Source organism: Narcine bancroftii, chromosome 1 (genome assembly GCF_036971445.1).
Source record: "Narcine bancroftii isolate sNarBan1 chromosome 1, sNarBan1.hap1, whole genome shotgun sequence".
Classification (NCBI taxonomy): domain Eukaryota; kingdom Metazoa; phylum Chordata; class Chondrichthyes; order Torpediniformes; family Narcinidae; genus Narcine; species Narcine bancroftii.
The window spans coordinates 218,950,062-219,070,573 of NC_091469.1; the positions used below are offsets into that span (position 1 = coordinate 218,950,062).

The following is a 120,512-nucleotide window of genomic DNA, read 5'->3' on the forward strand; positions in this document are numbered from 1 at the left end:
ATGTACAAACATGCTGGAGCAACTCAGCAAATCATACAGCATCTAAAGGAAGTAAACAAGTTTGTACCCAGAGTCCTTCATCAGGTACATGCCATAAACCGATGACTTCCTAAGGATGCTGTGTGACCTGGCTGAATCTCTTCAGCATGTTTGTGAGTTGCACTCAACCCAAGCATCTGCAGGCATTTTGGTTTTAATTTATTCATACACAAGACTATGGAAAGTTCTTTCTGTTTGCTACTCCTTCAATTCCAACAGCCACCTAAAGCACAAATTCTTGTTACACTGTTTTACCCAGTTGGCAAAAAAAAAAGGAAAATGCTTCAATGGAGTTTGATTTTTCTGGAGCTTTTTCTCACCTTCAGGTTGTTCAGGTAGTGCAAGACTCAACCAATTCAAATTCATGCTACATTGGCTGCTGACACTGGACGTCCGGCTACCAAATGGATGCAAGGGAATGGTACCAATAACTAGTGGTAAGTTCAAAGTTAAATTCATTGCCCCAGGGATATCCACGTAGACCTGAGAGAGAAAGAAAATGGTTTTAATTGCTGATACATTCCCTTTCTCCTTTCTAACTTTCTCCCTTTACCCCCTCCTCTTCAGAAGGTGGTAGCATGCTGGAGCATGGTTTCAAAGGCAGTACCACAGCCCTGTGGTACCTCACCCAAGTGGCTACCTGTCATAGGAACACCTGGATAATGAAGGTGGTTGTGCCATTCCATTACCGGGGTCCAACTACAGTTTCCAATACATTTCCATACACCTGCACTTCCAGCATGCCCGCTGGATAGCAATCTGTAGAACAGGAAACTCAATCAGTTTCATTAAGCAAGAGCTATCCCCCGAATTCTGGAAACAGAGACCAAAGGTAGCCCCATCACCAATGTCCGGCAGAAATCACTCAACTTGGTAGAGCTGAAATCAAAATGTGTGAGCTTCCCCATTTACACAGCTCAAACGTACTGTAGTATGAATCAGCCAAATGAGTTTGGCAGAAGCAACTGCAATTTACCCCAGAATATTCGGCTACTGAAAAGACAAAGTTAAATGCCAAGACTTATATTCAGAATATAGTAGGAAATCATTCATTAAAACTTGGGCCTCATTTCAAAAAGAAAATTCAGTATTTGAAAACCGTATTTATAGACCTTCTGCTCATCTTAGAGTATGGTGTGCACATTTCAAACAAGAAGCATCCTCAATTTTTCTTTCCCTGCTGCCATCCCCCGTGGGCTGACTATTGTCCAATATTGCATTGGGGCTAACAACAATACCTCACATAAAGTAACCATACTTTGTTAAGCACTAAAGAGTCGCAAGTTGTTTAACACAAGGAGCATCATTAATCCTGTTCTCAACCAGGATTTCCAATATCTATCACAAGACTTGAAGTTTGCGATGAGAAAACCCAAGAAACCCAACTGATTACTTTTTCCCCTTCCTCGTCAGACAAATGAATGGGAGAACCAAATTATTCTGTTGGCTAAAGTGATCTAATCTTTTCAGAGTCTGTGGTGTTTTGGCATTGTTTTTAAACTTTCTAGTCTTGTTTAATTTTTGTGTGATATCTTTGAAATAAAAGTACAATTTAAATTTACATTCATACATCACCCACAAGGAGCTGAAAATGCATTAGTTTAAGAATGCCTATTCCAGAATGGGGGAAAAAAAAACACAACTGACTGGAGTTTTGCTATATGTCTATTTTCTAATTCGGAACAAATATCCTCATTACTCAAACGTTTCAGAGTTCTACTGAAAGGAAATTTTGATTTTACCATACAGCAAAAGATGTTGTGTTTTTTTTTTCTCCCCAATACAATTGCTATTAAATTCCCTGCAAAAAACCAGTTATCCTTAAACTCACACAGTTTTGGAGGATATTAAAGGTTAAATTCTTAAACATCATGGTAGCAATCCCTTGGCATTGTTAAACTAACCTACCAAGAAAAAAAGTGCAGCAGAGTTTGAAACTGGCAAGTGACTGGAGAAAGGACAGATCTTCCAAAATATAAAATGACACTATTCCCAAGACAGTGAGTTACCAATCTCAACCGGGCCAGCACAGGAGGGATGAATGGAAGCTAACTGTCTCCCCATAAGAATAATAAAAAAAAATGTTTCAACAGTTTTAAAAACAGGGCAAGTCACCCCGCGCACCTCCTGGCAGCCGGTTACAGAGCGGCATTGGCCTGGGAGCAGGTCACCTTCGCGCCCTCTTGGCCGGGATGTAATGCAGGTTGATCTAAAGAAGGGAGAAAATATTTTTTTTTAAATGGGAAAGAGATATAGACAAACATTAAAAAGACAATGAATTTTTTTTGTGTGTCTACAAACACCTGCATTCACAAACGTTACCTGGGGAAAAGGGAATTTTGCATTCTTCAAGCTTACAGCAGGGAACCTATAAAAAGGGTTAGGAAAAAATATCATGAAAATCTCCCATACAGTTTCTTGGGCTTTCCTTGACAGCCAATTTCACACCTTAGTCATATTGTTAGGAGGGAAACTGGCTGCTAAAGGATTCCCATCTATCCAAGATGTTTCTACAACCAAGTTTACTTAACCAAAGACTGAACTGAGCTAGACTGGGGAAATGGGGAAGAGAAGAAAATAAAAAGGTGAGTAAAAACTGAAGCAAGAAAATGATAATGCAGCATACCACCTTCTATAAAGGACCAATGTTATCAATGAAATGTTTTTCAACCATGTACTCATTTTGCAATGACAGCACACAAATGAAAGAAAACACCTACTGTGAGTGAGTATTCCACATGAATTATACTGCAGTCTACAATCGATGGTGACACTGGCGGAATTTTCAGTAGTTTTCCATTCCAACTTTCTGTTTTACCAGATGACAGTGATTCTCCTCGCAAGTTGGCTACAAGGTGCTTAACTTCCTTCATTTTCCCTTTGGCATAGAAAGTCTGTGTTTGGTAAATGGCTGCCTTTGGCACGACCATACGGGAAGAACAATTTTCAATTTCAGCAAATATGTGAATTGATTCACCTGCACAAGACAGAGCATCACAAATTATATTGTGCATTATGTCTTGGAATGTGCTCAATAAAGACAATTTAAAGAACATGAATAGCAATAGTTTGCTAAATTGATAGAAATTGTACTTTAACAGATTATAATTGTAATATTAATAGCACTGGCATGAATTATGGAAGGCTGGATCTGTTTTATTATTTTCAGAGCAAAATTGAAATGGAATGATTCAAGCAAACTTCCACTAAACTTTTTACAAAAACCCAAAGATTTGGAAAGAAATCTGATCAACTAAAATTGTTGGCTATTGTTATCAAGAAATACCCTTGTGGATGGTCTCTCTTTTTTCTCCTGAGAGAGTGGTGTCTCACTGCCACCAGCCACCTTCTGGTATTTGAAATGGACAAGAGCCAGTTTGGTTAGAAAATAACAGTTTGAGGGCTATTTGATCAATTTGATTACACAACAGTAATCACCCTTAAACTTCTCCTCAAAAGAACTAAATACACCTGCGATTTTCTGCAAGGGCAAGGCAAGGACAGATAGATTTGACCAAAATTGGGAATAAAAAGCCATTTTTTCCCTCCCCACCACACCCACCCATATGTCTTTGCCCATATACAATGAATCCAAATTAAACCCCACTCCAGCTACCTGGTCAATTAATTGATCAAAGATTAATGATCAAAATTAGTTTTTACTGTTCCAGATTTTTACCTGGTGTGTAGCCCTTGCGTTCGATTTTGGCACTTAAGGATATTGGGCCTGAGGAACAGAACCAGCAACAAAGAGTTTTCTCTTTTGTGCCTGCCTGTGGTGACTGCAAAAAGAACAGAAAGCACAGTAAATACCCCTGCTCCCTTCAGAGAAGACAGTCTCTCAGGATGATAATATGGTGCTACATAGTCAGCTATTTTGCTTTTAATCTATGCTATGCACTTCCAGGTGTAAGATATTAATGATTTCTACAGAGCATTCCACAAGTGGTGCAAAATGCCTGTTCTGTAACTTCCAGATTGTATCTTCTGGACAAGTTCAAATTAGTACTACTGAAGTATCACAGGTTAAAAAAAAATTTTTTTTGTTAGTTCCCAGCCAGAAATTGTGAGCATTGTTCACAAAAGTGATCTCCACTTCGTGATTATTTGTAAAACATTAAGAACTCTTCAAAGTCAAAAACCTTCAAGAATTATCAGGATTTTGAGAACTAAAGTTTTAGTGTTAAATACTAGTATATACCATGCATGCTAGTTTGGTAAAATGGAACATGAATTTCTGCTTTGATTCTTCAGCTTGTAGTACAAGAATTGGATTACACCTACATCAGTTAGTGTCGATATTATACTGAACTATAATGATTTCTGATAAGGCACACATCCACTGTCCAGCCTAATCTGGTGATAGCAGCAAACATCAACAAATGTGAAAGTGAAGCTACAAAATTACATTATTTTTTAACTTGTTGTTTCAGTTTATCCACTCTCGATAGTGTTTCATCTATCCACCTCCAATGAAGCATCATTTTAGGAAATGAAAATTCCAATTTAGTGTTGAAATGCAAATACAAATTGATAGAGTGGGGTTAGAGGGGCTTACAGATTAACTGTCTTGTTTAAACTTTGTTTTGCTTTGTAATTGTGCCTCTTCACAGAAGTTTTATTACTGTAGTTGACAATCTACTATGGGTACTTATTAAATGGTCACATTCAATTTGTGAAACTACGCACGACTCAATTATCATTTCTCTTATTGTTTGTAGGATATCAAATTTTCCACACTTTGATCACAATTTTAATTGCAACAGGAACCTTTTTGCAAAGATAGAATGCCACTGTTTTACAATATTTCTAATGATTGTTGTCTGGCATTCCAGCCTGTAGAAATTACTTATTTTGTTGAAACTAACTGGCTTTAATTACTCAGGACCCTACTTTTCATTCTTTAAAATAAGTTGAAAATGGACCTGTATGGAAAAAAAATGTACATAATTTTAAAGGAGCAAGTTTGCAAAACATTCAATCACTCACCAGCAACAATGGAGTGTTAATGTCAATGTGTTCAAAAACTGTAAATTCTTTCTTTGCTTTCATTACCAACATCCATGGCCTATGCAGTTCAGCTTTCACCCAATAGCGCACACTGCCATATTTGCCTTCAAAGGAGGTAGCTAATGGTCTGATAGGAAAAAGAGACCCAGTCAATGCAACACTAACAAGGTATTAATTTGCAAGAGTCAACAGCATTAGGAATCAACCAATACATCAAAGACTTTCAAATCCCATGGATATTAATTACCCTGTTCAAGTTATCGCAATTGCATAATCACAGATCTGTTCATCAAACAACTGATATAGCAGGGTGGAAGAGAGGAACATGCATGACAGGAAAGTGATTGCTTTATTTCTCTGGACTTGCATGCTTTTGATAATGCAAATGCATGCAAGTTATTTTGACTTATTTGAGGAGACAAAACCTGGAAATAAACATTTAATAAGGAAGATGGATGAAAATTCTTTCCCCAGCGAGTGCAGAAAAATGGGAAATTCGCCACTGCAAGGTGGGAAGACGGATCAACAAATGTAGAATGGAGCAGAAAGTTATGCTGAAGAGAATTAGTTGAAGACGTTCAAACACTAGCATGGGTTGATAGCTTGGTTCTGTGCTGTACAGCTTCAGTTATTTCAGTGAATATCAAGCAGTGTGATCATCAGAAAACAAAATGGTGTCCCAAACACTAACATGGGTCGATAGCTTGGTTCTGTGCTGTACAGCTTCAGTTATTTCAGTGAATATCAAGTGGTGTGATCATTAGAAAACAAAATGGTGTCCCAAACACTAGCATGGGTCGATAGCTTGGTTCTGTGCTGTACAGCTTCAGTCATTTCAGTGAATATCAAGTGGTGTGATCATTAGGAAACAAAATGGTGTCCCAAACGATGAGTTCAAATGATTTGAACAAGTTTCATCAGAATTTCAAACAAGTCAAAACATTTTCTATGGTGAATGTGGAAAAATGTCCCATGGGAAGCAGATTAATAGCAAATCTACAATTATTTGGCAACAATTATATTTCAAGCAGCAAGGAAAATTAAAAGTCCAAATCTTACATTTGTGGAAGCTCAAAGCTGAATGGGTATTCGTGTCTGCCTGAAGATATTGTGGTGAGGTCCTCTTCAGAATCAACATCTTCTATAAAAAAAATGCCAAACTTAAAATGAACAAATGATACACGCTATGAATTTTAAAAATAAAATCAATTCTACAACTAGATGAACAAGAAAAAAAAAATCTCTTTTGAAAAATATTTCTTGCTATTTAACACAAGAATAATTTCTGCAATTAATCCACTGAATACAGTTGTTTTTTTTCTCCCCCTTATTATTCATGGGATGTAGACATTGCTTTAAAGTGTAATGGAAACATACAGAACGCAAGAGGTCTTTCAACCCAACTTGTTCATGCCACTTAAGATGGCATATTAGGCTAATCCCATTTGCCTACATTTGATTCATACCCTTTGTAGCCCAATCCAATCATCCGTCCAAATGTCATTTGAATGTTATAACTACCTGCTTCAAGAGCCTCCTCAAGCAGCTCATTCCAGATACAGACTCCCCTCTCAGTAGGGAGGGAGAAACTTCTTAAATATTTTTCCCAAGGTTCAAATTTTAAACCAATGCTCTTTAGCTCTGGAATTACACATCATGAGAAAAAGACTTGAACATTCACTTTATCCATGCCCCTCATAATTTTTATAAACATCTAGGTCACACCTGTCTCTTGCACTCGAGGATAAAGGCCCAGCCTATCCAACCCCTCTTCTCAATTCCTATCCCAGCAACATTCTGGTGAATCTCTTATACATCCCTTCCAATTAACATCCTTCCTATAGCTGGAACTAAACACAATTCTCCAGGTGAGGCTTCTTCAATGCCTTGTACAGCAGTATCACAGGGTCCAAAATGAAGACAAAAGTGGACAAATTACACTGATCTGCCATCCATTTTAATGAATCTAATGTCACACAGACATACAGCATGGTAACAGGCCCTTACAGCCCATGCCACTCAAATAACCTAAAACCCATTTCGAAGGTGAGAGGAAACTAACGTGCCTGGAGGAAACCCATGCAAACATGGAGACAATGTACAAACTCCTTACAGATCATGCTAGATTTGAACCCAGGTTGCTAGCACTGTACTAGTTTTGTGTTAATCGTGCCACCAATGGGGTTTCCCTTTTTTTTTTGGTTTGCCACAATCTGATAAATGAGGCCAGCTTGGATTCTAAATTTATTTAAGGTCTTGAATTTAAAGTCCTTAGCTGTAATCAATTCAAATACAGTACCTGTACACGTTTCTGGATCAATGGCTGATAGCCCAGTAATAATGCACAATGCACAATTGAACTGATACAAAGGGTAATGTGAACAAGACCTGCTCTGTTTTATTCATGCTTTAATAAACTATGTAAACAAGTGCATCCATACATCTTACTAGCACATTATGGCTCCATAGTTATCTGTGGAAAATCTGCCATTGTTGTCCATTCTTGGTTGCCCCAAGAGTCACCTACATCCTGAACTACAGGTACAGGGAAAAGCTTCATTCAACCAGTGACTTTGATAGTCAAGACTTCTCCAAATAATGTATGGCCAGTTAGTGATACAGCAGTGATAGTGAGAACATAAATAGGTGCAGGAATAGGCCATTCACCCCTTTTTCATGATTTAATATGATTATGGCTGATTTCCACCTACCTACCTGCCTTTCTCCCCCCTCCCATATCCCTTACTATGCAGAAATCTATCCAATCTGATCTTAAATATATTTATTGAGGTCAGCTTCAATGGCAGCAATTCAGCACCTTCAGAGAAATTCAGCTCCTCCTCAACCCTGTCCTAAATTTATTACCCTGAATCTTAAGGTTATGCCCCATAGTCCGGTCTCCCCCACCAATGGCAGCAACTTGCCTACCTCAATCTGGTCTACACTTTTCATAATTTTAATGTTTCCAGAAGGTCCTTCCCATTCTGAGAAATGGTGGTCTACATCTTTCCTCAAACTGAACGTATTTTAACTTTACTTTCTCCTGGCAGTGCTGAAGCAATAAAATTTGGAGCTCTGACCAAATTCCAATCAAATAGCCTTCAAATCAGTTTGAAAATGACCATGTGAGGTTACTACCCCCCCCCCCCGCCCCCCCCCCATCTATGTTTGTTATACAAGCTTTGATAGTCTAGAACTAGGTTGAAGCTGGAAACTTCCTCCTGGCTCCAGATGGGGAATGTGCAGCAAAAGAGAGAAACATTAAAGTCTGGAAATGCTGTGATTGTGGTTAAAACACACCAAAATGCTGGAGGAACTCAGCAAGTCTCTCAGCGGCCATAGGATTTGACAAAGATATATTGCCAGCATTTCAGGCCCAAGCCCTTCTTCAAGGAAGAAGCAGCAGGGGATGCAGATGGGGAGTAGTGAGAGAGACTCTCACAGAACCCCCTTCGAAGAGAGGAGAACCTCTTCAGGGTAGGCATCCCTTGAGATTTTGCAGTGGATCAACTGAACTGAGTGAAACATGAAAGCCTGCAGATGCTGTGATCATAGTTTAAAAAAAACATCTAAATGCTGGAGGATCTCAGCTGGTCTCACAGCGTCCAAGGGAGACAAAGATATATTGTCGACATTTTGCGAAAGAGCCCTTCAAGGGATAAGCAGAACGAGGTAAGAGCAGGAAACCTCAGGTGGCCAGGGCAGGAATCCAGACCAACAAAAATATCATCTTTGTCAGACACAGGAAGGTCCAGTATCCAGACTGCCCCCAGCCCAGCTCACCCCCCCCCCCCCTCAAGGGGGTAAAGTGTCCAAGCAGCTCCATCCAGGCATCTTGCCAGAAGGGTCTAGCCATAGCCCCCCTACCCTACCAGGAGGGCTCCAGTGACCGGGCACCCTGCTGGGAAGGTCCTGGTCAGTCTCCAACCCACCAGGGGGTTCCAGTGTCCAGGCACCCTGCCAGGATGTTCCTGGCCATCACCCACCCCCCCACCCTACCAGGAGGGTCCTGGACCCCAGTGACTAGGCACCCTGCCGGGGTCCTGGCCAACCCACCCCTAAACTGTCAGGAGAGTCCTGGCCAGACCCCCCCCCCCCCAGCCAGGAGGTGGATCATGCCCAGTGTCCCCCCCCCAGCCAGGAGGTGGATCATGCCCAGTGTGTCCCCCCCCCCCAACGATGAGCAATGCCAACGTTAAACCACCTGCCCCTCGACCCCGCAATGGCCACGTTCACCTGCCTCATTAAATTCGGCGGGGGCCGAGGGAAAGCGAGCAGGCTGGGTGTTGACCCGACGGGGCCCCGCACCCTCTGTCCCCGACCCCCCTCCCCGGTGTGGAAGAATGTAGAACAGGTCCAGATTAGTTAACCCCCCCCCCCAGTTGCAGCCAATTTGCAGGGAGACGCCAGCTCAACGCCATGGGTGGGGGGTTGGGGGGGGAAGAAGAGCTGCGGCAGCGCGCTCTGGTAAACATGCGGCGAGCTGTCAATCAGGCGGGGCCGGCGGCCGGCGGGCACAGCCGGCCTGAACCGGTGCGAACAGCCCGGCACCGCCGCAACCGCTCACCCCCGCACAGCGTGGCCGAGCGTGCTGACGTCGGCGCGACGTGATCGCTGGCTTGAGCAGCCCTGCAAATTGCCACGGCACGGAGCTGCTCCAAGTGCATGCAGCAATTTTAAATCCAGTCTCTCCAACCTACTCTCATGTTCATCTCTCTCCCTCCACCCCCAGTTAAAAAAATCTAATATCTTGCCAACTCTTCCTTTGCAAGAAATCGAGTTCAGCTGCTCATATTTGATGGAAAATATAGTCAGCAATAGAATGCATGCAACAAAATGGTTTATTTTGGTTTACATTCTTGTATTTCCAAATCAGTATTTTGCTGCTGCCTCTTGCATTCTGAGGATTTTCTTTTGCAATGTGACTTGGGGAAGGGTAAAGGGGGGGGGGGGGTGATTGAGGATGAAAGATGATAGGCAGCTCCACGAGCCAAAGAAAAGTTAACAGCGCCTTAGCAACAGTCTAACAAACCGCACAGCCAATCGGCGCGCACCCTGGGGAAGGCAACTGTAACGAAGCTGAGCTGGGCGACAGAAACTTACTAAGCTACATTAAAGACGAAAGTTGAAATCCAAATTAAAAAAAAGGGATTTTTAAAAAGAATTTTGCAAGCAATCGAAGTCGTTAACTACCTGTGGGATATGCAAGAGTCTAATAATTACTCTTAAAGATTGGAACGAAAATCAGCAGTTATTTAATTACTTATCAAATTAAATGCAGCGAGTTTGAACCCATAGACAAACAAAATTATGTAATTCCTAAAAAATAATTGTAAAACTAGATTCCAATTTCACAGGAAAATTGAACCGTATAGTACAGCATTAAAACTGCATCAGCGTGAGCAATCTTTCAAAAAAAAAACCCTCATATTAAAAATAAATAGGCTTTTTCATCGCCGGTGTCGAGCAAAAAACCAAGGTGTAAAGCAGCTGTTGCAAATTGTTTTTCTAGCAAAAAAAGCATTAAGTCATCTTCACCATCTGACAGTGTGGACCAATGAGCGAAACGAAGACTTGTAGCAACCACGCCTCTCTCTCTCTCTTCCCCCCCCCCCCCCCCCCCCCCCCCCCCCCCCCCCCCCCCCCCCCCCCCCCCATACTTGTCCCAAACAGGATTGAACCGCTTTGAACAAAGGGTGGAAACTTAGGAAAACAACTAACCATTTTAAAAAAAACCACAAAATAATGCAATAATCTATGCTAAATTTGCAATTATTCAAAAGTCAACGTGCTGTGTCGACGTTATTGCTGTAGGATAAGCTCATTATTTAAAACCCACAATAAAACTCAGCTGCTGACCACCTCATCGAAGTGCTAGGCAAATGATAATAGATGTGTGCCATTAGAAATTACAGATTCATACAAAATCATGGCGACGTGTGAAATAACGAGTCACTTCATTAGCTGTCTTTTTTCTTAAAAAAGTACCGGCTCCGAGAAACAGGCAAATTGATTTAAAGTCATGGATTCAAAGTGGAAGCCATTGCATGCAGGCAGGACACTGGGGTCACTACAAATTGCTGCAGTTCCAAGAAATTATTATTATTATAATAACAGTTCTATTGTGTCCTCTCGAGGACACGGGGGTGGGGTGAAAGAGTCCATTCAATGCCTGGTTTAAGTTTGCAATTCCACACATGTGGATTTTTGGATTGTATCATGGATTACATAATAAATGGGGGCTAATGGAAAGAAAGGGGACCGAAACTTGGACGAATTGGTGGAAGAGAACTGCCACCCAGACTCAGATGCTGACAGACGTTTCGGGGGCCTTACTAGCCCACCATTATTTTTTTCTCCCCCCTCTGGCAAACAAATTGGCAGTGAAAAGTGATCCGCAGCATGCCGAACTTTTGCATCCCTAATGCCTTTGCGGATGTACAATAACGTGCAAATTTCACCCCCCCCCCCTCTTCTCTTTTAAAATGACCCACATGGCCCAACATCCTCACATTAGGGCAAGATGCACAAAAGGCTTCCCCCCCCACGCAAACTTGGGAGGTCGGATTTTAAACCTCGAGGCTTTAAAATAAAGATGGACTTGAACCTTACCTCTCTCGTGTCCTATTAATAGGTCTTTGTGGTTGAAATACTCCACTTCTTCAGTGTAGTTCTGAGTGTAGGCAGTATTAGAACCCGCATTTCGAGATTCAGTCCAGCGCACTTTCGCCTGTCCTCTCCCGTGGATGGCAAGGGATCTCACCCTGATTTCACCAGTAACTTCGATAGTCACCCGTCCAGTGACTGAATCTCCGCTGGCATAGACGGGGATGTTGTTCTCGTTAGGACAGTCATAGCTTATTGTAAAACTCTTCACCTTTCCCAGCACCATGGTTATATATCTAGATAGATATATACGGTATGTGTGAGAGTATTAAAAAAATGTACAAAAATGGAGATCTGGGAGAGAGAGAGAGGGGGGAAGGACCTTCACCACTGATCAATGCCTTTAGCCGCAGAAGCTGCAGGCGCGACCAGTGGGCTGTTAAAAAGGAGCATCTGGATCCGGACAGTCGGAGATGCTGCTCCCCAGCTTTTGGTCTGTACAAAAGACGGGGGTATCATACCTACCACCTCACTTAAAACGCTTTTTTGTGAAAAACAACCCGAGTGCGCCTGTGCATGATTCACTCCGCTTCCGCCTTGAGAGCGCAGGGCTGGTGCCAGCTGATCAACAGCTGATTGCGGTCATTCCCTCCTCCCACCTCCCCCCCCCCCCCCCCAAAGCTCTATTCATCCCAGCAAAGCCGGGCTAATCAAACGTGTTCTATTTGCACCACTTTGAATATATATATTGCATGATCCTTCGCTGCCCCCACCACCTCCTGTAAATTTGCACGCAACAAAAGGCCATCGGGTGCACATGGCGTCGTCCCGCGGCTTGAAACCGTGTCACCTTCATCGCGCACAGTCCGGCCCCGCGGGGCGCCCCGACATGGGGAACGGGACGTGGACGATCCATTCGGCACCCTAAAAATTAGCACGCCGGTGCCTGAAGGACATTGCAAGATAGGCAGAAAACTGCAGAGAGCAAGGATTTCTCTTCACTGCTGGACCTTCTGACACCTTGTGGTCGTTTCGGCTTATGGTCAAGCACAAACTTGGCTGTAAAGTTGCCTTTGCATTGTTGCCACACTTTAATGCTTATTTTATGTCCTCCATTCATTCCGTCCTTACTTCGGAATCAATCTGCTCTTTTTTCAAATGCTTTGCAGTTCAGTTTTTACGGATTTCAGAACGCGCACTTTCAATGAGCATAAATGCAGTTCATTGACTAAACATTACAAACATGGAACATTGGAAGGTGAAATCTACCCACGCAGTTGTTTGACACATGAACAGGTGTAGGCCATCCAGCTCCCTGAACCAGTTTCACCATACAGCTGGATTGGCAATATATATTTATTGTCATAAACGTCGTGAAATTCATTGTTTTGTGGCAGCATTACATTGCAGACATTGCAATAAACTGCATTTTAAAAAAAATAAATGTTTATAATGATTTATCGGATTTAAGATCAGCGTCAATGGCTAGGATTAAGAACGATTGAGAATGAGGTTTGAAGGTAACATTTTCGGATGAAGATTGGTCTCTACTCTCAGCTTGATCATTTTGTGCAAGACACTGTTACAATTTAAGGTAGGACATGGAACACACATGTCCAAAATTAAATGATCTCGTTTTTATGCAGATATTGATTTACTATGTGAGAAGTGCAACCTTTTTGAAGCTTCACTGATCCATATTTTTTTTTGTGAGTGCCCAAATTTAGAGAGATTTTGGAAAAGACATTTTCCAAACTTTATCAATGATTAATTTAGAACCTTATCCAGTAATTGCTTTGTTTGGTTTTTCACCTGAGCCAGATATACCTCTGTCTGCAACTCAGGAGAAAGTTTTAGCCTTTATCAAGCTGATGGCCAGACTCGCAATTTTATTGAAATGGAAAAATGACTCTTCGCCTACCCATAAACAGTGGTTACATGATGTAATATCCTATTTAAGCTTGGAAAAAAATTGATGCAACCTTAAAGATAGAAAGTCTCAATTTGTAACGATGTGAGGTCTATTCACAGAATATTATTGTGATTGGAAGAATTAAGAAATTTGAATGTTCCAAAGATTTTCTGTCTGATGTCTGGAGGTCACCATCAGATCAACAATTACACTTTTCTTTTATAAAAGTTACATTGATTAGAGGAGGAGGGTAGATTAGATTTAGTTTTTAGGTTTGTATTTTTTTCTTTTTATAATGTTTTATTTAGATTAATTGGGTAAATATAGATTAATTCAATTACTTGTTTCTCACATGGATCAGGAACTGTCTAATGTAGTACCATCCATTGCTTTTTACTTGTATGTGTATGAGATGACTTGTGTGTTTTCCTTAATATTTTGTATGTTAAATACAAAGAAAGAAAAATATATAAATTAATGTTAAAAAAAAGAGAAAGTGAGATAGAAACCTAATGGCAAAGGGGAAGAAGCTGTCCTTGTGCAGGTGGGTGTTTGTCTTCCGGCTCCTGTACCTCCTTCCCGATGATGTTTCTTTTAAGTATAATAAGGAAACTTAGGTTCTTTTATATCAGTGGTTTACAAATTCCCCCCCTGAACTCACATTCCACCTTAAGCAATCCCTATACCATAAGTCCTCCGTGATTAATAAGGGATTGGTTAAGGTGGTATGTGAGTGGGAAGGGAAGGTTGAGAACCACTGCTCTGGATCAAATTGTTAGTGAAATATTTTCCTTGAGAAAAATTGTCATTGACCCATTTCCTTTGGAGTTATGAAACAGTGCTCATAACAAGTCAATTAGGTATGATTAAAACAGTGGTTTTTAAACATTTTCTTTCCACTCACATACCATGTTATGCAATTGCTTACTAATCACAGAGCACTTATGGCATAGGGATTGCTTAAGGTAGAATGTTAATTTTAGGGAGCTAGTTTGAAAACCATTAACAATATTTTATTAACAACTCACGACCTCGTGATGCAGCCATTTCTGTATCTAACCCAAGCTGCAGCATTCATCTCTGACTCACTCTAGTTGTCAGGAGTATCACTAGCACTCTATCACCACATCCCCTTTCCTTAAGACATTCGATCTAGCAACATCACATGCTAATAAAGTGTTCATTTCAATTTAAAGTTAAATACCAACATAAACACAAATATTAGCAGCACAAATATTTTAAGTGTGCAGTTCTTTTTATTTTAGAGATGCAGTCCATCAGGTGGTCTGATAACGCAAGTGGATCTTTTCAACACAGGTGCACGTGCAGTGGCAAATCAACCATTAGGCTGAGTAGGCTTAAGCCCAGGGATCCAGAAGGGATGTGGGCCCGAGAGTAAAAAAAGTTTAATTGAGAGTACACGTGAATATTTTGGATAATATTCCAATACTTTTGCATATTTTTTCATATGTAGAATATTACAAATATTACAAATTCTATTTTGTTTTCTAAATTAGGCTCTAAACATATAAACATTTAGAAATATTGCTTTTAGGACTTCGTATTGCAGCCACGAGATTGTGTTTATATTGACAACATTATTATGTCACAAGTTGGCGTTAACATGCACGTATACTGGTTAAAGACGGGGAGTGAAGCTTGTTGGAACATAAATGACAGTACTGTGAAATCTGTAAGATATGATGGGAAACAGAAACATTACCTTAATAAGTCCATGTTTTACTGCCCCCTTACAAATAACAAAAAAAAAGCAGGAGAAGTTGGCTGTACTATTCTCCAGGCATAGGTAAAGCATTCTGTTTTTACTGTAAACTGCTCTCAAGTGAAGACTGTGCTTGATTACTCGACAATACCAGTCAGAATGTGATTACATGAAAGCACTTCTGGAAAGGGTTCTTGCTTGTACATGTAGAACATTGTACATAGTACAATGATATAAGATATTTAATGGAAATTAAAGTCACTTTATTCTATTCAACGAAGGGAGGTGTGGGGGGGTGCAGGTCAGGGAGAGCCTTACTAAAGCTCATCTTAGGAGTCAAAGTGGTAGTTAATCCACAACTGTGCATGTGTCAACTCTGCTGGTCCATTACTGTCTAGCACTTGTGGTGTTTCCTCTGTTGCAGTGCAGGCTGGATCTTCTGCATTATTCTGTTCCTGCAACATCACTTGCATTTTCAGCAGGCTTTTTCGATTCCTCCTCAGTATTTAAAAATCCTCTATTCTGACAGTGTAGAATCTTGCATTTACTTCCTCCAGAAGAGTGGCCTTCTTGTCCCAGGTGTTGGAATCTCCGAGTCTCACTGTGTCATGCTGTGCCAGTGGCCCTAAGCTTCTTGCTGACTTATCATAGCTTCCTTTTTTTTTGTCTCCATTGTAGGCACTTTTGTTTCCATTTGACACTTTCGACATCTCTATTCTTGCTTGGATCTGCATCATAGGGAAGTGTGGTGTGTAAACTATGTCTCATTAGGAGCTCAGTGGGTGACATGCCATATTCAAGTAGTGAAGCTCGGTAACTCAACAGAGCTATATAACGATCTGAGCCACTGTCTTGTGCTTTCTTGAGCAGCTGTTTAATTATGTGAATTCCTTTCTCTGCTTTACCATTTGACTGGGGATGCAAAGCTCTTGAAGTAACATGTTGAAAATCATACTCTTCTGCAAAGTTCTGGAATTTTCTACAACTATAGCATGGTCCATTGTCACTGTAAACAATTTGAGGAATTAAATGTCTTGCAAAGATCGATTTCATATATCTGATCACACAAGGAGCAGACATCTTAGGAAGCAGCATAATCTCCGGATAGTTTGATAGATGGTCAATAATCAGCAAGTAATTCTTTCCATCCAATGTGGAACAGATCAGTCCCAACTTTCTTCCATGTTTCCGCTGGTAAGTCAGTTATAATCATGGGTTCATTTGGCTACTTTGCATGATGTTTCAGAGAGGTCTTATGGCTTGAGACCATTCTTTCAATGTCAGCATTTATCCCTGGTCAATAATCAGTAGTTCTGGCCCTCCTCTTGCATTTTTTCCATTCCAAGATGCCCCTTTTCAGCATATCTTGTGGCAGTGATTAAGGAATAATAATTCTGCTCTATCTGAGTAGAAGCCCATTGACAACACTCACCTCTGCTCTGATATTTTAATAAGGCTGACATTCACCTCTAGGCCATCATTCATTCAGATTCTTGGTGACCTTCTGTAGAACTATGTCCTTTTCTATTTCATCTGTGATCTGCTTGAATTTAATGTCAGAATTGGGGAGAGATTCAGTGATCAGATTCATGTGGAGCTTCAAATCTGTCTCTCTGAAACTCCTATTGTGTGCTTCACACAGTGTCATTGCCCTGGACAATGCATCAGCCAACACAATAAATTTCCGTGGTGTGTACACCAATTCAATATCATAATGTTGTAGCTTCATCATCAGTCTTTGGATTTGCAATGACATCTAACTGAGATTTTTCTTCATTTTGGCGATTAATGGCTGTGGTCTGTCTCTGCCATGAATGTTGGTAGACCATATACATAACTGGAATTTCCTGAGTCCATAGACCAGACCTGGACACACTTTCATGATCTGTGCATATTGACATTCAGATGTTCTCATCATCCTTGAAGCATATGCAACTGGCTTCCAATCAGCCTGAAGTAGTACGGCACCTATTCCATCTTTTGAAGCATCTGTAAATATTTTCATCCTTCTGGATGGGTCAAAAATGTCAAAAGCATTGGTTCTGTAGTTAGATTGGTCTTCAGTCATCTCCATTCTTTCTTGAGGTTGGTCGTCCACTCAAATTCACATTCCTTAGGCATATTGTTTTGGAAGACAGGCTTGCATTGAATTTACCAAATAAATTGATGGTTCCTCACACTCTCAATATGCTCTTTTTGTCAGTGAGTCTGGGCATCTCTAGAATTGCTTTCACCTTGCGTTTGTCTGGCTCCATGCCTGCCTCTGACAGTTTATCTTTGACAGTTTATCTTTGAGAAAGGTGATTTCTCTCTCACCAAACTGACATTTTCTCTGTTTAACTTTAATCCTTGCTTCTGGATGAGTTATAGCACTTTGATGAGCCATTCGTTGGGTTGTTCTAGTGTGGATCCCCATTGGATCATGTCATCCATGTACACACGTACACCATTTATGATGTGCTCCATTGTCCTGTGGAACTCTTCCAGAGCTGAGGAAATTCCAAAAGACATCCTCAGACAGAAGTGTCAGTCAAACAGAGTATTAAATGTACAGTATTTTGTGCTATATTCATGCAGTTTTATTTGCCAGAAGCCTTGAGATTCATCCAATTTAGTGAAAAACTGCACTGGCCTTCTCACTTGTAATTTCATCCCTGGTTGGAATCTGATCTCTTTATATTGGCATTCCAGTCATTTGGGTTCATGTACATACAGAGGTCACCATTCTTCTTTTTGACACACACCACTTAATTCATACATTCTGTGGACTCCTTCACTTTCTTTATGACCATTAATGACATCATTCGGTCAACTTCCTGCTTGAGCTTTTCTTTTAGTGGTGCTGGAACCTGCCTTGGGGCAGATTCTCCTATAAGATATTATAGGTGAATGGTAGAACACCAAACCTCTTGAAGATGTTTGGAAATTGATCCAGCATTTCCTCTACACTGTTCCGTTGCTGCTGTTCATGTGATACACCCTCTTGACTAGGCTTAAGTTTTCACGTGCTTTGTCACCAAGCAGTGATTCATGCCCATCTGGTATTGTAAACATGAGGTGGTGCACTTTACCTTTAAATTTAACCTTGAGTCTACATGTGCCTTTTGAAACAATAGGCTTTGAGCTGAACAGAATTTGGATGACTTTATCTTCATTATCCTAATATTGCGCTAACAGATCAAATTGGCCTTTGTCCCTGTGTCCAGCTTGAAAGGAATATCCAGTCCACTTGTCCTGCTCAACTCTGTTCACGCATTGCTGTTCAATGTCTGTTGGTTTGAAATTTTCCTGCTTCACCATGCCCACGAAAAATGTATCACTGAGAGTAGTTTCTTCTATAGTGTACATACTTTCATGCCTGCTTTGCTCCTCTTTGGAAAAACATTGGTTTGCACAGTGATTCTGTCCTTTGACTTATTACAGATGTTTCCATTGGCTGGGCATTGTTTTGGTGCATGTTGAGTACCACATCATTTACAGTTGTATGTCTCTCAGAATATTTGTTGTTTCCTATGTCCAGTTCTCTGTTTATGTGTGTGTCCAGACACTCTGGCTATGGCTATGTCTTCATTTCCCTCTGACTTTTGCACTCTCACCAAACTTTTTTGCATGCAGCAGAGCTAATTCACTGGCATGGAATATCTTCACAGCTCCAGCTAATGTAAGCTCTATCTCTCATAGCAATCTTTCTCTCATTTTCTATCAATCATTCCGGACACAATTTGATCATGGATCCTTGAATCTTGCAGCGATACAAAATTGAATGTTCTTGCTTTTTGTTTTGTCCATTAAGAAAGTATCAATGTTCTCTGCCTGCAAACCATGCAGCTCTTGAATGTTTTGTTTTTCTTTGGTGAGCAGCTTTCATCAAACATTTTGTTAGCCTTGTTGAACTTTTCCTGATCATCTGCTTCGGCAAAAACAAATGTGTTGAAAACCTCTAGTGCTTGAGGTCCCACCATGAGAAGTAGCAGTGTAATCTTCCATGCATCAGGCTTGCTATTGAGTTCAATGGCTTGCAGATACAGCTCGTGGTCAATGTTCCTAGTCCAATTCACAGCATTAGGAGCCTTCACACTCTCCATGTTTCCTGCAGATACTGAATGATTCTTACCCCTCGTACTGTGTGATGATTTTTTTAAGTAATAAGAAACTTGAGTACTTTTATATTTACAATATTTTATTAACAGCCCATTACCTTGTGCTGCTGGCATTTTTGTATCCAACCCGAGGTGTAGCATTCATCTCTGATTCCCTCTAGTTCTCAGGAGTATCACTAGCACTCTCTCACCACAGTAACCATGTGAAGAGGGCATAGCCTGGGTGGTGAGGGTCCTTGACGCTGCTTTCTTAAGACACTGCCTCTTTTAGGTGTCCTCGATGGAGTAAAGAGTGATGCCCGTGATGGTGCTGGCCAAGTTCACATCTCTCTTGCTTTTGTTCTGTCTTGTGCATTGACATCTACTTACCAGACAGTGATGCAACCAGTCAGAATGCTCTCCATGGTACCCCTGTAGAAATTTGCAAGATTCATATCTTGACTTCATCTATCTCATTTGATTCTATAACCAACTTTTTTTTTTTGAAAATTAAACAATTTGATTTTTGAAAAATTTTAAAGTTGACTCATTGCCAATATATTTCAATATTTAAGGGGAATTATTCCAAATTTTTATAGCCTTTTTGAGTGAAGAACTTCCTGACATAGAACAGTATAGCACAGGAACAGGCTATTTGGCCCACCATATCAATGCCAAATATAAGGCCATATTAAACAAAATCTCTTCCATCTGTACACAATCCATATCACTCCTTCCCCTGAATATTCATGTATTTATATAGAAGCCTCTTAAACACTACTGTCATGTTAGCTCCCACTTCCTTGGCACCTATCACTCTCTGCATAAAGCATTCTTGACTTGCTCATTTCCTTTACACTCTGACTCTCCCCAATCACCTTAAATTCATGCCCTCTAGTGTTTGAATGACACCTCTAAGATTATGCCCATTATCCTGGATCCTCTACTTAAAATAAGCTATATTTTCTAACCTATCAAAATTTTCAATCATATTGAACGTTTTAATTACATATAAATCCAGAAGCAAAGTTCAGAGAAAACTTGATGTAACATTTGAAGAAATGTATTTTTAACGATATGATTTGGAAGCACTTTTGCCTAGTGGTTATGCTATTGAATTAGTTATTCAAAAGAAAGACATGGACTTCTGATTTAGAGAAACTGAGATCAGGTCCTCAAAGCAACTTGAGAATTTAAATTCTGTTTCAAAAAAATGTGCAAATAAACAAATCCTGATATAACAGTGACCATTCTTCCATGTAAAGTCTTGACTGATACCTGCCCTCTCTGGTCTGACTTTTGTATCCATCCGTAGTTGCCTAGCACGGCACTCATTTACATCAAAGCTGGGCTGTTTGAGTTAAATAAGAAAGCCTACAGCTACTGAGACCGAGTGCAATACATAAATGTGGTGGAGAAACTCAGCAGCTCACGCAGCATCCATAGGAAGTGAATGGTGAAGCAACATTTTGGGCCTACTCCCTTCTATCTGGAGGAAGGGCTCGGGCCTGAAACATCGGTTACCCTTTATTTCATATGGATGCTGTGTGACCTGCTGAGCTTCTCCAGCACATTTGTGCGTTGTATGTGGGGTGAGGATTGAGTGCTGGCCTTGCCAGTAATACCCATACCCTGAGAATCACTTTTAAATTTTTTACTTTGGTAAACATGTATTGAGTATCATAAAATAATTATGGATTATTTAAGCATCAGAAAATAAATATGGATGAAGAAAAACACCTGGCCCATCTTAATCTATCAATTCAATTCCAAGTTTCTTCCATCAAACAATCCAGTCCTTTGAATTATTCCAATGATCTTGTTTCTATTGCATAACTCACACAGCTACCATACTGTACATGATGCGGCCAGATAGGAAATTCTCAACTGTGCTCCTCTAAAAGGCTGTCAAAATATGGGCTGGTAGCCTTGAACTCTTAATGCTCTCCACTCTCTTTACAACGGAACCTTTGAGTGGAGAATGGTTGGCCTTCACCCTTCTGAAGTCCAAAATCATCTCCTGTGATTTGTCCACGTTTCAAGGCCATTTGTTGTTCTTGCACCATTTTATGAGCCTTTCAGCCTCCTCTCTGTGACACATTAACCCCATCTATCAAGATGAAATGCACAGCACAGAATTGCCACTTCATTGCACACTGCCAGAATTGATGACTGTCATTTTGCCAGTCAAATCATCTTCACCTGAGGATATCAAACGAGGGAGTTCCTTGGGACACAATCTGAACCCCATACATCTTTGGGTGCTTCCTTCCATGGTAAGGACAGAAGTTTGGGAATCTGATGATGACTGCACCAAGTTAAATCCTCAGCTTCAAGTGTATTATCACATATATAAAAATCCAGTCACAGAGGTTGTTTTACAGGTTGATCTGTAGACACCTCATACTTAGTACAAGTGAGGCACAGAACAAAAGTGCAGTTACAGAGAGAGATCAGTTGGGACGGAGGAAAGGCAACATCATTTTACTAATGGTGGGAAAGAAGAAACTGTCCTTGAATCCGATGGTGCCTGATCTCACACTCGAGAATCCTCTTTGCTACAGGATGAAGCAATGCAAAAAGGATTTGTGCTGTATTCAAACATTGGCTGGTAAGAGATAAGTAATAATCACATCACAAGCTGCGAGATAATCAGTACCTTGAACAAAGTGTTCTTTTCTCTGTCATAACTGAGAACCTCAACATCAACTTCATTAGAGAAGGCAGGTATCAGCAGCTCATGTTCCCAAAGTCCACCACTGAGAAGGTTTAAGGCGGGCACCTACACAGAAAGGCACCATCTCACAATTTCCTTACATGAGATCCACATTTCAGAAAGATCCCCTCTCCTTCTGACTCAGAGGAGGCTGTTCAATCTATCCAGACTATGTCAGTTCTCAGAACACACTCCTCACCTACTTTACACACACACCAATCTCCTTTGGGATATGGGAGGAGTCCCAGTGTACTTGGTGAAAACCCATGTGGCCACAGGGAAACAATGCAAGAACCCAGACACTGCTGGACGTGAACATCAAAACAGGTCATTCAAGATGAGACGTTATCACTGCCCTCTCCCACCGTGCTGCCCTCTCCCACCGTGCTGCCCTCTCCCACCTTGCTGCCCTCTCCCACCGTGCTGCCCTCTCCCACCGTGCTGCCCTCTCCCACCGTGCTGCCCTCTCCCACCGTGCTGCCCTCTCCCACCGTGCTGCCCTCTCCCACCGTGCTGCCCTCTCCCACCGTGCTGCCCTCTCCCACCGTGCTGCCCTCTCCCACCTGTCATGATAATGAATATGCATGATATGTATTAACCTGACTGGAAGTCAGATGGTATGCATTGGAGGTGGAAGGTGCAGGATGATGAAATAAGGGAAGCAGGAAAATAAAGACACTGAGATGTTCAACTGGTAAAGCATGTGGTGATGGTGTTATTAATTTCACATTTCGGGCCACAAATGTGACATTGGCGACGAGGATAAACATTTTGGATTTTAAATGTGATAAACATTTTGGATTTTGAATCGGTGGCTTTGAGCTGGAAGGTTTTCTTCATGGCAGTCACAGGAGCTGAATTTCTAGCACTTCGAGGTGTTCCTCATTTTGACCCGACGGGTGATGCAAGCACTGTGAGTGTGAAGTGGAAGGCATGGCTGAAAGAATTTGAAGCCTACGCCGACAGTCGTGGTCGATAGCAGTACGGCGGAACAGAAAGCGCAGCGGAGGGCATTACTTCTCTTCACCGCAGGACCTGCAGTTCGGGAAACTTTTAAGACGCTTTTGAATACTGGAAGGAAGGAGGAATACCAGAAAGCTGTAGATGCTTTGAATGCACACTATGTGGTGACACCGAATGCTACATTTCAACGCCATTTGTTTCGCAAAACAAAACAAGAAGATGGAGAAACGGTTGTCCAGTACATGACGAGATTGCGAAAACTGGCTGTGGGATGCAATTACATGGTAGCTGATTTGGACAACCAGTTTTTGGATCAAGTTGTACAGCACTGCAGATCAGACAAACTCAGAAGGCGACTGCTGGATAAAGGGGGTGAGTTGAAACTTACCAATGCTTTAACAATGGCTGCTGCATTAGAGGCTGTTGAGGGGCAATTTCACACCATGAAACTGAAAGACAGCTCAAGCCAGCCCAGTAAAGACAAAGTTGGTCAACAAGTAAATAGGCTCTCGCATAGCCATAGCCAGCCAAGAAATATGCCGACACATGACTTGGAGTGCTACAGATGTGGAAACAGAGGTCATTTTGGAAAAGACCAATGCTGCTCAGCAAAAGGCAAAGTTTGTAGAAAGTGTGGAGGTAAGGACCACTTTGCAAACCAGAATGGGAAGAGTACAGCTTCTAAGGGGAAAGCTTGGGGGAAAGGAAAGTATCCTGGAAAGAAAGGCACTATTCTCCATATAGAAGGTGACCCAGAAAGTGACGATGATGATGACAACCAGGATGGGCAGAAATACTATCAGTTTACATTGAATGATGTACATCATGAGAAGGTCCCAGTGATAACTGGTGGTGTGACAGTTCCGGTCATTGTAGACTTAGGCAGTGACAGTAATGTAATTGACTGATATTTATGGGAGAAATTGAAAAGAAAAAAGATCATTTGTATATCAAAGAAGTGTTCAAAGAAACTGTATCCATACACAGCAACCAAGCCATTGCAGACCATTGGATGTTTCACTGTGACTGTTGAAGCTGATGACAAGTACACCGAAGCAGAGTTTGTTGTCATAGACGAGAGGGGAGAACCATTGCTGAGTAGACGCATGGTGCAAGACCTGGCAATACTTCATATTGGAGCTTGTGTCAATTCAGTTCAGTCATATGAGGATATGAAGCAAGAATTCCCTGCAGTTTTCCAGGGAGTAGGAAAGCTGAAAGGTCGACAACTAAAGCTAGCAGTGGACAAAATGGTCAAACCCAAGGCGCAACCAGTGTGCAGACCTCCATTTGGACTTCGTGGGAAAGTCGAGGCCAAAATCAAAGAGTTGATCGAGAAGGACATTATTGAACCTGTAGAACATTCAACACAATGGCTCAGCCCAGTAGTGATCGTGCCCAAACCAAATGGTGACATAAGATTGTGTGTTGATATGAGGATGGCCAATGAAGCTATAATTCGAGAATGACACCCCATATCAACAGTGGAGGAAGTACTTCAGTAGTTAACTACCAGTCAGGTGTTCTCAAAAATTGATTTAAAATGGGGCTATCATCAATTAGAGCTGGACCCAGAATCCAGGGACGTGACAACATTTGTGACTCACTGTGGATTGTACCAGTACAAGAGACTATCGTTCAGCATCAATGCAGCTCCTGAGATCTACCAGTATGAAATCCATTGAGTGATTCAAGGCATTCCTGGAGTTGCCAACATTTCTGATGACATCATAGTCCATGTGGCTACAAAGGAAGAGCATGACAGACGGTTGAGGTGTGTGCTATCCAGACTACAGGGGGCAGGCCTTACCGTGAATGGAGACAAGTGCCAGTTTGGTGTCTCAGAAATGGACCTCATGGGACACAGATTTACACGGGAAGGACTGAACCCAGCTGATGCCAAGGTGAAAGCTGTTGCAGATGCACGTGAACCCCAGAATGCAACGGAGATGAGGAGCTTCTTGGGATTGGTTAATTATTGCACAAAGTTCATCCCTAACTTTGCTACACTGGCAGAACCACTGAAGAAACTAACCAGGAAAGGTGTACCATTCCATTTTGGCTCTGAGCAGAAGGAAGCATTCACAGCTCTGAAACAAAGTCTGACGAATGCCGATACTCTTGGGTATTATGATCCGGCTGCACCAACCAAAGTCATAGCGGATGCTAGTCCTGTTGGTTTAGGAGCCGTGTTGGTCCAGATGCGTGATGTGGGACCAAGAATCATTGCCTATGCCAACAGATCTTTGACAGATGTGGAAAGGAGATATTCTCAGACAGAGAAAGAAGCACTCGGACTTGTATGGGCCTGCGAGAGATTCCATGCACATTTGTATGGCGTTGAATTTGAACTCATCACGGACCATAAACCATTGGAGGTGATCTATGCCGCCAGGTCCAAACCGTGTGCCAGGATAGAACGATGGGTGCTCAGACTCCAACTGTACAAGTACAGAGTAGTTCACATTGCCGGTAAAGCAAACATTGCTGATCCGCTGTCCAGATTGTTGAAAGATGGATGCCCACAATCCAAGTCAGAATTGGGGACAGAAGCAGAGAGTTTTGTACGCTTCATAGCTATTCAGTCGACACCGGAAGCTGTGACAACGAGGGAAGTTGAGAGAGAGTCTGAACATGACCCAGAACTCATGGAAGTTAGAGAATGTATCCAAAGTGGACAATGGGACAAGTGCATTCACAAGGCATATATTCCCATTAGAGACAAACTATGTTGCATCAGGCAGTGTGTATTGACGGTGTGTAGATTGGTGATACCACAGTGGTTGAGACCGAAGATCGTATCATTAGCTCATGAAGGACACCTAGGTATTGTTGGTACCAAGCAAATCCTCAGGAGTAAAGAATGGTGGCCAGGTTGTGATAAAGATGCAGAGAAATTCGTCAAAACCTGCCATGGGTGTCAACTCACAAGTAGGAGTAATCCTCCAGAGCCGATCCGGAGTATGCAACTCCCGACAGGACCGTGGATCGATGTAGCTGTTGATTTTCTTGGACCTTTACCAACTGGTGAGACAATCATGGTAGTGGTAGATTACTACAGCAGATACTATGAGTACTCTGTGATGAGGTCAACGACCACTGAAAAAACAATACAAGCATTGGCAGAGATCTTCGCAAGATATGGATTGCCTGTTACACTATACTCTGACAATGGTCCACAGTTCATTTCAGAGACATTTGCTGAATACATGAGGACCACAGGTATCCACCATCATAAAGTAACTCCTAAATGGCCACAAGCCAATGGGGAAGTTGAGAGACAAAATCAGTCCATCGAAAAACGATTACGGATTGCTCATGCAGAAGGACAGAACTGGAGAGAAGCTTTGCTATCCTATGTAGCTGTCTATTGGGCAACGCCTCACGCAACCACAGGAAAAAATCCAGCAGAAGTACTTTTTGGGAGGAAAATCCGCACAAAAATGCCCGAAATAAAGGAAATCAGGGATGACCAGGAGATGAGGAACCACGATGCTGAAAAGAAGGGAGCAGCAAAGCTGTATGCAGACTCGAGGCGTGGGGCCAGGTACTCAGACATCATGCCTGGAGATAATGTTCTTGTGAGGCAAGAGAGTGGTGGTAAGCTAGACACACCTTATTACCATCAACCCTACACGGTTGTATCCAGAAGCAGCAGTATGGTGACAGTCAAGTCTCCAGCTGGAGTCCTGTACAAAAGAAACGTGTCTGGTGTCAAAAAAAGTACCAATCCAGAGTGACACCGAGTGAAGTGGTTGGAAGTCCAATACGAGATGCTCAACCTGAGGGACCAGATGATGTTCCAGAGGTAGTTACCAGCATTCCCGATGAAGTGGCCAGACTACCAGAAACACCAGAGGCCGCAGCGAGCAGTGTTTCCGGTGCTGAGGGTGAACAACCAAGTTGCGACAGTAGCATTGCAGGAAGGCAGAGATGGGACAGGAAACCACCTAAGCGATATGAAGATTTTGTGCCATATTTCTAATCGTGCCCGCATTATCACGAAAGTGAAAGTTTGTGATAGTTGGAATGAGTTTCAATGAAGCGCAGTAATGTTACCAAGGAAGAGAAATGATAATGGGAACATTTGGACAGTGATTTGATCAATACATCATAAAGTACATGTATGAGTGCTGTATGAATTGCATTTTTGTTTAGTTGACTATTTGGTATTAAATGAAAAAAAAACAAAAGTATTGGAATTTAAACATGTGAGGTGTATAAATTTAAATGTTTACATTTTGCATATGAGGTGAGCATTGTATTAGTATAATTACAGAAGAACAGTTGAGCTATTATATTACATTTGGTTATAACATGTTTATGTTACATTTTGTGAAGAGGGAATTTGAAGTTGCTTTTGTTTTGAATTTGAAGTTGTTTTGTTGGTTCTGAAGGCAGAAAATGCTATTGATAGTGTTAAAGTGTTTATATTTAAACATAAAGATATAAAGTTTATTTCTGGTGAAAGGAGGGATGTCATGATAATGAATATGCATGATATGTATTAACCTGAACGGAAGTCAGATGGTATGCACTGGAGGTGGAAGGTGCAGGATGATGAAATAAGGGAAGCAGGAAAATAAAGACACTGAGATGTTCAACTGGTAAAGCATGTGGTGATGGTGTTATTAATTTCACATTTTGGGCCACAAATGTGACACCACCGTGCTGCCCTCTCCCACCGTGCTGCCCTCTCCCACCGTGCTGCCCTCTCCCACCGTGCTGCCCTCTCCCACCGTGCTGCCCTCTCCCACCGTGCTGCCCTCTCCCACCGTGCTGCCCTCTCCCACCGTGCTGCCCTCTCCCACCGTGCTGCCCTCTCCCACCAGCATTTCATTTTAAAATTAATTCTTATTTCTAAACTGCTGTGACGGGATTTTGAACTCACATTCACAGCCTATTATTTCAAAATTTTAAATTTAGACAGATAGTATTTGTAACAGGCCATTTTGGCCCACGAGCTCAATTACGCTTGCTTGATCTACAACCCCCGGTATGTTTTGAACGGTGGGAGGAGAGCGGAGCCCCCGGGGAAAACCCACACAGACACGGACGGGGAGAACATACAAACTCCTTACAGACAGCATGGGATTCGAATCCTAGTCCCAATCCCTGGCTGCGTAACAGCGTTGCCCTAACCACTACACCAACCATGCTACAAAATTATGAGATTTGGGTCACGGGAACACAAAAACAGGATTTAATTTACAAAATCTAAAAGAAGAGCAGGAGTAATTTTAACATTGAAAAGCCATTTTGACAGATACATGAATTGGGAAGGTTTCAAGGGATATGAGCTGAAAGCAGACATATGAGACTAGCTTGGTCAGCTTGGACAACTTGGGCAGAAGAACATATTTCTGTGCTGTAGAACGCTGTGACTCTAAGCTGGCACCTGAAAAGTAAAATTATGACTTCTCAGTTGGGACCAAGCAGTGTCCTGGGAAATTCTATAACTAGGGCTGCGTGTTGGGGCTCTAAACTAAATAGTTTGGAAGAAGTGGGGGATGGATTCATTAGCTTGTGAAAGCATAGACAAAGCTAAAGGCAAGATCAGCACTAGAGAGTTTATTGAAGCCAGAATAAATAAAAAAGGACAGAAACTTGAGAAAAGGGTAAAAATTTAACCTTAGACAACACAAATACAAGTGGGAGATGGGTGGTGAACACAGGACTGAAGGTGTTGTATTTAAATGCACACAGTGCGTGAAACAAGGTAAACGAGGTTAAAGGAGAGTTATAAATGCGCAGGGAGGATGATGGAATATACCAGAAACTTAAATTTAGTTATAGAGCACAGTAACAGGTCATTATGGTCCACGAGTCCATGCTGCCCAATTTACACCCAATTAACCTACATCCCTGGTAGATTTTGAATGGAGGGAGGAAACCAGAGCTGCCCGGGGAAAACCGACACAGACATGGGGAGAACGTACAAACTCCTTTCAGGCGAGGTGGGATTCGAACCCCAGTCCCGATCGTTAGCGCTGTAAAGGCATTACGCCAACCAAGCCGCCCAATGTGGCTGAAGGAGGAGGATCACAGTGGGGAATTGAACATCCTGTTGAAAAGACAGGCAGGTGAGCAGAGGGGCATAGAATTATCAAGAAGCAAAATCCTTGCGGGTAGAGATGAGAAACTGCAAGAACAAAAAGGCCCTGATGGGAGTTATCTTCTGGCCTCCTACAACAGGACATAGGGGACTTCAAGATGCAAGTAGGCTGGAAAAATTAGGTTTGCGCTGGATCCCATGAGAAGAAATTTGTAGAATGCTTCTCTTTTCAGACCAGCTTGTGATTGAGGGAAATGGAATTTCTGGATTTGGTGCTATGCAATGTACCGAAATTTACAAGGGAGCTTAAGATGATGAGAACCTGAGGAGGCAGTGATAACAATGTGATAGATTCATTCTGTAGTTTGAGAAGGAAGCTAAAATTAAACATGTCAGTATTACAGTGGAGTAAAGGGAACTACAGAGGCATGAGAGAAGAGCTGGCCACAACGAATTGGAAGTGGACCCTGGCAGGGATGAGAGTGGAGCAGCAATGGCAGGAGTTCCTGGGAGTGATTTAGAAGATGCAGGATCATTTCATCCCAAAGAAGAAGAGACATTCTTAAAGGAGGGTGAGGCACCTGTGGCTGACAAGTGGAGTCAAAGACAGCGCAAAAGCAAAAGAGTGGGTGTTCTGTTTTGCAAACATTAGTGGGAAGCAAGAGAGGATTTGCTAGCTTTTTAAAAAAAACACAGAAGGCAACTGAAAACTGCAATAAGGGAATAAAAAATGAGATACAAAGGAAAGCTAGCAATCAATATAAAATAGTAGACCAATTGGTTTGTCTTGTATATGAAGAATAAAATGGAAGTAAGAATGGACTGCTGGAAAATGACACTGGAGAAGAGATAAATGGGGAACAAAGAAATTGTGGATAAACTGAACAGATATTTTGTATCAGTCTTAACTGGGTAAGACACCAGTGGTGTGTCAGAAATTTGAGAGAGTCAAAAGTGAGTGTTGTCACTATTTCTGAGGAGAAGCTGAATGGGCTGAAGGTGGATAAGTCACCTGGACTGATGGCTTGCACGCCAGGGGTTGAAGGTGGATAAGTCACCTGGACCAGATGGACTACACATCAGGGGCTGAAGGTGGATAAGTCACCTGGACCAGATGGAGTACACATCAGGGGCTGAAGGTGGATAAGTCACCTGGACCAGATGGAGTACACATCAGGGGCTGAAGGTGGATAAGTCACCTGGACCAGATGGACTACACATCAGGGGCTGAAGGTGGATAAGTCACCTGGACCAGATGGACTACACATCAGGGGCTGAAGGTGGATAAGTCACCTGGACCAGATGGAGTACATACTAAGGGGCTGAAGGTGAATAAGTCACCTGGACCAGATGGATGACATGCCAGGGGCTGAAGAGATTATGAATACATTAGTGGTAATGCTTCAAGAATCACTCAGGTTACAAATGTTTCCAGAGGACTGGAAAATTGCAAATAGTACACCACTCTTTATGGAGGGAGAGAGGCACAAGACAGGAAATTAGAGACCAGTTAGCCTGACTTCAGTGGTTGATAAGATTCTAATGTTGAGGTTTTGGGATGCTTGAAAGTGCAAGATAAAATAGACTGCAGTCTGCATGCTTTCTTTCAAGGGAGATGTTGCCTGATTAACCTGTTGAAATTCTTTGAAGGATTAACAACTCCTTTGTCGATGGATGTGGTTTATTGGGATGCTATTTTTTAGAAAGCCTTTGATGAGGTCCTGAACATGAGGCTGCTGCACAAGCCCCTGATATTACAGGAAAGGGTCTAGCTTGGATGGAAGACTCGCAGGAATGAGAGCGTGGGAAGAAGGAAGGCCTTTCTTTGGCTGGCTGCTGATGAAGACTGGTGTTCTGCAGGGGTCGGTATTGGGCCTGCTACTTTTCATGTTCTATATATTAGTGATTTGGAGGACAGAAATGAAGGCTTTGCAGCCAAGTTTGCAGATTATATAAAGACAGGCAGAGGGGCAGGTAGTGTTGGAGAAGCAGGGTGTCTGAAGGGAGGCTTGGGTAGGTTGGAAGAATGAACAAAGAAGAGGCAGATGGAATAGCGCATAGGCCATGCCCGCGGCAGAAGGAGCAAAGACATAAGCCATTTTCTAAGGAGAGTAAGGAGTAAAACACGAAAGACTACAGTCACCGTGGTTGAAGTAAAAACACAATGCTGGAGCAACTCAGCAGGTCAAACTGTATATAACAAAGATAAAGGCTTGAGCCCTTCAAGATATGGAAATAAGTCGGCAGGCATCTGAATAAAAAGGCAAGGGGGGAGGCGTGGGAAGAGGGAGGAGGTAATAGGTGGAGAAGGGAGGGACGGCTCAGCAGCAAGTGGGGGGAGGAAGGATGGCTCTAGGAATAGAGAGGGAAGGGGATGGAGAGAAACCAGAGAAGTCGATATTAATGTTTCGAGAGGGCCCAGAGAAAAATCAGATGCTGTTCCTCTAAATTACGGGTGATCTTGGTGGAACAGTACATAAGGCCATGGAGAGATGTGGGAGTGGGTTGCAGAACTGAAATGATTGGCCACTGGGAGGTCCCTGTCACTGGTGTGGACAAAGTGAAGGTGCTGAGTGAAGCAATGTGCCCGTCTGCGCCCAGTCTCTCCGATGTAGAGAGGGCCACAAAGGGAGCATCGGATGCAGTAAATCAGTCTTGTGGATACACAAGTGAAGTGTTGCTTCACTTGAAAAGATTGGAAGGGGCCCCGGTCTGTGGTGAGGGAGGAAGTGTGGACGCAAGAGTAGCACCACCTGTGGGCACAGGGGAAGGTGCTGGTGGGGAAGGGACGATTGGTGGGGAGGGATAAGTGCATGAGGGAGTCATGGCGGGAGCAGTCCCTACAGAAGGCAGGGAGGGGAGGAGAGAGGAAGATCTGTCTGGTCATGGGATCCTGTTGTAAGTGCCAGGAATTCTGGAGGATAATGTGTTGGATGTGAGATTGTAGGTGAGGATGAGGGGAACCCTGTGTTTGTTGCAACTGGGGGTAGAGGGGGCCAAGTTGAGCAGAAAATGGAGGAGAGGTGGGTGAGGGCTGAGTTGATGATGGTGGAGGGGAAACCACGTTTATGGAATAAGGCAGACATTTCAGATGAGCTGTTACAGGGTCGGCGCCAAGTGCGGGGGGGGTGGTCATCTGTGGGAATTTCCCCCCAAACGTGGAGCTGTGCCTCCTGAAATGAGGTGCTGTTCCCCCCCACAGGGCCATCAGATCCGCCCACTCCCTCCCGCATCAGTAGTGTCTAAGGTTGACGCACGCTAGTGACTCTCCACCCGCCCCCGGCTGCGCCATTCACGTGCATCAAGCTTCAGTAGCTTGATGCAATAAAAAGAGCACCCTCGTGCCCCATGTCAGAGGGGTGGATGGCGTTAATGACAGGTGGGTCCCAGCTAGCACCCTTCACCCCCCCCCACTGCTGAACGAGCCCCCCTCTAAATTGCTAATGCCTCTCTCTAACATACACTCACCCTGAGCTATTAACTCTACTAACAAACTATTTTCTAAATGGGGAGGGGATTCAGAAAGCAGTCCAAAGGATGCAGGATTCCCTGACTGGTAACTTGCAGGTTACATTGGTAGTAAGAAAGGCACATTCATTTCACGAAGACTGTAATGCTGAGGGTTTATAAGGTGTTGGGCAGATCACATTTGGAGTATTGTGAACAGCATATCTTAGGAGGGATTCGCTAGTTTTGGATGGAGTCCAGAAAAAAAATTATGAGAAAAATCGCAGAGATGAAGAGGTTATAATGTGCAGTTTTAAAAGGTCTCGGGCCTGTACTTGATGGAGTTTTGAAGGAAAAGGAGGAATTTCATTGAAATCTACCGAATATTGAATGGGCTGGAGAGAGTGCATGTGCAGATGTTTCCAGCAGTGAGAGAGTTGAGGACCTGAGAGCACAGCCTCTGAATAGAGATAAGGAGAAATTTCTTCGACCAGATGATGGTGAATCCGTGGATTTGTTCCCACAGATGGCTGTGGATGCCATTATCAGCTATATTTATTGGTTCTTAATTGGTAAAATGTTATATGGAGAATGGGGTTGATGGAAAAATACGTCAGCTATGATTTGAAGGACAGAGTAGATTCAATGGGCCGAATGGCCTAATTGTGCTCCTGCATCTTCTGGTCTTATCTCAGGGCTTATAGGAGAAGTAAAGAAAGGGTTAGAACTGGGTGTCATGAATAAACATGTGGAAGCTGACCCTGTGGGTGCACCTAATGTAATGGTGTGGCAGGGTCAGTGTGTCATCTTTCGGGGTTAAGTGGAGAACCAATTACCAAAGGTTCACAGGCTTAACTTAGGGCCAGTTCAAGAGTGGATGTTCAAATCCAACTAAACTGCTGTGTGCATATTAATTGTGGATCTCCCCACTTAAATTCAATATATAACATTGATTTATTATAAATTACATGAAAGATATTGTATAAAAGTATATTATTATTTGTTGAATCTTCAAATATTTTGCTAAGTTGCAGATTGAATATTATATGCAGTCTTAAGGAAGAGGTTGTGTCCTGTGGAAGATCCGTGCTTCGTAGCTATCTAGTGACCTCTGCTGGAGGCTTTGGGTATGTGGCATGTTCATGAAAGTTTCAATCTCATCATTATTCTCTCATTAAAGAGTGACCTCTGAGGTAGTTCAATGGGTCAGAACCTGCATTTATAAAAAACACATTCCTACATTATTGAATATTTCAGAGAGAGTTGGATGAGAAAATATTGGGCGAGGCCTTGTAGATGGAGGTTCAACTTTCTGATGGATGACATAGATTTCATAGGAAATAGGTACCACCATTCAATATGCCCGTGGCAAATCATGCCTTTTCAGTCCCCTGTTCCTGCTTTCTCTCTGCACCCACAAGCCATGAACGCCCCCCTTTCGAATATATTTGCTGAAACGTCCACAACAATTTTCTTTGGGGAGAAAGCTCCACAAGTTTACAACTTTGATCTCAATCCTAATTTCCACTGGCTTAGCCAACAGCTGGATCTGCTGACCTGCACAAGACCTTTGATGAAGATCTGCCCATTTTGCATTGTTGAGACTGGCAACTAGAATGCACCAGATGAATTTGAGGGCCCTCATCCCAGGATTTGGAAGTTAAGAATGCAATCAAACGATGGAATATCCTCAGGACTCAGGAGTTTCATTGTTATTTTTAGCTCCCAATTTGCAATTGTGTGGTTCATCCAATTCAATTTCAAAATATATCATAAAGCATTTCCTGCAAGTTAAATCGAAAAACAGTATTTGTCTTAGAGATGCAAAGGATGACTTAACCCCTAGTTTATTGCTCCTTTTGGAGAACAGATTAAATTATAAAGGGTGCAACAATCATTGGTCTTCCCAACACAACTATAGATGGAAATGGTTGTCAAATAGATGCCATACTTACTTTTTAACCTCTGGTCTCTCCCAATACTACACCAAAATCAAACCCCATCTCACAAAATTGCTTTCAACTAACTACAATCCCCCTCTTCCCCCCCCCCCCCACCTTCTCACCATGAAAACGGTCATGACTATCTAATCTCTCCAGACCATCAATAATGGCCCCAAATTCCATCACCCTTCCACTGTCCGGCTGATCTTTGCACTAAACCAAGCCCCAGCTTTGCATTAGGTCTGATTGTCTTTTCCCACCATTTGCACAAGATGGTGCCTGAGATATTTCTCTACCCCTCTCCCTTCCCAACCCAACCTCATTGTTCTTCTCCTGGCTGCCCCCCACCCAACCCAAAACATCAACCTCAATGCGGTTCTGAAAAATGCTTCTGCTTTGTTTCATCCCTCTTCCCTGTCCACCCCCCAGTACATCATGAATTAAAAAAAATGTAAATTTAAATTAAATTTAATGCAGGCAGTCCCCAGCTTATGAATGAGATCCGTTCCTTGGTCTGCCTTTACGTCGAATTTGTAGGTAAGTCGGACTTGCTGCACATGCAACTTTAAATAATTGAAAAGGCTTTGAGCCTTTCTTAACACTAAAGTTCAGGCTAACAGACATATTACACTGATTTTGATTATCATCGTCAATGTTTATGGCAACACGACTGGACTCAAAATGTCACTCGGTGTTCTCCTTCCTCGAGTCGATTAACCAATTGAAGCCGCGCGCTATCTGATCTTATGTATGAGTTGTCAGTTAGTCAGATGTTCATAACCTGGGGACTGCCTGTATACAACACAGTAACAGGCCATTTCGGCCTACAAGTCCATGTAGCCCAATTTACACCCAATTAACCTATATTTCGAATGGTGGGAGGAAACCAGAGCCCCCAGAGAAAACCATACAGGTATGGGGATAATGTTCAAACTGTTTACAGATTTAAACCCCAATCCTGGTAAAGGCATTGCATGAACTGCTACGCCAACTGTGCTGCCCAAGTGTCTCCACGTAAGTGACTCCATTTAACCCCAGCTTTGGTCTTGATTCACAACTGCATATGTTCAATGATTAAAAATATAGCACAGCCTTCATGCACATCTGAAGGTTGCAGTGAAAGGGCCTGTGATTGAAACCACCTGTTGGTCGTCAACTGCTGAACTTGCGCAGTCCACACATTTGGATTGAGTCATATTTCTTGATCAATAATAATTGATTTTAAGTAAAACCTCACAACACAATAATACCAATGTGGAAAGGAAAACATGGAAGAAATCAGACCCATCCATTTTCATCTTACCCTTTGAATGATATAATTTTGCTTATTACCTGCTTCATTTCCAATATCACTTATGAGCAGGTGAGAAAACTCTGGTAACAAATAGGACCCTCTGCAGGTTAGACAGATTCCAGGGGGGTGGGTTTTGGAGTAATGTCCTCACCAAATTTGATGATTATGAGTGGAGGAGACACTTTCGTATGTCACGCATTACCTTTCACTTTGTGCTGGAGCACCTGAGGCTTCAGACAACAAATTAGCAGCGGTCACAGCCTGGACTGTGATTTTCTGTTGCCTTGCAGTGGTATGCCACCCCATGTGATCATCAATCCATCAGTACCATCTTTGGTATAGGTGTCAGCACTGTGTGCCTGGTGGTGTGGCAGGTGACTGGAGCTTTGTAGAAGGTCCTTGGTAAACGTTTCATCTCCCTACCAAGTGGGACGCGTCTCCAGGAGACAATTGACAGCTTCACAGAAAGGGGCTACCCAATGTGTGCTGGTGGCATTGATGGGGCACATATTCCCATTATTACCACCATCGTGGACACTGCGGCCTACTACAATCGCAAAGGGTGGCACTTGGTTGTTCTGCAAGTTGCTGTTGACTACAAATTCCTGTGAGTTTAAGCCATAGATATTTGTCTCCTGGCATGTCTCAATGCACATCATTACACTCTGTGTTCTGTTTTACAGCTTCACAGATGTATTTGTGGGGTGGCCTGGCCACACGCACAACACACGAGTGCTTACTAACTCTTCCCTGTACAGAAAGGCAAAGGACTAGGGAAGATACCTCTTCCCATATGATTTGAGTGTGTACCCTTCCAAGCCCACTGAGCTGACATGGTTCACACTTTCAGGTTCCTTGGCCGGGTGGCTGTTGCGTCTACGGTGCACAGTTGCTGAAAGGTGCGTAATGTAACACCAGCGGGTCCCGCGATTCCCAGTCTTGCAGTGTCAAGACCAGTGTTGACCCAGATTGGTGAATTAACTACATATCTACATTGCTGAGCCCATAGTTATCCTGAGATGTTAATGGAGTGGAGGTCTCAGTACATCTTGAGAGCAACACGACGTACCCCCTCAGAAAGTGGCTGATGAAGGGTTTCACGCAGCACTGTGCATTGGATCCATGACAGCGAACATTTAACAAAGCCCTGAGTTCCACAAGGATAGTGGTGGAACATGCTTTCGGCCATCTGAAAGGCCGATGGTGGTACTTATCGAAGCATCTCAATAAATGTACAGCTTTTGTTCCAAACTTTGTGTTTGTGTGCTGTTTACTGCACAATATTCGTGAGCTCAACAAGGATCACTTTCTGCAAGAGTGGACATCTGTTCCAACTAATCTCCTTGCACCCGACTGCCCAGTTTGCAATGACACACAGGCACATGTTCACCAGCCTATCTGAGAGGTGATGATGTCGATCCTCTAAAAGTGGGGGGAAGGGGTCTCCTGAATTGTCGCTATCAATGGGGCATGTCCCATTCAACCTCCCATACCCACTATCTCCACTTGTTGCCACCCCACCCCACCCCACCCCAAATGCCTTGGCATGAGAGTTGTAAAGCATGTTGTATTATATGTACTTGTCATTTCGTGAAGCAAAGAGCATGAAATAAATGAAACATAAGAGACTGTACGATCTTTGGAAAGTTTGATAAAAATTGTATTCTATGGCACATGTATGGTTCGTTAAATATTCGTTAAATTATTATGTTAAAGGCACCATATTGCGTAACTTTTTGACGCATGACTTGGGCAAATCACGTCTAAGGTGATGAATGATTACTTGCTTGCAAACTACCGTCATAGTACAAATACATAGATAATGCAAATAGCTGACACCACGACCGTCCCTGCAATATCTCACTCAGTAGTGTGTAAATCCATTAAATAGTGCACATTGTACAAATCCGTATGTAATTCCATAAATAATGCACGTTAAAAACAAAGTAGCTAGTGACTAAACATTACTCCCATCTGTAATTATGGCCTTTTGGCCCACAAGCCCGTGCCGCCCAAGTACACCCAATTGACCTACAACTCCTGGCATGTTTGGAACGGTGGGAGGAAACCGGAGCCTCTGGGGAAAACCCATGCAGACCTGGGGAGAATGTGCCAACTCCTTATGGACAGCGCGGGATTCAAACCCAATTCCTGATTATGCCAACTGTGGTCCCATTTATTCTGTACATTATGAGAAACATAAAAAAACCATCATCTTTATTTTAATCCATTTGAGTATTATCCAATTCTTGGATACACTGAGTATTTCTACTGAATCCACTTTGTCTACTAAATTATTTTAACTATTATCACTGTAAAACCAAATACATCCTTGGCTGACACACTTCATTTTTAAAAGAGAGGGCTGAAATCCCATTTATCAATTTTTTCCCCTTTTGGAACATAAGAAGTAGCAACAGGAGAGTCAGCCATCTGATTGTCAAGCCTGCTCTTCCATTCAATGTCTGATCTGGCCATAGGCTGCACACCACCAATTTGCCTTTTCTCCATAACACTTATGAAAATTCCCATTGGTATGGACAAACCTAGCTCACTCTGTCTTAAATGCATTTAATGAGGCATCCACTCCTGCTTCCTTGGGCAGTCAGATCCATAGATTCACTACGGTCTGGGAAAAGCAGTTCCTCTTCATTTCTATCCCAACTTTCTCCAAGATTTGGCTCACCACACATCAGCAGTAGCTCAATTGCTAGAAATATTATCTCCAAGGTCAATAATATAGCTTTCAATGTCTGTACCAGAAAGATGAGCACATTATTTACATAAATACTTGAAGACCACATTGAAGGAACTGTACATTGCCAGAAGTGTCTTTTGGATGAAGTATTAAAACTGAAATCCAGTCTGGTTTCTTTGATCAATGTAAAATGTTCTCCAGCATAATTATGAAACAGCGAAGGGAAGTCACCTTCAGTGTCTCACCAATGTTTGTTCATCAATTAAGACCACTGAATGGATTCTCTGATCATTATCAGACAGAAAGTACTTCCAGGGTACGAACCAGCAGCCACCTAACTTGTATGAAAGGGATGAACTTCAAAAGTGTTTAATTGTCTGTACTTGGAGTTCTCTCTGCCAGAGAACATAAACCAGAGATCACTGAAAACTTTAAATCATACCTTGATGAATGGCTCAGGCCCGAAATGTTAGTTATATAATGTACACTGTTTGACTGGCTGAGCTTCTCCAGCATTGTGTTTTTACATCACCCAGAACTTTGTTGCCTACAGTGCCCTCCATAATGTTTGGGACAAAGACACTCTTTTCCCCCTTTATTTGCCCCTGTGCTCCACATTTTTCAAATTTGAAATCAAGCAGTTCACATTACAGTCTTTATTCCTTTTGATTAATATTTTCCCCTGTGCTCCACATTTTTCAAATTTGAAATCAAACAGTTCACATTACAGTCTTTATTCCTTTTGATTTACCAAGTAGAAATGACAGCACTTTTTATTCATAGTTCCCCCCTTTTCAGGGCACCATAAAGTTTGGGACAGTTGGCTTCACAGATGTCGGTGAGTACTCAGGTATGTTTAATTGCTTCATTGGTGCAAGTATAAAGGAGCTAGGCTTGCTTCTAAGTTTTTGATCAACTTTGAAGCCTGTAGTTACTATTTTTCAACATGAGGACCAGAGTTGTGCCAATGAAAGTCAAAGAAGCCATTATGAGGCTGAAAAACAAGAATAAGACAGTAAGAGATATCACCCAATCTTTAAGATTACCAAAATCAACTGTTTGGAACATCATTAAGAAGAAAGAGCGTACTGGTGAGCTACACTGCAAGATGCAAACCTCGAGTTACCCACAGAAAGAGGATGGCCAGATTACAGTTTGTCAAGAAGTATTTAAAAGAACCTGCAGAATTCTGGAAAAAAGTCTAATTCACAGATGAGACCAAGAGTAACCTGAATGAGACTGATGGCAGGAGCAAAGTGTGGAGGTGTAAAGGAACTGCCCAAGATCCAAAGCATACCACTTTGTCTGTGAAAGATGGTGATTGGCATGTATGGCCCTACAGGTATTGGAGCACTTATTTTCAATGATGTTGTTACTGCTGATGTCAGTAGCAAACTGAATTCTGAGGTGCATAAAAACATCTTATGTGCACAAGTTTGAGCAAATGCCTCCAAACTCATTGGACGGCATTTCATCCGGCAGCAAGTCAATGATCCCAAACATACTGTTAAAACAAAAGAGTATTTCAAAGATAAAAATGGGGAAATTCTTGAATGGCCAAGTCAACCACCTGATCTAAATCCAATTGAGCATGCCTTCCATGTGCTGAAGAGAAAAGTTAAAGGGACAAGCCCTGAAATAAGCAGGATCTGAAGATGGCTGCAATAGAGACCTGGAAGAGCATCACTAGCAAAGGTATTCGCCACCTTGTGATGTCTGTGAATTGCAGACTTCAAGCTGTCATTGCATGTAAAGGGTATGTAACAAAGTACTAAATGTAAAGGTTAAAACCTTGTGTTTTTAATTCTTAGTTAATTTTGTGCCTGTCTCTTTAAGAGAGCTATTGTTTGTAGTGTTGACATAGTGACTATGATGTAATATGTCGTAATATCCACCCAGGCTAATGGCTTGCTCTTTCCTTCTACAAGATGTGAAGGAAGCATCAGCATGAGAAATGTTTCTTTGAATTGTGTATCTCCTTAGAGTTTTCATATCATTATATATGTTTTATTTCTCAACATATCTTTTGTATCTCTGTTATTCAGTAAATGCTTTGTTATTCATCATTATGAAAGTAGCAAACTATGCAAAATGAAACTATGCAAAATGTTTATCCATTCTCTTCTTCTTTCTTATTCTTTGGCTTGGCTTCGCGGACGAAGATTTATGGAGGGGGTAAAAGTCCACGTCAGCTGCAGGCTCGATTGTGGCTGACAAGTCCGATGCGGGACAGGCAGACACGGTTGCAGCGGTTGCAGGGAAAAATTGGTTGGTTGGGGTTGGGTGTTGGGTTTTTCCTCCTTTGTCTTTTGTCAGTGAGGTGGGCTCTGCGGTCTTTTTCAAAGGAGGTTGCTGCCCACCGAACTGTGAGGCGCCAAGATGCACGGTTTGAGGCGATATCAGCCCACTGGCGGTGGTCAATGTGGCAGGCACCAAGAGATTTCTTTAGGAAGTCCTTGTACCTCTTCTTTGGTGCACCTCTGTCACGGTGGCCAGTGGAGACCTCGCCATATCCATTCTATCAACGAATTAAAACTACATAAAGTAACAGCCACAGAGTGTGATTTGTTGGATTAAAGAAACCTAAATTTGAAGATGATACTTTGAAATTAGGATATATTAGAATAATGAAAGTGTTGACTATATTTTGATTCAAAGAACAATTTGTCTAAAAGAATTAAGAACTTGATTTAAAACCAAGAGACATCCATGCTACAATAATAGAATATTCCAGAGGTCTGTGAGAACATGTCTGTGAATTGCACAGTTTGAAAATGAGCCAAGATAAAAAAGATAAGCCACAGTTCAGCCAGCAGAATTGGCAGGAAGCCCAGAAGATGTTATTGCAAACATTAAGATAAGAAATCTTGGGGAAGTCACATGATGGAGTAGTGACCGGTAAGAAAATACCAGCCCTCTCCAGAAAAGTAAAAAAAAAGTAAAGAAAAAGCAAAGTCACAAACACAGAAACCATAACAAATTAAAAATAAAAGTGTGGAGAAAATGGCAGCAAAGAAAGAAAATCCAAAAACAACGGGAAGAAAAGAAGAAGGAAAGATGTCGGAAGAGAAAGGTGAAGGCCTTACCTGTACGAGGAGGCCCTCTGTGGAGAGAGAAGCCCGCTCCCTGAGGTCAGTGGAAACCCCGAGCGCAGGACTACAAAGACGGCTCACGGAGCCAAATAAAAGTGCGCAACCGCGCATGTGCGAGGAATCGCGCATGCGCGATGCACAAGACAAAAACAACACCGATGGGAGGGGGGACCAGCTGAGGAGTAAATTTCCACAGCTGAAACAGACAAGTATAACACGACAGCAAGACTCTCAACAGGAAAACATAGAAAATAACGGGAACAAGCAGGAAGAGAATAAAAAAAGGAAATCAGAGAAACAACAGATGACCAACCCAGAGGAAGAAGACCAACACCAAGACACAATTAATAAAAATAATAAAAACAAAAATACCCAACAAAATAAAACAAACAACCCAACAAAAAAATCAGAAGAGACAGAGGTAAAGGACACAGATCCTGGAGTGGACTCAGAAGAAGAGGAGGGAGAACATCAAACTCTACACAGAGAAATGGAAGATGAAGGGAAGGGACAGTACATGGGTAAAAAATTCTTTAAAGAATATATGGAAACATTAAAAGAATGGCTGACACAAGAATTCAGTGAAATAAAACAAAGAATAAATGGTACAGAAGAAAAAGTGAATAGATTAGAGATGATCATGACAGAAATAGGAAAAAGAGTAGACAAGGTGGAAGAACGAGAAACAGCCATAGAAATGGAGGTAGAGGACTTAAAAAAGAAATTGGAAGAATCTGATAAAAAAGTTAAAGAAACACAGGAGCTGTTAGCTCAGAAGATAGATATAATGGAAAACTATAATAGGAGAAACAATATAAAGATAGTGGGCCTTAAGGAAGATGAAGAAGGCAAATATATGAAAGAATTTATTAAAGAATGGATCCCCAGGGTCTTAGAAATGCCAGAATTACAGGAAGGAATGGAAATAGAAGGGTCACACGGAACATTAGCCCCGAAACCACAACACAACAAAAACCAAGATCCATTCTAGTAAAATTCCTAAGATATACGACAAGAGAAAATATATTGGAGAAGGAAATGAAAAAAATAAGAGAAGACAAAAAACAACTGGAATACAAAGATCAATTTTTTTTTTCTACCCAGACATAAGTTTTGAACTCCTGAAGAAGAGGAAGGAGTTTAATGCAGCAAAATCGACCCTAAGGAAAAAAGGTTAAAAATTTATGTTAAAATATCCAGCGGTGCTTAAAATAGTTATCCCGGGGTAGCCAAGCAAACTGTTCTCGGAACGGAAAAAGCACGAGAATTTGCAGAACACCTACAAAACAGACAGGGAGATGAAGAGATGTAACAAGAACAAAAATGACAACAAATTATATATAAAGAAGAAGAATAAAATATAAGTAAGAACTAAGAAGGGAAAGAAAGGGAAGAAAGGAAGTAAGGGGGGAATTAAGAGAGTGAGCTTTGTTATATGTGAAGATTAAAATCTTTTCTGGGGGGGCTGGGTGGGGAAGAATAACAGTCACTGTAAAATCAGTTGACGCTTGCGAGCGGGTTCGCAATCCAAATGGAGAGGGGAGATGTGGTTGCCCGACAAAGGACAAAAGGCAACTCAGAGAGGGGAAGGACTATTGGGGTTAAAGGAATTTTAGATATGGGAATAGTGGAAATATTTTATGTTTTAGAAGTGTTGTCTTACAATGTGTTCAAAAAAAGAAATCAGAAATGGATAAGAAGGGAAGGTGGTGATGAGGAAACGGAAAGGAAAGATAAACAAAGTATGAAATGGACATGTTGAACTATATGACTTTAAATATTAACGGAATACATGACCAAATCAAAAGGAAGAAGCTGTTAAATTTACTGAAGAAAGAAAAAATTGATATAGCATTCGTGCAAGAAACACATCTAACTGAAGTGGAATACAAGAAATTAAAGAGGGATTGGAAAGGGCACGTAACGGCAGCATCATATAATTCAAAAGCCAGAGGAGTAGCTATATTAATCAATAAAAATTTACCAATCAAAATAGAGGAGGAAATAATAGATCCAGCAGGGAGGTATGTAATGATAAAATGTCAGATATATTCAGAATTTTGGAATTTACTCAATGAAGAAGATCAAAAATTTTTGCAAGATATCTTTTTGAAGATCGCAGATACGCAGGGGAATATACTAATAGGAGGGGATTTTAACCTTAATTTGGACTCAAAGATGAATAAAATTGGACAAAAGACTAACAGAAAGCACAAAGTAACCAAATTTATAATTAAATCGATTCAGGAAATGCAACTTTTGGATATATGGAGGAAACAACACCCAAAGGAAAAGGAATATTCATATTATTTGGGTAGACATAAAACATACTCAAGGATAGATCTATTCCTGTTATCAGTATATAAAAGTAAAAGACACAAATTTCTTGTTTATTTTTATTAAGTGACGACATTGTTTAACGGATTTAATGTATCATAATGATTGAACTTTGAATAAATGGGGAGGGGTGGTGAGGGAGGGAGGGAGGGAAGGGATGGGAGAAAAAGGGGAGAAAATGACACTATATATTCAAGAGAAAAATGTCTGTATGTATGTATGGTTCATAGTGTGAAAAATAAGAAAATTTAAAAAAAGATAAGAAATCTTGTGCGCAGAACCATTGAGACAATTCAGCCAGCAGAAACTCTCTTAAAGAGACCAAGTAAGATACAAAATTCCTTTACAGTTCCCAGGAACCAGGAGAAGCAGGGGCAGAAGCCAGGTTGCAGTGTGAAGAACCGAAGATGGATAAGAAGAAGTCTCATCGGGGTAAAGACCTTGAGCAAATAGCTCCTCTCAAAGAACTGTTTGATTGTGAGTTGAGCCAGCAAAGTGTACTGACAATGCTTGGCAGGAAGTTTAAGCCAGTACCCAAAGAAAAAGTGGCTTAAACTAGCAAGTAAGAAGAGGACTCTGTCAAGGCACTGCAGGCCTCATTCACTGGCTTAAAGGTTAGTGGAACTGAAACAGATGAATGTATGTTGCAAAGTTCCATCGGTGCTGTACCAAGCGAAATGGAAAAGATAGAGTCTCAATCAGCAGTATCTGAAAGTTTAGATGTGAATCCTGATGATAGTATTTCCAAGTTTATGAGATCAGGAAGATCTTCAAAGTCTTCAAAGGTATCTCGAGCAAGTACAGTTTTGTGTGCTTCAAGCATATCAGCTATGCATGCTATGGCATAAGCAGACTTGACTACCCTCTGTAGTGGTTGGAGAAAAGATATGCTTTAGAGGTTAGGGAGGTTCAAATCAAGAAACAGCAAGAAGAACAAAACAGATTATTTAATAGAGAAAAGGCTAGAGCTTGAGGAACAACGTGCAATGAACATGGCCAAAGTCAAAGCATTAGCTCAAGCTTCTACAAGATTTGTCACTCAAAGAGTGAGCACCTTCCAGCAGAGCAATGGGTAACACAGCCACAAGAAACAAATATACTCAAGGAGCCACAGGTGTCGCTATTAGTGCCCAAATGACAATGACCAATCCTATGGAAATAACTCGCGATATTCAATCTCTTCAGAGTGCACAATATAAGATTCTTCCCAAAAGGAAGGTATTTAAAAAAAAAATCAACCATGTGAGTTAATCACACTCAACCATTGATGTCTCTTCATGTTGCTGGAGAACCAGCGACAAGTCAAGGATCTCCACCAATGCCATCACTTGCAACGCAAGGTTCTACAACTTGGGCACCAGTTCAAGATCCACTTTCTCCATTGACCTTAAGACAACCAGTCGCAAGTCATGGTTGACAAGACAATATAATGTAACTCACAGCAAAACAAAATGAAATCTCTGCTATGTTAGCACAGCAATAATTTTCTTACGGTTTACCTAAGAAGGAAATTCCAGTTTTTAATGGAGATCCATTATAATATCTGATGTTCATGAAATCCTTTGGAAGTAATAATAAAAATGCTAAAGATTGTCTGTATTACCTGGAACAGTATACTGGAGGACAGGAGAAAGAGTTAGTCAAAAGTTGCCAATATATGAATTCAGAACAAGGTTTAAAAAAGGCAAAAGTATTATTGTAACATCATTTTGGCAATGAACATAAAATAACAAGGGCACACGTAGATGATTCTTCCTTGGCCGGCAATAAAATCAGAGGATGCAAAGGCTTTACAAGCAGATGCCTTCTTTCTGAGGGGATGTTGTAATGCAATGGGAAGTAGTGTACATTTGCAAGAGTTGAATTTGCTTGCTAATTTGTCAATTTTTTTAAACAAATTGCCTTATAAACTGAAGGATTAATGGAGAACAAAGTTGCAGAGCTTAAGATTTTTCCCAGAAGGGACGCCACTTTTGAGGATGTTGTACAGTTTTTGGAATGGCATATGTATGTTAACACTGTACCAGTATTTGGAAATATTAAGGATACTTCAATAATCGCTAAAAATGTGAAGAATTCTCAGTCATTGTTTCAACAGAAACCAAAGGGAAGTACCTTTGTTGCTGCTGTGTCAGATACAAGCACAGGAAAGAACAAGGAAACAAAGGAGAAGGAAGATCAGACTGTTCAGGAAAGCTGTTTGTATTGCAAAGATAAACATGCTTTAGAAAGATGTTCACAATTGGAGAAAAAGTCACATGATGAGAAATTACCTTTTTGTTTACAGAAGAATGGATTATGTTTTGGCTGCTTGTGCAAAGGACACATCAGCAAAACTAGTAATAAGTGACTCCGTTGTGATATATGCACTTTAAAGCATCCCAAGTTACTGCATACTGTTATGAGCCCAGAGGACACCAAATCCCAGCAGCAATAGATATTCACCAAGACAAAAGTTGCTTTTAATTATCTTTAAACATGAAAAGAGGATCAAACTTAACATTACTATTAACTTACTTAACCTAACTTAACCCTCTTCTAATTCTAATTTGTGTATGTAATGTGTATGTTCGTTCAGAAAAGTTCTTTGATTCTCAGTCTAATCTCACTTCTCATTCCTCCAAGTTCACTGGTTGCAGGCAATTCTTGAGTACTGTGTAGAGAGTTTAACATTTATAAAGTTCACCAGGCTTTGGTGCTTGAAAGATAAATGGTTACTGTTCAGGAAGGTTCTTGTTGGTTTTCAGAGAGAGATTTGTTGTTTGCTGGACACCCAGCCACGTCAGTGTCTTGCTGAAGAAACTTGCCCCCTCTTTCTTGCAGGCCACCACAGAATTCCTTTTTGTTTCTCTTATTTCAAGTGAAACATTAGGCAGCAAGTCTTCTCCTCTTGTATGGACCACAAGGGCTTTGATCACGCTGAAATAAGCACTCACAACCCGTCTTCCAATTGGGGGTTTCCATAAGCTTGCCAGCTTGTCCTGTTTCAGTCCCAGCTGCTGCTGCTGAATTCTAGCACTGTCTCTCTCTCTCTCTCTCTCTCTCAGAGAAAAACCTGTTTTACTCTCTCTGCTTGTAAAACCACATGACCTTCTTAAAACAGCAACCTTCACTCAGACAGACTGTGGCTCTAAATCTAATCCTCTGAGTTTTTTCAACTGTTACTTTTCAAAAGAACAATCCATTAGTGAATTCCCTTGGGCACTCTCCAAAGCTTTTGCAAAGGCCTTCAGAGCCAGCCTGTCTAGCTTGAGCAGAGCTCCAGTATTTTGAATGAGATCTGTTTTGTAGTGTTTGTATGTGACTGACACTAAAAAAAACTGCCCCAATTTATCTCCCAAAATCACATCTACATACAATATAAAACATAACATATTCTGTCACAATACCCAATGTAATAAAGTTGAGAAGGAAGTCAAACAATCTGAATCCAAGACAAAAGACACAGTCAAAAAGTATGCTTCAGTTTCAGTTCAGACAAACCATCTCACTAGGGCCAGTGACAAAGCCTTCTCAATTGTTCCTGTGTAGGTTAAAGTTAAAAAGGAGAGCTTCATACTGAGGACCTATGCCTTTCTTGAACCAGGAAGTACCACATCATTTTGTACTGTTGAATTGATGAATAAACTTAATCTTCATGGAAAAAGATCACAGATCTTATTGAAGACAATGATTGATGAAAGGAACATTGAAAGTATTATCATTTCTGGTTTACAGATTGCAGGATTGAATAGCAATGAATTTTGTGATCTTCTAAGTGTATATACTCAGAAGCCCATGCCTGTGAATAAGGAGAATATTCCATATCAGGATGATATCAAACAGTGGGATCATCTAAAAGATGTTTGCTTACCTAAGATTGATGCCAAGATTGAATTGTTAATTGGAAGCTCTCGAACCTCTAGAAGTAATAAGGTGTTAAAATGACAGACCTTATACTGTGAGAACATTGCTCGGATGGATAATTAACGGACCATTAGGAGAAAAAATGAACGAGAATGTCAACAGAATTTCAGTTGAGAAACATGATCTGTGTGAACAACGGTTTAAAATTAATTTTCCTGAATGTCTCACAGATATTCAAGAACCTTCAAAGGAGGACAAACAGTTTCTGGATTTAGTTTCTAATTCTGTGAAACATGTTGATGGTCATTACTGTATAGCATTACCTTTGAAGCAAAGAGAAATTTGTTGTATGCCAGATAATAAAATAATTGCAGAACAGTGTATGCTGAATTTAAAGAGAAAATTCAAGAGAAATCTTTCTTTTCATTTGAAATATGCAAATGTCATGTCGTATAGCCAAGGGTTATGTAGAAAAGGTATCAGAAGATAAAGATGGTAAAAAAAAAATCAAATTTAGCTCATCATGGAGTTATACATCCACAAAAGAAGAAACTGCATGTAGTATTTGATTGTGCAGAATCATTTCATTGAATTCTCAACTTCTACTAAGTCCAGACTTAACCAGTACTTTATAGGTGTTGTGATAAGATTTTGTAAAGACCCTATTGTAATTGCTGCAGATATTGAAGCGATGTTTCATCAAGTAAATGTACCATCAGAAGATCGTGATTTTTTTTTTTACAGTTGTTATGGTGGTCTAATGGAGATTACAGTAAAGATATGATTGAATTCAGAATGACAGTTCATCTATATGGAGCAACTTCATCACTAAGTTGTGAAAATTTTGCTCTCAGGAAATGTCCTGAAGACAATGAAGAGCAATTTCATTCTCAAGCTATAAGCATCACCAGAAATAATTTCTATGTTGATGATTGTCTTACTTCAGTGTTTACAGAAAAAGAAGCAATGGATCTTTATCAAGAGTTAAAGAAGAATTGTAATAAAGGAGGTTTATTCCTTAAGAAATGGATTAGCAACTTTGAGACATGTTGGCTGTTATTCCTGAGGCAGAAAGAGCTAAGGAGATAAAACATCTTGATGTGGATTGTGACGATTTACCTGTTGAAAGCCAGATTCTAGAGTTGCAATGGTGTGTTCAAACTGATGTTTTCAAATACAAAATTGTTTTGAAAGAATGGCTTTTAACAAGAAGAGGTATTCTTTAATTCGTAAGATCAATATATGATCCTTTAGGAATATTGGCACCAGTAGTATTAATAGCCAAGAAAATTCAGCAAGAATTGTGCAGTAAAAAATTTGGATGGGATGAAACTATAGCAGAATCCATAACACAAGATTGGATAAATTGGATTTGAGAGAAAATTTTGAAGTCAAAAGATGTTTTAAACCAACAGACTTTGGGATTGCCACATTTGCTCAGTTACACCACTTTGTTGACACAAGCGAAGGTGGTTTTGGTCCTGTCAGCCATTTAGTACTGCAAAATAACGAAGAGCGAGTACATTGTGGATCTATAATACCTCGTATGGAATTGACTGCCACTACTATGGTGAGCAAAATGGCAGATTTGCCACTGGACAGAGTTTCACCTGATGAACCCCCATTTATATACGTGGGAGTTGATTATTTTGGTCCTTTACAAGTAAAACGAGGAAGAATTGTTGAAAAACAATATGGAACTATTTTTACTTGTTTGTCTACGAGGGCAATTCATATTGAAGTAGCGTCATCACTTGATACAGACTCTTTTATCAATGTTCTTCAATGTTTTATCGCCAGACGTGGTCAAGTAAAGGAATTACATTCTGATAATTGTCTAAAGCTAAACACAATTATGTATGTGGAGATATGTGAATTGTTTAATTACAAATTTAAAGCTGGAGTACAGGGGCAAATAAAGGAAATAATCAAACATTATGGATTGATACTGTGCCTCAGAATCTTCTCCAGTAACTTTCCCACAGTTGAAGATATGCTCACCAGCCTGTATTCTGTGGCTTGCTCTTGCTGCCCTTCTTGAATAAATGCAGAACATGAGCGCCCTTCCAGTCTTCTGTTACCTTACCCACTGTGAAAATATCTCTGCCAGGTGCACTGCAACTTCATTAGTTTAAGATAATTGGAGGAACAACACCTCATCTTCTGACTGGGAACGTTCCAACCAGATGGCATTAATATTGACTTCTCTGGCTTTTGTCCAAAGCGCACCCCCCCTTCCCTTGTTGCCTTTCCCTATCTCCGTCTCTCCCATCTCCTTATGCACAAACATGATAAATTCTGATCTCATTCCTTATCATATCTATTTAACACCTTTTCTTGGGCTGGATTCCTCCCCTAGGCAGCATTGTCTGAATTCTGAGACTTTCTGAGATTTCCTGCTCTGGCCCATTCCTTGAAGAAGGGCTCAGGCCCGAAATGTCAGCAATATATCTTTGTCCTATTATGTATCAGACAACAGCAATAAAAATGAGCTCAGTCAGTGTAATATTTAAAATAATATTTTTAATTATTAATTGACAATGATATAACACTGAATCTAATTTAACCAACTTATCTAAACATAACTAAACTTATGCAAATTAAACCCCAACTTTGCGCAAATATACTGGTGTGTGTGTGGAATACCCCCAAGCCACTACAGCTCCAGGCCCAATTCTCAGAAGGCAGCTCCAAGTTAAAAGAGCAGAAATTCAGCGATGTTGACAGGTAGGCTTGAAATAGATGCCATACGCAGGCTTCACATGGATGAGGCATGCAGGCCTGAAGTGCATGCGACATGCAGGTTTCAAGATGGATGAGACATGCAGGCCTTAGATGAATATGGCATACAGGCTTTAAGATGGATCATACACATAGGCCTTAGATGAAACTAACAGTTTGTGAAGTGGATGAAAGATACCAGGGGTGACAGGACATTGATTAACTCATGAAACCTTTCTTGAGGTGCTTCAAAGAAATATTCCTTTAGGATGAGTGCCAACTAAAGTTCATCTCTTCTTTGGTGTAGGGAACATGAAGCAGGTGATGCTCACAAAGCTTCCAGGACCCTTTTATGAGGTCAGCCGAACTCAAGTGACCCTCATTCTGGTCAGCATCTAAGCCCAATATTTCTTCTGCAAGTGTAACATTTTTTGTGGGTCAGTTGAACAAAAGTAGAGTTCTTCTTTTGCAAGTGGAACCCTTTTCATGGGTCAGTCGAACAAAAATGATGTTCATTCTTTTTGGTTACAAAGTGATCTTCTCATTCCTCTATAAGCAAAAGGAGGAAATCTGACAGTTTTGCCGATAACCACACAATGAGGCCAAGTACGTTTCTCATTCCCATGAAGGAGGTTGAAGAGCTTTTTACTATTGTGCTGCCTTCTTAAAATGGCCTCCTAAGCAAACGATGCACTATCTTTTCACATGTTCTCTGCTTCAGGGCTTTTTCCCTTCACTCTGCAAATGTATTAAATTTAGGAACATGCTGTCTTTAAAGCCTGCTGCTAGTTCACAGTCACTTTTCAAAACCTGCAGGCTTCTGTTAAATCTGTTCTCTTAAAGGCACAGTCCTACACAATAAAATGATCAGAAAAATGGGAGCACGCCACAGTTCCTTATGGACACTGAAAAGGCTGGCTGAGTTCCTCCAGAATTTTGGTGTGTTTTTATTACAAACACAGTGACTGCAGACTTTTGTGTTTCACTCCTATAATTTCTTCCCTCACTTCCCATAATGTCTTCATGTATACTGACAATGCCTAATAACTCCTCTTTTATAATATGAGTATGCTCCAGGAAAATATGAATATTTAATTGTGACTATTTTGATAATTGAGCTGTCAACATAAAATAAGTTCGGTTCCGTGGGGAAAGTATGTGAATTAAAGTTCCAGCAAACCCACTGTAAGTCGAAAAAATTGTAAGTAAAAAAAAAAGCATTTTTTATAATTAAATTTTGAATACCTTTATTCCACATTGAAAAAAAAAACGATTAGCATAAACAGCTGAAAGCACACTGGGCACGAAGAATGTTTGAATTCACCGATGCTGACAACTCACTTCATTACTGCTTTGCTTCTTATCCTTTAAGATGGTTGAAATAGTCGATTGAGAAAGTATTAACTCATGAGCTGTGGACATTACTGGCTTGCTGCCTTCATGCTGAGCAAGCAACTTGAGTTTCTTTCTTTTTATTAATCATATTAGAGGTAAATAATACATGAGGAGAATAGGAGGTACATCATCAAGAAGGAAAAACAAAAAACTCATCACATAATGTCATATGATATAAAGTGTTGCATTACACCTCAATTAACGAATGTGTTCTCATCTCCTCAAACTGAAATCTTCAAAAAAAGAGGAATTTATTATATAAAACCCCACCTAATCTAAGAAAAAAAAAGACTGGACAGCCTATCCTGAGAATTTATTAATAAAAATTAATCGTCTGGTCTTCACCAGCAAAGAGAAAATAAATAAAATTAAATATAGTCCAGAAGGGAAAATAATTATAGTAAATAAGTCAGATGAATATAATTTATAAAAAGGTCTCTTCAAATTTAATGGAAGTATCAAAAGTACTACTCCCAACTTTCTCTAAACTTAAACATGACATAATTTGAGAGAACCATTGAGTCAAAGTAGGTGGATTAGAATTTTTCTATTTAAATAAGATAGCTCTTCTAGCCAACAATGTAGAAAAGGCTACAACCCGATGTGTGGAAGTGGGAACTCGTCACACTTCTGGTACTATAATTTCAAAAAGAGCAGTCAATGGGTTAGGTCACAAACTAATATCCTGTATAGCTGACAAAGTCTTAAAAATATCTATCTAATACCTCCAATGTAGAGCATGACCAAAACATATGAGTTAGGGAAGCCACATCTGATTTTCATCTATCACAAATAGGACTAACAATAAAAAAAACAGGCAGTTTGTCTTTCAGCATATGAGCCTGATGTACCACTTTAAACTGAATCAAAGAATGACGAGCACATATTGAAAAAGTCTTAACCAATCCAAAAATCTTCTCACGTGATTCCTCTGAAAGATGTAACTGAAGTTCCTTGTCCCTGGCCCTTTTAATTTTGTCATTAGAATTTGATTGCAATCTTAATAATAGCATCTTGAATTTCATATCCAGAGTAATTGCTTTCCTCTTTTTCTTTTCACCTGAAGCAGGAGACTCACACGATGGGCAGTAAACATGATGGGTTGTTTACTTTGCACTCATTCGTGAGATCACTACAAAGACTGTGAGGGTTGGTTGAGTCAGCATCACGAGAGAGAATGCTATATGATTTTCTCACGCGATGCTACAATTGCCCCGCATTGCGAGAGTAGCGTACCGCATATCTGAACAGATTGGAATTTGAGATTGAAAGTATGGATTTGAACCATTCAAAAAATTGTAAGTTGGACCATTGTATGCAGGGGAGCACCTGTACAGGAAGCACAAAGAAATATTGAGTTATATAATGGTTTCCTTTTCCTTTATTTTGTTTTTACATCGTTTGCAATTCATTTCAAACAAAAGGAAGAACTAGAACTCTGGTTCAAATTCAATTCTTCTCATCTCTGGAGAAGAATGGTCATTAATCAAAACTTGTGTCGTGTTTAAAGAGTATTGCCTACTTTAAAGTTAACGGCAACTGTGCAACACATCCATTACACTTCCCATTCCACAGGTTTGCTGTGACCTTAACCCCATTTATTTTAAACAGGATTTTTACAAAGATTGTCGAACTTAAGTGAAGAGAACAGGCAGTTCTGAATCTCATTAAGTTCAAGTTCAAATTTATTGCCAGGGTACATACATGACAACACATACAATCCTGAGATTCTTTTTCCTGTGGGCCAGGCAAAAGTTCTACTTATTGATATGTACTCAAGAAACAAATATGTATACAAAATGGAGAATTATAAATGAAGAAAGAATTGTAAACAAATTGTCCGTGCAAATAAGCAATCTGTAATAAATAATGTGCAAAGTGAAGTCTTTAAATTATTGAGTTTGTTATTGAGTCTGATGGTGGATGGGTAGCAGCTGTTCTTGAACCTGGTGGTGTGAGTCTTGTGGCACCTGTACCTCTTTCCTGATGGCAGTGGCAAGAACAGAGCATGTCCTGAGTGATGTGGATCCTTGATGAATGCTGATGCTCTCTGACAGAAGTGTTCCATGTAGATTTTTTCAATGGTGGCAAGAGTTTTGCCTGTGATGTCCTAGACTGTCCATTACCTTTTGCAGGAATTCCAATCAGATGGATTGGTTCCCTCATACCAGGCTGTGATACAGCTGGTTAGTACACTTTCCACCTCACATCTGTAATTGTTCACCAAGGTTTCCGATGCCAGTATCATACCAAACCTCTGCAAACTCCTCAGTAAGAAGAGGTGCTGATGTGCTTTCTTCATGATGACATTAGTGTGTTGGCTCCAGGAAAGATCGTCTGAGATAGTGATACCAAGGAATTTAAATTTGGTCACCCTCTCCACCTTTGATCCCACAATGATCGCTGGATTTTATATCTCTGGCTTGTATGCTCTCCTGAAAGCAGCCTGTACACCATCTTTGGATACAGACAGTAGAAGATCATCAGGGGATATGGGCTTGCCCAGTAGCTCTTTATTGTTCTGGTGGTCAAGTGGGATGTAGAAGGCATTGAGTCATTCTGGGAGTGAAGCTTTGCTCTCTCCTACTGCACCAGATTTGGTTTTGTAGTGGGTTATGCCCACAGCTATCAGGTATCCTTCATTGTTTCCATTCGCTACCGGAATCTCCATTTTTCTTGGGAGATGGCTTTTCGTAGGTCATACCTACTCCTTGTGTAGAGTTCTGGATCTCCGGACTTAAAAGCCTGTGATCTGGCTCTCAGCAGAATCCAAATTCCATTGTTTATCCAGGGAAGATCCTGAATGATTTGGTTGTCCACAACTGTTTTGAAAAAGTCTGTAATAGCCCTACTTTAATCATTCAGAACCTCAGCTGAGTCCTTGAACACCACACAATCCACTGACTCGAGGAAATCCTGTAACCGTTTTTCAGTCTCCTGTCACCACCCTCTAGCTGTCCTGATCTCTGGAACCTCTCTTTTTAGGATCTTACTTTATGAAGGCAGAAGGAGCACAGCCAGATTATCTGACTTGCCAAAATAGTCTCAGGAAAGAACGAAAGGCCTTCTTTATTTTAGTATCACAAGGATCAAGTATGCTGGGACCTCTGTTACAGCAGGTTACATGCTGGTGATAATTCTGCAGTGTTTTCTTGAGGCAAGCCTGGTTGTAGTCACCCACTCTGATTTGTAGTGTGTCGGGTGGGCCTTCTCTTGTTTACTGACCACATCATGCAGCTCTGCAACTACCTGTTTGCAATTGGCATCAGGAGGGATATAAATCCCAGTGAGAATCATTGATGAGAACCCTTGGAGTAGGTAGAAGGATCAATATTTACTCTAAGGAAAATTCCATAAGGAATCCTTGCTGAGATGCGCAGATGCAGGTCTTCACCTGGGGTGGGATTTCTAAAGAGATGCAGAAATTAGGGTCATGATTCTTTAATGTTGCATATGTTTTTTTTTGTAACAGGATGGTAGCTAGCATAATTTGCAATATGCAAGTATGCTGGAGAAACCCAGTTGGTCATGTAGAATCAAAAGGAAGTAAAGGGTAACTGATGTTGTGGGTTTGTGCTCTTTATCAGCTGTTCTTGCTGTCAGGTGTGGAATGCTTCACAGGATGCAAGTCCAGAGAATGTAATGTGACAGATTATGTTATATTTTATATTATGTATATAGATATGTTTTAAAGGAGATAAATTGTGGCAGGTTTTTTTTTAGTGTAGGTCACATACAAACACTTCAAAACAGACCTCATTTAAAACGCCAGAGCTCCTCTCAAGCCAGATAGTCCACAGTTGAAGTAGGAATCATAAAGCTGCTGGGGTTGGTCAGTGATAGATGGGTGTTTGGGATATTTGCAATGGTGGGGGGGGGGTGGGTGGGATGGGGAGGGTTGTAGACAGGGATAGATGAGAATGGAGCTATTGATTGCAAATACATGATCATGGGGGATATTAGAAAATGCAGGGTGATTGGTGGTCTTGAGGGCAGCAGGTCAGGTTGGGGTTGGAAGGAACCTTAATTAATAATGTTGGAAAATCATTTCCTTTCTTCTGCCCGGCAGCCTTCAGATGATATCGGCAGATGCTGAAGTCTAGTGCAGTGCACAAAGGTGTTGGATGAACTCAGTCGATAATAAGGCATTCATAGGAAGTAAAGCTTTTGAGGAAGGGCTCAGGCCTGAAACATTGAGTGCTTTTACTTTCGATGGATGCTGTGTGACTTGCTGAGTTTCACCAGCGTTTTCGGGATCTGTGTACTGCCGACGAGACCAAAGCTGGAATTAAGAGAACATTGAAGCACAGGGCATCAAAGAAAGTGTCAAAGTAAGAAATCTATCCCGCAGGTACCAAACTTCATGCCCTTCACACCAAAAATGACAATCAGAAGAGGCAGCCTCGAGGTGCATAGGGATCATATTTGCTATTTGTGATCCAATTAGAGGTTAAAATACCCCTCGCAAAGTCTTAACCAGGAAGTGTAAATTAGAAAAAAAAACAATTCAATCCCAAAAAGAAAGTGAAGTAAAGGTGAGATTAAAGGGGATAGGGAAAAATAAAGGGAGATATTTAAAAAATACATTATTTCTTTTATGTCCGCAATAATTACAATTTGCAGCAGTGGTTCTCAACCTCTTTCTTTCCATTCACTTACCACTTTAAGTAATCCTTATGCCGTAGGTGCTCTGTGATCAGTAAGGGATTGCTTAAAGTGGAATGTGGGTGTAGCACGACTAAAACCTCTCACGACTGGAGGAAAAACAAATCCTTTTATTAGCTTATCACTATGGGTACAGGAGTCTTTAGAAGGGTTCTGGGTTTAGGCAGGAAACCAGGGTTATATATGAGCAGATGGGGGCAGAGCCAGGAGGTGGAGCCAGCCATTGGCACCACCCACCACCAATGAATCCCAGTTCACTGCAGTGGGCGGAAATAAAAAGTTTGAAAACCACTGTTTTAATCGTACCTAATTGACTCATTATGTGCACAGTTTCATAACTCCAAAGGAAATGGGCCAATTACAATTTTTTTCAAGCAAAATATTTCAGTAACAATTGGGTATGGAGCAGTGATTCTCAACCTTCCCTTCCCACTCACATATTAATCCCTTACGAATCAATGAGCATCCATGGCTCAAGGATTACTTAAAGTGGTATGTGAGTGGAAAGAAAAAAGGTTGAGAACCATGCCTTAAAGAAAGAGACCTTAATTTCCAGTGTTACATAAGTAAGCAAGTTTTATTTATTGTTAGATATTCATACATAAGAGCAGGGGTGTCAAACTCAAATTCACGGAGGGCCAAAATTAAAAACTTGGACTAAGTCGAGGGCCGAACTAAATATTTATTGAAAATTTTCAACAACATCTGCATGTTTTCTCTTCTTTCAACATATGTAATGTTAAACTTTTTCTTATTAAAATACATGTTTAATAATAGTTTTGGATAAACTCTTTCCAGAAGCATTAACAAATGAGAAATAAAATATTCAATAAATAATATTTCTCTATAGAGGATTTGTCAAATGTTGCTAGTGTGCTGTCGAATAGTAAAATCTGAGGGCTGTTGAGAATGTGGGAGAATAACATGATTCCTGAAACAATCAAATGGGTGACTGATTGTGGGCATGAACTCTAGCAGGGTTATTTGCCATGCCCTTTTTCCATTGGTACAGATATCCTTTGATTTACACACTTTTCAAGTTTTTCAAGTTGTATCCAGGTGCAGGACCATTTTTAACCAGGAATATATTTATCACTGTGACATTAAACTATTGGAAGATCGTTTTATCCTGAGATTAAAGTTCATAATACTTACTCAGGCCTGTGTGCGGGAGGGCGGGGTTTGCGGGCAATCGGGTTGGACAACGACAGTGCGGGGGCATCGGCTCTCGCTGCAGGGCGGCATCTCGGCGGATCAGCGGCCCCGTCACCGTGAGTCGCAGGTCGGCCTGCGGCAGGGAGGGGGAGTGGGCAACGGTCCTGGCAAGGTCAGGCCCGAGGCCTCTGGTTCCGGGCGCTGGAAAGCGGCCTTGGCTTCCCCTGACACCGGCCAGGCCCCAAAACCAGAGTCCACGGTGAGACCCTGCAATGTAAACAGAGGAGGTGGGGGCGATTAGCGGGCTGACGCCAATGCATTCTGGGATTTGTTGTATTACTGTGCATGCGCTATACTGCCGCCGCGGCCAGCGGGCCACCTCTAATACATTTTTGAAATGATCTTGCGGGCCAAATATAATTATATCGCAGGCCAAATTTGGCCCGCGGGCTAGAGTTTGACATGTGTGCATAAGAGTAAACAAATTTAATTTGTTTTTCCAGTTTGTTCAAAATCACCAAATTATAGAAAAGTGACAGCATTGATGCAGGCCTTTTGATGTAATCCAGCTCGCCCCATTCCACTGCCCTCCCCCAATGTTGCTTGTAAACATAGAAACTCCATGCTCCATGCACTTCAATGATTAGATCCAGCAAAGCTTCAAGATTAGCAGGACAACTTTAGGGGGAGCCTTTTGACTTCTGCATTTGTGGTGGCTGAAGGTTCCTGTTTGATTGATGAAAATAGTAAAAACTCTGCCCCATTATTTTTACTGCTTAACCCAGCCAAAGAACAGTAGTGGTGAGATAAATGCTATGGTAATTGTCTGGTCAGACACACCTATTGGCCGATTGTACCTGTGGTCCCTCCCCACATGCTCCTGTATAAAGGTGACTGTCCCAGAGCCCCCTCCTCAGTGCAGGACAGTCGAACAGTAGGAATGTGCAGTTGTCCTTAAGTGAATAGAAACCTACTGGTTTCTCAGCAACAGTCTTTAGAGTAATTGATGATATGTCAATTTTATTCACTTAAAGTTTTTTTTACAATGGAGCAGATCCTGAAGCCAGAAAAGCTGGTGATCGACCCTCAATCACCAGAGACATCCACCAACTTTGAGCCCTGGCTGCGCTGTTTTAAAACTTTCCTGCAGGCCTCCTCCATCACTGTGTGATCAGAGACCAATAAGCTACAAGTGCTGCACTCCCGGTTGGCACGCGGGTGTATTCCATGATCAGGGATGCTACATCATACCAGGAAGCTATTGACATACTCAAAGGAGAGTACTTGCATAAGGTCAATGCCATCTACCCCAGACACCTTCTAGAGAACAACACCAAATATCTTTGGGCCCTGTGAGCACTCAGCAGGGCTTGTGAATGCAAGGCCGTGTCTGCCACGTAGTACACAGAGGACTTGATCCAGAGCACCTACATTGTGGGGATCAGATCGAACTACATCCGACAGAGACTCTTGGAACAAGGGGAACTCAGTCTGTGGAGAGCAGTCGAGCAGGCAGGTATGCTGCACCTGGAGACCTACTCGACCGACAATGTGGCTGCCTCATGGTTACCCCAGGCCATCTTCTTGGGCGCCATCTTTGGGACCCAACAGCACAGCGTGCAGACTGTTGAGGCCGCCATCTTGGGTGCCATCTTTGGGCTCCAGCAGGCTGCATGTGGGCCCTGGGGGCCACCATCTTGGACACTACTGTCTTCCACAGCAGTGATGTGCAGTGACCTGACACTGGCCTCCATCACACTCGACCTGGACAGCTCACATCAACTCGCCAGGTTGATGATGGATTTTCAGGTAAACGGCCACGTACCAGTTGCTTATTCGATAGCAGGAGCACAGAGAGCTTTATACACCCAGATACAGTGCGGCGCCTTTCCCTTACAGTAGAGCCAGTGAACCAGAAAGTCTCTTTAGCATCCAAGTTGCACATGACAGACATCTGAGGCTTTTGTGTAGTGACTTTAGCCCTCACTGTGTATAACTGTCAAAACTAGTGTGTTGGGCTGCAGCGTCTAAGGGACCGAGTCAGGAACTTGAGCTGCAGCTCGATGACCTCACTCTAGTTAGGGAGAATGAGGCTATCGTAGACAAGAGCTATAGGCAGATGGTTGCACAGGGGCCACGGAAGGAGGGTCAGTGGATTACTGTTAGGAGAAGGAAAGGGAGGGGGAAGGTTCATGTGCAAGCACCTGAGTCTGAAATCCTCAGAAATCAGTACTCCACCTTGAGTACTGAGGAGGGGGATAGTCAGATTATGGTGGGCAGAGGTGTGGTGTCAAATTCTGTGGCCCAGAAAGGTAGGGATAAAAAGTAAAGGGCAATAGTCATCGTGGATTCAATGGTTAGAAGGAGAGACAGAGGTTTTTGTGGATGCAATAAGGAAAACTGGATGGTGGTTTGTCTCCCTGGTGCCAGGGTCCGGGATATGACTATGCACGTTCAGAACATCCTAAAAGGGGAGGGTAAGGAGCCTGAAGTCATGACACATGTTGGTAACAATGATGTTGGAAGGAAGGAAGAAGTGGTCTTGCAGAATGAGTATAGGGAGTTGGGTAGGGAGCTTAAAAGGAGGACCACTAAGGGTGTAATCTCTGGATTGCTTCCTGTGCCACGTAACAGTGAAGGCAGAAATAGAATCAGGTGGAGGTTAAACATGTGGCTAAAGGGGTGGAGTAAGAGACAGGGTTTCAAGTTCTTGGACCACTGGGACCTTTTCTGGGGAGATGGGACCTATACCGTAATGATGGGTTACATCTTAATCCCAGATGGATCAGTCTCCTGGCAGGTGCATTTGCTAGGGCTGCCGGGGGCAGGGGGAGGGGGTTTAAACTAGTATGGTTGGGGACAGGGTTTCAAGTGAGGCAGGACAGCAGGGAAAGGGTTTGTAGGCTAAGGAAAGAGGAATGTTTAAATAATTTGAGGGAAGAACAGCAGGAAGTAATAAAAAGATGTTGTAGTGACAATTGTGAGAATGGTAGAGAAGAGGATAGGCAGAAGGTAGAATGTAGGAAATCCCTGAGATGTATTTATTTTAATGCGAGAAGCATAGTAAGGAAGTTGGATGAGCTAAAGGTGTGGATTGACACGTGGCATTATGATGTTGTGGCCATTAGTGAGAGGTGGTTGAAGGAGGGTTGTGATTGGCAGTCAAATATTCCAGGATTTCACTGCTTTAGATGTGACAGAGTTGGTGGAGTAAGAGGGGGAGGTATGGCATTACTTGACTGGGAGGATATTACAGTGATGCTGAGGCAAGATAGACTGGAGGGCTCATCGAGGGAGACAGTGTGGTTAGAACTGAAAAATAAGAAAGGTGAGGTCACTATTATAGGGGTATATTATAGGCAAATGTGCAAGGAAATAGGTGAGATGTGCAGTAGAAATAGGGTGGTGTTGGTTGGGGATTTCAATTTTCCAAACATAGATTGGGAAACGCAGTCAGTAAGAAGGCAGGATGGCATTGTGTTCAGGATTGCTTTTTGCAGCAATATGTTGAGACGCCCACTAGAGGGGGAGCAGCATTAGATCTGTTGTTTGGGAATGAAATGGGGCAGGAGACAAAGGTGAGAGTTGGAAAGAACTTCAGATCCAGTGATCACAGGTCCATTAGCTTTAGCTTAATGATGGAAAGGGATAGGTCATGTCTGAGGTTGAAGGTCTTCAAGTGGGGGAAGGTCAGTTTTGGAGAAATGAGAAGGGATTTGCAGAGTTGTGTGGGCTGATCTTTTTGCCGGAAAGGATGTAGAGGAAATTTGGAGGGCATTTAGGGGTGAGATTTTGAGAGTACAGGATTTTTATGTTCCAATCAGGCCAAAATGGAAGACCAAAGGTTCGAGGTAGCCGTGGTTTTCTGGTAAAATTAAGAAGTTGGTTCGTGATAAGAGGGAGGCCTATACTAAATATAAAAAAATAGAGGATTGAGGCATTGTATGATCGTTACTTAGATTGCAGGAAGAACCTTAAGAGGGAAATTAGAAAGGCAAAAAGAAGGAATGAGAAGTCCATAGCTAATAAGGTGAAGGTGAATCCTAAGGGTTTTTACAGATATGTGAACAGTAAAAGGAGGGTTAAGGATAGAATAGGTCCACTGAATGGTGGGACCAGTGAACTATGTAAGGAACCGTATGAGATGGGAGAAATATTGAACAATTTTTTCTCGTCTGTACTCACGAGGGAAAGGGACATTGGGCTATACAAGATAAGAGAGGCAAAGGGCTTAGTTATGGAAAGAATTTTGGAATTTCTAGGGTCAATAAAGGTGGATAAGTCTCCTGGTCCTGATGGGAATTTTCCCAGGATTTTAAGGGAGGTCAGGGAGCAAATAGCAGGGCCACTGACAGTGATTTTTCAAAGATACATGAGGAGGGTGTGGTACCACAGGATTGGAGGGTTGCAAATGTAGTTCCATTATTTACAAAAGGCATTAGGTGTAGGCCAAGTAATTATCAGCCAGTAAGTTTGACTTTGGTGGTGGGAAAGTTTATGGAGGGTATTCTTCGAGATAGAATATACGCATATCTGGATAGGCAGGGATTGATTAGGGGCACCCAGCATGGGTTTGTAAAGGGAAAGTTGTGTTTGACGAACCTTGTTGAGTTTTTTGAGGAGATGACAAAAGAAGTGGATGAAGGTAGGGCAGTTAATGTGATCTATTTGTATTTTAGTAAGGCTTTTGATAAGGTTCTGCATGGAAGGTTAATAAGGAAGGTTCAGTCACTAGTGAGATTGTGACATGGGTTCAGAGGTGGCTGGAAGATAGACAACAGAGTCACTGTGGACAACTGTCTGTCAGGTTGGAAACCTGTGATGGGCGGTGTGCCTCAGGGATAGGTGCTGGGTCCCTTGTTGTTTATCATTTATATTAATGATTTAGAGGAGGGCGTGGTTAACTGGGTAAGCAAATATGCGGATGATACGAAAATAGTGGGAGTGGTGGATAGTGAGGAAGCTTTTCTTGGATTACAGAAGGATTTGGTTTGTTTGGAAGAGTGGGCTGAAAGATGGCTGATGGAATTCAATGTAGACGTGTGAGGTGCTGCATTTTGGTAAAAACAACCAGAATAGGACATATGCAGGTCAGGGGAGGGCATTGAAGAACACAGAGGAACAGAAGGGCCTGGAGGGAGGTTATGGTACAGAGTTCACTGAAGGTGGATTCCCATGTAGACAGGGTGGTTAAGAAGGCATATGGTAAATTGGCCTTCATAAATCATAGTATAGGAGCTGGGAAGTGATGCTACAACTGTTTAAGGGATTGGTGAGGCCTGGTTTGGAGTACTGTGCTCAGTTCTGGTCTCCAAATTATAGAAAGGACATAGATAAAGTGGAGGGGGTGCAGAGAAGGTTTACAAGGATGTTGCCTGGCTTCAAGTATCTGGATTACAGGGAGAGATTAAGGAGACTGGGACTTTATTCATTGGAATGTAGATGACTGAGAGGGGACTTGATAAGGTATTTAAAATTATGAAAGGAATAGATAGACTAGACATAAACAGACTCTTTCCCCTGAGGGCAGGGGAGGTTGGAACAAGAGGCCATGAGTTACGGGTAAGGGGATATAACTTTAGGAGAGCTATTAGAGGATGCTTTTTCACTCAGCGAGTGGTGGCAGAATGGAATGATCTTCCAAAAGAGATAGTTGCGTCAGGGTCCCTTCTGTCATTTAAGAGAAGGTTGGATGTGTACATGGAGGTGAGGGGGTTGGAGGGTTATGGGCGGCAAGTGGGTGGGTTGTGCTAGTGGAGTTGTTCAAGTGAACCGGCGCGGACTCGAAGGGCCGACATGGCTTTTTTCCGCGTCATAAACGGTTATATGGTTAAATCAGCATTAATATCTGGCAAATTCCTTCCACTGACTGACTTTGTTAACAAAGGTTTTTTTTTTGCTTGTGTAGTTCCCACACACTGCACAGTAGAAAAACAAATATCCAACAGTGTCCAAAACACTCAACAATTCAAGCAACATCTATGGACCATTGAACAGAGCTCTCGTTTCAGGATCCAGGACCTTCATCGAGACTGGATGCACACTTCTCATTATTCTTCATCCATTATTTTGGTTTATTGGTTATGTCACATCCTGCTAGTTTTCCAGTTTGAGCCAAAACTTTAAAAAAAATCTTGGATCTGTAAGTAACTTCATGATACTCAAAGTCCATTATTACAATGAATGAAATACATTTTGATGAGTACAAACCTATGTAACTAATTGTAAAAACGAGTGTGCACAAGCAATTACATAATAATTACAAGATCATTTTGTTTTGGAGATAGATATATTTGCAAACAAAAGTTAAAGGTTCCATTATTGTCACGTAATACTACATTTAGAATGTAACATACATAAAATTCTTCAACTTTGTCCACCGTAAGGAAGACAGAGAGTCACCACTTTGTTCAGTGCCCCTCACAGAAATGAGGCCCTAGTGAGGAATGAACTTGCAACCCTTGGTTTGCAAGAGCATTGCTCGACCAATGAGCTATGGAGCCACTCACTAAGTTATGGAGTCACTCACTGAGTTATGCAGTCATGACATACCCTAATGTATTACATATTATATTTGGTGATTTTAATCAGGCCTACTTGAAGAAAATATTCTGTCCCAGAGGCTCCAGCACACTCGATCACTGCCAGACTATGATAAAAAAAATGCCGAATGCTCTTCTTCAAGACCACATTTTGGCAAGTCAATCATTTGGCTGTACTCCTGCTACCTGCATTCAGACAGAGCCAAAAGTGTGAGGCTCCAGATATCAGGTCAATCAGGACCTAGTTGTGGGAGGCTGAGGAATGATGAAAGGATTGCCTTGAGTAAGTGGATTGGGCTGCATTCAAGAACTCAGAAGGTTGTTTACAGAAATGTGAGGCTATAGTGTTTTGGAAGGGCTGTACTCACTGCATTTCTTTTCTCTTAACATAATGTGACTGAATAGAAGTCTTTAAAATGGTACAAGGTTTTGATAGCGTGGAAGCAGGGACCATGTTTAGACCTGTGGGGAAGAGGCTATCTGGAGACCTTCAATATAAAATAGTCAATAAGAAATCCAAAAGGGAACTTGAAAGGAAGTTCTTTACCCAAAGAATGGTAGGAATATGGAACTTGTTACTTGGGGGAGTGTTTGGGGCAGATATAGAGATATATTTAAGAGGTTGGCCAAGCACCCCGAGGAGAAGAGAACAGAGAAATATGTTGATAAATTTAGAGGAGTCAAGATGAGGGGAGCTTCTATTATTCAGGTTGGATTAAATGGGCTATTTCTATGCTATACACTGTGCAAAAAATCTACATCAACTGGTTTCCTGTTATGTATGTGATAAAGACATAGATGTAAGTTAATGATATTAATATAAATGTGCAAGGCATCAGAACATGTAAAATAAAATGACCATGAAAAACATTCTCTGACATTACATGGATCCATGCCACATATTACAAAACTGCATTGCCCAATGTATTAACAAAGCTCCTGTTATTCCAAATACATTATTATCCACTTAAAGTGATTAAGAACGCCCTTATTATTCAACATTACAAAATAAAAGTAAAATAACATATTTTTTGGTTTGAAGATTATTGTGTCCTGTTCTTTAAATCGAAGACATTTAGAAGAAGAATTTTGTTACGTAAGAGGGCTCAAATGGAAACAAAGTAGCCCTGAAGGATTTGTTTAATCTGAAGCCTTTTCAAATTCTTTACGTGTAGTAGCCAAAATTTCTGTTGCTGACTTGGAAACCTGGTTCCACTGAAAAAGAAAAATTAAATCATAACCATCTCACCAAATTCAAAACATGCTCATCTTATTTAAAACGATCCACCCAGCAATCCCACCAAACTCCATCTGCCCCACCTATAATTAGCAATAAAATTGGATTTCAAAACTTAAATTGATGTAAATCTAAATATAAACAGGTAAGTAAGAATGCTGAATAAAATTAAAAGCCCAATGACTCACTTTACCCTTTGCTTACTATTCAGAGTCTGAGAATGTAGTCTCCTATTCACGACCAGGCGGGTGATTGGAGAGACAATTCCTTTGCGAAGTGAGACTCTTACTATGGACATGATGTGGAGGCCTGCAACTGAGCATTATGGCAGATGCGATAGATCTGTCACTCAGTAAGTCTCCGTCTTAGGGCATGCTCAGTCGGTATGAAAGTTTCTCCCTTTATCATGTTGCTGCTGGTTCCAGTTGAAAAGATTTAATCCAATGTCTGAAGAGTCAATGAATCAACTTATGTTTTCTTTCAATTTTATTTTCCCCTGTGACTCGACGCTTTGCTAGAACCTCCTTGTTTGCGCCTTATCAGTATTCCTAGGCAGCAACTGTCAGTGAACCGTTCGACCTGTGGAGCCAATTAGCAAACCCTTGGAAATTATTTGTCCTGCTTGGCATTCACAATGGCTAAATATAGATGAAGTCTCTGTAATACTACGTATCTGCAGAACCAACAGTCACTAAGTTCCAGGCAGTCTGGGGACTGCAGTTGTGCTTCTTTAATTTTCAGCATCTCAAGTGTTTTAACATTTAAAATTTAAATTTAGACATAAGGCATGGTAACAGGCCATTTTGGCCCACGAGTCCATGCCGCCCAATTTACACCCCATTAACCTATACCCCCGGTACGTTTCAAATGATGGAAGAAAAACCGGAGCCCCCGGGGAAAACCCACACATACGTGGGGGAAGGACGTACACACTCCTTACAGACAGCATGGGATTTGAACCCGGTCCCGATCGTTGGTGCTATAAAGTCATTGTGCTAACCATGCCTTTTTTTGGCAAGAGCACGCAATCTCTTCTGGAGTGAACTCTTCCTCCTATAGAGCAAAGCTTCCTCTCCTCTGATAGCCAAGTTAGTCAGGGTAATGCAGTAGCTGGGGACAGCACAGTAGTCAATGTGCTTCCTTATAATTTCAGGGACCCAGGTTCAATCCTGATCTTGAGTGCAGACTGAGTCAGACTTGATTTACCTTATAACCACACGAGTTTCACCCGGGGGTCTGGTTTATCTCACATGGCAAAGGCATTAGCTGGCTACTCTAAATTATTGCTTAGTGTAAGTGGCAAAATTTTTTTTTTCCTTCACAAAAATAGACTTTGTTCACAATAAATTAGTTACATCGGAACATAGAAGATAGGAGCAGGAGTAGGTCATTCAGCCCTTCGAGCCTGCTCCGCCATTCAATGAGATCATGGCTGATCTTAAAGTTCAGTACCCCGTTCCCGCCTTCTCTCCGTAACCCTCAATTCCCTTACACTGCAGAAATATATCTAATTCCCTCTTAAATATATTCAATGAACCTGCCTCTACTGCTCTCTGTGGCAATGAATTCCACAGATTCACCACCCACTGGGTAAAGAAATTCCTCTTCATCTGGGTTCTAAATGGTTTGCCTATTAATAAGAAAATAGTGTCAATCATATCTATACATTCCTTTCAATGTACATTGTTCCATTTTTTCTCCAAACTCTAGTCCTCTGTGCCCCCCCCAACAACTCAATCCTTGACTTGAAAGACCATAGTCATTACGAACTGGAAAAAAAATGTCTCCTCCTCACTGATCATCAACAAAGGCGCACCCCAAGGATCCATGCTTAGCCCACTACTCTAGTCATTATACACCCATGACTGTGTGGCCAGGTACAATTCCAATGCCATCTATGAGTTTTCTGATGGCACCAGAGTTGTGGCAGAACACCAACAGAACTGAGGTAGCGTACAGAAGGAAGATAGATCAGCTCGTGGAATGGTGTAACGACAACAGCCTTGCGCTCAACATTACCCAAGGAGATGATTTGATTGTGGACTTCAGAAGGAAGTCAGGAGAACATGACCCAGTCTTCATCGAGGGATCCGTAGTGGAGAGAGTCAAGAACTTCAAATTCCTAAGTGTCAGCATCTCTGAGGATCTGTCCTTGAGTTTCCATGTTGATGCAATCACAAAGAAGGTTCGCCAGTGACTATACTTTATGAAGTGTCTAAGGAGATTTGGTATGTCACCAAGGACTCTCGTAAACTTCTATAGGTGTACCGTGAAGAGCATTCCTGAGAGGCGCCAACTCTCAGGACAAGAATAAAATCCAGAGGGTTGTTAACTCAGCCAGCAACACCACAGGCACCAGACTTCACTCCATCGAGGACACCTACATGAGGCGGTGTCTTACAAAAGCAGTCACTATCCTCAAAGACCCCCACCATCCAGGCTGTGTCCTCTTCACTCTGCCACCATCAGGGAAAAGGTACAGGAGCCTAAAAACCGAGCTCTCAGCAACACAAGGACAATTGCTTCCCTGCTACCATCAGATGTATTTTTATTTTATATAGTTATTTGTAATATGGCTATAATATGAATGTTTGCACTATGTATGATGCTGTCATAAAACACCAAATTTCATGACTTGTTCATGGCAATAAATTCTGATTCCAATACATTATTACCACCACTCTGGCAACTTATCGCTTCTCTCCTCCCACCCCTGTTGTTTGAGGGATTTCCCTTTGGTGTCAGCCCCTCAGAGCCCAGTAATGGGAGGACTCGAGACAGTGGTCTTACCCCACAATGCCCCCACATTGGCTGTAACAAGCCTGTATGTGTCCGTTAGCATGCATTGCCACACTGACATCTTCTTGTCCTGAAAGACCAATAAGTTTGGGTCAGACCCAAGGGCATTTTTCACCAAATTAAGGGTCTTCCAGCGATTCTGGATGTCTGATTCTGTGAGTGTCCACAGGAACAGCTTGTGGATCAGAGAGCCCTCTGTCAGGCTGCTGCTAGGGATAGACCAGGACAAGGATTCTTGGGATGGCATGGTTAGCGCAACTCTGTTACAGTGCCAGTGATTAGGACCAAGGTTCGAATCCTGTGCTGTCTGTAAGGAGTTGGTATATTCTCCCAGGTCTTCGTGGGTTTCCTCCCACTGTTCGAAAAGTACCAGGGGTTGTAGGCTAATTGGAAGTAATTGGGCAGCATGGGCTCTTGGGCCGAAATGGTTTGTTACTGTGCTGTATGTCTAAATTTACATTATCCTTTTCCACACACTCTTTGAGAATCTGCATTCAGCAAAGAGTTGGGTGACTATTTCCATTCCACTGCAGTTATCTCTGGGAAAACATGCATTGTGGTAGATGTTTCAACTGTACAGGAATGATCTGACAAATGGTGTTCTTCAGTGCTGAATTATAGAGATTTGGATCTAAATGATAAGCTTTCATGCAATTACACAAGAAAATCAGCCAATACTGGGGTCCAATGCAGTACACAAAATTTAGTTCCGATGAAAGCTGCATTTTAACATTGCTAAATTAAATTTCAAGAATTTTCTGACAGAGGCTTTGCTTCTAAACTTTCTTAGTCCATTCTTACCTCAACAGAGCCTCAAATACCAACTCCCTCAGTGGTGCCAGTTCCAAGCTGATTGGCATGGCCATGAGCATGCGCCAACATAAAATAAGCCCCACATATGGAAACAATGAAAAAGACCTGCTGCCAGCAGACATCCAACAACCAAACCAGTTAATCTATCTGAATTAATGCCTTTGATGTGCCAAATACTCAAAGACATTCAAAATTGATTAAACCATGAAAACAATTAAAATATTTAAACACAATTAAGTAATAGAAAAAGTAAGGAACCTGAATGTGATATTTTCTTCTGCATAAATAGTCTTTTCCATTCAAATTAATGTTTCAAACTAAATTAGGACAGATGTGCCCCAAGGCAAGTGAGCAGATTTCCTGGTATAAAAGTTTCTGGGAACTCCAGGAAGTCAGTGCAAATGCTATTGTTGAATCTGCATCAAGAATGCATATTAAATGCATATGCAGTCTACTATTAAATTGGTCATGTTTATGCATTTTTTTTGCTAATATACAAATCAATTCATGAAGTCTCTGAGGTGGATGCAAAGAGTCCACGATCTTGGAAATAAACTTTGAGAAAGTAGGTCGCTAGTTGAAAAAAAACCTATTTTGTTAACCGTCTGTTTTCTCTTGAAAGCAGTGAACTGGCTTTCCAGAAAACCTACAAAATCCACAGTAATGTAGCAATCTTAGCTCAACTAAGCCTGGATTAATCCCCGAAAACCTTTGGAAATCTTAATAATTAAATTGTTGCTGACATGAACATTCATCAGCACTTGTAAATACTGATACGCCCAGAGCTTTTTCCCCTCAAAGCATTTTGTAAATTACTCAGATGGAACAACATTACTTCATAACCAAGGACTGGCTAACATGTCATTTTAAAGCAAATAGGATCAAGATAGTACAGTCAAACAAGGTGTGGTTAGTTGAGTACAGAAAGTTATCTAGAGTCGCAAGATTTACATTTTTTTAAAATATGGAATGAAATTTAAGTGTAGCCTGTAAATTGTACCAAGGCAACTGTGAGACTGACTTAGATGCAACTCCGTTTGAGTTAAGTCCTTGCCTACTCCAGCCCAAGTTGTTTGGAGACCACATTAGCAGAATTTTCAGCCTTCTGCCAAAAGAGAAGGTGGTAATGTGGAGCTGAACTTGTTCACCAGAGTTCATCACAAAGCAAGGCTCATTAATTGAGCAATGGGATGGAGAATTCAAATGTAAAGTGAAGAGTCGACGTGGATAGTTCACAGGAAATACGCAGCACTGGATCATCAACTAACTCATGACTGACATGGTGTGAAGCTCCTTGTTTAGAAAGGGTATGAAAGATTGTTATGTAGCTGTTGTTTTGTGGTATTATAATGAATCAACTCAAGTAAAACTAACTGATCACAAAATTAAAAAAAAACAGTTGTAATTACTATTCATGGAACCATAGAACATGGCAACACAGAAACAGAGCCTTCAACCCATTTAGTCCATGCCAATTTATTTTTCAACCTAGTTCCATCGACCTACCCTCAGATCATTGTTCTCCATACCCCTCCAATCCATGCATCTATTCAAATTACTCCGATATTAAATCAAACCCACATCCACCACTTCTGCTGGCACCCCATTTCACACTCTTACCACCTCATGTGTCCCTTAAACATTTCACCTTTCACCCATGTTCTCTTGTTTTTGTTTCACCCAACCTCAGTGGGAAAAGCCTGCTTGCATCTATACGCCTCATAACTTTGGGCACTTCTATCATATCTCTCCTCATTCTTTGATTTTTCAGAGGAGAGATTTTTCCTCTAGTCATAGACAGTGGGAATGGCAGCCAAGGCAGGGGAATGCTCCTCTTGCAGTATGCGGGTCATCAGGGAAGCCAGCAGTATTGCTGAAGACTTAATCTGCGAGAAGTGCATCCAGCTGCAGCTCCTGACAACACGAGTTAAGGAATTAGAGCTGGAATTGGATGAACTCCGCGCCATTAGGGAGGCAGAGGGGATAATATACAAGAGTTAAATGGACACTATCACTCCTTGGAGGCAGGAGGAGGATAGATGGGTGATAGACAGGAGAGGAAAAGGGAATAGGCAGGCAGTGCACGGCAATTCCCTCAATAAAAAGTATGCCATTTTGGATAATGTTGGGGTGGGATAATGTTGGAAGGGGGGGAACCTACCAGGGACAAGCTATGGCAATCAGGTCTCTAGCACAGAGTTTGGACTGGTCGCTAAGAAGGGAAGGGAGGAGAAGAGGCAAGCTATAGTGATAGGGGATACCATAGTTAGGGGGTCAGGTAAGAGGTTCTGTGGAAGGGAATGAGATTCCTGGATGGTATGTTGCCTCCCTGGGTGGTATGTTGCCTCCTTGGTCCCAGGGTCTGAGTTATCTCAGATCAAGTTCATGGCAATCTCAGAAGGGAGGAAGAGCAGCCAGATGTTGTGGGGCATGTAGGGACCAATGACCTGGCTAGGAAGGGTGATGAGATCCTGCAAAGAGAGTTCAAGGAGTTGGGTGCAAATTTGACGAGGCTGGTGATCCCAGGATTGCTACCCGTGCCACGTGCTAGTTAGGTTAGAAATAGGAGGATAATGCATCTTAACATGTGGCTAAAGAGATAGTGCAGGAGGGTGGGCTTCAGGTTTCTGGATCATTGGGCTCTCTTCCAGGGGAGGTGGGACCACTTCCGACAGGACAGTTTGCATTTAAACTGGAGGGGGACTAATATTTTTGCAGGAAGATTTGCTGGTGCTGCTCCAATGGGTTTAAATAAATTAGATTTGCAGGGGGATGGAAGCCAGAGCAGATAGAGGAGTGGAGGAGGGAAAAAATTATGTGAATATTGCATATAACATTAGAAGTCAAGGGATTGTAAGTGGTGGAAATATTCTTAGGTGCATCTATTTCGATGCAAGCGTTGTAGGAAAGGAAGCACAGACCGAGGATCGACACATGGAATTTTGACATTGTGGCCATTAGTGAAGCTTGGTTGCAGGTGGGGCAGGACTGGCAGCTCTATGTTCCGGATTCCGTTGCTTCAGGTGCAATAGGGGGAGGAGTAGCATTGTTTATCAAGGAAAATATCACAGCTGAGTTCAAGCAGAACCGACCAGAGGGCTCATCTACTGAGGCTAAATGGGTGGAATGGAGGAACAAGAAAGGTATGACCACACTCATGGGGTTGTATTTTAGACCAACATTAGTCAGTGAGAATTGGAGGAGCAAATCACAGACAGCTGCAGGAAGCACAAGGTTGTAATAGTAGGAGATTTTAACTTTCTACACATTGACCGTACTGTAAAAGAGCTGGATAGTTTGGAGTTTGTCAAATGAGTTCAGAAAAGTTTTCTAAATCAATAAATAGAGGTAATAACTAGAGAGAGTGCAATACTGGATCTCCTATTAGGGTACAAGACAGGACAGGCGACAGAACTAAGTGTTGGGAACATTTTGGGTCCAGTCACCATAATGCCATTAGTCTTAAGTAATTATGAAGAAGGAAAGGTCTGGTCCGCGAGCTGAGATTCTAAAGAGAAAGGCCAATTTGGAGGAAATGAGAAAGGATCAAGAATGCATGGATTGGGGCAAGTTGTTTTTGGGTAAGGATGTGTGAGGTAAGTGGAGGACCTTCAAAAGTTGAACTTTTGAGAGTACAGAGTTTGTATGTTTCTGTCAGGATTAAAGGCAAAGTTAACAGCCATAGGGAACCTTGGTTTTTGGGGGATATTGGGGATCTGGTTTGGAAGAAGAGAGGTGTATAACAGGTATAGGCAAATGGAGCAAATGAGGTACTTGAGGAGTATAAAAAAATGCAAGAAAAAAACTCAAGAAAGAACCAAGGAACGTTAAAAGAAGATATGAGGTTGTTTTGGCAGACAACGTGGAGGAAATTCTTAAGGGTTTCTACAGGTACAGTTCAAGTAGTCCCTGACTTAAGACCATCCGCATATATGACTGAATTTAAAATATAAGAAAAATAAAATTTATCTGGTTTCTATTATATTTAACAAACTATTACAGGGATACAGGGCATGTAAGAGCAAAAATGTGCTACTTACCTTGTTAGTAGATGTTTCAGGGTCCTAGGGCTGGGCGCATATTGGCCTTCCTAAATCAGAATTGAGTATAGGAGTTGGGATGTTATGGTAAAATTGTATAAAGTATTGGTGAAGCCAAATTTGGATTATTGTGTGCAGTTTTGGTCATCTAACTAGAGGAAAAATATCATAAGATTGAAAGAGTGCAGAAATTTACTAGGATGTTGCCTGGACTTCAGGAACTGAGTTACAGGGTAAGGTTAAACAGGTTAAGGACTTTATTCCCTGGAGCGTAGAAGAATGAGAGGAGATTTGTTAGAGGTATTTAAAATTATGAGGGTTTTAGACAGAGTAAATATAGGCAAAGGAGGAAAAACCCAACACCCAACCCCAACCAACCAATTTTCCCCTGCAACCGCTGCAACCGTGTCTGCCTGTCCCGCATTGGATTTGTCAGCCACCAACGAGCCTGCAGCTGACGTGGACATTTTACCCCCTCCATAAATCTTCGTCCGCGAAGCCAAGCCAAAGAAAAAAAATATAGGCATGCTTTTTCCACTGAGGGTAGGTGACATATAAACCAGAGGACATGGGTTAGGGTGAAAGGGGAAAAGTTTAGGGGAAACGTGAGGGGGAACTTCTTCACACAGAGTGTGGCAGGAATGTGGAACAAGCTTCCAGCTGAAGTGGTGAATGCAGGCTAAATTTGAACATTTAAGAAGAATTTGGACAGGTACATGGATGGGAGAGGTATGGATGGCTATGGACAGGGTGCTGGTCAGTGGGACTATGCAAAAAAAAATGCTTTGGCACAGACTAGAAGGGACAAAGGGGCTGGTCTCTGTGCTTTACTATTCTATGGTTCTGAGAAATAAAGTCCTAACTTATTCACAGTTTCCCTGTAACTCAGCTCCTCATGTCCTGTCAACATTGTAACATTTTTGTTCACTCTTTTCAATTTTATTGATACCCTTTCTGTTGGTATGTGACTAATATTCCAAATTTGGCTTCACCAATGTCTTAAACAACTTCAAAATAACATCTCAACTCCTCTAATTAATACTTTGATTCATGAAGGTCAATGTGCCAAAAGCTCTCTTTACGGCTCTATCGACCTATGACACTACTTTCAGGGGATTATGTGCCAGATCCCTCTGTTCTACCACATTCTACAGTGCCTTAGCATTTACCATGCATGTCCTAACCTGGTTTGCCCTCCCAAAATATACACCTCAAAATTGTCCATATTAAATTCCATCTGCCATTTTGCACCCATTTTTCCGGCTGGCCCAGATCCCATCTTGAAAACCTTGCTTGCTATTCACTGCACCCCCAGTCTTACTCTGCAAATTTGCTGATGCACATTATCATCCAGATCATTCATATAGATGACAAACAACAATGGTCTCAGCACCGACTCCTGAGGTGCACCACTAGTCGCAGGCCTCCAGTCAGAGAGGCAATCATCTACTCTCTGATTTCTCCCACAAAGCCCATGCCTAAACCAATTTACTACCTAATCCTGAATACCAAGTAACTGAACTTTCTTGACCAATCTCCCATGCGGGATCTTGTCAAAGGCCTACTAGTGACCATAAACTCTTCAGTTAGACTCTTGTAGTTCAATCCCCTGCCCATTATAAACATTGATGGGTCCTTCAATTCTTGGAACTACACAAGGAGGGAAGCACTTATCAAGGAATTTGAGATGTCCACGTTCAAATCAGTTTATTTTGGCTGTCCTCAACTTCCACTACTAATGTAGGGAAATGCAGGGAGTTCCAAAGAAACCTGAAAATGGAAATGGAATCATCTGGAACCAGCCTGCCATACTTTACCAAAAGTAATTAAAGAGTCAAGAAGAATCTCAATATTTTTAAAATCCCAAATATGTTTCTTTAGAAAGTACTGCGATCAGATAGACTTTTGGAAATATTAGTACTCCTCTTGTGTGCTCTCAGTTAATTAACGGCTTTTCCAGCATTGAAGACAAGCTTCAAGTCAAGTCTATTGTCATCTGATTGAACAAGTACAACCCAACGAAACAGCGTTCTCTGGATCTCGGTGCAAAAACATGCAGACGTCCAACCAGACATAACAGATATAGACAAATAATACATCTGCAGGACAAGTATTATAATTTTAATCAAAGACTGAAAGTCCTGCTCCTGGAAATTCCCCCAACTTCTGCACTGCTCATATACTCATAACCTTATACCACTCTTCAGATCTCTTTCTCTTCGAGCATTAGGTACACCAGCTCATTCTACCTCTGCATGCTGAGCAGCCTGGATGTGCCAATCATTACTAGCCATCTCTTCCAAGTACAAACGTGACCCAGCATGAGGCCAGTGCTGTGCTTGTTGCCTGTTTGGGGTAGGGATGTAGTTAGCCTTCTGCAATGGATGGGATCGAATGGGCAAACGATTGCTAATACTACAACCCTTAGATACAAGGGGGTCATAAATCCATCAGTATGGTATTAGCTCCCTCTCATTAGACCTAGTCATTGAGAAGTGCCTTCAGTCAGCAGAGGTCAGGGAATATAAATGCACTGTTTTATTTTTTTTTTCTGGAAGGCTGTGGATGATCTAATCAGGACAAAAATGGGGAAGAGGTTTCCTCCTGTGGGGGAGATGTCAAAAAGGACCCATCGTGGTCACTGATAAATCCAGGTGAGAGATCCGGAGAGACCTCTTCCTCCAGGGACTAGAGCATGGAACTCACTCCCACAGGGAGGGTCCAAATGGGATAATGGGATGGGTGTAAGGGGAAGCAGGATAAACAGAAGAGGGAGGAGGAGATGATAATGAGGTGAGATGGAGTGGAGGCTGCATGGAGAAAAATGTGGGCCTACTTTCTGAGCTGTTGACTCGACTCCTTTCTTTAGTTATCATTGTGCTCTCCCCATCATTCTCTCCTTAGGTGTTGACTGCCTGAGCTGACCTTTCCCTTATCTGTGTGGACATTCAACCATCTGTCCCCTGACTCCCAAGGCCTGCACCGGCTCACTTCCCAGCAAGAATAATGATTGGGGTCAATGTCTGACTCCTGGCCGAGGAGTCTGGCTGGGGAGAGCAGCCGCTACACTAATTAGAATTGATGGTGGCCACCATTTGGCTCTGCCTATTAGTGAAGGGTGGATTCCTTCAAGTCAGAAGGTCATTAGTTTGACTGTAACACAGACTAGTTTGAACACATAAATCCTGACCTCTGGCATGGTCTGTATGGAGTTGTAGTGGTGCTACGGCGGCACTACAACTCCCAGAAGGCATCGATCCGGCTATGTGACACCAGTACATGATGACGTCAGTGCATGTTGGGCGCATGATTCGTGCTTTTAAAAGGTTGCGCAGATTATGAAGAATAAATCCATTTAATTCACTCAAAAAACACCTTGTGTGGTTATTTCATCGTGTCCACTGTGATTCCAATGGCCACAGAGTTCCACTCTCTCCCTGTGACCAGGTGTAAACCCCCCCCACCGTATGCTCTAGTTTCCTTCTGCATCCTAAAGGCAGGTTGATAGATTAATTGGTCACTGTAGATTGCCCTTGGTGCAAGGGAAATTGAATCTGGAGGTTGCTGATGGGAATGTGGGTTAGCAATGAAATGGGGTTAGTAATAAAATGAGTGTAAATGGATGCTTGATGGAGAGTGGTGTTTTTCTGTAGTGTGCTACTCAGTAATTCAATCTTGCCCTTACCTGGAGGTCCATCAGGGAGTGCAGGGTTTACATTGCTGTAGTCCATCAAATGCGGAGTATTAAAGTCACTAACTGGGCCTCCGAAAGAATGCAATGGTATTGTACCAATCACTATTGGTAAATTGACGGTCAAATTCATTGCTCCTGGAATACTTACACCCACCTAAGGAACAACAAGCACAGCATTAAGGATTTAAAGATCACACTGGCAACACCTTTGTTTCAAGTTTGTTGTCTTCCTTTATTCCTGCTCTGCCATTGCAGTAAAGTTGGTGCAGTCAAACTTTTGATGTTGTCCTATCACAGACACAAAGCTTTACTGAAGAAAAGATAAGCAATTTTGTTTGGTTATTCTATTGTTTATATCAATATGAGAAAAATAATTTAAAATGCCTGAAAAACAGCTTTAAGATTTAATGTATTGATACTATACTGTATTGATACTGTCTTTTATAACTTATACATATCATGGTTAATAATGTGCTCTGAAGATGCAGCCAAGTTTGGTCATTGCTTACATAGCTTCACCTGTATATGGCAAAATTAAAAAAAAATATCAGGCAACAGCTGAAGAAAACCTTAACAAAAATTCCCTGTAGACCCAACAGAACTCTATGCTCGGCCACCAAGGTAAGAATCAGTTTTGGGACGGAGACATCTTCATCCCTGCATGCTCAGTTCATGCTGATTTTAATCAAGAAGATATGCTGCTCCAGTCAGTTGCATTTAATTATCTATGCTGAGCTCACAATTTGGACATTTGTACAGCGTGGTCACAGGCCCCATTAGCCTACAAGCCTGTGCCGCTCAATTATACCCATTTGACCTATGTTTGAATGGTGGGGGGTGGGGGGTGAACAGGAACGTCCAGAGGAAACCCACACAGACACAGGGAGAATGTACAAACTCCTTGCAGTCAGCGTGGATTTCGAACCCCAGTCCTGATCGCTGGCGCCGTAACAAGCATTGCCCTAATTGCTACGTCAACTGTGCCACCATATTTTTTTTAACTTTGCTGCTATAAAATCAGATTGCACAACCAAATAATTAGGTTTCATGCGGAGTTCTTATACAAAGTAGATTAAATTATTTTGTAATACATTAAAATATATAATTGTCATTTACAGAAATAAACACAGGCAATTGTAGTACATTTGGATTCTGAGGCTGACTATCCCATTGAAAAATATCAGGGTTGACCTTCTGACCCAATACCATGTTCCTGCACTCTCCCCACACTTCTCAATGCCTTTGTGTCAAGAAATCTATGTCCTTTTTAAATATGTTCACGGACATGGTTTCCAACACCTGTGGCAGAGAATTCAACAATTTCACCACTCTTACCAGTCCCTCAGTTTACCTCAGGTAACAATGTGACATTTTGTTTGAGACAGGGTAGCATCATCCCCACATCTAGTCTGTACATTTCAATGAGATCCCTTCCTCATTCTTCTAAGCACAGATACTTGGCCAATCCAATCCCTCCTGAGACAATAGAAGCACCTTCTTAGCAATCAGTCTAATGAACCTCTGCTGCCATTCTCCATGGTACGTATATCCATTCTTAGAGAATGACAGAAGATGCACACGGTCCTCTGAATGTGACCTACTTCAATTAGAGTTGGGATATCCTGTCAGTGCTGTATGTGCAGTGTTGCACATTCTCCCTGTGACCTTGAAAGTTCCCTCAAGTGATCCCATTCTCTCCTGCGTCCCAAAGTGTGAATTCAGATTTTTTACGATTTATTGTCGGAGTACATACCTGACATAACATACAACCATGAAATTCTTTTTCCTGCGGGTGAGGCAGAATCTTATTGGTAGTGCAAAAGAAGAACTGTACACAACATACCCATGTAAACGAATAAACTGTAAACAGACAACAAATGTAAACAAACTCTGTGCAAAACAGAGAATAAAAAAAATCAATGTGTCCTTAAATGAGTCTCTAGTTGAGTTTGTCGTTGAGGAGTCTGATGGTGGAGGGGTAGCAGCTGTTCCTGAACCTGGTGGTGAAAGTTTTGTGGCACCTGAACCTCTTTCCTGAAGGCAGCAGCAAGAACAGAGCACGTCCAGGGTGGTGTGGATCTTTGATGATTGCCGTCGTTTTCTGATGGCAGTGTTCCCTGTAGATGTTCGCAATGGTGGTGAGCGTTTTCTGGCACTCATACCTCTTTCCTGATGGTAGCAGCAAGAACAGAGCAGGAGCTGGAAGGTGTGGATCCTTGATGATTGCTGCTGTTCTCTGACGGCAGCATTCCCTGAAGATGTTCTCAATAATGAGGAGGGTTTTGCATATGATATCCTGGGCTGTGTCCACTACTTTTTGCAGGACTTTACCCTCAGGGGTATTGGTGTTCCCACACCAGACAATGATGCGCACTTTCCACCACACATCTGTGGAAATTTGCCAGGGTTTCTGGTGTCATACCAAACCTCTGAAAACACCTGAGGAAGTCGAGGCGCTGACGTGGTTTCATCATGATGCCATTAATGTTTTGGCTCAGGAAAGATCTTCCGAGATCGTGACTCCTATTTGCTCACCCTCTCCACCTCTGATCCCCCAATGATCACCGGATCGTACACCTCTGGCTTTCCTTTCCTGAAGTCAACAATCAGCTCCTTAGTTTTGGTGACTTTGAGTGCAAGGTTGTTGTTGGTGCACCATTCAGCAACATTTTCAGTCTCCCACCTGTATGCTGCCTCATCCCCTTTCATAATTCAACCCAAAACCGTGGTATCATCTGCAAATTTGAAGATGGTGTTATTGTCATACTGAGCCACACAGTCGTAGGTGCAAAGTGAGTAGAGCAGGGGGTTAAGAATGCAGCCCTGTGATGCTCCGGTATGGATGGAGATTGTGGAGAAGTTCTTACCAATCACCACTGATAGTGGTCTTGAGATGAGGAAATCCATGATCCAATTACACAGTAGGGAGCTAACTCTCAAGTCTTGGAGTTTGCTGATCAGTTTTGAGGGGATGATGGTGCTAAATGCTGGACTGTAGATGATAAAGAGCATCCTGATGAATGCACCTTTACAGTCCAGGAATTCCAAGGCTTTGACATCTGCTGTCAACCTGTGCTACAATAGGTGAACTGGAATGTATCCTCAGAAAGGAGCCGACACCCTTTCAAAACACTTCATCACTGTTGATGTAAATGCTACTAGTCATATTGGTTGGCTAATTAGATATTTCCCTTAATGTGTAGATAAGTAAACTCACTTGAGCCCTGTCTCCTATGTTCCCTTTAAATTCACAAGGGCCCTATCTTCTGCACTCCCTTTAAAATCACCAGGATCTCAGTTCCTGTAACCTGTAACCTCACTTTTAACTCACCTGTGCCCTTGTTCCCACAGTCATTCTAAACATACTGGAGCTTAATTCTCATGCTCTCTTCAAATTTACTGGGGTCCAATTTCCCACATTCCTATATACTCACTGGGCCCATTTCCTGGACTCACCAGGATGCTGGATCCCTCACTCCCTTGAAATCCACTGGGATCCTGATTCCTGTGCACCCTTGAAACCCACTGGTTCACTGGAAAATATATTACATTCATATGTAATATCTTAAAAAACACACACACAAATGAAAAGTGCATTGGAAGCGTTACCTGGAATAACATCAAATAGTCCAGAAAACCTGCCAGTCTAGCACCAATGAAGTCTTGAGCATACCGGATTAATACAATTTTAGTAGAGATGGATCTGGGGTACGATAGAAATGTGGATAGAAGTAAACGGGATTAATATAATGTTAGTGAAAGTTGGTACTTGATGGTTATTGTGAATTTGGTGCACTGACAGATCAGTTTCAGGCCTGTATAACTTTAACTTTACTCTTCTACTTAATACCTTATGGAATGGAGGCCAATGTAATATTTTCTTTCTTGACTGCATGCTGCACCGTCATGCTTATATTCATGTTCTCCAAAAAGCTTTTGAACCAAAATGCTTTGGCTGGAGGGTGGAAGCCTTCAAGGCACCCGATGAGGGAAAATGGGAGGCAAATAAAACAATGGGTTGCAAGCAGCATGCTCCGTCTTTGGACATTTGCTGTTGCCATACACTTTGTGTCATTGTCCGTGTTTTCCATTGCCCCATCTCAAAACTACAATTCAAAAAATTACCTTAAGTGAGTAACCCATCTGGATAATGGTGCAGTTCATCAATGTTGGAGGCACTTGTGGAATTTTCAATACCATTACATTTCGGCTCTCTTTTTGTCCAGCTAATATAGAGTCTCCCTTCACTTCAGCTATTGACTCCGAACATGTTTTTGACTTGCTTTTTGCATGGTATACAGTTGTTTTATAAATAGCTGCCTTTGGCACTACTGTGCGGGAAGAGTGGTTCTCAATTTCAGCAACAATTTGAATCGATTCACCTGTGAAAGAGCAAAATCCATAATCTTGTATCTTCCTCCTGTACTTCATAGCAAACTAGTTGTACTAACACAAGTCAGCAAGCACAATTTTGTGATCTTCCAAAATTCTCTAAATTCTGGAAAACTGTCAACAGATTAGCAAACTGCAGATGGCAACTCTCTATTTAATAAAGGAGGGAGATAGAAAGAACACGATAGTAGGTCTCATCTCTGTTGTTGGGAAGTGCAGGAAAGCATGAAGAAGCAGGGCAATTGGAACTTCAAAATGAAATCAAGCAGAGGGAACATCATCTTATCAGTGGAACACGTGTTTGCCAAATGTACTCGAGTTCTCAGAGGATGTATTGAGCAGAATGGATAAAGAGGTACCAGAAGTGCATGCATGTGGTTTTCCAAAGGGCATTTGACAAGTTACCAAGTAACAGCTTACTGCAGAAAGTAATAACTTATGACTTGATGGATCAGCACAGATTGGCTAATTTACAGAAAAGGCTGGGATAAATGTGTAATTTTCTGGTAAGCAAAGTGTAACTTCTGGTATTCCAAAGAGGTTAGCTCCTGGGGTTTAACCATTTAGAACCTATATCCATGACTTCAGCTGCAGGAACTGAGAAATTCCCATGAATATACTTTATTTTTTACTGCCACTACCTCTTGCCAGTTTCAATAGATCACAGATATTAATCACTCTGCGGACAGACAGTAGCTTCAAGCAGAAGAGATAAACATGGCACGAAAGTCTGCAAATGCTGGGGTTGAGTGTGAGACACAAATGTGCTTGAGAAACTCAGCAAGCCACACAGCATCCCCAAGAAGTAAAGGCTAACCAACTTTTCAAGCCTAGAATGAAGAAGTTCTCCTCCTCTTGAAGGGCCCAGGCCTGAAATGTTGGTTAGCATTTACTCTCCCTCAATGCTGCATAACATACTGAGTTTCTCCAGCACGTTCATGTATTGAGATAGACGTGGCCCATCTTCATCCATAGTGCTCTGGCGGCCTGCAATCATCACTTCCTGTGCCAGTCTCAAGAATTCATCAAACCGTTTGAATCAAACAAAACAGGAGAGAAGACAATCTTGGCCTGACTCCAGATTTGATCAGGAAAATTTCCATTTTGCCACTCATTAATTTGGATTGTTGCCAGCTTAGAGCCATTACATCAAATTATGGGATTCCTCCAATAAACTAATTTCTGCGGAGCCTGTACATTACACTTGATTTTTCCAATTACCTCCTCCTGGTACAAGCTGACTAAACAAACGTCCACCCTTTGGTGCCACACATACCCAACTGAAGCCATAAGTAAAAGAAAGCTTCAGACTGTAGGTCCGCTCTGGGCAAATCAACAGCCTCAGGTAGTGACTCAGTGGCTGATGACCTCCAACAAAATCTCGCAATCCATATTTAACAGTGATAGGCTATCCAATTTCTGATCGCTTTTCTCTATTCCTTCTACTTGAAGGTTTAATGATGGCCTTCCTCATGGATTCACACATGCTGCCAGCTAAGCATAGAGCTGTAGTCTCACAACATCGTTTAAGCTGATCCAGTGCCATTCAACCCACCAGATCTCAACTGGTAAGTTCTCATCCTTGAACTTTTTTTTAAGGGATGGGTAGACTCAGTCACCACATCCACATTCTGTCATCATGCAGGTAAAGAACAGGGTGTTTGGGGAGTTTCTGCTGTCTGTTACATTCAAATTTTACATGGAAAAGTTTGCAGATTTTTAATATATCCAGCTGTGAGGACATAGCTGAACTATCGATTACAGATTCAATATTGTGCTCAATTCCTCTGGAGGAATGTGGCATTAGCAAAGGTGCAGAGGGGATGTTGCCTGGATTAGAGAATGTGTCGAGTTTAACAGAGCTAGAGATTTTCTCCTTGAAGCAAAGAAGGAGGAGAGGGGACATAATGGAGGTCTACAAGGTTAATGGAGGCATAAATAGGGTGGACAGACACCACCTTTTTCCCTGGGGGCATAGTAGGAAATACCAAAGAACATCTGTTTAATGTGAGGGGAGAAAGGTTCAGGGTAATTTTTGGGTGGTGATATTTGAGGTAATTTTTTTTATATATACACAGAGAGTAGTAGGTGCCTTAGGTGCATTGCCAGGAGTGGTGGTGGAGGCTGGTACAATAGGAACGTTTAAAAGGCTTAGGCACATGGATATAAGAAAAGGGTTATAAATGTGAGATAAGGAAGGTTTACACTGCAACTCTCTCTGCAGTTGGATCCTTGACTTGCTCATTGGAAGAAAACAGTCATTGTGGATCGATGACAATACCTTTTCCTCAATGACAATCAACACTGGCTCACGGCAAGAATGTGCGCTAAGCCCACTGCTCTACTCTCTCTACACCCATGACAATGTGGCACAGCACAATTCAAATGCCATCTACAAATTTGCCGATGACACCACAGCTGGCAGCAGAACCACAGATGGCAATGAGGAAGTGTATAGGAGTGAGCTAGATCAGCTAACTGACGGATGTCACAACAACAACATAGCACTCAGTGTTAGCAAAGCTAAAGAACTGACTGGAGACTTCAGGAGGGGGAAACCAGCAGAACGCAAACCAGTGCTCATCAAGGAGGGAACAGCAATGAAGATGGTAAAGAACTTCAAAATCCTAGGTTGCAACAACTCTGAAGATCTATCTTGAGGCCATTATGTCAATGGAATCATAAAGAAGGTTCATCAGTGGCTAGACTTCTTGAAGAGTTTGATATTTGGTATGCCACCACAGACTCCTGCAAATATCTACAGGTGTACCGTGGTGATCATTCTGACTGGCTACTGGTATGGAGGTACCAATGCACAAGACAGGAAAAGGCTATAGAGGGTTGTAAACTCGGCTAACGCCATCATGGACATTAGTCTTTCCTCCATTAAGAATATCTTTAAGAGGTGGTGTCTCACAAAAGCAGCATCCATTATCAAGGACCCTCACCACCCAGGCCATGCCTTTTTCTCACTAATACCATCAGGAAGGAGGTACAGGAGCCTGAAGCCACATCTCCAACGTTACAGTAACAGCTTCTTCCTCCCTGCCATCAGATTTCTGAATGGACAATGAACCTATAGACGCTACCTCACCTTACTGCACTAATTATTTATTCTTAAATATTGTATTTATGGGACTGTAACTTCTAGCAATTTTGCACCTTTACTGCACAATACTGCTGTCAAAAAATAACAAATTTCATGACACGTTCATGACAACAAACCCGATTCTGATGGAGTAAGTTTATGTAGGAAGGCACGATATCGTGGGTCGAAGAGCCTGTATTGTTCTTTCACAGACGTGATAAATTCTATATCGCCCCTTATACATCCAATTAACACCTTTTGTTGGTCTTTCTTCCTCCCCCATTGTTTGAATTCTGAAACTTTCTGATATATCCTTCTGCCTTTTCTGATTTTACCTTGGAAGGCTCAGGCCCAAAACGTCGATGATATACCCTTGTCTCCTATAGATGCTGAAAAAAAACTGCTGAGCTCCTCCAGCATTTTGGTGTGCTTACTACAATCACAGCATCTGCAGCCTGTCGTGTTTCACTCAATTAGCAGGACGTTCAATTTTATCAGCCTCAAGTTTAAATTGTCTTGGAGACATAAAGTGTAAACTGGAACACCCACTCACACAAAATAATGGGGTGAGTGCAGACAATTTAAATGTAGCAAGAAAGCATGACAGACATGGTTTAAAGAAAGCAATTTGCAGTTACTAAAGAGGAAGTCTATGTGCATTTAATATTATCATGACTGATGGAGTAACAAAATGAACAGGTTTCAGTGCTTCCGATTTTTACCAACTATGTATCCTTTCCGTTCAATTTTGGCATTTAGAATTATTGGGCCTGAAGCACAACACCAGCAGCAGATAGTTTTCTCATCCGTTGCCATCAGTGGCTCCTGCAAAAACAACAGAAAACACAGCTTCCATCAAGTTCAACATTCCTTCCTAAGGTCATCCAACGATTTCCCTTGTGTATCAGATAAAACATATAACAGTTTACAGCATGGAAACAGGCCATATCAGCCCTACGAGTCCACGCCGGTTCACTTGAACAACTCCCCCCTCCCACTCTCTGCCCATAACCCTCCAGCCCCCTCATATCCATGTGCACATCCAACCTTCTCTTAAATGACAGAAAGGACCCTGCCGCAACTATCTCCTCTGGAAGATCATTCCATTCTGCCACAACTCTCTGAGTGAAGAAGCCTCCTATAACATTTCTCCTAAAGTTTTTCCCCTCGCCCTTAACTTATGCTCTCTTCTTCCAACCTCCCCTGCCCTCAGGAGAAAGAGTCTGCTCATGTCTAGTCTCTCTATTCCCTTCATAATTTTAAATACCTCTATCAAATCCCCTCTCAACCATCTACATTCCAATGAATAAAGTCCCAGTCTCCTTAATCTTCGCCTGTACTCTAGATGTTGTAAGCCAGGCAACATCCTTGTAAATCTTCTCTGTACCCTCTCCACCTTATCTATATCCTTCTTATAGAAAGGACATCATGAAGTTGGAAAGTGTGAAAGATTCAAGAGATTGTTACTGGGCTTGGACTTTAAGGAGATAGGCGGGGAGGACCACTGAGATTTATAACAATACGAGGGAAATGGATGAGGTGAATAGCCATAGGCTTTTTTCCAGGGTAGGACACAGATTTAAGGTGAGAGGGATAAGATTTAAAAAGGAACTATGAGTCAACTTTCTGGCATGGAGGGAGGAGGGGACATAGTATCAAGTGCAAGAGGTCGTGGTAGAAAGTAGAATTAATGTTCCATGTTTTTTTTCTAAACGATTAGGTTCAAAAAGATTTAATGATAATCATTAAGATTAACTCAAGTCAACTGCAAAATAAATGACTTTATGAATTGCCATTTGAAGGTTGGAACATGCTTAATAGATTGTCTACCTTATGGCTAATCCTAATTCTTGTGCACTTACATTAATGCATTCAAAAAAATTTATTGCCATTACATTACCCTGAAGGTTGGGAGGGTATTGAATTGAATGAGTGCAGCTAAATTTTTGAATTGAATGAAAACCCAGATAGACAACCTGGGTGGAGATATGATAAGAAGATAGAAACACTTCCAACCAGCAATGTAATAATTGCCAGATAGCAACAAGAAGAGGAACCCATGTGAAGTTTTATTTCATCTTTATTTATCATCAACACTTCACAGTAAATGAACTGTATGGTTTCACTCTAAATTTTGAGCCATTTCACTCAATCTTTCGTGTCTGCTAAACAGGTTTTAAGTATGAAAAAAAAAAGCATTATTGACATGAATTGCTTTCAGGTGTATTTGCTCAATATCCTGCTTTTGAGTTCATGAGTTCTTTGTCTTTTGATTTCATGCATTCTTTGTCTATCTTACACTTTTGGATTAAAAGTGGTCAGTCAACTTGTGAATGGATACCCAAATGAATGGGAAAGCATAACCTGTTCAGCCAAAAATCCTGCAGAACGTACCAATAGTCCCGGACTGTTAATGTCAATCTGGTTAAATACTGTAAATTCTTCTTTCACTTTAGCCCTCAGCTTCCATGGCCTGTGCAGCTTGGCTGTCATCCAATAGCTCACGTTGCCATAGTGATCCTTAAAGGAAGAAGGAAGTGGTGGCCTGATGGGAAAATTTAAAAAAAACTCAGGGAGTATTTTGTGGCTCATGCAAAGCACTAATTTAATTTGTGTAAATGTAATGATCTCTCACAGCAGGAGTTGTTAACATTTCACATCATCAGGCAGACTTTCATCACGAGAGACCGTAGATCCAAAAAAAAAGACATGGGAAGCACAAAAAAACAACAATCTGCTGAGGAACTCAGCAAGCTGGAGGAAAACACCAGTCAGCCTTTTGGTCCAGAATCCTTCAAAGCCTTCATCCGATCCTTCTTCGACCTGAACCATTCAACTTATCCCTATGTGCAGCTGTTGATTGACTCGCTGAGGTCTCTGATACCAGTCTTCTACCCGCTCCCGCCCACACATGTACATTCTTCAGAGACAGGGACTTTCAAACACATTCCCAATTCCCTGTACCAACAGGGATGTGGCTCTCTGCAAGTATTTTCACCACTTTCTGCTTTTTATTTGAGATTTTCAACAGCTGCAGATTTTATGATTTTCAAATGCCACGTCAAAGCTCTCTGAATGACTGTTCCCAAACAGACATTAGTAGCGTGTTGCCTTAATTGATTTTTAGGGGTCCACTCAAATCCGATGAGGTAATGGGAGCTTGTCATAAATAATTAGGAAATTATTTTAAAGGATAATTGACAGGGTCTCATGGATTAAACGATTCAATGATTTCTAGTCACAGAGCCTGTTATATGTGGATTGTGGAGGAACACGTGGGATCTCTGGAATATTGTGGATTGTGGAGGGTCACTGTCTGAAACTTATTCAGAAGTTGCATCACCTGCCAATAAAGGTTGGACCTATTAGTGCATCACTAATAGGTTATCATTGGCCGGACACTGTATAAAACATCGATAGACACCACATACCATTACATTTTGCTTGTGTATTCACCACATCCTCCTCCTCTGCCTTCCGCAGGGATTGCTCCCTCCGTGACTCCCTTGTCCACTCCTCCCTTTCCACCAATCACCGCCTTCCCCTGCAACTGCAGGGCTCCACACTTCCAACCACACCCTTTTCCATAACCACCATTTGGGGCCCCAAGCATTCCTTCCAAGTGAAGGAATCTGCGGGAGTTATCCACTGCATCCAGCGCTCCCGCTGTGGCCTTTTCTATATTGGAGAGGCTGTACACAGACGGGGAGATCACTTCTCTGAGCACCTTTGCTTTGTCCTCCTTAATGACAGGGACCTCCCAGCGGCCAATTTCAGTTATGCACCCCACTCCCACAGTGGCATGTCTGTCCATGGCCTCGTGGACTGTTAAATCAAGTTTATCTATAAATTGGAGGAGCAGCAACTAATATCCTATCTGGGCACTCTCCAACAGGATGGCATTATCATTGACCTCCAGTTTCTACTAGCCCACTCTCTGTATTCCCTCTCTACCACACCTCTCTCCTTTCTTCCAGCTCTCCACTCCCCTTCCCTGTCCAGTCACAGAGACACACCCCTCCCCTGGTTTGCTGGTGTGCCCTTCCTCCCTTATCCACCTATTGCCTCCTCTACCCCTCCCTTCCCCAAACTTTTGTGCGGGCACCTGCCTACATTTTGCTCATCTCTTAATGAATGGCTCAAGCCTGAAACATTGGTTAAGTATCTTTATCTTCGCTATTTAAAGGATACTGTTTGACCTGCTGAGTCTCTCCAGCGTTGTGCTTTTATTTCAAACATGGTGTCTGCAGACATTTGTCCTTTACTCCTTTGGCAGAACCGTAGAATGTATATCTAAAGTAATTTCAGATGAAACATGGATATAAATCCTCTTTGTTGATGGGGAAGTGCAAGAATCAGCGTGTGCGTAGAGGACTTGTTAACTGTCCAGGACAAGAAACAATCAACTTTAAGCATGTGGACTTCAATGTAAGGGAGTCCCAAAAACTAATCTATATCCTGAACACACAACCAAAGCTTTATTCACCTTCTTACCACTCATCCTTGTCTTATCATTTGGCTATTAAGGAACTTTTAATGCAAGAATCTGGGTCAAGCAAGCAATCAATACATTTTATCAATACATATGGGGGGGGGGGGGTGCCACGTGATGATGTGGGGCTAGGCTTGATCTCTACTCTCTCTGAAAAAGTTAAAAAAGCCTAAACTGATTGAAAGAAAATAGAAGAGGAAGCTATCGGAAGGCTTATAGAACAATAAAAAATGCCTCCTAAGAAAGATAAAACAATTGTTACTTTACAAGAACTGGAACTAGAAAAAGAAGCTGATAAAGAAGAGAGGCCGACCTCAAAGAAGGATCCTGAAGCTCTCTGGAGGGTAGGTGCCCTTGGGGATAAGCCTGGAGCTGGGGAGACCTTGGATATTGCTGTCAAAGGTCTCCCCTGACAATGGCCATCTGCCACGGGGGAAGAAGTGACTCTGGACGAGGAGTCACACATGTGCAGAGATCAGAAGAAAACGGAGGCAATTTTAAAAAAGGCTCAAGCAGCCTCCAGCTCCAGTGATCACAACTCCTACAGATGTAAATAATGTATGCCTGGGGAGGGGGGGGGGGTGGTAGGGTTTCTTTTCTTTATTCTCTTTAATACACTGAATTTAACAATTGTATTATGAAATTTTTAGTTAGTATTTTGGATGTAGGAGGAGTTGAGGTGGAAAGTTGGGTGGTTATTGGATTTTATGAAAGATTAGATGGCTGATAAATTTAATTTTATTAGTATTAATATTACAATGGGATTCAGAATCAAATAAAGTGCAAATATTTATTAGTTTATATGAAAAATATTAAAACAGACAGCTTTTTTTACAGGAAACACTTAATTTTCTTGGGTCTCGTCCCTCCATACCTTCTGGCAAACCAATAATCTTTATATTGTTCCGTCTGGATTGGTTTTCCAAATAATTAATCTTTTTCACCAAATTTTTATTTTGAGTTTGTAAGTCTTCGACCATTTTGGTCACATCAAAAACTTGATCCCGTATTTCGTCTATATCTTCTTCACACGAATTAAATTTATCTCTCACTTCAAGCTTAAAAGCTCTAAACTCAGCCATCTGTTGAGAATGTATTTTCACCAGAGCATTAAACCTAGTACCAAGTTCAGTCATAATCTTGGATAATCCCTGCATTGTATAAGATAATTTAGATTCAAGATTCACAAAAATCTTTTCAATTGGAAGAGATTTTGGCTCAACAGATTCCTGCTTCTTCTGCATAACCAAAGGATCTTCTGTTCCTTCCTTCATTCTGGTTGCCTTCCTTGTAGTATGACTGCATGTGGAAACCCCAGCCACAGCCTCTCCAGCAATGACTGGAGGACGCTGGCCGGGGTTTTCCCCAGTCCATAATGTATTAAGTTCTCCCAGTACATCAAGTTGTATAGGTTCTTCTATTTCAAGAGATGCAGTTTGCAGCACCACCTCTACAGTTGACAAATGCCTGTGAGTAACTCTTTGTTCTAAAGGCTGTTTGGTGCCCTCTTTAGGGGGCTCTACTGATGTAACATAGAACTCTACATCCGAACACTGTACCTCTCTCCTGGGATCCATTTCACGCTGAGTCCCGGTGTCTTTCCTGTAGGTAGGCTCCAAAACTTGAACTTTTGGAAAATGTAATTTTTGATGATCTGTTGTCGTTTTTTTTTGGTCTTTTCCACCAATTGTAGCATCATAAGTTAAATTAACAGCACTGAAATTATCTAAACTTTTAAAGAATTTTAACGGGCATTTCTAGACAAAACAATAAGATAGAGTCAGGAGTGGACTGGAAGGCACGTCTGATCCTTACGCCATCATGGATTCCGCAGGTGCTGGGTCAAGAACATTTCCCGGAAGGTATAATACTGGAATGTGCTCACAGAGCCTTGCGTAGAAGATCTATTTCAGGTCAAAGTCCAAGACCTGTTTTGGTTCATTGCTTGAATTATTACGACAGAGAAATTTTACAAGTGGCTATTAGAAATGCACAACAGAGAAAATCACCCTTGATGATTCAAAATAATCAAGTTTTCTTCTATGCGGATTTGAGTCAAGAAGTTATGTTCCAACGACGGGAATTCAATCCTGCTAAAGAGTTGTTGTGGAAGAAAGATTACAAGGCAACCTTTAGATATCCAGCTGTTCTGAAGGTTTTCCAAGATGGTTGCCAACCAAAGTTCTTTGATTCTCCAAAGGAAGCTATAGCATTTGCTCAAGAGCTGCCAATTACTCAGTTTCAACAGAGACATAGTTCGCTGCGATCTCTAAGGAGACAAGAGATGGAAGAAAAGAGCCGTGCTCCAAGAAGGAATGGTTGTAATGGTGACTCAGCAGTTGGAGCTGATTAAAAGAAGAGTTGTCCTTTTTTTAAAATTTTTTTTTTTAAAAAAAGGGATATTAAATAATGATGATATTAGTTTAAGATGAAGTGAGAGTTGGGGGAGAGAACTGGATAGGCACTATTTCCTGAAAGTCATCTGCTACATGTGAGTTATCTCACACCCATTTTTTTGGGAGTTCCGCATTGCGCGGTTTAGACGGGAGGGGGTATTTTTAATCTCCTACCCGTTTTTTTTTTTTCCTTTTTTTTGTATTATTAGATTAAAGAGTGAAGGGGTTTTTTTTTGTTTAAATATTTTTAAAAAAGCATAAGTATTTGATTGTTTAAAAAACTAAAAATTGATGTGGGTTTTTTTGTAAAGTTTATTCGGTAGATAAGGAATATTTGAAATTTAAATGTGAATGGGATGGATAAGTTTTTAAATATTTTTTCTTTAACTTTAAGGTGAAAGGAGTGGTAATTTTGGTGTATATTATTTTGCTATTTTAGTTATAGAACGAAGGGAATAATGGTGAAAGTTATAAATTGAATTGTACAATTCTTAATGAGGCTTGAATTTTGTTTGTGGTTTATGCTCCATTTGTTGAAGATATAGATTTCGTTGTAGATGTGTTTTTATTATTTGGATATCTGAATTTTAACGTAATGATTGGGGATATTTAAATGTGGTATTGGAGCTTTTATTGGATAACTATTCAAGAGTAAAAGGGAAAAATGGTGGAAGAGTACTAAAATTGAATTGTACAATGCTTAATGAGGTTTGAATTTTGTTTTAAGATGGTGGTTTATGTGACTAATATGATGATAGATGTGAAGTTAGTTGATATTTGGTGAAGGTTTATCTCTATAGAGAAAGTTTTTTTTCATCTTTTTTTTCCATGCTACATTTTTTTTATATTAAGTTTGAGTTAAATATATGTTTCATCTTAACTCCGTTTGTTAAATATATGCATTTAAGTTTGATTTAAATATATTTTTTAAGTCTGATATCTTAGTATTAATTACTTTTCTTTTTGTTAGTATTTTAATCGGTTATGTTTTTGGTTTTTTTTTGTAAGTGGGTTTTTCTTTTTCTCACATATATTATTAACTTTATTAATTCTTCACTCTTTATTTTGGGGGGGAAAGGGGGGGTTGGACTAATTTGAGTTGGGTTATTAATGTGTAATAATTATTGGGGAGGGTATAGTTTATTTAGATTACTGATACTGTATTGTAATTTTATTATTTTATTCTTAATTTTTTTAAATGTAATCCTATATGTTATTCATGTTATAAAATCTTAAATAAAGTTTAAAAAAAAGGAAACACTTTTAACAGAGAAGGAACATCAAAAGTTAAAAAGAGATTGGGTAGGGACAGAAATAGCATCATCATTTAATTCTAAGGATAGAGGTACAGTAACATTAATTAATAAAAATGTAACAGTTAAAATATTGGATATTAGTAATAGATGTAGCGGGAAGATACATTATGGTAAATTGCTAGATTTATTCGGAACAATGGACTTTATGAATGTATATGCCCCAAATGAAGATAATAGCAAATTTATGCATGTTCTTTTCATGAATTTATCAAATGACAAGTGGAAAGTTGGGAGGGGATTTTAATTTTGCTTTGGACCCTAAATTAGATAGAATGGTGAAAAATAAGGTAGATAAAATGGCAATAGATTTGATGAAAGACATGGATTTAGTGGATATATGGAGAAAAATCCACCCAAGTGAAGGAGATAGTTCTTTTTATTCTTTTCGATTTAAAAAATATTCACGGATAGATACATTTTCAATTTCTGCACAATTTCAAAAGAGGACAAAGAGTGGAATATCAAGTGTGGGTTTTATCAGATTATTCACATTTAATTTTGTCTCTTTCATTGGTAGAAGAAAAAAGGTAGATTATAGATGGAGGTTCAATACAACTCTGAGGCAACAGATAGAATTTTTTCTAGATACTAATAAAGATTCCGTTGCAAGTTAGTTTATATTATGGGATTCTATGAAAGCATATCTGAGAGGTCAAATAATAAGTTATACTTCAAAAATAAAGAAAGAATATATGAAAGAAGTAATTCAATTGGATAAAGAGATAATGAAATTGGAGAAGGAAATTCAAGTACATAAAGATGAAGAGAAGAGAAATATGTTAGAATTGAAGAAATTAAGCCTTAATACTGTGCAGAGTGGAGACAGACATAATGAGATCACGGCAAAATATTATGAGTTGGGAGAAAGGGCCCATAAAGTTTTAGCATAGAAATTAAAAATTGAACAAATTTCTAGAACAATAATTGCAACTAAGAAATAATCAGGGCAGATAACATAATATGCAGGGAAAAAAAATAATTTTAAAGACTTTTAAGCTAAACTTTATCATTCAGAATTTATGAAAGATAATAATAAAATAAGAGATTTTTTGAGACAAGTTAAATTACCAGTATTGAAGGAGGATGAAAAGTTAAGACTGTCTGATAATTTTTCAGAAATAGAAGTTTATGAGACCCTAACATCTTTACAAAATAATAAGGTACTAGGAGAAGATGGCTTTCCACCAGAATTTTATAAAGAATTTAAGGAATTATTCATATCTTTATTAATGGAAGTATTATATAAAATGAAAGAAGTTCATGATTTACCAGTATTTTTCAAAACAACATTAATAACTATAATTCCAAAAAGAGGGAAAGATTGTTTACATCCTTACTCATATAGACCTATATCATTATCGAATACAGACTATAAAATTGTATCAAAATTGTTAGCAAATAGATTAGTTGAATTTTTGCCAAAATTAATAAATTTAGATCAGACTGGTTTCATTAAAAATAGAAAAGCAGCAGATAATAAAGTTAAATTTTTAAGTTTGATAAATATAGCACAAAATAGGAAGATTCCCATGGTAGCATTAGATGCAGATAAAGTATTTGATCAATTGGAATGGGATTTTTTTAAAACATTTGAGACACTTAATGCTTTTGGGATTCCAAATAATTTTATAAATTGGATAAAGGCATTGTATAATTAACCAAAAGTAAAAGTGATTATGAATAAAAAAATCTCACAACCCTTTTTGCTTGAAAGATCTTCTTGAAAAATTTATCCATTATCACTCTTTTTATTTGCAATAGTGATTGAGACATTGGCAGAATTAAATGAAATTAAAGGATTTGAAGTAGGTAATAAGGAACATCAAATGAGTTTATTTGCTGATGATGCTATAGTATGTTTAATGAGATCAGAGAGATTAAAAGAATATGGCTTAGTGTTGGGTTATTAAGTTAATGTTGATAAAAGTGAAGTGATGCCCATGTGGATATGGATTATTCACAATGTAAAAGATTGACAAAATTTAAGTGGCAAAATGATTAATTAAATATTTGGGAATTAAAATTAATAGGAATATAAATAATTTGTTTGTTAAATTATTTGCCATTGCTAAAAAAAAGGAAGAGGATTTGAAAAGATGGAAAGATTTACCAATAACATTAATAGAATGAGTGAATTGCATTAAAATGAATATTTTTCCAAGAATGCAATATTTGTTTCAATCATTGCCCATTCACGTACCAGAATCTTTTTTTTCAAAGTTTGAATAAAATAGTATGTGAGTTTCTTTGGAAAGGTAAGATGTCGAGAACTGGTTTTGAATAATTAATGTGGAAATTTGATCAGGGTGGACTAAGACTACCAAATTTTAAGAATTATTTTAAAGCAGCTCAATTATATTTTTGTCCTCCTATTATCAAAGGGGTGAAAACCAACTTGGGTTCAAATTGAAAAGAATAAAATTGGTGAAACTAATCCGGAGCAAATTTTGTATAAATGAAATAGAAAGCTGTTTAAAGGAACTAAAGATGTATCAGTATTAAAGAATATATTAAGAATATGGAATAGAATTCATATCGAGAGAGGAATTAAAATTTATCAATTACCAAAAATGTTATTAAAACAAAATCAACTTCTTCCTTTTATTTTGAATAATTCTTTATTTGACAATTGGTAGAGTAAAGGTTTACAGAGAATAAAAGATTGTTTTTAAGGATTATTTTTAACTTTTGATCAATTAAAAGATAAATGTAATATACATAATAATACAAGTTTTGCATATTATCAATTAAAAATGTATTTGAAAAAGAGACTGGGAGCAGATTTGAACTCCCTAAACAAAGTAAATTTGAAGATATAACAAATACATCGGTTGTTAAGAAATTTATTACTAACATGTATATAAAATTACACGAAACTACGAAGAAAAAAAAAGATTTATATAAACCAAAAATGTGATGGGAGAAAGATTTAAATATACAAATTCAGGAAGAGATTTGGTCAGAATTACATCATGAAAGTGTTACAAATACAGTAAATGTTAAATATCAAATGGTTCTATATAATTATCTTCACCAATTATATTATACCCCATATAAGTTAAATGGACTTAATTCCAATTATTCAAATAAGTGTTTTCGATGTGTGAAAGAAATAGGAACTTTTTTTTTACATTCAATGTGGTCTTGTGAAAAAGTGGAAAGGTTTTGAAATGAACTGAGTTTATTAATAGGGCAAATTATGAAGCTAAAGATATAAAAGGATCCAAGAATATGTTTACTTGGCAATACAAAACTGAAATTGCATAAATACTAAGAAAATTTTTAAAGTATTGCAATAGTAATTGCAAAGAAATGTATAGCGACATCATGGAAAGACGATAGAGAAGTGTAATTAAGTAGATGGTATAATGAGATGCAAAATTGTAAATCTTTGGAAAAAATTACATAATAGTTTAACGGATCGAGTTGAATTTTTTTTAATAGTATTTGGAAACCATATATGGATTTTATGGATAATTTTCCATCCACCTCTTCTATGTTATCCACTCCTCTTAATCAGAAAATTTAATAATAACTAATAACTATATGCTAGTATTGTTGTATATTAAATGGCAGGTGTTTTCTACTTTCCTTTTGGTTGGAGGGGGGTGTTGGGGAGAAAAAATATAAAAGATATAGATATTTGGTTAATGCTTTATTCATTTTTTTCTGCAATGATTCAAATAACTAAATAAAATTTTCAAAACTAAAACATGTAAATATGTAAACATGCAGAATGCTGTATGAGAATACAAATGTTTCTTGCCTGGGGAAACAAAAAAATAAATGGAAGCACATGTTGAAAGGGCATTTAGCTTCACTGGTGTTTTTAATATGTACATTTTATTATTAAGAAGCTCAAGAGGGAGATATGACAGCAATGCTCAAGTATTTCACAAAAAAAAAACAAATTTGAATCTACAAATGCAGGCTGTGTTGCACCAATTGCAACCCAAGATCGGACAGATGCGACCTAAAGCCACACCTACCATACAGCGATAAACAACATGGCCAGAGGATGACACAGGTCACTCCAAAACATGGAAGAGATATTTCAAGATCCAATTTAAAAAAAAACTCGTCAGGTTCACTATCATCCTTAGGTAACCAAAGAGCAATCTTGGAGGGAACTTTCCCCATTCTAGACATGTATTTCAAAAGAAAGTGAATAACCACAAGGAGAGTTGAAAGTTATTGACTCACACATGCGGAAGCACCAGACTGAACGGATACTCATGTCTCCCTGACTGTAATACAGTAACTTCTTCAGATTCTGTGGAAACAAAGTCACCACATTAATTCAAAGCACAATACAACAGATGGTTACTGAAATAAAAGTAAAAAAAGCATATGCTGAAAATGCAGAGTAGGTTAGGCCTACTGTGGAGAGAGAAAGACAGAGTTAAATTTTCAATGAATCACCTGAAATATTAACCGTCTCTCCCACCACAGCAGCTTGGCTTTCTTGAAATGCAAGCATTTTCTGATTTCAGATTTATTGTTAAGATTATATGCATTGCATCACATACAACCCTGAGATTCTTTTTCTTATGATTATGGAAGAATTACCACCAATTGGTAGTACAGCATTAACGTGTAAACAAAGAACAGTCAACAAATAACGAATGTAAACAAACTGACTGCAATACAGAGAGAACAAAAAGAAAAATCAATAAAGTGCACAAATAAGAGTCCTTAAATGAGTCTCTGAGTTTTTTTGTTGATGAATCTGATGGTGGAGGGTAGCCGCTGTTCCTGAACCTGGTGAAGTGAGACTTGTGGCACCTAGACCTCTTTCCTGATGGTGAGAACAGAGCGTGTACTGGGTGGTGTGGGTCTTCAATGATTGCTGCTGCTCTCCGACGGTAGCATTTCCTGTAGATGTACTCAATATTGGGGAATGTTTTGCCTGTGATGTCCTGGGTTGTGTCCACTACCTTTTGGAGGGCTTTACACTCCGGGGTATTGATGTCCCCAAACCAGACCGTGATGCAGCCAATCAGCACACTTTTCATCACACCTTTACAAATTTGTCAGGGTTTTTTGTGTCATACCAAATCTCCACAAACTCCTGAGAAAGTCTGTCATTTAAATTGGTCATTTGTAAAGTGTGTGCCACATCCACCCAGCGTAATTCCACTAATCTTTGGTGGAATGAGCAAAATTGGAGTAACTTGCAAAGTTAGAGGGGTCATGGGAATTATGCAAAACCTAAATGATGCCTTCACGTTTAAAATAAATGATGAATTTCTGAGCTGCCAAAACACTTAGTAAGGGATTGCTTAAGGTGGTATGTGGGGAGGAAAGAAAAAAGTTTGAAAACCAGTGTTTTAATCATACCTAATTGACTCGTTATGTGCACGGCTTCATAACTCCAAAAGAAATGGACCAATGACAATTTTTCTCAAGCAAAATATTTCAGTAACAATTGGGTCTAGAGCAGTGATTCTAAACCTTCCCTTCCCATTCACATCCCACCTTAAGCAATCCCTTACTAATCACAGAGCACCGGTGCCATAGGGGTTATTTAAGGTAGTAAATGAGTGGAAAGAAAAAGTTTGGGAAACCCTGCTCTATAACTTTTCTATCCATACACCTGACAAAAATGTCTTTCAAATGTTACATTTGTACTTGCCTCCACCATTTCTGTAGCATCTTTAATCCACATACTCACATTCTCCATGTAAAAACTGTGCCCCTCAGGTCCTCCTCGAAATCTATGCCCTCTGGTCATAGATTCCCATACAATGGGAAAAAGACTATTGTGGTTTTTAGACTGCACGTATGTAACAATGCAATCAAGGAATTTTGCCGCTACATGGGCAGTCTAAAAAGGAATTTGCAGGAATTTTGAGTCAATTCCTGAACCGTGATTTATCCTGCAGGACCCCCTACAACTTTTTGGAGGAAGCCTGCAGTGTAAATCGTACTGAAAAAATTTGTTGACGGTCATCAGCTACCACAGGACTCTTGTACTCAAGTACTTGCAGTCTAAAAAGGTGCCCAGTGTAAATGACCACTCAAGCAGCAATTACGTTAAATTTTTTTCCTCAATTTTCCCGATATTGTTGTCTAAAAATCACATGCCTACATTTCGTATGCCCTTCATGATTTTTCCTATCTTATCCAGCCTCTCCTTATAACTCAAGCAGATCAGTTCCAGTAGCGTTGTTGTGAATCTTTTTTTGTACCCTTCTCTAGTTTTCAGATATCCTAGAGCTGGGTGTCCAGAACTGTGCACAGAGAGCCATAGAGTTATTGAGCATGGAAAAGACCCTTTGTCCTCCCTCAACCAAATGAGCATTCTCAGCTAGTCCCATTTGCCTCCATCTGGTCCATATGCTTCATAGCCTTTCCTGTCCATATACCTGTCCAAATTCCTTTTGGACATCATAATTGCATCCACATAATCCTCAATAAGGGAAACATTTTTCCTATTTCTATTCTGTGGAGGCAGCTGAGAATGTTATGAGAGTCCTTTCTAATTCTTCGAAACTCTAGACTAGAAGCCTTGTTGCTCAATCTCTTCTATCATAGACCTACTCTGCTACCAGATCTGCTCCAGATAATCTTTACTGTGATGAACATGTTAAGTTTATTGTTATGTATACTGCACATTTGCATCAAAGTTCTTATTTGCACGTACTTGATTTAAAAAAAACAATTCCAATAGTATGCTTTATATTAAATTCAAAAATATCATAATCATAGATAAATATTCAGTTACCACAGTGCAAGAACAATAAAATGACATCACAGTGATGTAGATAGTCCTGCCATTGGGTCAGAGCAGTCCATGATTAATGTTTCAAAGGGTCGTTCAAGAGCCAGACTGCTGTTGGATTAAAAAAATCTGTTCTTGAACCTAGGGCTTCTGTAGCTGCTACAATGTAACATTGAGAAGAGAACATGACCAGGGTGATAGATTTTGGCTACCTTATTGAGGCAGAGTCTCACACAAATATTCACAGATATCTTCAATATCTCACTCCAGCCAGCCATGATACTGCGGTGATACACCCCTCGCCTATTGCAGGGGGTGACCTGTGCACCTGCAAGAAGAGCTCTGAAAGACAAGACAATACCTGGCCAGCTGTCAATCAGCCGATCTGAATGGACCAAGCCCCACCCGGTCAGCTGTCAATCACCTGCCGGGATATAAGCCATATCTGGCCCATCAAGGTCAGTCGCGCGGAGCTAACATAGCTAACCACAGCTAACTGCAGCAGACACTTGAAGTGGAATAAAACCTGTTGATCAATCTTTAAGTCTTGAGTCTGCTTTCTGTACGACAATGCACCACAGGCATCCACCTTTTTCATATAGGCATCAATCATAGCAATAACCAAAAGTGCAGTAACCTGCCTTAATGACCATCAACCAGTAGTACTTTCATCAACAGTGATGAAGTGTATTGAAAGGCTGGTGATAAAGCAGATCAACTCCTGTCTGAGTAGTGACATGGATACATTGCAGTTCGCCTATCGTGGCAACAGGCCTATGGTGGATGCCACCTCACTGGCCCTGCACAAAGCCCTGGAACATCTGGACAGCAAAAATGTATACATCAGGATGCTCTTTATCAACTACAGTTCGGTATTTTACACCATCATCCCCTCAAAATTGATCAGAAAATTGCGAGACTTGGGAGTTAACATCCCACTATGTAATTGGATCATGGATTTCCTCACCTCCAGACCACAATGAGTGAAGATTTGTAAGAACTTCTCCACAATCTCCATCAGTACTGGAGCACCATAGGGCTATATTCTTAGCCCCCTGCTCTACTCACTTTACACCTATGATTGTGTAGCTCTGTACAACAGTAACACTATCTACAAATTTAATGACAATACCATGATAGGGGGTTGTATAAAGGATGGCAATGAGTCAGCATAGAGGATGTTAATTGAAAACTTGGCTGAATGGTGAACCACTAACAACCTTGCTCTCAATGTCACCAAAACTAAGGAGCTGATTGTTGACCTCAAGAAAGGAAAGCCAGAGGTACACAATTCAGGATCATTGGGGGATCAGAGGTGGAGAGGGTGAGCACATTTAGGTTCTTGGGAGTGACTATCTCGGAGTATCTTTCCTGGACTCAACAATCAATGGCATCGTGAAGAAAGCACGTCAGTGCCTCTACTTCCTCAGGAGTTTCTGGTGTGACAAAAGGGCCTCTTCTTGATTGATACTGTTCTATGTTCTCTGTTCAATAACATGTTTAAACTTATCCAGGTTGTTTTGAGAGAGAGAAAAAAAAATCGACATTTCTCAATCTATCAGAACTAAAAATATGAAATGAATGACTCACATTTTACAACACTGCCAAATCACTCCACTCCCCTGTATCCACCTGAAGCCAATTTGTATCTATCTTAATTCACATTCCCAGTAAGATTCTTCGCCAGAGCAACTAATAAATATTATATTTGGTCCTCCGAAGCAAATCCCTGATATAAATACCCATCTCTGCTTTACCCAGCAAGCTGAATGAAGCCTGCCAATCTATCAAGGACTCTTTTGTTCCAACACTTTGTTATTTCTAACAGTTAATCAGCTCTCAGTCTTCAAGCCACCAGTTCCATGTGTTCAAGCCTCCTTCACTGGCCTCCAGTAGGCAAACTTTTAAAGGCTTATGAAAAATCCAAAAACGCAACATTCAATACTCTCTCATCTACTCTCCCACAAACATCCGCATAGAATTTCAAGCAGAGTCCAAAGTAACCTTCCTTAGCTCAAGGCTCAACAGCTTGACTCGTGAGTGGGGACCGTTTGCCCCCTAAGAGAATAGAGCGAAGTTAACATTTACCTGTATGTTTTTTTTTCTCCCCTAAGAGAGTTTCCCTCTGAATGCTATGCCACAAACTGTGAGTACAGGAGTAATTTTTTTTTTTAAATGCAAGGTTTCAGAAAGGAACAACTTAGTAGATCAGATGTTACCCGTGTAGTTTTCCTCCTTCCCGTATTTAATATCAGGATGTTCACAGAGGCTTCTCCGGGGAACTCCTGTTGTACAGTGAGGTGAGATAGACTGACTGAAAAGGCTCGCCAACATAACATGTGTAAACTGATGTTGTGATTTCAATGGTTTCCAAGTTAGAACAAAAATTAGAACAAGAATATCTCTCTACACATACCAGAGCAGACAAAGGAAAGAGAATCTGCAGCGCCGAAAGGGGTTGGGGTACAAAGGAACAGGCAAGAGGTAATCAATACAGATGATGAGAAGTTACAGAGAGAGGGTGAGGGCAAATAAAGAAAGCGCTCTGATGGGAGATGGAAGGAAATGGGTGGGGACCTGGAGGAACGGAGAGGCAGAGGAACGAGGGAAAGTGCAGTGGCTCGGCCAACAAAAGGACCCAACTCGGTTTTCGCCGGGAAGCGTAAAAATAGACAACATCCCAAAGCAGTGTCACCGAGAGAAGCCTCCCGTATTCCACTGACCCAGACATGGGAATCTTGGCCAGCACAAGAAGTACGTGAAGCTGAACGCTCACATTTACTTTGAACAGGAGTACTTTTCAACGCGTTTCCAGGTGGCAAGGTGAGCACTGGTCCGCAGTGGGGGGAGGACCCAGTCCTCGCCACTGCTGCTGGGCGACTGTCCCGTTTCTAATCGCTGCAATGACTGACCTGACCCAATGATCATGTACTTGTGTTTAAAGTACCGGAGCTTCTGCGTGTAAACCTGAGTCTGCTCGGAAGAACTGTCAGTTTCGGTCCAGCGAACGTCCGCCTGTGCTTTGGCGTGCATTTTGAGAGCTGTCACTTCGATCTGGTCCGTAAGCTCCACCACAATCCGCCCAGTGACCCATTCCCCGCTGGAGTAAACAGGACGGTCGTAAACGATGGCAATTTTCTTCACTTTGCCCATGGTCGCGGAGGGTGGCACAGACGGGCGGGTCCGGGACCGCGGAGGATGCACAGACAGGCGGGTCCAGGGGTCGCGGAGGGTGGCACAGACGGGGGGTCCGGGGGTCGCTCAAACGGGCGGGTCCGGGACCGCGGAGGGCGCACAGCCGGGCGGGTCCGGGGGTCGCTCAGACGGGCGGGTCCGGGACCGCGGAGGGCGCACAGCCGGGCGGGTCCGGTGGCAAACTGAAGACCTGATTTGCAACGATACAGCGCTTGAAGCTGGCGACTCCACCTCTTAAATGTTTCGTGACGAAAGTTAAACTGGGAAGGCTTGTCCGATCTCGATTTCTGCCTCCTCCTTGCGATAAAGGGGAATTCGTGCAAAGAATGTTTTCTCCAGGGTTTTACGTGATGGGTCCTATTCCTTGTTTTCGTCGAGGACGGGTTGAAATGGAGCCATCTCAGAAAACACAGGAAGGGATGTTGATTTGAGTTGTCCACTGTCGAACAGGAGCATGTGGCGGTTTAAAGTAACTTCCTCACGCTTCCTGTGTTGCAAATTTGCTGCTGGTGACCAGAATTTGGTGGTGAAATCAGCAACTCTGTGGCAGCCAACAAAGTAAGTAACCGTGTCGCTGCAGGGCATAGTTGCAAATAATATTGTTATTATTGGAAGAAATATAGGGTTCTGACAGCAGCTCAGACCATCACACAAGTCCTTCGATTTACACTGGCCACTACCCCCCGAAATACAACCGCTATTAAAGGAAAAGCACACCCCACACTCGGGAAGATTCGCACCACGAAGTTAAAGGGTTCTCAACCTTTTTTTTTAAACTCTAATTCCCTACTTTAATTTTTCCAAAAAAACCCATACGCCCTGTGCAAGTGTATTTCAAGGTCGGGAATACACTGGAACACATGGTACATATTCAACTACTACTTCGATATGTGGACCATCTCAAACACACAATTGTCACCTCAGTGGGAACATGACCCCTGACCTTTTTGTTTGATCAGGGGACTAATTTTGTTAGTTTCAACCGTGACAGAGTAAATAGACTATATAGATGTGTTTTTGGGAGACAGATTGGGAAATGTTTGTTAGAGTAGGTTACATACAAACATTTTAACACAGATCTTATTTAAAATACTGGAGCTCTGTCCGATGCTAGACATATAGTGCTCAAAATACTTCACTAATGGATTGTTGTTTGCAAAAGGCAACAGATGAAAGAGCTTGTTGAAGATGCTGCTATCTGGAGGAGAGCTTGCTGTTGTAAGAGAGTCATATGGTTTTGCAAGTTGAGAGAGTCAAACAGGCTTTCTCTTAGAGAGACACACACACACACACACACACAAATGTCTTGACCATGTTACAGCCAGCAGAAGTAGCTGGGACTGGAACAGGACAAGCTGGCAAGCCTAATTGGAAGCTGGCCTGGTCAAAGCCCTTGTGGTTTATGCAAGAGGAGAGGACTGGCTGTCTAATATTTCACTTGGAAATAAGAGAAACAAAAAAGGACTCTGTGATGACCTGAAAGAAAGGTTATCATCTGGAGAACCCTGGAGGGGCAAGTTTTGTCAGCAAGTCACTGCAGTGACTGATGGAAGTACATCAGTCGTGGATGTCCTGGAACAACAAATCTCTCTCTGAAACCAACAAGAATCTTCCTGAGTGGTAACCATTTACCTTTCAAGCACCAAAGCCTGGTGAACTTTATAAATGTTAAATTCTGTACACAGTATAAGAATTGCCTGCAACCAGTGAACTTGAAGGAATGAGAAGTGAGATTGGACTGTGTAAAACTTTTCTGAACTTACACACACATGCACTTAGAATTAGAAGGGGGGGGGGGGTTAAGTTAGGTTAAGTAAGTCAATAAATTAAAGTTTGGTTCTATTTTCATCTTTAAAGATAATTAAAAACAACTTTTGTTTAAGTAACCATTTGGCTTGGTGAATATATATTGCTGCTGGGCTCTGGCTCATAACATAACCTCAAATCTCTAGTAATTTCCAGTCAGTTTCTCTTAGCTTGTAGCAAATCACTAACAGCACTGAACCCACATTCTACTAAATAAGAAGATGGAAAGTAGATCAATAGTTCCCTTGCTAAAGTAGTTGAGTTTGGGTCTTTCTTTTTGATCTCATTAGACAGCCACATCATAGTTCCATTCACTCTGAACAGAGTTTTCATAGATTCATCATGTTGCAACTCAGGAAACTCCTCTTGGTATTGCACTTGGACTTCAGATAAGTCCACTAGCAATGGCTGAGTTAACCAAAGGAGAAAATCCATTGCCTTTAAATCACAAAATCTATTATTGAAGTCGGTAACCAACATTTTCAAATGGTCAAACCAACTTTTGAATTTTTTCCCAAAATATTCCTACACCCCACCAAAATATTCCCATGCCCCCACAGTTGGGGCATACACCCCACCTTGAGAATAGTTGCACCATAACATTGCTGTTGTAGGAGTAGGTCATCTGCGCCATTGAGCATGCACCACCTGGCCATGGACGCAGCTCCATCTACCTGCCTTTCCCCCATAACCCTTAATTTCACGACTGTAAAATGAACTGTCTTAATTATATTTAATGAGGCAGCCACAACCTTTACTGCTTCCTTGGGCAAAGAATTCCACAGATTCACCACTCTCTGAGAAATCCTCATTTGGGTCCAAAAACTACTCCCCTGAATGTAAAGACTGTGTCCCCTCATTCTAGTCTTACCTGACAACTTTCCTGCATGTGTCCTATTTATTCCTTTCATAACTTTATGCTTCTATGAGATCCCCTCTCATTGGTCTGAATTCCAGTGAGCATAGTCCCAGGCAACCCAATCTCTCCTCATAGGCTAACCCCCTCGAGCCTCTGGATTCAACCTGATGAACCTCCTCTGCACCACCTCCAAAACCAATTTTTCCAGGTGCAGCCTTATCAGTTTCCTGTATCATTGCAGCAGAAACCTCCATACATTTTAATTCAGCCTCTCTCGCAATGAAGGCCATCATTTTTGTCTTCTTGACTCTCATATAAGCACTCCAAAGTTCCTCTGCACAAAATGCTGAAATCTTTCACTATTTCAATAATAATCTGATCTTCTATATCCAAAGAAGATTACCTCGCATCTGCTGGTGTAAAACCTTGACCGTTCAGTTAACCTATTGATATTTCTGCAGATTCTACAATCCTTTTCACAATTTGCTTTTCCTCTTTTATTTAGTTTCATCATCAAACTTCAATATGTAATTTGTGGGCCCACCATTGACCCCTGAGGCACTCTGCTCACTAATGATAAATACCAATTTCTCCCAAAAACCAATCCCCTATCAAAGTAATAATTTAGGCTAACTCCATGCATCCATTTCTTACAATTAAGTTTGTCATGTGACACCTTAGGGATCATATTTTGGACATCTGTTATATCCTCAAAGGACTCCAGTAAATTCATCAAACCTAAACTTTCTGAATCCTTGCTGTGCCTATTTCCTTAATGATAGCTTCAAGAATTTTCCCAGTTACAGACATTAAGCTAACTGGCTTGTAGTCACCTGTCTTTGACCTTCATTCCTTTTCTTCAAAACAGAAGCATGATAGATATTTGCTGTCTTCCAATCTGCCGGGTCTTGCCCAGAGATTTGGCTAAATTATCACAAATTTTTGTACTATAACTCATTCTATTTCTTTCAGTAACCAGGGATGCATTCCATCAGGACAAGGGTCTTACCTAACATTAGTTAGTATAGTGGTTAGTTTAATGCTATTACAGTACCAGTGACCGGGGTTCAAATCTGGTGCTGCCTTTAACGAGTTTGTATGTTCTCCCTGTGCCTGTGTGCACTTCCTCCAGGTGTTCCATTGTCCTCCCACCCTTCAAAACATACAAGGGGCTTGTAGAGGAAATGGGATTAATAAGACAGCACGGGTTTATAGGACAAAAGGGGGTAAAATTAAAAAATTTAAATATACATTTAAAAATTAGGCCCAACAGCTTGATTAGAGTTAACTCTCCAGTGATACTGATTGTGTGGAGGTCCTCACCTCCCAATGTATCCATAACATCTTTCTTTGTCATGGTAAATGTGTCCTCCATTGTGAAGACCGACATAAAATTGTCATTCAGGACTTCGGCCACTTCTGCATTACCCAATATTAATTCCCCCTCTCATATTCATTCTAGCCACTTATATAATTGTAAAAAAACTTTTACTAACAATTTCTATATTTTGTGTGAGTTTTCCTTTGTAATCTGTATTTTCTTTCTTTATTGCTGGGTTAGTAGTTCTTTGTTTTAAAAAAAAAATTCCCTATCTTCCAGTTTCCTGCTACTCTTGGTGACTTTGTATGCATGAGCTTTTAGCTTGACACCTTCCTTTATTTCGTTGGTCACCAAAGACTGGTTCTTCCCACCCTTATGTCCTTGATTTTCATTGAAAATCATTGAGCACTGTGAAAAAAAGAGATCTTTAACATGTGCACTAAAGTCCATCTGTCCCTCAATACTTGCTAAAGTCCGAGCATCCATTGTGTGCATCCTATTCTTATTCATCCCATGTCACCTACCATTTTCTTTGGCATCTTACCAATAAATACATATCATACCATAGCCAAAGACTATCATTCTAACTCACACCTCCAATCTCATGGATTCTGTGAACTTCCTATTTATATTCACTCCAGCTACATTTGCCTTCATATTGGTCTGGCCCCCAATAATGGCGTGGGTAGGGAGGGTGATAAGGACCTGCAAAGTGAGTGCAAGGAGTTAAGTGCTCTTCACCATTTGCAAAATTGTCATTTATCTGTGTTAAGACACTTAATGGAGATATGGTATAATAGGAATCAAATTGTTGGAACAAAAGGTAAAATTTTGGCTAGGACTCCATTGTATCAAAATAAATTGTTTCCTTTTTCAAAGAATAATCAATATTTGAAATCATGGGACAGAAAGGTATCAAGTTGGTAGAAGATTGTTACAAAGCTGGTTCTTTTCTTGCATTCAACAGACAAAGAAACATTTGGAATTATGTCAAAAACATTCTTTTCATATTATCAAGTTCGTGCTTTGTTGTTAGATAATTTTGGACATAAACTAAGGTTACCTAGGTGAAATTCTACTTACTGATGGAGGTGAGAAAGAGGATTTATTTCAGAAATGTATGCTTTGTTGCAGCATAAAATGAGGAAACCAGATTTGTATAAAACGAGAATTAAATGGGAGAAAGAGTTGTCTATTCCAATGTCTCAGGAAGAACGATTGATGATGTGTGAAGACAGTATGACTAAATTAATAAATGTGAGATATAGATTAGATCATTATAATTTTCTTCACCAGCTTTATTTAACCCCTGAGAAGTTAAGGAAATATGGATTTAGTTCTTCGGATTTATGTTTTCGATGTGGTAAAGAGGCCGGTTCTTATTTTACACTCAGTATGGCTTTGTGAAAAAGTGAAACCTTTTTGGTGTAGGATTATGGAATTCTTGGAAGATTTATTAAGTTTAAACTTGAACTTGATCCAATGTTATTTTTGCTGGGATAATAGTGCAACATTGAGTTTGGGGCTAAAATTAGAGAAGTTTCAAATTGTGTTTATTCGATTAGCATTAGCAGTGGCTAGAAAATGCATAGCTATCACTTGGAAAAATGAAATTGAGTCAAGTATTCAAAGATGGCATATAGAGTTGAGATCTTGTTTCAACTTATAATTTAAGCATGTGGTGATATGTAATTACACCACTAGGTCACCATGGGTCATCCCAGTGACCTTGTATATAAAGCAGTCCAGAGCTACAGTCGAGCCTTCCAGGTTTGTCTTGCAGAGAGACAAGACCTCTTAGTGTACATATTAGTTTATTAAAGCTGTCTTATACTCACACTGCTTTTGTGGTTATTGTCAGTACAAAGCGATAATTATTCTTTTTGCATTAAGGTGTGGACCCCGTAAATGAAATATATGGGTCTAGAAATGTAGTGTTTTTTTCTCTTCCCGGATGGAGATGGCATCCTCCAGGGTAATAGATGTTAACTCCTTTTTTTATTTTTTTAGGGTAGTTATTAGTGGGGGGGAGGGGAGGGAGGAATAAAGGGAGAAAATTTTGTATGTCTGTACTTTCATTAAATAAAGTATGCAAAAAAAAAGGAGTTAGGTGCTTAGTTCAAGGAAAGAACCTCCAGGGTTGTGATTTCACAATTGCAAGTGAGAATAGAAATAGAAGGATAATGCTCCTTAATACATAGCTAAGGAGATGGTGCAGAAGGGACGGCTTCAGAGTTCTAGATAATTGGGTTCTCTTCCAGGGAATGTGGGACCAAGAAGGTTTGCATCTGAAGTGGAGGCAGAACGAATGCCCTTGCCAAAAGGTTTTCCAGTACTGCTCATGTGGATTTCATCTAGAATGAGTGGAGGATTGCAGTTACATAGAACACTACAGCACAGTACAGGCCCTTTGGCCCTCCGTGTGGGGCTGACCTACATATTCTGACCCAAAAAAAATCAAGAAACCCTCCTAACCCCATAACCCTCTAGTTTTAATCCATGTACCTGTCTAGAAGTTTCTTAAATGTCCCTTATGTTTCAGCCTCCAGGGGCATTCCAGGCACCCACAACTCTGTTAAAAAAAAACATAACCCTGATGTCTCCCCCAAACTTTCCTTCCTTCACTTTGTACATTTAAAAAAATGCAGACCTTTGTGTGTTTTTCTTAGCTGCTTGGAATGCACCCATCAGAGAGATTCCTTCTGAATGGAACACACCGTGAGGACTGTTGTGATTTACTCAAATATTCAGATTTCAGAAATAAATAACTTGTGGCGGCATGCCACTAGGCAGGCGAACCGGCCCCACTTGTAATCCACGCGGTGGGGCAGCGGGCTCAGAAGCCCCCCCCCCCCCCCCAGCTTCTCAGCCAGGTCCGGGCTGGGAGTACAAGTCCAGTTTTCTGCTCACTGAGCTCAATCCGTCTGGTTGTGTGTGTTCTTTCCGTAGCAGTGTAGCTGCCGCTACAATTGGTGACACCGACTGGTTCAAACGTCTTTGAACCCAACATGAGCGAACCTGGGATCAGTGCTATAGCCCTCAAGTTGCCTGAATTCTGGGTTCAGGAGCTGGAGACTTGGTTCGGCCACATGGAGGCCCAGTTTCACCTCGGCCAGATTTCGTCGGACAAGACCAAATTCTACCATGTGGTCGCCTCCCTGGACAAACTTACTAAATCCTCGGTTATCATTTTCGCCACGTCACATAGGATTTTCTTAAATGATTGCTACCCGAGACCATTTGTCCCACTGCCCCTGAGCCTGTTGTCCAGCGGGTCTTGCTGTGGTCCAAGGTCCGACGAAAGGAGACTCGAATTCTGCTTTAGCCGAGGGGGCTGGGTGCAAAAGAGAAACTGTCCCATTGCAGCGTCCCGTGAAGGATCCTCCCATGATGGCACAAACAATTTCGCCGGCAGGAAACACATGAAAGTGTGTGGCGCTGAACGCTGCCCAGCTGCGTTCAAACTCGTTTCAAAGTCGCAGGAGAGAGGACTTGCAATCTGCTCCGTGGACGGCCAGAGTAACAAGTGGAAGACAGCTGAATGCAGCCGTCGCTGGGCTGAGACACTTCTGCGTCGTTGTGTTTCGAATCTGTACAAAGCAAGGACGCACCTACCTGACCCAATGATCCAGTACTTGTGCTTGAAGTATCGGAGCTTCTGAGTATAAACCCGCGTGTGTCTGTGTTTGGAACTGCCGTGACGTTCGGTCCAGCGGACGTACTCCTGGCCTTTGGCGTGCATTTTGAGAGCTGTCACTTCGATCTGGTCCGTAAGCTCCACCACAATCCGCCCAGTGACCCATTCCCCGCTGGAGTAAACAGGACGGTCGTAAACGATGGCAAATTTCTTCACTTTGCCCATGGCCGTGGAGGGCGTACAGGCGGGCGGGGCGGGTCCGGGGTGGCGAGGAGGGCGCTCAGGCGGGCGGGTCCGGGGGACCGAGGAGGGCGCTCAGGCGGGGCGGGTCCGGGGGACCGAGGAGGGCGCTCAGGCGGGCGGGTCCGGGGGGGCCGAGGAGGGCGCTCAGGCGGGCGGGTCCGGGGGGCCGAGGAGGGCGCTCAGGCGGGCGGGTCCGGGGGGCCGCTCAGGCGGGCGGGTCCGGGGGGCCGAGGAGGGCGCTCAGGCGGGCTGCTCCGGGATAGTGCTGAGTGCCGGAAGGAAGTTTTGGAACGATCTTAAAACAGGCGACGTCCTCCGCCCTATTTCAGGCATCGGGCAAAGTGCCAGAGAAAGCTCGTGTGTCTTGACGGTGGAAGAAAAGCGTGATTTGACGTTCAAACCCCATTTCTTTCACTCCAAGGCTGCGCGACGATGAAGGCTCCGTTTTTGTAGAAGGCTCATTTAAACTGAATACTCGACTGTCTATTATATTTCAACATTAAACTTTAGTCATCAACAACGTGCGTCCACGATATACAAAAGCCATTCGTGTCGTCCCCGTCTATCTCTAGGTTTAGTGTTACCGAATGTTTACATCTGCAAGGTTGATACATTCCACGCGTCAGTCACAGCGCCTCCCCACCCTTTGCACATCTTACCAACAGTGTTTGACAGCCTGGCAGCAGCATTTTGGGCGATGCACCAAACGGGGTGGGGTCCTGCAATGTCAACTCTGATCAGTCCGTGTTTTATTATTGGGGAAGTTTGCCGCTTAAAACCAATACCTCATGCGACCCACGCAATGCGAAGGCACTGGAAATAGCGACTGCTGGGCAGTTCAGGCTGAAGGCATTGGTCACTTCTGAGCAAATCCTGGATTACCAACTGAAACAGAATAATCCCATTTCCCATCGCTGGAATCACAGCGTTCAATGTCGTTCTGGGTGTTTGTCCAAATGATGATTTAAAAAAAAATTTAGAGCAGTGGTTTTCAAACTTTTTATTCCCACTCACATCCCTGTGCCATCGGTGCTCTGTGATAAGTAAGGAATTGCTTAAGGTGGGACGTGAGTGGGAAGGGAAGGTTGAGAATCACTGCTCTCGACCCAATTGTTACTGAAATATTTTGCTTGAGATAAATTGTCATTGGTCCATTTCCTTCAGAGTTAGGAAACCGTGCACATAACGAGTCAATTGCAATTAAAACAGCGACTTTTCGAACTTTTTCTGTCCACACATACCACATTAAGTAATTTATATGCCATAGGTGATCCGTGATTAGTAAAGGTGATGTGTGGACAGAAAAAGTTTGAAAACCACTGTTTTAATCGTACCTAATTGGCTCGTTAATGTGAACTCAGAACTCCAAAGGAAATGGGCCAATGACAGGTTTTTTTCAAGCAAATATTTCCAAAACAATTAGGTCGAGAACAGGAATTCTCAACCTTCCCTTTCCATTATTAATCACACAGCACTGATGGCATAGGGATTACTTAAAGTGGTATGTGAGTGGAAAGAAAGTTTGGGAAACCCTGCTCTAGACCTTTCGTATGCACATACCTGACCAAATGTCTTTCAAATTTTACATTTGTATTAATTCACATGCTTACATGCTCCATGTTGCATTTCTATGAAAAAAGTTAAGAGTGCTTGGGAGAGTAACTTACAAACTATTCTTTCGAAGGATATATGGATTGTGCTTAAAATTGGTCCATTCCTCTTCCATTTGTGCACGGCATTCACTTATTCAACTCAAGATAGTACTAAGAACACATTTATCCAAAGATAAATTTTCTAAGATTTTTCCTACTATCAACTCTTTATGTAATAGATGTTTGTTGTGAGTGAGGAAACAGGTTTGGTAAGTCTCAAAGGCAAGGATCTGAACACAGTTTTGATGGGGAAGGATTTTATTTACAGAAGACTAGTGTGGGAAATGGTAACTGATGCAGCACATGCGTGTGTGCACGCACACACACATAGTTTACAGTAAATGTGGGAAAGAAATAGCAGACAATAACAAACATAGGGAAAATAGCATGGGAAGTGGGAACAAAACACACACATACAGTGGACTGGTAAATGCAACGAAAAAGGAAAAATCACCAGTGCCCCACCACCCCTTGACTCAGTGCAGGCATGGCTCTATGCTATAAGGGACACTAATTAAACACTCCCCACCCTTTTAACAGTGCATATCTTACCAACAGTTTCTCCAGCACCCTTCCACATTTCTAGGCCTGGAGTGAAACAGGATGGTCCCAAGCTGACAAAGAGCACATGGCACCTTTATAGTGCTGGAGAGTCCAGCCCAGATCATTTACAGGGATCCAATGACTCAGTGGCAGGAGGGTTATTTCAATCACAGCAGCCAATGGCCCAAGGCCAAGTACAGGCAGGCCAGAGAGTGCTGTCCAGGTAATTTACATGGATCCAACAGCAAGGTGTGCACAAATGGATGGGGTGGAATCAAACCTTGATTGGCAGCTGGTTCTCTGACTAGGTAGGGGGCAGAGCTGTCACATGACAGCCATAAACCTTCCCAATACAATGTTGTATAGGGTTGCTTCCTTATTTCATATGTTTTGGTCCTGTTCACTATTGAAGAAAATTTTTTAATGTATTTTCCTGTATTGGTTACTATTCAACATCATCCCATTCCAGCTTTATTTGGTGTGGTGATAGAGAACAGTCGATTATCGATGTTGGATGGCCACGTGATAGCTTTTGCCACTTTAATGGGTAGAAGGTGTATTTTGCTAAGATGGAAGGACTCTCTCCCTCCCAGTTATGCTCAATGGATAACCTTATCATACTTGAACCTCGAGAAGATTAGATGCAATGTTTTGAAAATTGAAGTTGATAAAATGTGGGACACTTTTATAAAATATTTTAATGAATAATAGTGGTTTTGTAGGGAGTGGTGCAGTGAATAAAGCACAACAGAAGTTGTCTGTGAGCTGAACCAACAGTACTGTTTAATGGAATCTTTGCAGGAGTTTAAATAATTAGTTACCGTGCTATCACAATCACCCAACCTCTGAAATCACGCACCTCCCAGAGTTCTTTGTGCAGAGTGGCCACTAGGAACTCCTGATCCTGAGGGGCCTGCAACTATGGACGTTAGTTTGAAAGTGGAGTGGCTTGGTTTGCCACCTAACACCGCCCCCCCTGGAACTAGAGTTCGGAGGTGACACCGCAGTCTCACGTCTATGGCTAGAACGGGCCGGCAGATGCCCCCTGTGCTGGGGCATGCCACCATAATGCCTGAGCTAGGTCCACATGTGCTGATTTGCAGGAATCTACCAAAACCATTTCTTGCCTGAGGTCATTCCATAGCACCTTGAAAGGTCCTTCATATAGCCATTGCAACAGAGTCCTGTGTGCATCCCTGCACAGGAACACATAAAGACAGTTCTTGAATTCAAGCAGAATGTACAAATGTAGACCCACGCTTGGTGGCCAGGATTGGCACCAGTGTACTCACCTTTCCTCTTAAGCATGTGAGTACCAAAGCGGGAGATTCCTGCTGCCCACGTGCTGCTGGAATAAAATCCCCTGGGACGTGGGGGGTGGGGGGGGGGGCTCTGTAAACCAGTTCTGCAGAGGACATAGCTAGATCTTCCTTTGGTGTGGTACAGATACCTTAAATTACCCAAAGCAGTTCATCTATCCAATCTGGTCCCCTCAGATATGCCATGAGAGCCATTTTCATATGACAGTGAAACCATTGGACTGGGGATGATAGGCTATTGACCAATGCAATTGTGTGTTGAGCAACTGTGTGATTGTAGACCATAACCCAGATGTAAACTGAACTCCTCTGTCAGAGCAGCTGTCGGAGCGGCGAACAATCCCCATTTCCTCCATGTGTCAGAACTTGCTTGCTCGAGTATGCAGGGGTCATCCATAAGTCAGAATGTGGTGCTGTACTCCATGTTTTGGTTGGGCTGTTGAGAACTGCAGAGTAATAATGCTGGTGAATTCCACTAGGATTCTGCCGTGTACGTTGTCCGAGAGCATCACCGAATTGAGGTGATGCTGCGGGCAATGCCACGGGGTGCAAGGCGAGGGACTCAAAAGTCCTCAAATTAACTAGGTGGCCACCTTTGAGGTCTACTAGAAGGGAGTGTGCTCTCAAAAAATCAGCTCCCAGGAATGGCTGTGATACATCAATAATGGTGAAGGACCAGCTGAACCGGGCTGAGCTGAAACTGAGTGGAATTGTCCATGACCTGTACGTCTGGATGCTGCTGTTGTTGGCGGCTGTGAGGGAAGGGCCCTTCTTTCCTGAACGTGTGTCTGGGCCAGAGGAGGGAAACACGCTAACCTCCACTCCAGTGTCGACCAAGAACCGATGGCATGAGTGTCAATCCCAGAGGAAAAGGAGGCTGTTCTTGTGGCTTGCCGTCGTAGCCGTTTCCCAGATGCATTCAAGGGGGACAGTAGGGGCGGGCTGAAGCTCCCCATTTATGAGGGTAATTGCACCACTGCTCTGTCTGCGCTGCATCCAGTTGAGTCTGATGACGCACCACTATGCGGAGTGGGCAGGGTTTGTGCCCTTTGCTGAGGCACCACTACATCCCCAACCGAAAGTCTACCATACTGCTTATTGTGCCACAACTCTTCAGCATGGGCTGCGAAGCGACAACGGTTGTTAAAGTCTTCATCTGCATCTTGGTGTCTTCTGGCATTTGCTTGAGAAAAAGTTGCTCGAAAAGCAGACAGGGCTTGTGTCCATCCATGAGTGCCAGGATCTTGTTCATTAATTCGGAAGGAATGTGGTTGTCCAGGCTGTCCATATGGAGAAGTCATGCTGCCCTGTTGTGTTGGGAAAGGCTGAAAATACGTCTTTGATGGCTTCATACCTGTCGCTGGCTGGAGGCTGGTGTAAGAAATCAACAATATGCCCCGTGGTGTCTTGGTCCAGCGATACAAGAACATAGTAGTAACTTGGTTGCATCAGTGGTAATCAGGCGTAGATGGAACTGGGCCTTGGCCTGCTCGAACCAGACTGCAAGGTCCAAAATACAGGAAGTTTGAGCGCAATGGCATTCTGTGCATCCACAATGAGGTCCAAAATGTCATTTGCCCGTCGGGGTCACCAATGCAGCGAGTGGTGCAGTGAATAAAGCACAACAGAAGTTGTCTGTGAGCTGAACCAACAGAACTGTTAATGGAATCTTCGCAGGAGTTTAAATAACTACAGTTGGCGCGCTATCACAGTCACCCGACCTCTGAAGTCACTTGCCTCCCAGAGTTCTTTGTGTCCCCCCCGTCCACCAGGAACTCCTGATTCTGCTGGGCCCACAAGTTTTGCTGGTTTGATAATGGAGTGGTGCGGTTCACCACAGCTTACTATTATCTATATAACATATGAAACGTTTATAATTTCTTCCTGAACTTACTTATTTATATATAAGGCCATACACCAACTGTTAAGCTTTTGGTGGTTTAAGGCAACCAAGTGGTATATTTTTTTTAGTTTAGGGGTTATATATTAAGGATAAGTTAAGGATAATTTTTGTTTTGTTTTTTTTCTGCAGGAACAAGATATAATATTGAATTCTGTTTGGTTATCATTAGTGACATAATTCAAAAAGACATAGGATAATTTAATTTTATCTTTAGCATTTCTGCATTCAGCAGGAGGGAACTACATTGATCATAAATTATCAAATATAGATTGTATTTAATAAATTTTCTGGGAACCCTTCATTTTTCTTCTAGGTGAAATTTATAATTACTTTGTATCCGTACAGTATATTTTTCTTCTTCTTTCACTTCTTGTTAAATTCAATACAAATATGAATATTAAAAAGTTTGAAACTCACTGATTTACCCTATCTGTGTCTCTTATGAACATATAAGAGTCTGAGAAGCACCTAATGAGCCTCCAATATCCTGGGAGAAAAGTCGCAGCCTGTCCATTCTTAAAGCCTGCTGTGCCCACTAACATTCTCCTGAATCGTTTCTGCACCCTTTCCAGCTTAATGACATCTTTACTGTGGCTGAGTGACTAGAACCATGCACAATACTCTTTCAAGGCATCACAGAGGGGAGAATGATTAGTACAATGCTGTTACAGTGCCAGTGACCTGGGTTAAAATCCACCGCTGTCTGTAAGGAGTTTGCATGTTCATCCCATTTCTGCATTGTTTTCCTCTGGGTGCTCTGGTTTCCTCCCACCCTTTAAAAACATAAGGGGATTGTAGGTTAATTGGTGGGGGGGGGGTGTAATGTGGGCCACGGGGTAGTGGGCCAGGACGACCTGTTACCATGCTGTATGTCTAAATCCTTTTCAAGTTAATCTCTTGAGCATCTTGTACAGTTGTATCAAGACGTGACTGATGATGATAAGTATTGAAGGCAATATTATCGGAAATCAATGACAAATTACAGCCTGTAATTTAGTGGAGTGATGAAGCTCATTGAAAATCTTCACCTGCTTGGTCAGTATAGTCAAACTGTTGAAAAAGTATTGAGCAGATAAATATCCATTGTTTCTCTGGACTTAGTTTAAGAAGGTTAGATACGAAAGGTCTTGGTCATCTTTACAGCCAGTGGCCATTTTGAGACTGCACAATGCTGGGATGCAGGATGGAGACCTTAGATTCCATCTCTAAGATCCTTTCTGAGGACTGAAGGGCAGAACAGCAAGCAATGAATGAAACACCACATTCCACTCGACCCCACTTCCTCCAATCTCATTGCGGCGGATGGATCCCTCCACAAAGGAACTTGTAGATTTAACTTAAAATTGCAGCTTCAAATCAACGCCACCTTCCTGGCACCTCAATCGTGCAAAATAGGAAAAACTCAAAGCAGATCTGGGCATTCGTGAGGCAACAATGGACCATCGGCGGAGGCAGCAGCAGAAATTTATACCACCCACAATCTCTACCTCAGGGCCTATTATATATCCCCCATCTTACCATCATTATTAAGCTAGGGAACTGATACAGGTTTTAGGAAGAGCGCCAAAGGACAAGCTGAGAATTGCGCAAACTATACATGAAAGGAAACGAGCCTCATGAAGCAACAACTCAATTACACCCTAGCTGAACAACAAAAGCATGCAAAAGGTAGATTTGAGCAACCTCATAACCAATGGATCAGATTAAAACATTGAAGTACTAACAGATTGCGTGGTGGACAATGCTGGTTAATTAAACAGCTTTTTGGAGGTGGAGACTCCAAAAATCCCTGTTGATCAGTATGTTAAAGACAGGGCTGAGGCATTCCAACCACATAGACACAAGAGGTAGCAGATGCTGGACTTGTGGAGCAAAGAGAAAACTGCTGGAGTCAGGGAAGCAGGGAAGTCAGCATCGGTAGAAGCAGGGGTCAAGACCCTTCTGTCAGGACAGAGGGTTTAGAAGGGAGATAGCTGAATAAAAAGGTGAGAGGAAGGGTTGAGGCAGGGGCTGACATCAGATAGGTAGAACCAGGTGATGGTTGGAGCTAGATCCTGGATGGGTAGAGGGAGGGACGATGTTGGATGACGGCGACTGGTAAGTGAGAGGTAGAGACAGATAAAAGAAAGAGAACACAGAAGGGATAGGTCAAGGCAGAAGCAGAGGATGGAAGCAGAAGCGGAGACACGGAAGGCTGGAGATGGTGGAATCTGTCTTACTCTGTGATGTGGAACCAAGTAATGGAGGGATGATAGGTGGAGCCAAGTGGGGATAGGGTATGTAACTGGGTGATGGGTGGCAACAGAGAGAGTGACAGGGAGTGTGTTACACAAATTTGGAATATTCAATGTTTATACCATTGGATTGTTGACAACTCTGGCATATAATATCGGCGGCTGCTCCTCTAGTTTGTGTTTGGCCTTATCTTGGCAGTGGGAAAGGCTATTGATAGGCAGGTTGGTATGGGAATGTGAAGGGAAGATGAAATGGCAGGCAACTGGGTTGTCAGGAGGGCTACTGTGGGCAGACTGCAGGTGTTCTGCAGGACAGTTGATTAGCTTTACGCTTCGTCTCACTAATGCAGAGAAGCCCACATCAATGTGGCTTCCTGTACATCAGTGAAATTAGGTGCCCATTTTACAGATGCTGCATTCAGTGTTCTCGAGCAGTTTATCTTTTTGGATTTGCAATCATATTCAGCTGGAAATAGATGATCCATCTTGACTTCTTTCAAAGTTCTGCAGGCTTAGAATACCAAGTCTCAGACAAATTTGATTAATTCCATGTAACACCGCAGAATAACTAATTCAACAAAGACTATGAGAGCAGAATCTTCACTAGGATTCTCCTAAATAGAATAATACCTAGTGTCACCGAGAATATTCTCCCAGAATCACAGTGCGGCTTTCGCGCAAACAGAGGAACTACTGACATGGTCTTTGCCCTCAGACAGCTCCAAGAAAAGTGCAGAGAACAAAACAAAGGACTCTACGTCACCTTTGTTGACCTCACCAAAGCCTTCGACACCGTGAGCAGGAAAGGGCTTTGGCAAGTACTAGAGCGCCTCGGATGCCCCCCAAAGTTCCTCAACATGGTTATCCAACTGCACGAAAACCAACAAGGTCGGATCAGATACAGAAATGAGCTCTCTGATCCCTTCTCCATTAACAATGGCGTGAAGCAAGGCTGTGTTATTGCACCAACCCTCTTTTCAATCTTCTTCAGTATGATGCTGAACCAAGCCATGAAAGACCTCAACAATGAAGACGCTGTTTACATCCGGTACCGCACGGATGGCAGTCTCTTCAATCTGAGGCGCCTGCAAGCTCACACCAAGACACAAGAGAAACTTGTCCGTGAACTACTCTTTGCAGACGATGGCGCTTTAGTTGCCCATTCAGAGCCAGCTCTTCAGCGCTTGACGTCCTGTTTTGCAGAAACTGCCAAAATGTTTGGCCTGGAAGTCAGCCTGAAGAAAACTGAGGTCCTCCATCAGCCAGCTCCCCACCATGACTACCAGCCCCCCCACTCCATCGGGCACACAAAACTCAAAACGATCAACCAGTTTACCTATCTCGGCTGCACCATTTCATCAGATGCAAGGATCGACAACGAGATAGACAACAGACTCGCCAAGGCAAATAGCGCCTTTGGAAGACTACACAAAAGAGTCTGGAAAAACAACCAACTGAAAAACCTCACAAAGATAAGTGTATACAGAGCCGTTGTCATACCCACACTCCTGTTCGCCTCCGAATCATGGGTCCTCTACCGGCATCACCTACGGCTCCTAGAACGCTTCCACCAGCGTTGTCTCCGCTCCATCCTCAACATTCACTGGAGCGCTTTCATCCCTAACGTCGAAGTACTCGAGATGGCAGAGGTCGACAGCATCGAGTCCACGCTGCTGAAGATCCAGCTGCGCTGGGTGGGTCACGTCTCCAGAATGGAGGACCATCGCCTTCCCAAGATCGTGTTATATGGTGAGCTCTCCACTGGCCACCGTGACAGAGGTGCACCAAAGAAAAGGTACAAGGACTGCCTAAAGAAATCTCTTGGTGCTTGCCACATTGACCACCGCCAGTGGGCTGATATCGCCTCAAACCGTGCATCTTGGCGCCTCACAGTTCGGCGGGCAGCAACCTCCTTTGAAGAAGACCGCAGAGCCCACCTCACTGACAAAAGGCAAAGGAGGAAAAACCCAACACGCAACCCCAACCAACCAATTTTCCCCTGCAACCGCTGCAACCGTGTCTGCCTGTCCCGCATCGGACTTGTCAGCCACAAACGAGCCTGCCTGTCCCGCATCGGACTTGTCAGCCACAAACGAGCCTGCAGCTGACGTGGACATTTACCCCATCCATAAATCTTCGTCTGCGAAGCCAAGCCAAAGATGAGAGCAGACAACATCCCAGGTGTAGTACTGAAGATTTGCACTTCAGATGATCTGCACCACTCACCAAAACTGTTCTAGCTCAGACACAAATCCAGCATCTTCCTGCAAGTGTGGAAATATTTCCAAAACCCATTCATGAAAAACAGGACAAATTGATGACACCTAATTGTCATCCAATCTGGCTGCTCTCTACAATGTTATAGTCTGGGACGTTCCTGATGATTGCACATTGTTCAACCCCATTAACTAAAGGCATGGGCAACAGGGCACTGTTGTTGAACGTCAAACTGGAATCAGAGTTGGGGAGATGTGTGGCAGTTGCAGGGCAGGTGCGAGCATTTACAAGAGGATTCACTATTGGCACAGTGGATTACACCCAACATCTAGGGACAGCTACAAGTATGGGAAA

The 120,512-nt window shown here is 41.5% G+C and overlaps 2 protein-coding genes across 8 annotated transcripts in view; both read right to left on the reverse strand.

Annotated features, from left to right (window-relative positions):
- Window positions 1-12,229, reverse strand: part of LOC138739225 (arrestin domain-containing protein 3-like) — an 18,787-nt gene extending 6,558 nt beyond the window's left edge. The window contains exons 1-6 of one of the 4 annotated variants that reach the window (XM_069890852.1): window positions 11,662-12,229; window positions 6,109-6,190; window positions 5,029-5,176; window positions 3,719-3,821; window positions 2,760-3,016; window positions 360-522 (exon numbers count right to left, since the gene is read on the reverse strand). In XM_069890852.1, coding sequence (XP_069746953.1) covers window positions 360-522; window positions 2,760-3,016; window positions 3,719-3,821; window positions 5,029-5,176; window positions 6,109-6,190; window positions 11,662-11,941 — 1,033 coding nt within the window. In that variant the 5' untranslated portion in view covers window positions 11,942-12,229. Of the gene's footprint in view, window positions 1-359; window positions 523-2,759; window positions 3,017-3,718; window positions 3,822-5,028; window positions 5,177-6,108; window positions 6,191-9,289; window positions 9,587-11,661 lie in introns of those variants that run through there. The other 3 variants (XM_069890869.1, XM_069890859.1, XM_069890879.1) reach the window with 3 other exon arrangements.
- Window positions 12,230-63,966: 51,737 nt separating this feature from the next.
- LOC138739242 (arrestin domain-containing protein 3-like) lies at window positions 63,967-110,844 on the reverse strand. 4 transcript variants are annotated; one of them, XM_069890899.1, is made up of 7 exons: window positions 110,026-110,844; window positions 96,709-96,778; window positions 86,696-86,846; window positions 85,024-85,126; window positions 80,947-81,203; window positions 76,813-76,975; window positions 63,967-65,453 (listed from the first exon to the last, which is right to left on the reverse strand). In XM_069890899.1, the coding sequence occupies exons 1-7, from the start codon at window positions 110,270-110,272 to the stop codon at window positions 65,404-65,406; spliced, it is 1,041 nt and encodes a 346-aa protein (XP_069747000.1). In that variant the 5' UTR covers window positions 110,273-110,844; the 3' UTR covers window positions 63,967-65,403. The 4 variants fall into 4 exon arrangements, with proteins under 4 accessions (XP_069747000.1, XP_069747009.1, XP_069747016.1 ...); XM_069890908.1 differs by lacking the exon at window positions 110,026-110,844 and adding an exon at window positions 102,142-102,608; XM_069890915.1 differs by lacking the exon at window positions 76,813-76,975.
- Window positions 110,845-120,512: the final 9,668 nt, after the last annotated feature.

What these genes read in the sequence shown, in the direction of transcription:
- LOC138739242 (XM_069890899.1), bottom strand. Translation starts at nt 110,272, where the DNA reads ATGGGCAAAGTGAAGAAATTTGCCATCGTTTACGACCGTCCTGTTTAC. An exon ending in AGTCTGGTGCTTCCGCATGT is followed by an intron (nt 86,847 to 96,708) that starts GTGAGTCAATAA and finishes TTTTCCCATCAG; the next exon opens with GCCACCACTTCCTTCTTCCT. An exon ending in AGATGGGTTACTCACTTAAG is followed by an intron (nt 76,976 to 80,946) that starts GTAATTTTTTGA and finishes GTTGTTCCTTAG; the next exon opens with GTGGGTGTAAGTATTCCAGG.